This window comes from Periplaneta americana, chromosome 16, assembly GCF_040183065.1.
Source record: "Periplaneta americana isolate PAMFEO1 chromosome 16, P.americana_PAMFEO1_priV1, whole genome shotgun sequence".
In the NCBI taxonomy this organism is placed as follows: Eukaryota; Metazoa; Arthropoda; class Insecta; order Blattodea; family Blattidae; genus Periplaneta; species Periplaneta americana.
Window position 1 is genome coordinate 36,858,541 of NC_091132.1, and position 144,179 is coordinate 37,002,719.

Consider the following 144,179-nt stretch of genomic DNA (forward strand, 5'->3'; position numbering starts at 1 on the left):
TTCAGGAAAACATCTCAATTGTTTCCTTATAGGCTAATGTCTGGAAAACCTGGTCCAGTGGTACCGGTAGTTGTAGAAGAGGAAGGGAAGTGAAAAATATAATGAAAAAATATGCAGATTTTTACGAAATATGAAAATGTTAACAAAATATTATGACGTAATCAAATTTTTGGGCATTAATTGCCTTACTGGTACACATCTGAAAAATACCTGTTCCCATACTGCTAACAGGAAAGGTTTAGAATATGTTGTTGTTTTCTAATGCCAGGCATTTGACAATAAAGTCATTTGACCTCTTGCACTCCAATATTTTTCAAAGATATTATCATGACCAGCCACTGAAGCACAGATTTTGAGGTGTTCCGAATCCATTTCTTGGTTTGAGTTGCACAATGGGCAGTTAGGGGACTGATATATTCCAATTCTATGCAGGTGTTTGGCCAAACAATCATGGCCTGTGAATGGTTTAGAATATGAAATTTCATGTTTTGCCTATCTCTAGGGCCTAGTCATCATAAACCTTCAGTCCTTAAAGGCAAGCACAAAACTTTCTGATCTGATCCTGCAAGAGAGGCTAATAATAAATATCTCAAACCTCCTTAATAAAATCATAATGCAACCACTAAGATTTAAATTGTTTTCACTACTTATTTTGTATCAATGACGTTATTTTAATATATGCCTATTACATTAGCAGTTAGAAAGCTAAAGTTAATAAAAACCTTAACAATCAAAACAAAACTGTTCCTGCACTCTCTCTCTTTCTCTCTCTACATCTTTTCTCTTTTTCCTTCCTTTCACCAAAAAAACAAACACAATGTTGGAAGGATTCTTGCAAAGAACAAATGGATAGACAAACCTCACATATAGCCTAGGCTGTGTCTTTCACTTTCGATTTCCTCAGATGCCATGCTGCATATTATCACAATCATTCAATGGCTGTTTGATCTAGGCATTAGGCCTATAAACTAACTAGGATGTTTATTCTACACTTGGTGTTGTAACCAAATATGCCCTGCATTAAAATGTTAAGTAACAATGTATTAAAAACTTCAGTCGAGGCTATAAGGTTTTCATTCTATTTCCCCGACAATAAAATTATTTCAGATATAGACACAGTCATAGCCTATTATTTTGCAAAGAGCACAAAGAACATGAATAACGAGAATTTTTACAGGCCTACAGGATTACAATACTGAACACTATTAATACTGGTACTTATGCATAATGTTTCTCTTTAAATTAAAACAAAGCAACGAATTATGTTATACATCATAAATTATGCACTTCACAACTACAGGTATTTAATAATATTTGTGAACCTAAACATTTTCATAAACTGACCTGTCTCAATTTTGAATTTCAAAGCAAACAAATCTTGATTCATTACTATTTATAAAATAAATTAATTACCTTAGATGCTAAAAGAAATACAGCATCCAGTTACAAATCTGCTAAACATAATAGGCCTAACTTATGTAAAATATTTTTAAACATTACTCACGTAAGTCAGAAATTAATTCTTGATAAAAGTGTCAATGTTTCGAGTAGGCCTATGTACAAACCGTATACGTTAGTATAATCTGAAATATTGTGCCATATCTTTCGCCACCGGATAATTTTTCTTATTACAAAGTCACGTTTATTGAAATATAACTAGTTCATTAAATACCAAGTACCGGTATCTACTAAAATTAAACGTTCAAATATCGAAACGTACTATACAATTAGCTATTGTGACCTGACATTACTTTAACAATTAATACTGTAACTGCATAATAAGCTTAATAATTTCATGTGGCTGATGAATAAATTATAGAAGGATTAATTGTAGTTACGTTTATAATTGATAAGTCACCGAAAAGAATTTCAAATCGTTCAATTCTTTTCTTCTACCTACCAATGTTATTTTGCTTAATAGACTTACAACAAACATGTACATAAACCTTTTAATATCAAAGAACTGATGTTTTAATTAGATACAGTGTATGATTACATTAATAAGTAATCCCCCCGGAAAGCAAAACGTAATTACAGTACAACTGTCAAAACAAGCAGAGGATAAGGAAACCTAACCTCTTCAAACATAACCTTGGCTTCAAACAAAACCCAGCCGGTATTATATTTTGAGAACACTACAATTAACCAACCGGTCACAAAATCGTCTATGAAAGATCTACATAATTAAGGGTGTCGAAAACAAAACCATTTAATATATCAATATGCGAAAAGAAAATGTTTTGGACCAAGAAGCATTACCAACTATCAAAATCACGCCTGACCTTGGTTGGGAATCCAGGGCGAATCTTTTCGAAGACAACAATCTTGACCAGCTCTTGAATGGTGACACATTACAAAATCCTTGACTCTGATTATGAAATGTTATATCACTACACTGTGCCAAATATTCCACAAATCCACAACACAAGACATAAGAACACAAACAAAACATCCACTACCACAGTGTAAAATGGCCGGTGTTGCAGGTCACGTGACTTGGTTTATAGTTGCACTCAACATCAGTAGATAGCGATATTCATCTTCCCTGCCCAATACACCTCGACGACTCATACGACTACGAAGGCTCAGCTGCATTATACGTGTTGCGTTCAACTTGATTTTCAAACAATTGAATACCCCCCCCCCCCGGAATAAGGGTATAAGTACACAGGGATACCATGAACCATACACCCTTATTCCGAGGGGTATTCAATTGTTATATTGATGCTTCGGGAAGGTCACGGTCTAATTTAATTTGTTCCATCCAAAGAGTCCAGCAGACTCGATATTACCTGTGATATTAACTTAACATTGAATAGTTAAAACAGTTTTAATGTTGTAAGCTACTCTTTATTACATGTATTTCCTTCCATATTCCATGCAAATTTAACACATAAAATTCGTCAATAATATTCAACTCATGAAAACATAAATAATTAAAGAAGTGCCTACTTTATTTCACTTAGCAAATTTACCACCAGAGTGTCCTCCCTAACTTGACAAGGTAACAAAACGTACCTAATAATTTCAAAATATAATAAAACAAGAACATAAACGTAAATTTTTTAGTGCATATAGTATAACATACAGTAAGTATAAATAATTGAAATTATATATTGTTATATAGATGGTATTTCAAAATCTGAATAGGTAACTTGAGGACCATAAGGGCAATTTCTTTGCAGATTCTTCTTGATAAATTAAACTGTCCACAAAAAAAAATGTTATAGCAGTTCCTCGACTTCCAATAAATAGACCCAGAAGATAATATTTAAAGATAAAGTTGTTGATTCATAAATTTGCTTCTTTTCTTTGTCTACTTCCAAAGGCTGGTCACTGCAGGTCTCAAATCGTACGGTGGGATCCAAGATGTACTCTGTCTTCTTATTGTGGTCAATAGCAATATTGAGGGGTCCACTGCAAGAGGAAGCTATGCTACAACAACCTGAACGAGGTGGGAGAAAGTAAGACTTTTACCTTAGAATCAGTCAGAGTGCGTTTGCATTGTATTGCAATGCCGCACCTATATAGTTTACAGAAAGAACAACAGTTCGTAGGAACTGCCTAAGACGCATGAAATCTCATTTTTCAGAATTTTGTGGCATAGTTCCTTCTTGCAGTGGACCCTTCAATTATATCTACTTGTTTATGTCACAGTGGAATTCTTCAAACCTCTAGATTGCTGTTGTCGATCTTAAAGACAAATGCTATTTTGCTCGATATCAAATGATGCATGGTGTTTCGGAGGAGCTCTCCACAGTGACAAAAGTCAAGGACATGAGGGGGAGTTTCACGCTCGTCACATCTGCAATGGGAGATGTTCTGGCTTCGTCCATGAGAGCTCTCACAGGGTCGAGATTTCCCTGGAGTTTGATAGCGTCACGCCTATCTGTGCTGGTGAGCTCCAACCTGGATTTCATAGAACAAATATCAGAGATTAATTACTCTGGTCACTTAATTCTGGAATACATAAACTAATATTGACAACATTCAAAAATATAATCAAGTAAATCGAATGAAAAAGAGACTTCGGAAAACAAGTGACTAAAAGTACAAAACTACGTTTACATAACATGACTTCAAATCATGTCCCAAATATAGCAGCAACATTTGAGTACGTGTGTGTATTAATCGAAAATTAGTGGCTAGAAAATATTGAGAATAGGACGCATTTTTATATGACATTTTTTTTCGATTGTATTCTTCACCTGACATAATTAGGAACATTAAATCCAGACGTTTGAGATGGGCAGGGCATGTAGCACGTATGGGCGAATCCAGAAATGCATATAGAGTGTTAGTTGGCCGGAGGCAAAAAGACCTTTGGGGAGGCCGAGACGTAGATGGGAAGATAATATTAAAATGGATTTGAGGGAGGTGGGATATGATGATAGAGACTGGAATAATCTTGCTCAGGATAGGGATCAATGGCGGGCTTATGTGAGGGCGGCAATGAACCTCCGGGCTCCTTAAAAGCCAATAAGTAAGTAAGTATTTTTTTCGATTAATACACAAACACCTAAACTGAGCTCTAACCTTAGGGGAAATGCCGCTGCCCCTGTTCGGAAGCGCGCCCTTTATTTTAATTTTGACTTCTTGCACTTGCCCAAAATAATGCAATTTTTTTTTGCACAATCACATATGATTAGCCTACATGAATGAGGAAGTCAGAATGATAATGGATAAGTAACTTTCACAAAAATGATTTGAATGAGGAAGTCTGAATGATAATGAATAAGTAACTTTACACAAAAATGAATTGAATGAGGAAGTCAGAATGACAATGGATAAGTAACTTTACACAAAAATGAATTGAATGAGGAAGTCAGAATGATGATGGATAAGTAACTTTCACAAAAATGAAGAATGAGGGAATCAGAATGACAATGGATAAGTAACTTTACACAAAAATGAATTGAATGAGGAAGTCAGAATGATAATGGATAAGTAACTTTCACAAAAATGAAGAATGAGGGAATCAGAATGACAATGGATAAGTAACTTTACACAAAAATGAATTGAATGAGGAAGTCAGAATGATAATGGATAAGTAACTTTCACAAAAATGATTTGAATGAGGAAGTCAGAATGATAATGGATAAGTAACTTTCACAAAAATGAAGAGTGAGGGACTCAGAATGACAATGGATAAGTAACTTTTCACAAAAATGAATTGAATGTTTATACCAAAGACACGGTTCATTTCATCCAAGCTTTTGTATGAGTTTCCTGAAATATGCCGCCCCTAAAATCTGTCGTTCTGGGCAAGTGCCCGGTTTTCCACTCCCTAAATACGGCTCTGAACACATTTAACAGCTATTCTTCTGTTTACAGCCTATCCGAGATTCAAACACTAGATGTCATATACGGATATAAACAGTGACATTGGAAAGTTCCTGCAATACATAGGGTGTTTTGGGAAAGCCTGCACGGAAATATCATATGTACTTCGGTACATCATATTAATATGATATGCGTATATAATCACTTCGTGATTCAAGACGGGTCTCATTCCGTCTGATACCGGCCACTTAGTCACTCGTAATGAGTGCACCGCTGCACATAGTGTATTGGACATTGTGCCACTGTCACACATCTGTGACACAGTGCATGAGGGTTGGCCGCCAAAGGGAAACTGAGAGGGGGAACTTAAACTGAGAGGATTCAATCCGGCATCGAAACTGAAATCCGTGTGGCTTAGTGGATAAAGCGTCAACACGTAGAACTGAAAACCCGGGTTCGAGTCCCGGTGCCGGAGAGAATTTTTCTCCGCTCCACCCATCCTTCATCATATGATAACGCAGAATTCCTGCACGGAAATATCATATGTACTTCGGTACATTATATTAATATAGGTTAGGTTAGTTTAGGCTTTTGTTATGCTTTGCGTAACAAAAGCCTAAACTAATTTAACCTAACTTTTCACAGATTCGTATAATTAGCCTATATAAGGCATAGCGTGAGTGTAGACTACACTAGCGTGAAACTTGGTAAACATAATTTCAACAGTTTTTCCGCCACTTATTGAACACATAGTCAAAAATAAAAAATTAATAAAAAAACATTGTTGGTGTATTTATGTAGGGCCATGACGGACTAAATAATTACCAACCTTTTTAATAACAAATTGAGGAACATTAGACTTCTTCAGAATTTGGTACGCAGAAATATTTCCTATATGTCTCATAATTTTAATTGTAAAAGGAAACTTCGAAATTTGATAAACATAAACAAAATGGTAATGCCATTTCAATGAAAAATTTCTACTTTGTGGATCAGTTCCACATCATGCCAATGTACCCAGCAAGGCTAAGTTTAATGGGTTACAGTTTACACTATAGGCATACGAGGAATGTGAAAGTAGAAAGAGCTGCAGGAGAGCAAAAGGGCCGAGAAAGATACTGAAAAGTTTATTGAACGAACCTGATCCCTCATATCCGTTGACGAAAGATGAGACCCAAGAATGGAATTTTCCTTAGTTTGTCCATTTTATACCAGGAGGAGAAAGTGACCTACTTCGACTACGTAAATAGTATAAAATTAAAAATAACTCATTCCGTGGCAGTACATACTGTTGTAAACATTCGTAGTGCGCCGAGGAGATGACACGAACGCTTCTGACTTCAGAGATAACCATTTTCAAGAGCAACAGCTTGCGTTTACAACAGAACTGATGTCTTGACTTCTTATTCTTCTTCTTCTTCTTCTTCTTAATGGATGACGTATCCTCACAGTCTACTATATACAGTCACGAAGCTTGAGTTTTGAGGGTGCTAGAAACAATAGATTGTGACGGTACTATTTTGCATTGCCTGTAATGAGGCGATATTAGCGATCCTAGTGGTGAGCAACTACCTAATGTTTGCATATTTACTACGTATTGAGCTTCGAGACTGTATATACTAGACTGTGGTATCCTCCTTTAACCCTTTCTTACCTATAGATACCATATGGCAATAATTAACTTTATAGCATTTATATACTTGTGTGTTACATATGAAGGTAAATTTTGCTGGATAACTTCTATTTCAATACATTTTCATCAATATAGTTTTGTTTAAATGTTGCCACTCCCGTAACTTGGTCACTGAATTGGTCCTAATACAGCTATTTGTTTCAACATGGATTGCTTGTAAATTTAATTTGGGTTAGAAAGGGTTAAGAACTAATGACTGAACTAAATCGTTTTAGGCGATTATGATAGATAGTGTTGCCAACTCTTTCTGCCAAAATGACGGAAGATGGAAGTAAGAGAATCAACAAAATTTCACTTCCATAAATTGATCTGCTTTTGCATAATTTTACAGTACAATTTTGTAAATGGATAATATGATTATTTAAAATACGAAAAAAAAAAAAAAAAGGATAAATTCTGTCGGTAACACACCCACGGGGCTGTATGTACGTACACAGACGTTCAAATATACAGAGTGTTAACGAGGATTTACCGTCCCTTACAGAGCTTATTTCCGAAGACAGTCTAAGCAAAAAATATCATATAAACATTTATCCTAATCTCAATATTTTCAGAATTACACTAATTTGAAGTTGTTTGTAAAATACCACTATTCTTGAGTTTAAGGGTAAAAGAATATTAAAAATAAAGAATGAACTAGTCAGGAGTATCATTTCTTTAATCAGCTAGTATTCTGAAGTTAAAATGTGTTGTGAACTCCATAGTAATTTCGTACAGATTTTTTTTTTTCGATTTTTAACTTCAAAATTACATTTTCTTACGTATTAATTATCACAACAATTGTTAAAAATCATGCCACTCTTGTAAATTCTTTAAGACTGTACATTAGGATGTAATTAAACTGTAAAGAATCAAGTTCCTAAAGTCGTATGATTTGTAACAATTTTTGTGATAAGTTCGTAAGAATAGTGTCATTTTTAGTTAAAAATTGAAAAATGAAATCTGTACAAAGCAATTAACAACACATTTTTAGGTTCAGAACACTAGTAAATTAAAGACATGACACTTCTGAATAGTTCATTCTCTATTTGTAATATTTTTTTTACCCGTAAAACTAAAGAAATATGGTATTTTACTAACAAATTCAAATTAATGTAACTTTGAAAATGAAGAAAACGACGATATGGGAGAAAAGGAAGTGGCGAGAATGAGTGGTGTTCCATACTTCTGATAAAGTTACCTGATATTCATCCATAGGAGTGAGGGGAAAAGCCCTGTAAAAACCTCACCGAGGCAATTTGTCCCAAGCGGGAATCGAACCCCGGCCCTCTGGGTTCGGGACGAAGACGCTACTACGAGACCACAGCGGTAGACTAAGTGTTGACTTAGTGTCTGAATATGATTTTTAAAGGATCTAAGGGCGTCAAATTTATTTTATCAGTTTTTGTCATTTTCCTCATAACCTGTCATTTCGACTTAGGCCAGTTTGAAATCCACATCTGCAATTGGAAATTTGTTTAATATTTTTCTTAAATATTTATCTATGAACAAGTATGTAAATTGTTGTTAATATTTAGAATGTATAAGATAATATTTTGGTGTATATTTATCACATATTCTTAGCATACGTCAGACTTGTTCGGATGAAAAAAAAAAATCTATAAATTTTATGCACACTCAGTTGTTTCACGAAATTGTATTAGCATTAGTTATTATTTTGAGAATAATTACTTTAAAATTGATGGGATAATAATAATTAATATTCTGCCCAACTGGAAAATGAGGTATCCATTATTGTAAATAGGGGGACAAAACCAACTGTGGTAACTTTCGAAGAATATCACTTTTGTTGACGTCGTACAAAATTTTGTCCAATATTCTTTTGAGAAGATTAACTCCGTACGTAGATGAAATTATTGGGGATCATCAGTGCGGCTTTCGGCGTAATAGATCGACTATTGATCAGATTTTTTGTATTCGACAGATAATGGAGAAAAAATGGGAGTATAAGGGTACAGTGCATCAGTTATTCATAGATTTCAAAAAGGCATATGACTCGGTTAAGAGGGAAGTATTACATGATATTCTTATTGAATTTGGTATTCCCAAGAAACTAGTTCGATTAATTAAAATGTGTCTCAGTGAAACATACAGCAGAGTCCGTATAGGTCAGTTTCTATCTGATGCTTTTCCAATTCACTGCGGGCTAAAGCAGGGAGATGCACTATCACCTTTACTTTTTAACTTCGCTCTAGAATATGCCATTAGGAAAGTTCAGGATAACAGGCAGGGTTTGGAATTGAACGGGCTACATCAGCTTCTTGTCTATGCAGATGACGTGAATATGTTAGGAGAAAATACACAAACGATTAGGGAAAACACGGAAATTTTACTTGAAGGAAGTAAAGCGATCGGTTTGGAAGCAAATCCCGAAAAGACAAAGTATATGATTATATCTCGTGACCAGAATATTGTACGAAATGGAAATATAAAAATTGGAGATTTATCCTTCGAAGAGGTGGAAAAATTCAAATATCTTGGAGCAACAGTAACAAATATAAATGATACTCGGGAGGAAATTAAACATAGAATAAATATGGGAAATGCCTGTTATTATTCGGTTGAGAAGCTCTTATCATCCAGTCTGCTGTCGAAAAATCTGAAAGTTAGAATTTATAAAACAGTTATATTACCGGTTGTTCTGTATGGTTGTGAAACTTGGACTCTCACTCTGAGAGAGGAACATAAGTTAAGGGTGTTTGAGAATAAGGTGCTTAGGAAAATATTTGGGGCTAAGCGGGATGAAGTTACAGGAGAATGGAGAAAGTTACACAACACAGAACTGCACGCATTGTATTCTTCACCTGACATAATTAGTAACATTAAATCCAGACGTTTGAGATGGGCAGGGCATGTAGCACGTATGGGCGAATCCAGAAATGCATATAGAGTGTTAGTTGGGAGACCGGAGGGAAAAAGACCTTTAGGGAGGCCGAGACGTGGATGGGAGGATAATATTAAAATGGATTTGAGGGAGGTGGGATATGATGATAGAGACTGGATTAATCTTGCACAGGATAGGGACCGATGGCGGGCTTATGTGAGGGCGGCAATGAACCTTCGGGTTCCTTAAAAGCCATTTGTAAGTAAGTAGGCTAAGTATTTGTAAGTAAGGCTATATTTGTAGCACATTCTTAGGAGTATTTTATTTTTTCCTAAAGAGAAACGAAGATAAATGCATTTAAATTGCCACCTCACCCTGAAGAAGAAGAAGAAGAAGAAGAAGAAGAAGAAGAAGAAGAAGAAGAAGAAGAAGAAATAAAAGGGAAAACATTTAACAGCTTGTATTGGAAATATGTGATTTGCGGCAAAAAGAACTCACGAGTCACAAAGGAAAGACATGGAGAATAAGGAGGAAAGAAGGAGAACAAGGGGAAAACAAGGAAAGAAGTAGAAGACAAAGAAAACAGGGAAAAGAATGAAAACAAGAGTAATACAAAAAGAACAAAGAGATGACAAGGAGAACAAGGGGAATACAAGAAAACTAAAGGAAGACAAAGAAAGAAGGGGAAGACAAGGAAAAAAGGGAAATGCAAGGAAAACGAGGGCATTTCAAGGAGAAAAGGGGGAATACAAGGAAAAAAGAGGAATATAAAGACAACAGAGGCTTGCATTTTTATGTAACGGTTAATTCTCAAGTTACCCTCTCCATACCTAGTGAAGAGAAAGACGTAGTTCTACGTCAAAACCCCAACTGCGACTTTGTCCGCCACAAGTATCACTAAGGATCATGAATTAAAATCTGCAGAGCTAATCAGGACTCGAACCCGAACCACTTGTGTGTTAGACTGATGGTCTAGATTACGCAGCCATCGTAGTGGTCGTGTCACTCGTTAGTGTCCATGGAGTGGTCATGCCGCACGGGGATTGTCTGGCGACATCCGGGTATGAAGATGAATTTTTGTTTCCTGGGTTACACACAAAAGAGCATTTTTCATAATCGAATGAACCATTCCAGTCACAAATGAACAAACAGTTCGTCGAATTTGAATAATTCAAGGTTACATAACTAAACAAAAATAATTTCGAAATCATATTTATACTAGGAAGGGAAAGTATCCACGATATTTCTCGCAAGCGGATCAGAAGTTAGTAAGAAATAATATACAGTAACTGCTATGAGCTCGAAATAAATGCAATTCAATAGCTATTTGTTAAAAGCCTGGAAGTCAAAATTCATTTTTTTTTTATTGAAATGTGTTCTCTTACTATAGACGCATCAATTTTTTATTTTATTTTAGTATGTTATTTTACGACGCTTTATCAACATCTTAGGCTGTTTAGCGTCTGAATGCCGGTGAAGTGAGTCCAAGGTCCAACACCGAAAGTTACCCAGCATTTGCTCATATTGGGTTGAGGGAAAACCCCGGAAAAAACCTCAACCAGGTAACTTGCCCCGACCGGCAATCGAACCCGGGCCACCTGGTTTCGCGGCCAGACGCGCTAACCGTTACTCCACAGGTGTGGACTGCATGCATCAATTTATGTCAAAAGGATTTTTAAAAACCAAGAACAATTTAATTTATGTTAAAACGGCGGATGTCCTAGACAGTTTTTTGTCTCTCCTATAAAATTTGTATTTTTGGACTTTCCCCCTTTTAACAAATAACGATTCAATTATTTGTGTTAGCGTAGTGCATTTTAAATCTGAAGCTTTAATTCGTCCAGTTTTTCAAATGGGCCAATTGTCCGCTAATCAATTTGGGAGAAAGAAAGATATCCTCCTGTTCTTTTAGACACGTTCTTCACTAGAAAATCTGTGACGATACTGCATTTAGAAACTACTTGTAGCTTCATTAACCCTCTGGTGAAAATGTGTAATTCGCGCACCGGTACATTGATGATGCAAGCTGTAACATTAAGAGTTATCTATTTTGGGCTGTTCTACTGTTGTTTGTCCCGTTATATTAGTTCAAGAACTTATACAGTTAAATTATGTCTCCAATACGTACAGAATTTTTGTTGAAATAAAGGTACGCATATAAATATCTACTTAAAGCATTTTTTTCCAAAACGCAATGGATTTACATACGTTTGACAAGCCAGGTCATTTACTCGTAACATAATGTGTTTATGTCAGGAGACGCTGATCCTGCTGCGTTTTGGACTCTTGATACTAATGACACCAAGAACCACTCAAGCAATATATATATATATATATATATATATATATATATATATATATATATATATATATATATTCATAGATATAAAATATTAGAAATGTTCGCAATTTACGTACAGTGCTGCGTCTGGGTGTTCATTTCAAAGTGTGTCATGATGTCACTGTTGTGAGTCAGCGATTTGAAGCGAGTTTCAGATTTTATGTCAGAGAAGTTGCCTATTAATCAAGGCGTTCAATCTGAACTTGAGAACGTGTACAGTATAACTTGAACGTCGTAGCAACAGATGGCGGTCTGTACGGTCTGTGTGCTACCATAACCTCTTTCGAACTGTGTTTTGCGCGGCCAAATCGTACGCAGGGTATTTGTTATCGATTGCGTACGGTAACATTCCACAATACAAATCAAATGCTCCGTGTCTATGTTGACCGTCGAAGTTAATGTCAAAAAATACGTAAGTAATCGTCTTAACCCTCTCTCCATATCCCGACAGTAAGGAAAAAAACTCACCTCAGTACATGTTTCGAAACAGTTCACATTCCTGCCACTATCGGCGTTACCGTACGTATCGGTAAGTACTCTTCAGAATGAACGCCGTACTTGCTAGGCAACTTCTCTGGCATATAGGTAATACGCCTCTGCGGAAGTGTAGGAAGATTGAATTTTCTACGCTCATCGGCTAGCCACATGACGGCGTACAGCGAGCCATGACATATTTTGAACTGAACACCCAGTATGGTTTTACTTGGGATACTCCAGTTTCCCTCTATCATTCCACCAACACTCTCCAGCTCTTCCTCATTTCATCTGTCATCTGCAATAGTAAAAATAAGCTGGGGTAGTACAAGTCGACCCTCACAAGTACTAACATTGTAACTCAGTTTCTTACATTTTTCAGGAGATGAAAATGACGTTTTAAAATGATCGTGTAAATTAGTGTATACAGATATGTAGAGTAACAATAAGATTTTACATACAATTGGGGAGGTTTAGAGTTACAATGATAGTACTGGGAGAAAAAGAAACAATTTAAGACCACTAGGACAATTCAAAACCATAAAAAATTGAGTTACAATGTTAATACTTGGGAGGGTCGAAGTTTCCAATGCTGATACAGGAAGAGTTTGGGTCTCCTGGTTTCTGGAGATCATCAGGTTACTCGTGTTCGAACCTGGCTCTATCAGGGGCTGAAGCAGGATGGCCCACCTGTCAGAGTCGAATTCACGAATGCCACCCAGGCTATCTGCCGAACTTGGACAACCATCGCATATACAGAGTATAAGTAAAATAACCACGCAAATTCCTCATGTTGCAGATATAACCTATAACTAGATAGGCAAAATGCCTTTTTTAAACTGAGTGTATGTATGAAAGATCTATTAGAGATAAACACGTTTTCACACATTTGGGGACGATAGGCCCAATTTTTATTTTGCCTGTTTTTGCCTAATTTAGCTCTCGTTGCCTATTTTAAGATTAAATGCCTTTTTTTTTAGCCTTTTTACGTCGTTATTGTACATTTTCTATATTTTTAATGCATTTAAAATAAACAGCACATAAATTATATAAAAAAAACAAAAAAGAACGGTTGTACAAATTAAAAATATATATTCACCTCACACAAATATTTGCTGAGAATCTTATTCTCCAGCAATACACATGTTTCCAAGAAGTCGTGAACTTTTCTCCCCTACCGATTCCATCTTTTATGTCACTTAACAAAGATGTTTGAACAGTATAACCCTCAGTGCTCAGGACACTTCTGGGTTTACCAGCGAAAGAAAGGGAATGAGGGAAGTATTAAAAGCAAGTTTCCAGGTCCCGTTACTGTTGTCGCTTGCACGCACAAGTGACGCGTACTTTGAAGTATCTAATCCCTTCTCACACCCCTCTTTTTGAGACAATACACAGTCGGTTTTTCCCGATCTCTGAAAGAAAGTAGAAAGCTAGAGACAGTCCTTCTGAAATAAGTTGTTTTAAGTTTGCTCCAAACACTTCAGTAGAAGTAGAAAGATCTTTTCCACCATGAAAAACGTTCTCTCTGACAGAGCGGCTCACTATGACAGTTGACAACTTAAAAAGCATCTTGTTGTGACATGTAACCAAGGAAAGTGAATACCGTATGGGATAGTTTATTAAGTATTTGAATAGTAAATGCCTATTTCACTGCCTATTTTTACTATTTTAGTGCCTATATGCCTGCCTATTTTAACCAAAATAAATGCCTAAACATCCGGGCTCTACTTATAACATAAAGGTCTAATACCATATTGGTGGAAAGTTCGTAGTTTTCTCAGAAAAAAAAATTGCCAAATCTTCAATACCCTCTAATTCGATAATTATCGTAAGTTTTGTCCATGTCGATAGAAAATCTAATAAAGAATTATTTATATCCGTTTGGGTATTTCAATGGAAATTTACGAACAGACTGTCTCGATGTGTTATTAATTGACAACGAAACAAGATGTAGTTCCCGTGCAGCTGAAAGGTTTTATGCATAGCAATATCTGGAGAGAAATGTGCCAAAACCAGACACATTTGTCGCAGTCTGTCAGTGTGTCCGTGATACTTGAAGTGTAATAACACACTGTCGTAATCGTGGGCTACAGAGGTTAGCGGCAGTGCTCCCAGACGTCTAAAACTTGCAACTTAATTTTCTAATTAATCGTGCATTTAATTACAAAACGTATTTTACGCTTTTTATTCGTTTCAATGTTCTCTATCGTTCCCTTCAATCTGCGTGGTTATTTCATTTCCACTCTGTATAGGGCTCACAATGGGCCAAAACGTGTACTGTAGGCTACGAACCAGCCCTCGTAAAGCCAGCCAGTCAATATAAGCACACAATTTTATGTAAATTTGTGCAAAATTAATTAGCTGTATCTACTTAAACCTTACAAGTAACTTTTAGGCTCAACGAAATCAAATGTTTGTACTCCTCTCTGCATCATAATCCGCATTAATTCCCGATTTACCACGAAAATCGTCTGTAGCTGCATTTAGATTGACAACAGGCCATGATTGTTTGGCCAAACACCTGCATAGAATTGGAATATATCAGTCCCCTAACTGCCCATTGTGCAACTCAAACCAAGAAATGGGTTCGGGACACCTCAAAATCTGTGCTTCAGATGATAATTATCTTTGAAAAATATTGGAGTGCAAGAGATCAAATGACTTTATTGTCAAACGTCTGGCATTAGAAAACAACAACAACAACAACAACAACAACAACATGTTTTACTCCTAAATAATGCCTACCACTTGGGCCGCCCCCGACTGGTCTCCACATCTTTAGGTTTGTGACACCAGCAACGAAAATTGTTTCCTTCGCTTGAGACTCCAGTTTTGAGTGAAAAAATAAATTCACCATTTACATCAGAGGAGGGCATTCGTGTGCAATTGTATCGCGTGAACTATGACGTCGTTTTCATTTTGTACGCATTGTTCTGAAGATTGCCTAACCACTAGGCGCTGTGAAGCGTACGAATCGAACTAAAATAGAGATCCTATTTTACGGTGAATAAGAAACTTAAATTCTGGTATAAAAACTTAATTTCGGTGTTAATCTGTAGGTATTAAAATAGGACAGATTGTACACAAATACAAGGCAAGAGACAAACGCGGAATGGAGGTAAATCTCCGTCTACGCAGGGAATCGAATCATGGACTGATCGGTTGGGAAATCTATACGCTATAAACTGATCCATAACGTGGACTTTCAACAACGTAAAGGACTTGAACAGTACAGTTCTCATATTTATCTATACAAAGTTCAGGACACATACATTTTTTATTTGTTAATTTTTAAATGCAATGTAACAATAGTTGGGTCTAATGTGTCAGAGTTAGCGACAACTTTTTGTACACTTTGGAAAGTGTCAGTGGTGTTGATAGCTGAACACAATCATTGCATGCAAACTTTGAACTTTTGTATAAAGGGGGAAAAACACATTGTTTTGATATCAATATTTCATCTCAAAAGTGATTAATATAAAAAGAGCAACGAAAGACAATCCAGTGCATAGCAGGAACACAATATTCATATTAAGTCTTCTTAATTTTCTATCGTCCTATATTTAACGTATAGTTTTGGTGTAAAATTTCAATAATAAATTTAATAATAATTCAATGATAAATCCGCGAGATTTTGTAGACTTCCGAAGGCTGTGATTTAACCCATTGTTGACTTTTTACGGGTGAAAATACTAAATTTAAAAGTTGTGACAATTCCGAACTTAAAATCGTAAATTTTTAGGTATTTAACTCTTCAACTCTCAATAATTTATAGTCTCGGCATGGCGTACGTACAGATACACGTATTATTTATTGCAATTTATTTATAACTTATGATTTTCGGGGGAAAAATCGAAAAATAAACAATGACGATATAGGACATCATGATTGAAGTATCGCCTCAACTCTTCATATTGCAACTCGTCAAATAATCTTAAAATGAAACTGCACTTTCCTCTGAAAGCTACAAGAGGTAGAACTTCGCTTGGTTTTTATAAATAGGGTAATATAAGCGGAGGGTGAAAGTTGTATTTAAGCTGAAGCAATAGGGAAAGTGTCGTCAATCAGTGATCGGAGTGCTCAAGATGAAGACGCGTTGGATCTTCTTTCAGGCAAGACAACTTCGTCTTTTCGTATTCTAATATTATAGTCGAATGAAAAAGTATATTCTACTAGTGCATGTCACATTTAATGTCAATATATACGATTATAAAATGTGCCATAGATTCTCACTTCGATTTACTTATACCTATAAAATGTTTGCGAAAAATGATAGTTCTCTGAAAATTTAGATATAAACAAACTTAAAACAATATTATTTTCAATCTAACTTAAAGGTAATTTTAGCCAGTTCACTGTTCTTAAAATTTAAGACTTAAATACTATAGGCTTACAATTTAGAAGAATTAATTTTCCAATTTCGCTTACACTAATCTTTCTATAAATTATGCTGTTTGTAATAGCATTATGTATCTTTCCATAGATCTCTCATTGTTTTGAAATATAATCCAACTAAATGTTACAGCCTCCTTCGTATTTAAATTGGGGATCAAAACGTACACAATTTAATTTATCGTACATCGACGTCGATAAAAAAAAATTAAGGCAAAAAGAAATATGCCACTAAGTCGATCCATACTCTCTCTTTATATACATTATGCGTTTAAAAACAAGTTTCTTTGCCATGTTGCGAATGTCAGAAGTGCTTACAGTATATTTTATTGAACAATTATTCGAGAAACATGCGTAAGTTAAATAAAGTCATTTAATATGTTTATGTATCCAAATAAGATTAACTTTCGTTTTTTTTTTTTTGGATTACAAACAAAAGGACTTTCTTTATAATCCTAAAAGTAAGGCATTTTATAAAAGAAAAATAATTATTTTAACAATAATTTAGGGAAACGGGACGCAATTAAAAAAAATGGGACATTTTCGGGACAGGGGACAAGAGGCTGAAAAAAAGGGGCAATCCTGTTAAAAACAGGACGGTTAGTCACCCTACCATAAAGGCTAATGATACGAGATTTTACTTTCAAGTGATAATGTGTTCAGAAAAACATTGGAAACTGTTGACACTTAATATAGTAAAATTTCATTTAAAAGTTTTTATGGGGCCTGAAGAAAAAAAAAAAACGTATGAGTGAGGGAAATGTATAACCGAAATTACATTTAATAACATTTGCTATACTTACATAGTATTTGAAGACTAAATGGAGAGAATAAGTTACCGGTAAGTCAATTTAGTAACATTTTCACAAGGGAAATTTGTAACTTAAGAGTAAAGTCATCTTTGAGTCTATAATACAGTACTCGAATTTATAACGCATATTCTTTGATAATTTAAGATTATTTTGTAGAAAATCTTAGCTGCTTAGAGCCAAAGCTGGCTGATATATTACATTTCAAACTCCAATTCAGAATATTTTACGACATTGACTCGACTTGTTCTCCCAGTGTAATAACATGTGATAATTTTACTAAAAGCCAATATTTTTGACTGCTTGCTGCTAAGGAATAAACCATGTCCTCCATAACTGTTCCGATTTGTTCATTTACATCATGTGATACAAAAGTTCCACTGTTTCTAAAGCAGTAACGACATCATTAAAGGACATAAGAATGGTGGAGGAAAGAATGATGATAGGTAAGAAGTGATACCTCGTATCTACAAAAATAGTAATTTAGTTTAACTATATTATTATTCAGATTAACGACATTATTATTATTATTATTATTATTACTATTATTATTATTATTCGCACGTATGGGCGAATCCAGAAATGCATATAGAGTGTTAGCTGGGAGGTCGGAGGGAAAAAGACCTTTGGGGAGGCCGAGACGTAGATGGGAAGATAATATTAAAATGGATTTGAGGGAGGTGGGATATGATGATAGAGACTGGATTAATCTTGCTCAGGATAGGGACCAATGGCGAGCTTATGTGAGGGCGGCAATGAACCTCCGGGTTCCTTAAAAGCAAGCACGTTAAGTATTATTATTATTATTATTGTTATTGTTATTATTATATTCATAAAATTGGACATATTATTATTATTATTACATTCATAAAATTGGACAATTAACTAATATTTTGTCCTCGAATAGAAGATCTTGCAAAGTTGAGATCTATAAAAATTTTGTCTATTTTGAGAGAAATTAAATTTTAAAATACTTTTTTTAATTTACCTGCAAATTTACAGATAGAAGGTATCACTTCTTAGACATCGATGGGCAGCTTCGAATTTCCACAAATTTCAAAGTGGGCCCCATCTTAACATTCAACACGTGCTATATTTTCACGTTCTTATATTTTTTACGACAAACCTAATTTCGAGAAAAATTGATTGAAATGACACTTCGTAACTCCTGAAGTTTAAAATACAATTGTATAAGTAAGTATAAAAAAACATATAGACGAAAAACGTATAACCGAAATAAATAAACATGGAAAGTATAGGAATTTTGCCATTTTAACATTTCGGAACTACTTGGATGTTCCAACATCAGGATAATATTGACCAAACTTGAAATATCACCTACTTTATTTGGTTCATCGTGACTGGTTAAACCAAAGAAATGTACTCTTACAGTTGGTTTTCGTGGCTATCCGATCAATTAATGATTAATCAGGGATGATGGAACCAATTACGTAAACAACTCTTTAGGTCTTGGGCAATATTACTGTGAAAACGTAACGTGCAAGCAGCCTCGAAACACTGGACATATTGTCACAACGCAATGTTGAAAACCAATATTCTTGTTTTCCAGAATTGTTTTTCCATAGTTAATGAAAGTGTTTAATTATTTTACAGCTGGCAATATTAATTTTGGTTGCTTCGACATGGAGCCAGCAGTTCAACACTTCTCCACGCCATAAATTTACTCATAAACATATATCTACTCATAATGAAAATCATCCGCAACAATTCCGACCTGTAACAGAACTACTCAACGACAGTGTGGTCTCAAATAAATTAATAAGGCAACACACTCCTGCAAAAATAAAAAAAATCAGCAGAGAAGTGCAACCAGAACAAAGAATTCCTATTAACGCATCACATCAAGGCATAGTAGAGCAGCATCAAACATTCCAACCCACAAGAGCTCATCTGAGACCTGAAGAAGACATCCTGCGACAGCAACAGCAGCAGCAGCAGCAGCAGCAGCAGCAGCAAATATTTGAACCTAAGAGACAGAGAATCAGTGAGTCCACCGCAGTGCACAACTTGCCACCTCTCGATGCAACACAACAGAAACCAGTCCTCCAACAGGATGTTCAACAGGTCAAACGTAAAACAGAGCAAACAACTCTAAGCCCAGATGAAGAGTTGGCCCGAAATCAAGCCAAGAATGCCAAGTATTCATTTGACTCTGAAGTGAAGGACAGCATCATGGACAACACACATATCCGGCAGGAGAAACGAGATGGCCTCGCGTTATCTGGTCTCTATTCCTACAGCGATGGATTCTACAAGCGCACGGTGCACTACAAAGCAGACGAGAATGGCTACAGAGTGACCAGGTAAGTTGAGAGATGTAATAATGTGTAGTACTTATTACAGTTTAGTCACAGATCATAGATGAATTTAAACAAAGGAAACATGTTACTTCTTACATATAGTCTACCATTTAAATGAATAACTGAAGTGTTGAATTTCCATGCTGGAAGCCTGCGTTCAAATCAAGTGGGATTTTGAAAGACAAAGATGGTTTTCTTGAGACAGGCTCCTGTGTACTACTCTCACTTCTCCTACCTTCAACTCACCCTTTCTCCATTCATCATCATCATCATCATCATCATCATCATCATCATCATCATCATCATCATCATCCTGGTGAAATGTAGAGCCAACTCCCACAGCACAACATGAGTAATGTGTATGATGACAAAATAATCTACACTCTCGACACTTTATTAACAGAGTGACACTTGGGCCAATAATAAAAAAAAAAACAAAATATCCATCATTAGAAGTAAAGAAAAAGTTACCCCCTCCTACAGACTAAAGTGTATATGTCCAAGGCATACTAAATGTCTGAAATAACCAAACCTAATCTGTCACTGATATTATTACTTACTTATGGCTTTTAAGGAACCCAGAGGTTCATTGCCACCCTCACATAAGCCCGCCACAGTCTAGTATATACAGTCGCGAAGCTTAATATGTAGTAAACATGCAAACATTAGATAGTTGCTCACCACTAGGATCGCTAATATCGCCTCATTACAGGCGATGCAAAATAGTACCGTCACAGTCTATTGTTTCTAGCACCCTCAAAACTCAAGCTTCTTGACTGTATATAATAGACTGTGAGCCCGCCATCAGTCCCTATCCTGAGCAAGATTAATCCAGTCCCTACCATCATATCCCACCTCCCTCAAATCCATTTTAATATTATCCTCTCATCTATGTCTCGGCCTCCCCAAAGGTCTTATTCCCTCTGGCCTCCCAAGTAACACTCTACATGCATTCTGGATTCGCCCATACATGCTACATGCCCTGCCCATCTCAAACGTCTGAATTTAATGTTCCTAATTATGTCAGGTGAAGAATACAATGCGTGCAGTTCTGCGTTGTGTGACTTTCTCCATTCTCCTGTAACTTCATCCCTCTTAGCCCCAAATATTTTCCTAAGAACCTCATTCTCAAATACCCTTAATCTCTGTTCCTCCCTCAAAGTGAGAGTCCAAGTTTCACATCCATACAGAACAACCAGTAATATAACCGTTTTATAAATTCTAATCTATAATACTTACTTATTATGGCTTTTAGAGAACCCAGAGGTTCATTGCCGTCTTCACATAAGCCCGCCATCAGTCCCTATTCTGAGCAAGATTTATTCAGTCTCTACCATCATTTCCCATCTCCCTCAAATCCATTTTAATATTATCCCCCATCTACGTCCCCCCAAAGGTCTTTTTCACTCTGGCCTCCCACCATACGTGATACACACCCTGTCCATCTCAAACGTCTGGATTTAATGTTCCTAATTATGTCAGGTGAAGAATACAATACATAGTACTATGTTAATTTATTACAAAATCTCTTTCATTACAGGGAAGAAATTGAACCAATTGGAAATGGACCACAACTTAATCCAAATGGGCAGGCTGTGATAAATACAAATATTGGTGGTGTGCAAAATAAGTACTCCATAACTGCAGCTGATATCAAACAACGGGAAGAGCTTGAAGAGGAAGAAATGCAATAAATATGCTACACCACAATGTCAAAATACCATTTGAAAATTATAAAATAATAAAAGTAACTTTTATTTGTGTACAGTACAAGAAATGTAAAAAATAAATAACATTATTTTAATAGTAATGCACAACTATTCATACTAAAGGGTTAAATTTCATTCCAGCAGGCAGTCACAAACGCATGAACCTTGTCCAACTTTAAATTTATCTCAACAGAACAAACTGTTATACAGGCTGATTCAGGGAGTTACTGCCACATACGGAGCTTATTTCCGAAGTCATTTTGAGCAAAAATGTCATATAAACATTGGTCCTATTCTCAAAATTTTCAGAGTTACACTAATTTGAAGTTGTATGTAAAACACCTTTTTTCTTTAGTTTTAAAGGTAAAAGAATATTACAAATAGGAAATGAACTATTCAGAAGTATTATTTTTTAATTGGCCAGTATTCTGGATCTAAAAGTGTGTTGCTAATTCCATAGTTGCTTCGTACATACATTTTTTTTTTTTCAATTTTTAACTACAAAATTACCTTTTTATTACGCACTTATCACAACAAATTTTAAAAAATCATGCCACTCTTTTAAACTCTTTAAGACTGAACATTAGGATGCAAAAATGAACTATAAAGAATCAATTTTATTGCAGTCGTGTGATTTGTAATATTGGGTGTTCATTTCGAAGTGTGTCATGACGTTACTGTTGACAAGTCAGCGATTTGAAGCGAGTTTCAGCTTTTGTGTCAGAGAAGTTGCCTATTAATCAATACGTTCAATCTGAACTTGAGAACGTGTACAGTATAACGTAGCAACAGATGGCGGTCTGTACAGTCTGTGTGCTACCATAACCTCTTTCGAACTGTGTTTTGCGCGGCCAAGTCGTAAGCAGGATATTTGTTATCATCGGTTGCATACGGCAACATTCCACAACACAAATCAAATGCTCCATGTCCATGTTGACCGTCGAAGTTAATGTCAACAAATACATAAGTAATCGTCTTAATCCTCTCCCCATATCCCGACAGTAAGAAAAAAACTCACCTCAGTACATGTTTCGAAACAGTTCACATTCCTGCCACTACCGGCATTACAGTACATATCAGTAAGTACTCTTCTGAATGATTGCAGTACTTGCTAGGCAACTTCTCTGGCACATAAGTAATACACCTCTGTGGAAGTGTAGGGAGATTGAATTCTCTAGGCTCATTGGCTAGCCACATGACGGCATACAGCGAGCCATGACACACTTTGAATTGAACACCCAGTAGTTGTTGTGTTAAGTGCATAAGAATAGTGTAATTTTTAGTTAAAAATCTAAAAAAAAAAAAAAAAAAAAAATCTGTACAAATCTGGAATCTGGCTAACATGCTTGCAAGGAATGGAACAATATTACAAACAAAAAAAGTCAATTTTCCATTTTCATCAATAAAAAGGATAATAAAATCAAAACTCTCACAACACTACGCGCAAGAATTGCAAAAACATGCTGCAGATAAGAAATGGAACATCCTTCTTTCCAACCCAGATGCAGTTCCTCAAGGATCAGGAAAAACAGCAGTAGCAGCTTTTAGATTGCTTACAGCCCATGATTGTTTAGCGAGGCACCTCTACAAGATACAGTAGCGTGCAAATTAATCCGAACACGACATATTTTTACATTTTCTATCATTGTTGGCCTCACAGCTGCTCATACCGCTTTAATTGACATCTGTAGTACGTGTAATTCCATTGTTGAAGGTCTGTCTTTATTTTTTTTTATAATATGTGACATTTTGCCTGTCGTTTTGTACTTATAAGCATTTCAGTTGTGTTGAAGACTTAATACTGCAATCCTGTGTACATTCTGTCGTCTTCACAAATGGATACAACTCCACGAAAACGGTCTAAAATTATAACATTAGCAGAGCATTCTTCTATAACACAGAGGCAAATTGCTGCAGAGTGTCACATCGGTTTGGCTACTGTTAATTCGATCATAAAACGATACAGGGAGACTGGATCCATCACACCCCAGAAAAAAGGAAACTGTGGCCGGAAAAGGAAGACTTCACCTGCAGATGATCGTTTGTAAGGAGAAGTAAATTAAATCCTAGACTAACTGCTGTTGACTTAACCCGCGAGTTAATGGCTACCACTTGGGCGAATATTCACATCACAACAGTGCGGCATAGGCTTTTGGAAGCTGGACGAAGGGCTCGTAAGCCTATTAAGAAGCAACTGCTAACCCCTGTTATGTGCAAAAAACGCTTAATGTGGGCAAAATTACATCAACACTGGACAGTGAATGACTGGAAGAATATACTTTTTTCCGATGAGTCTCATTTCGAGGTCCATGGCCACCGTGTTTCTTATGTACGGAAAGGATCTGAAAAAGTAACAGCAGCTCATCTCCAACAAGCACCCAAATACCCCCCTAAAGTAATGTTTTGGGGTTGTTTTACACATGAAGGGCCTGGAGCATTAATACCTATCAAGGGAATGATGAATTCTGACAAATATATTCACTTATTGGAAACCAGAATCGTACCCCAGCTGCAAAAATCATTTCCGGATGGCAGAGGTGTGTTCTAACAAGACCTGGCACCATGCCATACGTCTTGAAAAAATACAGAATTCTTCACAAGAAGAATATTCAGGTACTCCCCTGGCCAGGCAACTCACCCGACATCAACCCCATTGAGAACTTGTGGTCAATTTGCAAAAGAAGAATGCAAAAAACGGATTATTCTACAAAGGAGAAGATGATTTCTGCCCTCATTGGTGTATGGTTTCGCGATGAAGAAATGAAGAACATTTGTGGGAAATTAGTGGAATCCATGCCAAATCGTCTCAGAGCTGTTATTAGGAACAAGGGAGGCCACATAGATTACTGAGGTATGTCTTAGATCCTTTTTTTATCGCGTTTGAGTGTTTTTACATAAGTAATTACGTTGTTCGGATTAATTTGCATGCTACTGTATACTGTAACTACTAGACTGTGCACCAATATGCCTGGTTAAATCCCAAATCTCTCCACAGTGCATATGAAGAGAAGGCATATATCACTGATGATAGTGATTCGACCATCAGATAAGGACATTAAGCCTGGCAGCCCCCTTGGTGCTATTTGACAGGTGCAGGCTATGTGTCGGCACTGGGTTTCCTCTTCTCTCTTCCCCATCTTCATAATCATCCTCAACCATTCCCTACACTACGCTTACACTCACCCTAGTACACAATATAACTCTCCACAGATGCACATAATGCACAGTGTGACCCGCCAAAGTAGTGTGCAACTTGAAAATGGGTCACAGTCCTGCCATCTATTTGCAATATCCGGAATCCGAATCACGTAAGTGAAATGGGTAGGCACTGGACATATACACATATACATACTTAAACTTATACACGGGAAAAAATCAAACTATGTACACTACCATCACCACAAAATTGATTCAAATAAATGCCTGTACAGTCTAAACGGGGTCTTATTTGTCCAGATCTAGACTACTGCGGAGATTATTTCTTTTCCACTTAATGCAGAATTAGCACGATCAAATGCAAAGAAGAGGGAATAGGCAAGAGAGGATGACACAAATTTTAAATTAAAATTTATAAAAAGAATTGTAATTTATTTCTTATCATTTCAATAAAATGCATATATTTACTACAGTTTTACAAAGGATAGTTCAACATCACATCTTGCCGGGCCAATTCCAGCAACATAGGATCGTCGAAGAACTTGTTGATGGATACATCCTCACTCAAGCCTTTGCGGCGGCGTGTCTTAATCATGAATTCACGTGCCAAGTGTGTTGCAGGCTGCGGTTCCAGTGGACGAATGACAATGCTTTTGTCCAGAGGATCTCCAGGAACAATCTGAGAATCAGGAAATTGTTTATCTAAACTATATACAGTTGAACCACGTTATATACAAAAATTTGACTTGCAATTTCAATCTCTTAAGTTGTTATCATGCATACTGTGCAAGAATACGCTAATATGAAACTGAAACATAGTTACTTCGATGTCTCTTGCTCGATACCTTGTAATTCTGCGATGGTTGAATTTAATCATTAAGATGAAAACTATAGAAATAATGTACCCAAATTGCTAACAATTACTTTCAAGACAGGAACTACCATTGGGCTCAGTACTAGTATGTTGGGCTTATAAGCACCACCTTGTGTTGGGCATACCTCTGGTTCAGGCAACAGAGGGATTTCCTCCAGGTACTCCGGTTTCCCTTACTGTCTGTGATGCACTCTGGATAATCTCTGATGAACTAAATAGTAAACGTTTCTTGGCACCAGTGACATTTATGAACATGCTTATGGAGTCAGGATGAATAATGACAAAGTTAAAGGCCTTAAAAAATTGTACAAATATATCTCCTAGATTTTCAGAGAATACTTCTTAGTTATTTCTTCCTTATTATTGTGTTAAAAGTTTGCCCTTCAGATATTTCTGTTTGAAGCCTCCTTTACATCCTCTTATCAATTGAAAATGCACCATCTCGAACACACATTATGTTTTGTTTCTTTGTAAAGCAATACTACTTGCATTGCGTTTTACTGTAATTGCTAATACATCATCCCAACAATTTTGCCAACATACTTGACTAATTACAGCATATTGCACCTTGGAAAAAAGAGGGCTACAAGTACAAATGCTGTACTTCTGAGATATTTAATGTGTAATAGGTCCATTTGATTTCAATAGTACCATACAGACATAATTACACTCTGCCTCCAAATTTTAACCTACCACCTGTGGCCATATAGAAAGAAAAAGAGAAGTTTTTTTCTCTATTAGTCAGCAATGTTATTTCAATTCATAACATTTTTGCACTTGTGACTCTCTTCTTCCCAAGGTGCAATATATCTTAAAGAAACATTAAAATTATTTCTTAAATAAATAATCATTCCCCATTTCAGGAATATTCAGTAGCAATCAATTCAATAATATACAAACAGAGATAGTGGGACATTGAATCTCATGGCATTGACTGATAGACATTAACTAAAATTGTCATGTCATTTCAGCTTTTACATATCAGAAGGCACTTTTGGGGGTTGAATGGCAGTACTATGTAGAGTTGAAAGTAAAAACTGTGGGTGGAAGATACAATGATCAATTTTTTTCGTCTGAAAACGCATCACATTCATTTGGTTTAAAGTGATATTTGAGTTTACCACTGACAATAACTCAGATACTACTAAATAGAAAATCAACTTATGATTTTGTGAACTCTGACATTGGAAGAACATATTACGAGGCGCATCCAGAAAGTAAGTTTCCCTAGTTTTTTTAAAAAAAAAAAGAACACACACTTTCAGGAAAACATTTATTGGCAACAGGTACAGCAATGTTTCAGCTACTTTTCAACATAGCCACCATCAGAATTGAGACACTTTTCGTATCGTGGGATAAACTTTTGTATCCCTCTGACGTAGAACTCTGCCGTCTGTGAATGGAACCAGCGTGTGACAGACGTCTTCAGCTCTTCATCATTGCCAAAACGCTCACCGGAGGACAGGAATTTCTTGAGGTGCAAGAAAACGTGAAAATCGCTGGGAACAAGATCAGGACTGTAGGGTGGATGATGAAACAACTCCCAGCCAAATTCCGTCAAAACAGCTGCTGTGCGCCGAGCCGTATGTGGACGAGCATTGTCATGGAGGAGCACAACACCTGCAGTAATCATCCCACGCCTCTTGTTTTGTATGGTACGTCGCAATTTTTGCAGTGTTTCACAGTAACGGTCAGCGTTTACTGTTTCACCTCTTGGAAGGAAGTCAATGAGCAGAATGCCCTTCCTGTCCCACAACACCGTGCACATCACTTTCCGTACCGACAGCGTCTGTTTGAATTTCGTCCTGACCGGAGATCCACTATGCCGCCAATGCATTGACTGCTGCTTGGTTTCTGGGGTGAAGTGCGAAATCCAAGTCTCATCGCCCGTGACGATCTGTCGAGGAACTCGTCGCCGTCATCGTGATACCGTTGCAGAAATGTCAGTGCTGCTCCTCCTAAACGTTTCATTTTGTGTTCGGGTGTCAGGTTTTTCGGCACCCACTTTTTTGAACAGCAGGTGCTTAGTGACAATCTCATGCAACAAGGATCGCGATATCTGCGGAAAATGGCTGCTCAGCTCCGTAATCGTGAAGCGACGGTTCTCCATGATGCACTGCCGCACCAGCTCAACACGATCATCACTGATGAGGGACGGTCGCCCACTGCGCTCTTCATCATGGACACTTTGACGACCTTCGGAAAACTGCCTACACCAGCGACGCACCATCTGCTTATTCATGATGTTCGGCCCATGGACCTGACAGAGCAGCCGATGAATTTCAATTGGCACAATACTTTGTGCATTAAAGAACTTTATCACCGACCGAACCTCGCAGGCGGCGGGAGAACAAATAAGAGCTTCCATTTCGGACCACTGCTGCCACGCTACTGGCACCAGGCAGGACCTGTCCGGCTGGCATATGATTGATACGTGATAGATCTGTTACGCATGTGCAATTGACACGGCTAATTACGTTTACTTTCAAGGGGAAAAAATCGGGAAACTTACTTTCTGGATGCGCCTCGTACATCAGTAGAACATAAGTGATAAGCATATTTTACAGCGAATTTGAATATTATTACATCATTAATTTGCTGTTCAACTCAAGTTTCTCACCTGCCAGTGATGGAATACAGACAAGCAGAAGGCCTGTCCTTGTGTGTGGGTCCTCAGATCTGTCTCAAAACCAAAGGAATCAATTGCTGGAATGAAGGCTTTGATTGTGTACAATGGCGAGCCAGGCACAGGTGCATCCTGGGTCACGTGACCTCTGAAACAAACAAGCATTTACAAAATACAATTTCTATATTCCATAGAGAACTCATTCAATGGAAGAAGCAGCCCCACATCAACACAAGTGCATGTGATATTCTATTTAGGATGTCAGTACTCTCCACAGCAAACAATTCTTCGAATCTGTGATAACAAGAATAACTGTAATACAAGGGCCAGTTACAAGTACAAAAAAAAATAAGTAAACAGTGCCAAATTACATATTATTAAGAGTTATTGTGCTATGTAATGGCAATCATTACCTTCGCTTTGCGAGGACAGTATATACAGCAGACACACAATCAGCTGGGGCTTGCACCTCCACGAACAGGTAGGGTTCCATCAGTCTAGGTGTCGCCATCAGGAATGCAGAGTATGCCACACGCCTGGCTGTGGGAATTATTTGACCTGCACAAGAAGAACACACATTTTTCACGGTATTCAGGATTTGAAATTTCAAGTTGTATGAGTACATAACCACATTTTCAATACATACCTCCACCTCTGTGCAAGGGCTCCTGTGCTATCACTGCATCTAGAATCTTGAACTTGACATTTCTGATGGGCTCTTCACATAGCGGTCCCTCTCTAGTACCCCACTGGAAACCCTGCACTATGGAGTCCTTCACAGAGCTCAGCAGCCCTTTATCCACCTCTGATGGCAATGTGTCATCTACCAGGATGTTGGGACCTGTTGAATCGGGTCCAAATGCCCATATAGAACGGGCTGCAAGCAAATCCCAGTCGTATTTTGTTTGGAAAAACTCTCCCAAGCGTTTTCTGGAATAAAGGAAATTGGCATTGACTACAATGAGACCTTACTACTAAAATTCACACATTTCCATTAGTCTTTAACATAAGGTATCTTTGAGCGTCAGTGTACAAGGCTGTAACACCATTTTGATGCACAGGAGTATAACGAATTCTCAACTTGCAATTAAAACCAAGAAGTTTTTAAAGATATATACAGGATGACCCATTTATCTTGTGCTCCTATTATAACTTTTTTGTTTGGATAGGTATTGGAATTTTTGTTTTTAAGAGTTATGTTAGAACGAGGGGCTAAAATGAGTGTAGAGATTTGGTACATGTAACTACATTATGGTACAAGATACACGTGACGTCATCAATTTTTCAAATAGCACTACGTACTTTAATCATGTTATATTGATTACACAATTTAAGACAGTTCAAAAATATATCACAATGTCACTTTCCCAATCAATAACAACAACAAAATGCAGAATGAATGACATCAGAATGTGCCTTTTGTTGCAGTGCCCCATTCATCTCGTGCATTAACTTACACAAAACGAAAGACGACTGACGTCCGTAAACGTCGTGTGTTCTGTAGTTGCTGTCTTAACATGTAAATAAACCACAACTGTCTACGCCACAATCCACATACAGTGGCCTGCACGTTCTCCGGACCTGTAGCCACTCGACTTCTTCCTGTGGGGAACTGTAAAGGACAGTGTGTACCAGAACATTCTGACAACACCAGACGACATGCAGCAACGCATTTGACAGGCTTGTATGTCCATTCAGCCAGCAATGTGCTGGGCAGTCATATAGTCTTTCGGGGAACGCTTTCGAATGTGCATTAATGTGAATGGTCACCATTTGGAACATCTTCTGTGACTCTCTAAGCATAACATTATCACATTGGAAGTACGTTTTTCTTTCGTTTTGTTGTTGTTAATGATTTGGAAGGTGACATTGCGATACATTTTTGAACTCGTTTTAATGTGTGTAATCAATGCAACATGATTAAAGTATGTAGTGCTATTTGAAAAATTGATGTCGTTACGTGTATCTTGTAGGTAAATGCACCAAATCTCCACACTCATGTTAGCCCCTCTTTCTAACATTACACTGAAAAATAAAAATTCCAATACCTATCCAAACAAAAAAATTATAATAGGTGCATAAGATAAATGGGACACCCTGTATAGTCTCAAGTCTTACAGTTTACATTAGAAGAAATCTATAATCCACAAACTCATGGGTATCTGTCACATGTAGATAGTATGGTACTACGATTATATACGGATTTTTATTTAAAAAATATGACTATTTGTAACACTTACTTGTTCCATGAAATTTGAACAACTTCATTTTCAATATCTTCTGCAAGTCCCTTCTCCAGAGGTTCGGCAATCATTGTGATTTTGTTCTTTTTGTTCGGTGTTTCTGCAAAACATTTGAGTGATGATGTTTCCACTACTGTTTCACAGAATGCCACCACAGGATCTGCGACCTTTATATCTGAAAATTAACAAAACAAATGAGCAGAGTGATACAAAAACTAGCACATTAGTTACAATGCCTACATGAATGAAGCACTTCATTACCTATCTCGGAATACATCTTGCGCAGGTCGTGCATCACACAGTCCAGGTACAGCTCGCCTGTGCCCAGCACAATGTGCTCGCCAGATTCCTCCACTCTCGTAGCCAGCAGAGGGTAAGATTTGTTCACTTTTCGCAGTCCATCCAACATTTTTGGCAGCTCTGATGGGTTGACAGGCTCAACTGCAATAAACATCCGTACTCAGTAACAAGTTTGCAGAGTTGGTATACTACACCTCTAAATTTGAGTACTCTGATTCACAAAGAAGGATATGCTCATAGGTGGAGAGAGAACCATTTCCTTGGTATACAGTGGATTTTTGGGGTGCATGTTTCTTACAGTGTTACATCCATTTCCACGATATTTCGGACCGAGTTGTATAGAGCTTCAACTGTAGGTCTACTACAAATTATAATAGGGCATAACCACAGGCAGAGTTATGGGAGGTATGTGAGGGCACTACCCCCCCCCCGACAAATTTGTCTGAACTCTTCTTTTTTTCTATTAACAACTCAAAATACTGAATTCAAAAGACTTTTCTTGCTTTTGTTTATGAATGGGATATTATTATTATTTTTTTATTATTCAATGCAGTGGCACTTGACTAGAGTCATTGGTCGTACAATGGCGATAAAAACTAAAAGGAAAGAAAACGAAATAAAGTGAACAATGCTCAAGTGAAACTATGAAGGAGTGGATGTCAGCACTGCTGCATTCTTTCTCTGGCTTCCCAGTATCTATCCACAAAGCTGATAGATGAAAGAGCTGGACAAGTCTTAATGTGGTTTGAGTCCATGGTGTCGGAACATCTACAGAGCATGCAGTGGGGGCTGGATAATACACCCAGGCAGTGGAGGTGATTAGCCAGACAGTCATGACCTACTGCGGTGCGGAACGTCGCAACAGCTTCTCTTCTGGGCCATTCGGGGAGAGTGGAGTTTAGTGCGTCCTTCCAGTGTTTATCTTTAATTTGGTCCTCCAAACTCTTATGGAAACATTGTCTCACTCGACTGCTTATATTTGTAGATGCTTATGGAATGGCAGCATGTTAGAATATGTTGTTGTTGTTGTTTGTTGTTTTCTAATGCCAGGCGTTTGACAATAAAGTCATTTGACCTCTTGCACTCCAATATTTTTCAAATATATTATCATGACCAGCCACTGAAGCACAGATTTTGAGGTGTTCCGAATCCATTTCTTGGTTTGAGTTGCACAATGGACAGTTAGGAGACTGATATATTCCAATTCTATGCAGGTGCTTGGCCAAACAATCAAGGCCTGTTGCCAATCTAAATGCAGCTACAGACGATTTTCGTGGTAAATCGGGAATTAACTGTGGATTATGATGCAGAGAGTTTCATTTTTTCCCTTGAGATTGTGTTATCAAATTTTGTTTGTTGAAGTCTAAGTATGTAGATTTAATAAATCTTTTCACAGAGTAATACGTAGATTTAGTAACAGGTCTGTAAGTAGCAGTGATGCCCTTCTTTGCTAAAGCATCTGCATTCTCGTTTCCCAGGATTCCAGGATGTTAGAATACGAAAGGGGGATAATTGTTCCTTTCTTTGCCAGAAAGTCTGCTGCTTCATTCCCGGCAATACCACAGTGAGAAGGTATGCATTGTACAATTTTATTTAGTTTCATGATATCTTCTCTGCATTGTTGAATGTCATCATTAGCTGGTTGTAGTAAGTAGTGGGATATTATTTGTAAATGCTACCATCGTACCATCTTCCTGGAAAATGGCTGTTTTCACAAAAAAATCTTTGAACTAGGTTGTTTTATGAAAACTACTGAAAATTTCCACTCCTTTAACATGGGATTATGGTGTTTTTTTTTTTCACTAACACCTAATTCAGTAGATGGCCGCTGCAGATTTATTCACAGAAGTACACACTATTACAAAAGAAACGTTACAGTGCTTCCATTCCTCAAACGAGGTATAGAAATTTTTATACATTCAGAAATTTAAAATAAATATTACAGTCCAGACACATGATCTGGAAATATTAATTCGTCAATTTAAGCAGAGTCTTTTGCATTCAATATTTTCTAATGTTAATAGAAAAAAAAAAAAAAAGAGTACAGACAAGTTTGGGGATGGGGAGCAGTTAATTTAGTCTGTGACCTTAGAAGTGACCATATACTAACCTGCGATTTTAATGACGGATTGTGTATTGAACTTCAAAGGCCGGAAAATGTACAACTCATCTGATATGCTGAGGTCTGTGATTGTGGAAGTTTTCACAATGGGCTGGTCAATACCTTCAATTAAAACCCAATTTCCAGCTGGCACACGACTCACTTCTACCTTATACCTAAAACAAAAATATTACAAAGACAAAAAATTAGTGATAGAAATAGTCAGTTTACTTATATAAAACATGTAGTTTTTGTAACTGATAGCAGAAACAGACAAAAATAAAAGAGTGAATTCACTGTGCCTCGCATTTCGATCTAATCTGAGTAGAATAACTGAAACTCTGTGCAGGATATGACTTTCATGTGAAAGAAATGAGTTTCTAATTTGTGACTGTCATTTCTTTCCTCACGATTGAGCGAGTAATCTCCTCTTGGTTGCATTTTTTTCCAAATAAATCTAACCTCACTCCTAGTTCTAGTAAGTAAATGAATAAATAAATAACTCCATGTCCCACACTCTCTGCACCACTCTTTCTCCCCTGACTTCTTCTTCTCACCTCAAATAGATTTGTCACTACAAAAAGGAAATCACCTAACTGGAGGAAAGAAAAAAAAAATAATATATCAGTATCCCAAAAATGTTTATTATTTATTCCACTTAGCATGCGACTTTTTTTTAGCACAATGCGAATTAAAATAAAATAAAAAATACATATATTTTTAATATTGTTTCTAAAATTCCTAAAGGAGATAAGAAGATGCATTTCCTTTTATTTTTGACGTAAGCTTAGATTTTTTTTTTTTGGTGGGAGGGGGAGACTTGAAACAAAATATTACGCATTTAATATCTTATACAACATTTTAAATTATCATATTATTTTAAATACTGAGTATAAAAAAAGTTATATTTGCAGATTGTGAAAGCAGTGAAGAAACTACAGCTGACAAATCAGACAACATAAATGAGGTAACTCTATGAAGTACCTTTAGTGTTGCAAATGAAGACAGTTCTTAAGTTTATTTTTTATTTATTTATTCCAGTGTAGTTAAGGCCATCAGGCCTTCTCTTCCACAACACCAAAAATACAAATACAATAATAGAAATAAACAGAAAAAAATAAATAAATACATTTCCAGAGTAAAACATGACTTACTATGAAAGAATATATCTAAAAACATTTATTTCAACAATTAATGCCACAATATGATTCTTTGAACAAGTTTAAAAACCTGCCTCCAAATCTCAAGTCATTTATCATTAATATCAGTACGAGAAAATTCATTTATGAGAATTGTGTGAGTTTTGTAACAGCAAATGGTTTAGTTTTCCATGTTCTCCAATGTTTACTGAGATACTGTTTGACATAATTTCTTTGATGCCTCCCTATAACCCAATATGACTTTTCTTTAATGAATTTGTAATATTTTTTTACACATTTCAGGTGATCTTAAGTGTGAATTTACATTTGTAAAATAACGACACTGCAGTGACATATTCCATATTAAAAAATCAGGAATACGATTTCAAACTCCTTACTTCATTTTATTTCCGAAATACAGGAACTGAGTCATAATTTTTTAACGAGACCACAACATGAAAAGCATGAATAAGACCTGCATCTGATTTTCAGAAAAGGTGTAGGTGGTATTTGGGATTATATGGTATTATGCCAGAATCATAAGCACAACAAAGTTATTATGAGAAATATGAACAGTACAGGAAGAAAATAAGGATGAAAAGGAGATGAAGGAAGGTAAAGAGTCACCAAGAAATAACATTTGTTACTGTTAGTACCTGGCTTCATATATCCATAGCCTGCCTACAGTTAGGATCCTGGAGTCCTCCTCGTCAGCCAGTGTGTAATTCTCGCCCAGCACTCGTACCTCCTGTCCAGCATGAAGGGTACCGCTCATCACTCGTGCCAGAACTTGGAAGAACGTGCAGTCCTCTGTGGGATACATCTTAGTGCTGTGCACCATCAGATGGCCCTGCCAAACAATGTAAAATATATGCTAATGAACAAATACAAGTACAAGGAATGACAAAGCAAATAGAGAAGATCTGATAAACAATTGTGATCCAATACACATCAATAAAATTAGGAAGAAGAGAAAAACACAGAAGCTATGCTAAACTATTGCAATCCAATAACCTACATAAGTAGGGAAGAAGCAAACGAAAAAACTAGAAAAAAAAAAAACGCAGATGACAATACATAATTTGACAAAGAATAAGATAAAATGAAGAGTCATACGTACTTCAGGATCACAATTACACATGTCTTCAGCCAGGTCGGAATCCAGAGGACCAGTATATATGTGCTGCACTTTTAGTTTGGCGTTGTCAACAGGGGATGGGATGTGCTGCACACACATGTCCACAAAGCCTGCGAACAAAGATAGATACATGTACACAGAACACAAAGAGACAATGATTTTCTTACCTTTTATCCTCATTTTTGAAATATCACTATCATCTCAATTGCAAACTTAAGGTCAGAAAAGTGTGCAGTTAAAAATTACAACTCTAATTGTTCATAATTAAATACTAGCAGCAGAAAGATACAAAGTTGGAGATGTATTACTCATTGCACGAATGACTGCCAGTGTCAAGTAGGAGAACTAAAGCATAACATTACGTAGGAGATGGATTGTATCGATGACGTAGCCCCAACACCTCTCTCGAAATCGGCAGTCATTCATGCAATGAGTAATACAGGCATTGCTTTGAAAAATATGTTATAGCATTTACTAGGACAGGCACTGTAATGCATCACAAATGCACGACCATAATAACCATTATCACGTGGTTTATGTGGAATTGGGTCACACTCATTCATTATAACCTCACATCAGAAGTATAGTAGTCTATTTTTTTATTTTTCTTGATTTCGATTTCGTTGATTTTTAATAAAAACTATAAATTTCAGGTTTTCTTTTAAATTTTTTTATTGTTCCTATAGGTCTTCTGAAGTTTAGACCGTTTCATGTCCACACAAGATACACAGAGCCATGAAAATTTTATTTAGAAAACAAAGAATAGGAAGGGAAATTTTCCAGCAATTAACACATCGACTTACCACTGAAGTCCCCCAGAAATTTATTGCAGATGAGTCTCAGCAGAGGCCTGATGTTGATCTTCATTTCCTCTTTGCTCAATTTGATGCCCAATTCATCCAGCACAGCTGGCAAAGTCGTGTCCACATCTCCAACCACCTGCATTAGAAGTTGCATTTTTCTAAATGGAAATGCACTTTTATAACATCGAATTTGCTTATCTTCTATTTTTATACGTTATTTTATGCTGACCTGCCATGACATGCATAAGGTTTAGGTGTATTAATTTAAGTAAAGTTATATTAATCGATTTATTTTATTGGTTCTTATGTTTGTAATATCAATAATATTTTTAATTATTAAGCGTATCCTAAGTGGTGAAAAGGGGATAAAGTAAATGGAGATGTCTGATAATCCTTCCAGCTAGGTCATATTGACATGCTACCCAATGGCAGGTATGGTCCTTCAAAGAGTTTGGAGGTTACGTGAACGTGATACAACATAAAAAATATGGTGCCTAGATTAAAGCGGTTATACTTTTTCAACAACATTTCATAAGATGTTCCTTATCCATTTCTCATTTGATGGTACAAGTTGGAATGGGTAAATCCCTAAATAATGCAGATGGGCAATGGGCAGCCATTCAATCATGTCCTTTTAAAAGACTCAATATTGTTCTTCTTGATTCGTCTGGTATTACATTTCTGTCCTTCAAAATTGGCTTCCAGATTTTATCATTTTGTGAGTGTTATGGAATGTTATTATAATTTTTGGGATGGTCATTTGTTATAACAAAATATGACCATACCATATATATTTCAAACTATAGTACATAGGGAATTAACAATTCCATAAGACATCCATGTATAAAAAACTGAAGGTGAAATTTCATGTGTAATAAATTAGTAGGCCTTGTAGAAATGAAGACTGTACTGATTATTGCCAATTAAATTATGTTTGATGGCATTAATCTTGAAACAATGAATTATTATACTACAGAAGAAAAGATTTTTATTTATTGAACTGTACGGAAACAATTTTTTGAGAAAGGTAAGAGACTTATTTGCTGGACTCTTTCTGGTAGAAGAGTTCCATTCCATAATAAGACCAGACTTGTGATTAATCTGTTCAGAAATACTGGAAGTGTGAACAAACCATGCAGATGTCGAGAAAGGGCAGGGCATAATATTAAACAGAATCATAGAGAGGAGGAAATCCTGTTGAGTGTTACTGAAAACTAAAACATAAGCACTTGAAGAATTGTTAAGTAACCTAATGACAGAAAAAAAACTCTTCAAAATGAAATACACAATTGGAATTTTAATAGTAACACCATGATACAATTATTTTGAATCGTCTAATCTAAAATTGACAATATATTGTCAAAGGATCATGTATGATAAGGTGGCAATAATCAGTAGACAGTTTTCTTTTCTACAAGACTTACTAATATATTAAACATGGCCAGTTACATAAAATTCCATTTTCAATCTTTTATGCATGGATTTCTTATGGCAACGTTAATTCCCTATGTACTACAGTTTGAAATACACATGGTACGAATTTTCACTATCCATATTACCACTAGTTTCATTATTAATCTAGTCAATCGTGTAGGGCTATTTTCAAAAAACTACAAATAATGCCCATGGCTTGTCAGTATATCTTTTCATTAATAATCTTCCTCGTATGTAATCGTGAAAACTTTGTAACTAATTCAACAGTTCATAGCATAAATACACGTCAAAAAAATGACTTTCATACTCCATCGGCAAGTCTATCGTGCTATCAAAAAGGAGTGCGTTACATGGCAGTTAAAATTTTTAATAGCCTCCCTATCGAGATAAAAAATGAAACTCAAAACATAAAATTATTTAGGGCCAAATTAAAGAAGTACCTAATTTCTCACGCCTTCTATTCTGTAGGTGAATTCATGACATTCAATAACACATCATGAAATTGATAATAAAACTTTGTGTTGTACTAGTAGACTATATTGTAAATCTCGTCTATATATATATTTCATCTAGACTGTGACTATAAATTAAGATTTTTATAACAGTATTAAGTTTTTTGACTTGTTCCATATTCTAGCTGTAAGCATGTATGAATACCATGGAATGTTAATAAATACAATACAATACAATACAATACAATACAATACAATACAATACAATCCCGAAGTACACTTGAATAAATCCGTATTAATGGAAAGGGGCAGTTTTGTCATGCACACACTGATTAAACTCATAGTAATGAAATATAATTGATAATTAAATCGGTCACTGGTGCCTCTTGTATCTAGTTTTATTAAATGCATATGCAACTGTTGGACAAGCTTTTATCTACTAATAATTTCTACTGGTGATTTCAATCGTTAGTGTCATCTCTTAGAGAACTGGAAGTTACACAAAATACAGTATTTTTTTTTTTTATGTTAAAGAGGTTAATATTGTAAATTTTAGAGAAAATAGCAAATTTAAGCTTGTAACATGCATTTTGAAAAATTCTGCTACATTTCAGGAGTTTTTCGATTATCATCTTTCATTTTTCCAAGACTCAAAATTCGCTACACATAGTGGAATTCTGCTACTGTTGGGCACACTGGAATGTAGAGCATTGGGCATAATGGTGAGGGCTTGAAAGCCTGATAGCTTGTAACTTCTCCAGAACCTCAATTAAGTTCGTATTTATACTGGTTAGTTTTTAGAGAGTGAAAGAGATCAGCTGTATGAGGGGAGAGAGAAACTGCCAGAAATATTCTTACGTCACTCAAGGAGGGTGTACAGGGGTTTGGTTGACTAGAAAGGTCAGAAAACATCTCCCTCCTGATGTCCACTAGAATTTAGCCTGGAAAATCTTCAATGTGTTATTCAAGACAGTGGTCTTATTGCGTAAAATGACTTTCAAAGGAGACCATGAAATGTAAGGCCAGTAGCAGTACAAATATAATAGATGTGAGAAACGTGTTGTTAAAAGATTGTGTTCACAGTACAATCATGCGATTGGCTGAAAATTAAGCTTGATAAGGCAGGATGAGAAAAATGTTGACTGTTCAACAATTCACTCACCTGTGCAAATATCTTGTACAGTGGCTCTAGAATGAACTCCACAAAACTCCGCTGTGCTGAACCATGTGGAGACTTCTTGGTAAATTTGCGCCTTAAAAAGAGCAAATAATGTCGTGTAAATGACACATTCTTCCACAATTTAAATTTTACACAACAAAAACTATTTCACTCATGTACTTATTCACTAATGGAGTATAAGAATCTATTGAATATCAACCAATCAGTCATTTGTTAATGTAATATTATTGTTTTAAATTAACGATTTTGTTTTATCGCTACTGCTTAGCTATTATTTACTCCTACATAGACAATTTACATTTAATTAAATCCCTCCATTTAATTTTAATAATCAAATTCTTCAGTAAAACTTATGCATTAATTTTACTATATTTATAATAAAAATATATAATCAGCAAAAAACAGGCAGAGGTGCAAATGGTTACAAAACAATATGTGCGAAATTGGTATAAAAACTCTCTTCATTCTTTATTTCTTTTCTTCTATCAATATGCTGTAATAAGTTGAGGTACTTAACACTAATGTCAATAAATAAAATCATTTTCACATTAAAAACTCATACAAACTAAGTTGGTGATTTGTTACCTTCATTATTAACATCTTTTAATACTCTTCCATCCCATAAAAATTATTAGATGAGTTTCACTAAAAATAAAAACTCTGCTTACATGATGGGGACGATTTCACAATGGATACTGTCATTCAGATTTTGAACTCTTGCTTCACAAGCATTAAACATTCCCGTACAAATTATGCGAAAATTTGAAACAAATAGGAATTCCCATTCTTCACGTGATGTAAGCAGATGAGTATAGAGTCTGTTAATTGATTATATATAATAAAGTACTGACTTCTTCTATAGGTTTACATAAACTCCTCATATAAGTGGATGATGATGTGACTTCAAGAGCTGTTTCATTAGCATATAATATGTGTTTTTGAATTAATGCTTTTGTTGTGCCACTGCACTCCTGATACCAATTATGTTGTGCAACAACTTAAGTCAGATGACTTGTACAAAGATGTATATTTACTGTAATTAGATGTTGAGAAATATTTTTTTCCAAAATTCGCGAAATATTCCATTTCCTATCTATTACATATCTCATAGACATTGACTAACAGAGCTATGCTACTTTTATGAAAAAAATGTTTCCACACTCTTTATACACACATTTGAATTCACTTACGTTTTGCTGTTGAAGTAAATGTCTCCCCAGAGTCGCCGAGCAAATTCACTGACATTGATTCCATCATATGTCTGTGCATATATATTGGCAAAAGATTTCAGAGTAAAGCACACACCATATTGTGAGCTTGCAAAGCATACGTTGCCGAGGATGGGAGATACTATCTTCAGATTTTCATCATCAGTGTACAAGCTAAACAAATAAACACAATGATTAGCATGTTAACATTGTACAAAAACACACATAAACGTACATTTGCAAAACGCTAATATTTTTAGTAGAGACAAGAATCAGTTGCACTCTATAAATAAAACTTCACTCCTGGATACGAAATTCATAAAAACATATAATAAAAACAATAACTTCTACAAACTACTAGTCTCGCGATAAAAATTATATATAAATATGGTGTAATCAGACTGAACTTAATTAAAATTAACAAGTTTATTCCGTAAATAAAAAGTGTAAGATGCTACATATTTATAAATCTATTTTTTTTCTTTACTCAAGATCTTGAATGTGATGGAAACTTAGTAGACAAATCCGTACACAATAGACATTACTTTGAAATACTGGCTGCAAAAGGGTATCTGTCGGATACAGGGGGGGAGAGCCATTAATCCTTCCCATTGAAGGCTTTAAGGAACCAACCTGGACAAATACCCAATGTCCCATCCCTACCTTCCCGTGGTGCAGCTGTTAGTACGCATAATTTTACGAGCTGAACTAAAGGGAGGGGCTACTCATCAATTAGCACTGGTCAACTTGATGAGTTAATGACTGAATTTGGTATAATTTTCCTCTATTCAATACCTAATTCCCTCTTTACCCTTTCTTATCCAGTCCTCTGACTGAACTCTTACTTTCTTCGACCCCGACGGCATAGCATTCGAGGCCTAGGGGTTCATTTCACTTTCCTTCCTCCTCTTTCTACTTTTCTGTTCCTAGTGCTGACCTGCTATGGCACTAAAATCGTCCTCCAGTGGCTTAAGGAGGGAAAGCTGGTGATCAACAAGATCTCCCAGCTAGGTCCAATGAACCCGTCGACCATCAGCAGGTGTGGTCCTCCAGACATTCTGGGGGTTGTGTGTGAATGAAGTAGCCACCAAAACGTTAAAAATATGGTGTTCACTTAAATCGGCTACAACTTGCCATTTTAATATCTTTGAAAAATATTGGAGTGCAAGAGGTCAAATGACTTTATTGTCAAACGCCTGGCATTAGAAAACAACAACAACTTTGAAATACTGGGATGTCGCTCATGGTTTTAAATGCATACCATTCTAATTCTGGAATTGTATTTCTATTGCTCAATATGATATATTTACATGCTAGAAAATCAAATCAGATTTCACTGCTTTGTTCCTGCTACAATTTACACAACTTTTTCTCTTCAGCAATTTATTTACAAATTCAAGAAGTGAATTCCCGCAATTCCAACTTTCAGAATCAAGAAAATGGACTTATACTTTTGTAATACTGATGCATACGATAGGTGTCCCAACATTAGACAAGAATAGTTCATGCAGTTTTAAAATTTGAAGCAAAAAAGTAATAGATCTTTTACAAACATTACATGTACTAGGCACATATGAACATGTATGCATACCCACATACAAATATCCTCATTTAAGGTTGTTTCATTCTGGAAATCAACATAAAAATAAAACTAAACTAGTGGCTTGTGCAGCAAATGCTGCTGCAAACTAAGTTCGTTAGACGTTCAAATAAATATTTTTCAGACTTATTTTCAATGACGAATACTTGTCTTTTTGATAGTCATTTGCTTCCATAATAATGAAACATACTCCCTCTGAATGGATTTTTTTAGGCCAAATACTTTTTCTTGAACCTAGCCAACATCAGTTTTTTAGTTTCAACGCGAAAACGCAAGTATCAATGTCAGGACGATAGCAGTAGCTATTTCAGATCATTGTGGATTGTAGGCAAAAGTTAAAAAAATGTCAGGTTTGCTAAGCTTTCGAACAATAGCATTTTCGTATAGCTGCTGCATGTAGAACTTCAAATGTAGAGCGTAAAATAATTTTATCCTACTAAGAGATCTTGCTGAAATGATCTGGAGACTACACAATTTTCTAGGCCTCTTATTTTATCAGTAAGTAATACCTTTTGATCTTTCCTTAGGAACTGTAATTTTTGCGCTCTCTCGAGCCAATACTGAAGACTATGACATATATCAATAGCTACACTACACCGTCATTAAGTATATGAAAAAGACCCAACCCCAGTGGGTTAATAAGTATAAAAATTATTGATTTTTAATAACAATATTATTATCTTAAGTTTTGTAGTTATATATAGCAGTCACTCAGTAAATTATAGAAATGAAGATCTAAATTAAGATATTCTCTACATTTACTTACATAACCTCAAAACGTTTCACTTTCATGTCATCAATATAGCATTAATATTATGTATAATTAATGGAAAATAGACGCATCATGATATTAACTATAATAATATTTAATTTCTAATGGTAACAATGTCATCAAACCACCTCAAGTTTCGTAGATTTGAATATCCAATACACAGCTGTACTCAGAAAATTATACACTGCAGAATCAGTTTTTAATAACAAATTGAATTGAGCTCTAAATATGTCGGCAATCCTGCAGGTCATGGCCTTCGTGTAATAGCCTATTGTTTATTGTAGTGTGTGTTTTGTTCTGAAATTCAATCAAGTCGGCCATGATTCAATAAAATTAGTTCTCAAAACTGACAACAGATGGATATTGGAAAATAGGAAAATTATGTAGGAAAATTGACATTTCACTGAAAACTACTACTTTTCCGAAAAACTTTGGGTTCCAAGCTTCAAAATGAGGGGCCATTTATTAAAATCCGTTCAGCCGTTTTCCCGTAATTTCCATTACCAGTTCAAATTATATATATAGATATTTATTGAATATCATAATACATTTCACTGTACGAACCTCAATAAGCCATTGATTTCTTCCACAATATGACGTAATTTATAGTAAGCATCTTGTGGTGGCAGCTTCAATTCAAGCATCAATCGATCAATCTTGTTGATGCACACAGCAATAGCCAGTTTTTCCTGTTACACAGACATAAAGATAATACTATATACTTTTGTGCTTACAATAAGACTTCAATAAGTATTGTTTAATTAATAAATTTGACATGCACAGTTCTTTAACTTGGATCATAAACCAACATGGAAAATTCTTTCAAAATATATGTATGCATATAGCAAAATTCCAGGATATTTATTTATAAATCAGATAATCGGATAGTGTTACCTGCACTGCATGCTTCAAGAGCCTCTCAGTGTTCAGCATTACACCCTCTGCTGCATCCACGAACAGTACCACTCCATCACATATGCGCTTCGCTGCTGTTACTTCATCAGAAAAGTTCACATGCCCTACACAAAAAAGAATCAAAACACTATTAAATAGCTATTATCTATGTACCTATGATATAAGATTAAGTCATATCAAAAAGTGACAGAAATTCTCATATAATTATTTTAAGTAAATTTTGCACATAATGTTGTTGTTTTCTAATGCCAGGTATTTGACAATAAAGTCATTTGACCTCTTGCACTCCAATATTTTTCAAAGATATCATCACGACCAGCCACTGAAGCACAGATTTTGAGGTGTTCCGAATCCATTTCTGGGTTTGAGTTGCACAATGGGCAGTTAGGGGACTGATATATTCCAATTCTATGCAGGTGTTTGGCCAAACAATCATGGCCTGTTGCCAATCTAAATGCAGCTACAGACGATTTTCTGGTAAATCCGGAATTAACTGTGGATTATGATGCAGGGAGTTCCATTTTTTCCCTTGAGATTGTGTTATCAAATTTTGTTTGTTGAAGTCTATATAGATTTAATGTAGCTAGGAGGCAATGAATGTTGTTAACAGTGAGCACAGTCGATTCAACTGAAAAAATGATTGTGTGTTCAGTAATATGGTATACTGTATTAAAAACCAAAGTCTCACTAACTAAACAACAGGCCATGACTGTTTGGCTAAACACCTGCACAGAATTGGAATATATCAGTCCTCTAACTGTCCACTGTGCAACTCAAACCAAGAAATGGATTCGGAACACCTCAAAATCTGTGCTTCAGTGGCTGATCATGACAATATCTTTGAAAAATATTGCAGTGCAAGAGGTCAAATGACTTTATTGTCAAATGCCTGGCATTAGAAAACAACAACAACATTTCTGGATTGCCTATAAGTGCTACATGCCCTGCCCATCTCAATCGTCTGGATTTAATAGTCCTAAATATGTGAGGTGAGGAATACAATGAATGCAGTTCTACGTTGTGTAACTTTCTCCATTCTCCTCTTGGCCCCAAATATTTTCCTAAGCACCTTATTCTCGAACATCCTTAACCTCTCTTCCTCTCTCAAAGTGAAAGTCCAAGTTTCACAAAAACACTACCCGCTACGGAAAATAAAGCAAAGAAGCTTTGCTAAAATCTATTTATAACTATTTTATTAAATTTAACAGTTAGTGTATATCTAATCTGCACCAAAATCCATTAATGGTATATGCCAAAGATAATGTTCTTTATATAACACCTTCCCATTCTTAATTACAGGTGCCAAAAGCACTAACGTTTCTGGATTTTGAACCTGCAATTTGTAAAAATATTATGGACAAATGTGGTTCTATATCTCAGACTGTATGGCTATGTAGTCCAACCTATTTAGATAAATGACAAGGCACTGGGCTGAAAATGTTACACCAAAGTAACATAGTCTGATATGAAACAACTCTGAAGCTAATAATCACTATTCAAAACATCTGTATCGTTGTATAATGTAAAAACATCTGAACATTTGCTTAAAACTTTTAATTTAATAAATGATATGTATGTTGCATATATGGCACAATATTGTTTCTAAAACCATAAATATATACATATAATTTTTAAAAGTATAAACTTCTGATAAAGACTAACAAAACTTAACAAGCTACAACTTACAAAAGCATTGTTTACATACCTGGAGTGTCAAACACGTTGATGAGGTACGATTTGTTCTTCACATTGGGCAATACCAGAGTAACAGGAATAGCTTTGATGCCAACTCCTCGTTCCTGTTCAGTGAAGAGTGTGTCAGTGTATCGCAAATTGCGTTCCTCTGTGGATCGAAAGCCAGGATGAGTCTGCCGTATCAAGCAGTCAACAAATGTAGTTTTCCCATGATGCAGGTGACCAATGAGAGCAACGTTGCGGATGAGATTAGGATTGTCCATCATGTCAGCAAGAAACCTGCATTCACAAAGGAACTGTTAAGCACTTTACACAAATTCATACCAATAGGAAAGAAATGTGATGAACTACTGTCACTCTATACTATGTCTGTACTGCGTGCAGAAGTCTATTGAAGATAATATATCACTATCGACAGCACAGTATATTATATACTATTCCAGATTTATCTTTTAAGTACTGAACTTCATACTGATTTATACACAATAATTTGCATAAATATATTTGTATCTTAAAATCTGTTCAGAAAATTATTTCGATTTCAAACATTTATGTTGTGATCAATTATATATACAAAAAAAAAGGAGGGAAGAGCATCTTAACTTAAAGTTTGCATTAGAAAACAGTAACGAATAAATTTAAAAGTCATATTGAGTTCAGATAAGTTTGTGAAATAATATCATATAAATCAGTTTTTATTTTCAGTCAATCACTTATCATGTTAAGATGGCAGATATGGATTCTGTTACATCAGGATACAATATTAATAAACGTCACGAATATTTTCGACTTACTTTCAAGTCATCTTCAGGTCATAGTTTACTAACAAACAAACATTTGAACTTATTTACTTACTGGCTTTTAAGGAACCCAGAGGTTCATTGCCGCCCTCACATAAGCCCGCCATTGGTCCCTATCCTGAGCAAGATTAATCCATTCTCTATCATCATATCCCACCTCCCTCAAATCCATTTTAATATTATCTTCCCATCTAAGTCTCGGCCTCCCTAAAGGTCTTTTTCCCTCCGGTCTCCCAACTAACACTCTATATGCATTTCTGGATTCGCCCATACGTGCTACATGCCCTGCCCATCTCAAACGTCTGGATTTAATGTTCCTAATTATGTCAGGTGAAAAATATAATGCGTCCAGTTCGTCCAGTTCAGTCTTGTGTAACTTTCTCCATTCTCCTGTAACTTCATCCCTCTTAGCCCTAAATATTTTCCTAAGCACCTTATTCTCAAACACCCTTAATCTCTGTTCCTCTCTCAAAGTGAGAGTCCAAGTTTCACAACCATACAGAACAACCGGTAATATAACTGTTTTATAAATTCTAACTTTCAGATTTTTCGACAACAGACTGGATGATAAAAGTTTCTCAACCGAATAATAACAGGCTTTTCCCATATTTATTCTGTGTTTAATTTCCTCCCGAGTATCATTTATATTAACAAACATTTGAACATGGTGAAAAATATTTAAACACATCTATAAAACACTAATGGACAGTCTAACCATGCATACTTTTTCTTAAAATGGTTAAATGGCGTACATAGTATTAAATTAACATTCAAATAGAAAACCTTCCAGTGGATATAATTATAATTTATACAATATATTAAAAAGGCAGGCAGTATGCCTGAGTTGTAAAATTAAAAACGTTTAAAATTATTATTATGTAAAACTGAAGGCTAAGGCTTGTTCTTTATAAAGTTCAATATATTGGAAGACTGTAGTGAAGTGGATGTAAAAGAAAATCTCGGTCTATTCGCCGTGGTGAGAGGCATAATATGAAAGGTGTACAGTGGAGGTTTTCAGTGGTATTATTAGCAAATAGAGAATGGGAGGGTTGGTGAAACTGATCACAAACATGCAGAAGTTATAGATAGATGAACATAAAAATATGCAGCTATCGATCATATTTCAAATGTCATAGATGACTTACTCCATGTTGTAAACTGTTTCTGGTAGATCCTGCTCCTTGAGTTGGAACTTCTTCTTCTTAATTGGTGCGATCAGGGGCTTGTCAAGGGGCTGGTTGTCTTCCTCTTGCACAATAGTCTCCACCTCAGGCCCAAACACTTCTAGTGCAGCTGGGTAGTAGCGTTTGTCCTCATGCAGCACCACAGTCATGGGTGTCGTATCCATTTCCTCTCCCTGGTCCTCCCCGGCCTCATCCTGAAACATTATTATTATGTCGAATATTTGAAGAACTAGGTACTTAATTGGATATTACATATAGACTGACATACTGTACAAGAAATTATTAATTACTCATATGTATTAAAGTAAGATATAAACTTCTGTTTTCCAGCTTGCACATATTCTGTACAATACACAAAGAAAGAAGTTTGACTTCGTTTTTCAAAATGTACAGTTTTAAGTTGATGTATATCTAGTTTTCTCTACATATACAAGTGACAGAAATGTTAAAATATTTTTGCGGTTTATAATGACTAATGAAATTCTAAGTAGTATGTTCATTCTTTTTTTCAGACTTTGCAATGCTCTTATTCAAAATTTTGTGAGACATTTCTGTGGAAATTCATCTACATGTAACAAAAAGGGTTTACAATTAGTGATCTCTTGGTTCTGGGAAAATATTCGCCTCTACACGAACTTTCATCATATTTTTGGTCCAGGGAAAATAATCTATTTACTACATATTATATGTAGGTCACTAGTGATAAAACCTGAATCAACTACAGTAAGTAAACCTGCGGCAGAAATATACGTGAAAGTCTAAAAGTGGATAAAACTTTGAGTCATCGTTGTTTTAATGGAATAGTGTGAATACTGTGTTTACTGGTAATAAAGAAGTAATGAAAATGTTAGTTAACAAATGGCTCTGTATCTTTGCCTCTTCCCCCCTATTTTCATCTCCTCTCTGTTTTCCTCTCTCTTCATTTCTATCAACTGTCACATTACAGATCAGTAACACATTTATAGTACTAAGCAGTGTTTTTTTTTTTTCTGGCGAAACAGTGTTCTGGCATCTTTTTATTGTATTTTTCATTATGGAACCGAGATGTGTTAATAATTAAGCTTTTAAGTTAATTTTTCTTAGAACTCCGCTTAGGCCTTCAAAGTCTTAAATTTGGATGAAAATGAGGTTAAAAACGACAAAATTACCATGAACTGGATAGTAATCATCCTCCTGTCAGCTATAATATATTCTACACAGAGTTCCACAATCTTTTTCTCCAGGAAAAGCACTGTTACTATGAAACTTTTAATTTACCATACTTACTTACCACTGAAAATTTATCGATTCAAACTTGTGACAGTATTTATTGCAAATCAACAGTCTTGCATTTATATCACTAAGCTATCAAGTCAGATGAGGGAATAAGAATTAAATCTAGCACTTAAAATGGGTCGTAAATGACATCATAGCACCGCAAGGAGAGGTATGAAGTGTAAAATTTCAATTTGTTAATAATAAGACGTGTCCAGAAGACAGTAAAATAAATAAGCAGGATATTAGTAGAACTGCAAAATAAAACTGAAACAAACCTGACGTGAATAGAACTGCAGAATTATAATTAAATTTAACCTAAGGAAACCAAACCTAATCTAAAGAAATATAATCTAACCTTAGGAAACGAAACCTAACCTAAACAAATCATAAATAACCTATACAAATTGAAGCTAATCAAAGTACAGTGAAACCTCTTCTTACGGACACCCCCAAGATACGGAAACTCTTCATATATGGACAGATTTTTATGTCCCAACTGAAATAATATAGAAATAATGATAAATTTAACTCTCATTTATGGACACTCTCGCACATGGACACGGACAGCTGTTTCATGATCCTAAAGCTTGCTTTACCTCCTGACTGCGGACAGAACTTGGTTTTCAAGACCTAATGTGTTACAAAAATGGAAAATTTAGTCTTCAGAACTGTACAGAAATTCCTTAACATGAAATAAGACAATAAGGGACTCGTAGGCTACCACTAGTCCAGCCACCCAGCTGGTTGCGGGTGGATAAACAGTTACAAAATTTAACCTGTCTGATGGGTCTAAGGTTTCCGCAATCGTGAAATTGTATTTGACACATGATTGGGTTAGTAGGATTATTCTCTTCACTTCAATCAGTCACTCTGTTTCGAGAGACATGACACCTGAACGTAAAGGTTAAGTTGAAAACTGTAAATTACAGTACTGCATAACTGTAGACCTAGAATAAAATTGCATGGCACAGTACCGTATTTTCCTTTTTCGGTCTTGTTTACTGCAGTACAGTATACTGTATTTAGAATTAAACTACAGTAATACATTTCATTTAAAGCGTGAAGGGATACATAATAAATATTATAAATTTACTGTTAAATTGGGGAGCCCCCCTCCCAATAAAGGACACCTCCCAAATGCGGACAGATTGTTACATCCCTTCAATGTCCGTAAATGAGAGATTTCACTGTATTAAAAAATAGTTTAAACAAGCCAAACTAATCCAAACAAACTATTCACATACTTAGGTACTTCTGTAAAACTCTATATTGAGGGAATGCGTAGCTACACTTCTATCACATGTAACTGCAGGTGAGTGCAAAAAATGGCAAGTTGTTAATCAGATTCTAGATTTTACTCAAAATGTCTATGAATTATCTAATTTCATCAAATAAATTGCTAAAGATAGAGAATATTAGAAGTTATTCCGCAATAGACATGTAAACCCACATCATACTCCTGAGCCTCGGGCTCTCCATCTCCAAACCCTTCCTCTTCTTCTTCATCAGACTCCAACTCTGGCCCAATGTAGTTGCCAAACTCATCATACAAGTCCGCATCCATATCTGAATCATAAAAACAATGCAACTTTATGTGAAATTATGAAACTTAATCAAAGATATAGATCTACCATAACTTCTAGAAAAAACATGGTATTCACGCTCAAATTCTTTTCATATAAGGACTTAAGGTTCTTTTTCATAAGATTAAAAGTCGAAGTATGATGCTGACCATCCACCTTTTATTAGTAGGCTTACCTAGGTTAGTTTTGCAAAAGTAATATGTAGCAAGCACCGCCAGGCCACTTTCTCATAAGAGAGACCCAGGGCTCATACATAACCTATTATACAAATTATATTTTAATCAAAATTTCAACGTTTTCTTATGGCTGATATATTGTTAGCATCTTTACACTCTAATGGCAGAGTATGTGCTCTGGACCTTTCCTATGTGAAGATGGTGGGTAGTTCTGGAGGACGACTGATCCAAGATTTTAGTACTTTTTCTTTTTCCACAAATAACGATTTTATGCACCATTTTCGAAAGATAATAGAATAAAAATTCGGAAACGCATACTTTCAACTGTAATCTAACACAACCTAAACTACCTAACCTTACCTTAACTAACCCAAGCAAAATTAAACTAACCCCAGCTAACATAACATTACCAGGTAGCTTAATTTTGCTTGGGTTAATTAAGTTAGGTTAGATTACTTTAGGTTGTGATAAGTTACGTTAGGTTACAGTCGAAATTGTGTATTTCCAAAATTTTTTTCTATTGCCTTTCGAAAATGAAAGATAAAGTCGTCGTCGTTTGTAAGAAAAAAAAAGTTCGAAAATCGTGGAGTTGTCCTCCAGAATTACCAGATGGTGTCCTAGTCGATGTTTACTACATAGACCCAATTGAATTTTTTTTTTCTTTTATGTGTATGAATATGTGCGATGATAATTATTTATCTTATTCCTTGTTCATGTGATGTTTCCAATGGAACTTTTAAAAGACACTTTCAAATCAATGAGTGACATACAGATAAAGAATCTTGGGCAGAAGTGATAATTTTTCAAGACAAAGCCAATTTCCCTTCCTCAACAAATCTAGCTGTAGTTTAAATAGGTTTGGCTTTCGTGAGGAAACGAGAACAGCCTTTCTTTGGAAATTACCGGGATAAATATTGATATCTCATTACAAATGAAATGCCAATAATCTTTACTATAGCCTAACAGGCTGTTTGCATTCAGATACATAGTCAATACTAGGAGCTTCCCTAAAATTTAACTTACTTAGATCAAAATAATTCCGAGATTAAAATATATTTCCGCACTCCAACACAAACATGATACCGGTACTGTAATACAGAATGCGGCAAAATAAACTGAGAAAACCCTAGTATTAAAGTTCATAATGTAGCCTAGTCACTCCAATTGCAACTGATTTCTTAGGTCTCCATCAAGGTCGTCAAGACCTCATGCGTTTACTTCTATTTCAGTGTCCGGAGTCACTCATTTGGCACGCGGTTACTGCCTATACGCAGTAACTACATAAGAATATCAGACTGCTAGATACGGTGTACATGAAATAATTTTAAGTGCATAATGTGCCGTGAGGCCTCTATTGGCTAACAATTAATTGTATCTAACTTCGTAAATATACAAATAGACAGTTCCCGTTGGAAAACTACTATTACTACGAGCCTAACCATTACGTTTAGTCTAACATAACCTTACTTAGCCTATTCTGAATGAGTATCAACACTTCTGTTAACGAAAGTAACTCTTAAGGAAGTAAAATAATCCCTCTACAGTACTGCACATAATACTTTGTAACTTGTAACTTGTATAAATATTACACAGCAATCATTAAATAAGAATAGCATAAATTCTTTACTTCGTTCCCCGGCACCACTATTGCAGTTATGCCGTTTTTGCACACAATTGTATATAAAATATAATCAATGTCGCCAACATTAGAAACAACTCGTCAAAAGTAATGCTAATATTTATAATCATCCTCTAAATATTAAATTCTGTAGGGAACGTTGGTTAATATGACGGAGGTTTTTAGAGCTTGTTCCCATTCGAGTAATCTGTTAACAAATAATGTTAGATGTAATGTATAGAAATTTTTCCACGCTCTACATTAATTTCAAACTGGCACGGTATAGTTGCTTCTGTTGGTGACGCATGAAAAGGTAACATGGCGGATGTCAGTGGGAAATGGTCTAATGTTTAAACTTTTCTGAGTAGATGGCAGTAGATATGCTACAGTATCGTTCTGCCATCTGTAATAGATTTGTGTAAACACTTGCAAATTTAGTGATCTGTGATAAAGCTGTAATGAAGGCCGAAAACATGGAAGAGCGAAATTTGAGAACACTACTAAAATATATGTTTAAAAAAAGTTGCATCGTGCCTGACCTGTTATCAATTCCTTGAAATTTCTAAAGGACCAATACTGGTCCAAATAAGCCACACCATTATACATGTTGTACCACGAAGAAGTTGGAAAACGGTTTTGAATATAAGAAATTAACCTCTTATATGTTTTTTTACAAAGTGTTGGCCAACCTGTTTTGTTTAATAATTATTATGGCGAAAACGCGTAACACCAATTCGATTTCTTACCGAAATGGCGCCATAGCATGTGTTCGTTTTGTATTGGTGTGAAGGCTGAATTTAGTTGATAACACGCATTGCAGATATAACATTAAAGGTATTTATAAACTGTAATTATTAGTATTTTAATGTATAGTGTATACTGATGCGATTTTATAACAGAATTAGGGAATTTGGTACTGTAATCGCCAGCGTATATTTGTTGCAGAGTGTATGGCATACCGTACTGATTGTTTAAACTTTAAAGGGATTTTTAAATATGTTTTTAAGCTGTTCATTCTTTTATATTTATGATATAGTTAGAATTAAGAACAAATTTATACATACGATAGGAAACATTAAATACATTTCTAGTAAGCTCTTTACTTGTACGGTATTGTAAAATAATTTAAAGAAAAAAAATCACAATAATTTAATAAAATAAATACATCAACCTATCTGTCTTTTTAAATTTCAATTTGTGTTACTATATTAATATAACGAGGATAAGGAAAATTCGTATGATGTCAAAATTATGTGATTTGCTTGACATGTTAATTAAATGCTCTTTGTGTTGGACTAGCAAAAGTCCTCGCACGAGGTATGGATTACATACCTTTGATTTCCTCCTAAAATGCAAGTTTATGCAGCTGGGTATCTTGATAATCATAATATTTCCTAAGCCTTATCATGCACATTCGACAGTCACAGACAAATATCTAAGTTAGTCTTAGGTAAATATTAACTTACTTATGTCCCAGCCACTATAGGAACGTCATAAAATACTCTGAAAGTGCCTTGGATTTATATAGTTACGTTTGATTAGGTGTGTAGTATTATGAGAGAGGTTAGATTAGGTTTGATTAGGTGTATAGTATTATTACTATGTTGACGACACAAACCCACTGTTACATTAAAGAAATATGGCCATATTCTTCATTCACTCGCGACGATTTTCGTATAAGGTTCATATTTAGGGCGCGTTGAGTGGACCTACAGCTCTCCCAGTGATCACATCAATTTCTACTTACAACTTACCTACAAATGGCTTTTAAGGAACCCGAAGGTTCATTGCCGCCCTCACATAAGCCCCCCCCATCGATCCCTATCCTGAGCAAGATTAATCCAGTCTCTATCATCATATCCCACCTCCCTCAAATCCATTTTAATATTGTCCTCCCATCTACGTCTCGGCCTCCCCAAAGGTCTTTTTTCCCTCTGGACTCCCAACCAACACTCTATATGCATTTGTGGATTCACCCATACGTGCTACATGCCCTGCCCATCTCAAACGTCTGGATTTAATGTTCCTAATTATGTCAGGTGAAGGATACAATGCGTGCAGTTCTGTGCTGTGTAACTTTCTCCATTCTCCTGTAACTTCATCCCTCATAGTCCCAAATAGTTTCCTAAGCACCTTATTCTCAAACATCCTTAATCTATGTTCCTCTCTCAAAGTGAGAGTCCAAGTTTCACAACCATAAAGAACAACCGGTAATATAACTGTTTTATAAATTCAAACTTTCAGGTTTTTTGACAAGAGACTGGATAATAAAAGCTTCTCAACCGAATAATAACAGGCATTTCCCATATTTATTTTATGTTTAATTTCCTCCCGAGTATCATTTATATTTTTTATTGTTGCTCCCAGGTATTTGAATTTTTCCACCTCTTCGAAGGATAAATCTCCAATTTTTATGTTTTCATTTCGTACCATATTCTGGTCACGAGACTAATCATATACTTTGTCTTTTCAGCATTCACTTCCAAACCTATTGCTTTACTTGCTTCAAGTAAAATTTCCGTGTTTTCCCTAATCGTTTGTGGATTTTCTCCTAACATACTCATGTCTTCCGCATAAACAAACAGCTGATGTAACCTACTACATATAACTTATTTTTTCCAAATATTCAATTTTCAAAGATTATTTCTTCGAATTGAACGTTATTAGAAACATTATTTTATATTATACTAGCCATACCCGTGTGCTCCGCTGCACCTGTTAGAAATAAATATAAAGATAATTTGTATAAACAAAAGCCGCCCTAAATAAGGGTTCGATAGATCGGCCTACTAATCAATTCATAAAGAATAATAAGTAAACAAAACAATTTTGTGACACTTGGAAAGAAAAAGAAAAAACATTTAGATAAGAAAACGTAGGAAATCATTTACAATAAAAATTTTGTTGGGTACAAATGATTACTAATTATAGCTAAGGATGATTTTAACACGTGAGATCCTATGGCATCAATCGTTGCATCAGAAATTTTGTATTGTTTAAGTTGATTTAAAGTTTTCTCGTGGGATCGTGCCACGGGCACCGAACATGAGCCCAAAAACTGTCCAATGTGTAATGTGGTATTGTGCTCCAAGATGCTGACAACAAGGCTCATATATGACTTGTTTTTCACGACACACCTCTTGTGGCTGTTGCTCATGCATCTCAAAACGGATTGTGGGATCAAGAATGACACCCTTATCCTTCTGCCGATCAATTATGATGATATCAGCCCGTCTAGTAGAGCCATCAGAAGAGAGCAACCAACCTCCTCATAAACCTCATAGGAAGCATTCTGACGGATTGAAGCTGTGATGAGAGAACGAACCCTATTATGTCTGTTGATTCGGAGCAATTCTCCATGATGGCAGAAACCCAAGACGTGAGGAAGCGTTTCTTGCTCGTCGCATCTTCTGCAACGGGTTGAGTCAAGGCGTTAAAATAGGGCGTTTGATCCAGGGAACATTCGTGTTTGATAGAAGGATAAATCGTTTAATATGTTACTTAATTTAAATTGTATTTAAATAATTAAAATGCGGTCATTTTGGTCCAGAGAGCACTCAGAAGTTACTGTAATAAGATTTTAGCATTATGTCCATCTGGAGAAACTACACTTTCCAATGGTGAAATAATAATTAATTATACAAATCGGTTAAGTTAGCTTTCGATATTACTTCATACAAACACAGAAACATTCTCTGTAGGCTATATTTCATAGCTTTCGATTGTTGTTGTTCAAGGCCCCTTATAGACGTAGTCATTTGTTTTCATTTCATTACACCACCTTAGATGGCGTTGTATTTTAATTTTAAAACTCATTTATCTCATTAAATATCAGTCCTATCAAAATTTTGCAAGGAATAAAACTTATCGGAAATCATTTTTAAAGAAACTTTTGTTATGTAACATATTTCACTAAAATCAATAATAAGCGAGATATTTCGATTTATTTAATTCAGGCCCCCTTATAACCCCCCTTAAATAATGTATTTTGAATGTCATATAGCCTAAAATCTAAGTTACAGCGAACTTAATGTATATTTCAATTTTCATATAAATCAGTTGAGGCATTATCGCGTGAAAAGGTAACAAACATCCAGACAGACAGACATACAAACAAAAATTTCAAAAAAGCGATTTTCGGTTTCAGGGTGGTTAATTATATATGTTAGGACCAATTATTTTTGGAAATTCGAAAATTACCAGAAAAATTTTGGCTACAGATTTATTATTAGTATAGATTTTCCCCTTTAAGAAAGATAAACTGACGCGAGGGTAAAGTGGTGGAATTTAAGCGTTAATATAAGGCGAATATAAAAGAATTATCTGCTCGGTCAAACAGAGAATGCAGATCAAACGCTGATATTTCGATATGCCTGAAAATTAGAGCATCAGTAACTAGTGCGAATACTGACAGCAGGATGCGAAAAACAACGCGTGACTGGCGTACTCGCAGGGCAGATAGACAAAAATCCCCGCTATTTGTTACTTTGTCATTGAGTATGTGAAGAGGAGAAAATCGACTTCGAGGTTTTCACTGAAAAGCAAGTTTGCAGCACTTCTGATATTGAAGAAAAAAAAATGATTTTGAAATTCCGTATATCTGTGGACAGCTATTTTTTCCTGAAGTATTGAATTTATTTTGTTCTTACTCTTCACTAGCAGATTTATGCAGGAATTACGCGCTTCACCTCAAGAATCATCAGATTAGGCCTTAGATACTTTATTAAAGAAAAATATGTAACATATGGTTACTTCTCAGATGAGTAGGAACAAATCCGCCTAACTTCATACAGTTTCTCTCACACATGCACCCGTACACACACACACACACACGCGCGCGCGCGCACGCACCCTCCCCCCCCCCACCGTATCTTCCAGATCACTCCCCCCCCCCATTAATTCATCTTGCATGTGGTCATCCTCTAAATCAGGCCTGCACAAGGTTTTCGCTCTCCGAGCTGGCTCACTGCTCATGAGCGGAATGCAGATATTAGCTGCGCTCTGTATAAGGGTGGACTGGAAGAAGGGGTGATCTCGTACAAAATATACACAAAAGGAAATACAGTACTTGTAAGAGTATTTCATCATCATCATCACTTCATGGTTTAGGCTTAGTGCCTGTTCCGTCTTCACATTTTATTCAGTTCCACCTCTTCCTAGGACGTCCGACATCTCTTTTGCCTTTAGGTTGGTACTGTTGTATCAATGCTGGCATTCTTTCATTATTCATTCGAGACAGGTGTTCTTTCCACTTTTCTTTTTAATCTTCAACTTTTTCGTTTATGTTGTATATATCTAATTCCTTACGGATATCCTCATTTCTTATCAGATCCCTTCTTGTACATCCCTTTACTCTGCGAAGAAACCTCATCTCTGCAGCCTGTAATTTACTTTTATCTCGTTCTTTAATTATCCATGATTCGCTTCCATATGTCAACACGGGCACTGCCATAGTTTTATAGAACTTTAGTTTTGTTTCCTTTCTAGTTTTATTTTTTAGTGTTCTATTTAGTGTTCCGCATATCCACTGGAATTTGCTTATTTTGTTGTCAATATCTCTATCTACATCATAAGTTATATTACAACCTAAATAATCAAAATGAGATACTTGTTCTATGGGCATATTATCAACTATTATTTTTGTACGAATTGGAAATTTACCACTGTGGGCCATTACTTTAGTTTTATGAGTTGATATGCTCAAATTATAGTTTTCTTTTCCTAGTAGGTGTAGTTTGTGAATGGCATATTGCAATTTTTCTTCACTATCTTGTATTAATGTTACATCATCGGCAAACATTAGAACATTTAAAAATGTATCTCTACTAATCTTTAAACCTGGATTCACCTCCATTTTCCATTCTTTAATTAAGTCATCTAGATATATGTTGAAGAGACTAGGTGATAGGTGTAAGAGTATTTATGAAATGAATTCCCGTTCAGTGTTTGCAAAACTATCTTGGACTATAATTAATTAATAAAGAAATATTTATTTTACAGAAATAATAGAAATTCTATAACTACTTAAATGTACAATATCATTTTGTTATATTTTTATTTATCAGTCTATCAAAACGATTTTTTATGCCGTTGGCAGCTGAAAGGAACAGTAGCCTACTGATCATAATGAAACATCAGTTACAGACGTTCGATCTCTGCCTTCATTAAAGTTGATTATAGAAAACAGTTGCTCACAAATATAAATGTTGAGCCAAACATAGCACTCATTTTCACAGTCAGCCTGTGTAGTCGTGGATATTATTGCTAATGTTTAGTCTTGTAAAACTCAACCAGGCTAGTAGTATTATTCAAACGATCTTTAGCCCTTAGGTCACATTGAAGATCAATAAGTTCGAGCTGTAAATCGTTAAATGTTAAATGTTATGTTCCGTCTTTTAGATTGCTCCATATTGTACTATAGCAGTAGGTAAGCAACGTGAAACAGTTACTGAGAATAGGCCTACACACTGCACTCCACTAGATAACTGAGTGGTCGTTTCCCTCTCCTCTACCTATAGCAAGTCTATGTCATTCTGATATATCTTCCTCTCTGTTTCGGCGAGTGGTAAACACAGCTCTCCCGCTCCGAAGGAGCGCACGCGCTCGTTGAGCGCTGTTTGTGCAGGTATGCTCTAAATCTTCTTCCTCCTGGTTTACCATCTAGTTCTTTTCTTGGCATTGTTTTATCAGGCGTCCTGTATACATGCCCCAACCACTTTAACCTCTGCACTTTGATTGTTACTGAGTCTATTTCATTATAGAGTTCGTAAATTTCTTTATTTGTTCTTGACCTCCACTCCCCTCCATTGTTTACTGGTCCAAAAATTCTTCTCAGCACATTTGTTTCCCATGTGTTTATTTGTCTTTCATCCCTCTTTGTAAGCATCCGAGATATAAAAAACATATTAATGATTTCTTTTATCGGAGTTGGATATTATTTCAGGAAATGTATTCACTTAATGAGCCAGTCGAATATTAACTGATCTATTGGTTACTGTTGTATACAGATATGATCATTAAGACCTTCTTGGGCTGTGCTAACCAGGCATTATTGTGATGAGTTTCATTTTTTAGGTAGGAGCATATTTGTTTTATCAGTTATTTACCGATGTGATATCAATTGTAAGCAATCCATCAGAGAGAAGAAAATATTAAGGATTGGAACGTGGATTGTATGATGCTGAAACTGATCAGAAAGAGAGAAAGGAATTGGTTGAGTCACTGACTGAGAAGAAACTGCCTACTGAAGGATGTGCTTGGAGGAATAGTGAATGGGGGAAGAGTTCAAGGCAGAAGAAGATATCAGATGATAGATGACATTAAGATATGGGATCATATGCGGAGACTAAGAGGAAGGCAGAAAATAGGAAAGATTGGAGAGTATTGGGTTTGCAGTGAAAGACCTGTCCATGGGCAGAACACGTATGTATGTATGTCAGTTGGGAGATTATGTAGCATTGAAAGGGCATCTGAAGGCAGAGATTCCTGGTGATATAATAACCTACAGTGGTGATTAGTGTGACTGAATTTAAATGTAAGGTGGTAAATGTTTTACTGGCAAGTCCCTTGCCTGCAGTTGGATTCGAACCTGTGAACTTCGGATCTAATGACAATCCTGGGACTCACTCAAACAGCAAGGACAGCTCTGTTTTGATAAATAAATTAACAATGTCATTTCAACATAAAAGGTGGTCAAATCGTCATAACCACCACAGACAACTTTATTGGTAATCCTAACATTGTTATTTCTACTTTTTGCAGCCCAATGAAGATGGCCAATTCATCTCGACGTGTCTCATGTGGATTAGATTTCTGCAGTGTCCCTGATATTAGAGGAAGTCTCCAGGGTGCTTCAGAGTCAGGGTTTGTAACTGAACCGATGAAATCTGTGTCTGATTTGGTAATCTGTATTATTTTTACGAGTTTTAACTGATTAGGTGGACGTTGCGTAATTATATCAGTTCAGAAATTCCAGTTTTTTAGTTTCTCTTGTTTCTTTTTAATAGTGTCAGATGTTAAACATGACTGCGTCATTTTTATTACTTTCTGGCGTTTAAATGAGATATTTTTATATTTATTTTCGGATTTAAATTTTGCAGTATAGTATTAGCTTATGTTTAATGCATTATTGTCTGTACATATTCATTATACAGGATTATGTTTTCTCATTTATGTACAGTTTGTAAAAAAAGACCAAGCACACTCTCAGGGCATGATATATTTATAAGTTCATTTTGTCACTAGCTTTATTATTAAGAATGAATTTAAAGTCACTGGTTTATTTTAGCAATATTCTCCAGAAGGAAGCCACGGAAGTTAAACGTTTTTGTCAAAACTGCCCTTTGCTTGAGCTTACGTGACTTTATTCATTTTTGCGAGAATCAAACGAATTCTTAAAAAAAATTTACATTGCTCAAGCATCGTTTGACTAACTGTACAATACACTATCTACGTGTAACATTTTTAATCCATCACAGTAGAAAGAACACCCATTCATTATTAGTCTGTCTACTGTATTTGACGCACCAGTACCCTCCTATTAGCTTACAGATGGTTGATCAACTGTAAGGACTTCATTGTCTTTGATTGACAAGATAGAAAGTTTCACGCCCTGTATAACCAATGGGTCATGGGAGGCTGATTTATTTAAGATGCTTGGAGTTTAATGAAAACAGTAATTGACATCCATATTATCCAGGACTTTCTTGTTTAATTTCAGATATGATTTTACATGTTTTCCAATTGTCCATCCAAGATTTAAAAGAGAATTCATCAGTGGAAAGTGTAAAGACAGACCTGGAGCCTTCACGAGATCAGATCTTATTCTTGCTGGATCAGGTAAAACATACAGTATAAAACAAAACATTTTACATACACTAGCATAATTTATATTTGCGTTTTTTTAGTTATTAGAAAACGCCTAATTCATTAGTCTCAAAATTCTGAAATGGAATTAATTTTCCACACCTGTATATGAGAAGGAAAGAAAGGGTATTAGATCGTATATCTGTATGTGACTTATTTAACATGAGATTCGAAGAGTTATGAGTAGAGTTAATATTTGTGTGTCGTATGTTTCTTGTAGTCAATCTCAGCTTATTTAAAATTTATCATCTTTTGTAAATCACACCTTAAATAACCATTTTGCAGTGTCCAATAGTGCATACAAATGCTTGTATCAGGGGAAAAAAATTATATTGCCTTTACAATTCTATATTTTTATAATAAACTGCAAATTTTGGTGGAAATTTTGATGCAAAATCATCACTTTTCACCCCTTCAGAGCTGCAATATTAACTTGGTATACTTGGAATTCACAGTGGCCCTTGTGAACAGGATTATATACAAAAACAATTTTACTGTCAAAATAATCGTGTGGTTTATGGATGACGGATTTTATCTAACTTTGTGGTTTTGATGGTGACTGTGAATGATTCCATTCTGAGAATAGTAATTTTGATTCATATGCTGTTGACCATATTTCTCTAATTGCAATAATTATTTGATTGGAAAATATATTTTAGGTGATGTAATAGGCCTAATACGAAATATAATTAGTAGAAAAAAATCAACTTTTTCATTGTGTGGAATTTACATATTAAATTATTACATAGATTTATTAAGGATATTGTAAAAATGAATATGCATTTCCCTTACAGACTGGAACAATTTGATCGTAGGCAAACTGTCACCTTATATTAATGTTGATTCTGAAGATCCAGTTGTGCGAAAGCAATCTGAAGAAGCTTTAAACCAAGAATTAGCGTATGCTAGTCATCTTGGTCTTCCTGCGATTATGTTCACACTCAGGGGAGACAACCAAATTAATTTGGCTCGAATTCTTCACAATAAGATGCAAGCAGGAAGCACATATCAGGTACAGTAATAGAAGTTTGGTATAACATTTTGTCTAGCACTGTATCAACTGTAAGTTTATCTGGCATCCTCTCAACTTGTGTAACATGTCATTTAGGTCTTCGTTCACTAGCATTTAATGTCAATGTTGTCTTTGATAATCTTTCATTACCCATCCTCATAACATGTCCAAACCACCTAATACCGCCAGTTTATCTTGCAATTTTTCATTTTCCAAGATATTTATTTCGTCATTGTTTATTCTATCTCTTTTTGTTTTCTGCTAAACTGTGAAGAAATCTCATCTCTGTTGCCTGAATTCATGCAACTTTTATACTTAATTTAGTGAAGCTATAAAATCGATCAAAAGTAACGTAACATATTGTATTAGCTTGATTAAAAGCTAATACAATAACCTAACATTAATGAAAGACAACCATAAGACCCTAACATTTCGCAGATATTTGCTGTATTTATTTTCTGCACTTGGTTCACTTAAACAAGCATTATGGGAATAATATGGTATATGGTCACGATTTGGAACAATGTTCAACTATTACCGAGCATTCTTTTAATTGTATTGTCGACATGACGTCACTGTAAAAATTCACACTAACTCCACAATACTCATTAAAGGAGGTGATGGGGAAATTTGTATTTTCTACATTTTTGAAGCTACGTCCTTCGTTTTTTTGTATACATAATCATGGTGTGATAGAAAATGATGTGGTGAAGTTTCATTTCTGTGAGTGAATTAGTTTTTGAGTTATTAACAAAAATATTTTGAAAAATTTACATAATTCAAAATGAAATGTGCCGCTCAATTTTTCAGTAAAATGTTTGAAATTTTTTTCAGTAAAATGTTTGAAATTTTTTTTGCAAGACAGTGGCATATTTAGAAAAACATGACACATTAATTTTCCTATATCTTTACTACAAAAGGGGGAAAACAATTTTTATAATCACTGCATATCAAAAAATAGAAATTTTCCATTGCCACTATAAATATTCAAGTTTTTATTTAAAGAAGTATTTATTTAATCATAAAATCCATGCACTATTTTGCTAATCACGTATAGAACATGCAGTAAAAATTTCATGTTCTAGCAGAAAAATTGTTGTTGTTGTTTTCTAATGCCAGGCGTTTGACAATAATGTCATTTGACCTCTTGCACTCCAATATTTTCCAAAGATATCATGGCCAGCCACTGAAGCACAGATTTTGAGGTGTTCCGAATCCATTTGTTGGTGCATCAAAATTGTAAGAGCCTTTACACTTCGAACCTGATGAAATGTGCTGAAAAAAGTAGTGTGAGAAAATAGCTTTCAAAATTTGCATGGAATTAAAATACAAGGGTGCAGCCATTTATATATTGCGTAATTTTTATGCTTTCGAGCGCCGCAGAGCATTGAAACTTGTTTGACATATAATTAAGAGATTGCTGACCCATTTTTTTTTTTTTTCCACAAAAAAAAAAAAAAAACGAAAATGCGATTTTTGACTGAAAGTGACCAAATTTCACCTGTCTCCCCTCCCTCCCCTTAAAAGTATGTATTGTAATGTACACTTCAATGTACTCTACTGTGGCAGGAGTAGAAATTCAGTGGAACTATGGTTCAATTCTTCAGAGGAAAGTGAAACTATATTTACTTCCCATTAAGACAACATATGACTCGTGGGTTGTCCAAGGTAATAGTTGTGCTTCTTAATGACAATGAGTTCTGCTTTTTGTGAATATTTAAAGTTTATTAATAATTCTTACAAAGTGAGGATGGAAGGAGCAGAAGAACGCAATCTTTGAATGAAGAGATCATGGATGATGATGATGATGATGATAGTAGTGCCAGCAGTGTACTTAAGTAATATTGAATATTTTTGCAGATTTGGCTACATTTACCCATGGAAAGTCCAGCCGTAGCAGCCTCTTACTACCATGCCAATGAAGAAGAGCTGGGAATTTTAAAGGGAGGAACAGAAATCAACACATGGGAATGGTAAAAGACAATCTTGTTTAATTATAGTTGAAACACATTTTTAACAAGCTAATTTCATTCAAATCATACTGTATCTTTCAACGGTGTCATTTGCAAAGTGTCATCGCTAGTTTCTAGAATTCCACCCATCAAAAACCATGAAATTATGATCTTGAAGTATGTCCCATAAATATGCACTAATAAATCAACAAAATTACTTCCTGTAGCAGCAAGAATACTAAGTGAGTATAAATTTATGTTTAATCCCTTGAAGTTGAATCAGTGCGGAAATACTGTTCATATCAACACTTGACTGTTGTCCATAAGATGGATTTTTATCTTGAAAACCTCTTTCCTATCACTGTCTCTCTTTGGGTGCATGTCAACAATATCAACCTTCCCATGCAAAGAGAGACGAATATGAAATGCTTTGAGTATGATGAAAGATTTAACTACCAGAACATCGGGAGTGTCATACCTGTTCTTATCCAGGGAATTCTTTTTTTATTGTTACTTTGGAGTGCATTAACAAATCTACCAATGGAAAAATAATGGTGAGTCCCTGACTTTATGGAAGACAATGGCTAGTTTCTGATTCAACAATACTCATAATATTGGAATGTTGGTTTCATAATCAGCACTGGAAATCATATGTACAATCCCCTTGATCTCCCTGTTCTTTGTTGTTAAATAATTGTAACTGCAGGATTACATTACTTATTGTAGCATTAGGAATTTAAACATGCTTAATTGTAAGTAAAGAATATGAGCAACCATTGGATTACATTTAATCTTTTTTATTTCCATGAAAACATTAACACAGGGTGTCCGGGACAAAATTTACCAATAAGAAAGTTTAATAACTCACCAAATAATTGATGGATGAAAATGCTGTTTGCGGGAATTGACAAAGGGACTTCCAAAGTTTCGAATGACCACTAATAAACTTCTATGTGTGCACCTCTTGTAGCACGACAGATGTCCAGGTGATATTCAAGTTCTTGCCATGTGTTTCATAACATCTCTGGAGTGACAGTTGCACAAGCAGCGACAATTCTCCGACGCAGATCCTCCAAATCTGCCACTACAGTCATGTACACAATGTCTTTTATGTATCCCCAAAAAAAGAAGTCCAGTGGGGTTAGGTCTGGGGATCTGGGAGGCCATGCTGTAGGTCTACCTCGATCAATCCATCGCTGAGGAAAGCATTCATTCAAGTGATCTGTAACATGTAATGCATAATGAGGCGGAGCTCCGTCTTGTTGGAAAACATATCCCTGTGGAATTTGAGGAATGGCGTAATTTTGCAGCATATCAAGATACACATTTCCATTGGTAGTGTTTTCCCACAAAAAAGAACGGTCCAATCACAGTTTCATGTGTAAGTCCGCACCAAACATTAATCTTAGGGCTGTCTCTTTCCAATTCCCTCACTACATGCGGATTTTCTGATCCCCAGATGCGACAATTATGCCTGTTGACGATCCCATAGACGTGGAAGGTGGACTCATCACTAAACACGACCTTCTGCAGATACCCATTTTCAATATCAATTTTCAACAGCATGTCACTAGCGAAATCATATCGTGCAGGAAGTCGTTTGGTTTCAACTTTTGAACCAATTGAATCTTGTATGCATGCAGACGTAACCTCTTGTGCAGAACATCGTGGATAGTTGACTTTGGAATTGCAAGTTCCCTGCTGGCATGGTGAACAGACTTACACGGGCTCCGTTGGAAAGCTTGCTGAATTCTGTCGACTTGCGCTTTTGTCACTTTCTTCCCGCGTGGTGTTTTCTCTACAAGAGAACTGGTCTCAAGAAGCTTTCTATGCCAAGTTGTTATTGTGTGCCTATCTGGTGGTTGCTTCTCAGGCCATTGTTGTCTAAATCTTCTCTCCACTATCTTCGGATACTTGAATTCGGCAAGCCAATAGCAGCATTGAACTTTTTGTTGCACTGTGAACGCCATTTTAATTACAGCTATGTCAACGACAATGTCTAAATGTTGCCAATATCACACATAAAACTTAAAATGTCCCTCTTTCATTTGCCGCAAATTTCATTTTCCTATCTCCATTATTACGCGAGTTATTAAACTTTCTTATTGGTAAATTTTGTCCCGGATACAGTGTATAATACATACAAAGAAATTGTTAATATTATTGGGGTTCGAATTTCTAGGTTTTAATGTATTTTTTTCCTAGTTTCCAGGTTCTAAACTTTCAATGTAGTTGTACATTTCATTTTTCTGGACGTGAATCCTGTTGAATAAAAAATCAACCGAGTAGTAGATTAAATGTTGAAACAGCTAAATGAAATGCAAATATTTTTAAACTTAACCAGAGTCCATTGTTGCGCTTAATTTTATGAGCATTTTGTTTCACATTTGAAATGTGATTAACATTTATTTGCGACTCAACAAATGTTTTGTGGTGAACCTTTTAAATTTGGATTCACCACACAGTTTTCATGAGTGTTGTTAGTTCAATTCTCAATTTATAAAATATAAAGGTATCCACGTATATGTCATTAAGATGGTAAATTTGATTTTTTAGCAACTGGCATAGCAGAGGCAGTAGTACATTTGCCTACTGTAATTTTTTTAAGTTAACTATGTATTAAATTACATACATCCAACATTTCTAGTAGTTGAAATTTTGTTTCGTATTAGGTAACTTATTGAATAATTCTGAATATGCCAAAAGTAAAATTAACAAACAGTAGTTATTCCAACAATGGATCTAGGTTAACCCAAATTTCACTATACGTATTTCTCATATTAAAGAAAGATTGAACAATGCTTATAAAACCCTAAAAATCCGAACCCTATATTCACGTCAGGCTATTTGAAGCAGAATATTATATAAAAATATTTATAGTAAAGTTTATCTCGCTTGTAAAAGTTTTCGTGTAGAAGAAATTAAGTTATACATGACATGTAACACTGTGGTGTTAGGTGGAACAAGTTCCGATCTGTGTGCAACTTTGAGAAGAAGCTGGGACTTGCATTGGAGGTGACTACAGATATTCCATCTGAGGAAGAAATTTCTCGATGGATAGGAGAGCCCATCAAGTGTTTGGTTTTACCTACGTCACTGTTTGTTACCAATAAGAAAGGATATCCTGTGCTCTTGCGTCCTCATCAGAATCTTATAAAGTCCTTAGCAAGTCTGGATGTACAGGTTGTGGTACGAGGTGCTATAAGGCATGGTTGTTCTAAATACTATCAGCAGTATTTGGATCATCTTTGGCAGGTGGGTGTATACATGAATTACGTTATGTATTCAAATCTTGTAGATAAAAAATTTGCTAATTTCTAATGCAGAATCTGTAAACATATGTAGCCAATTTTTGTTGAAAGGAAATGACCAATAATTCTTTATTCTCGAAAGAAGTCAGGGTTTGATCTCTTACAGCAGTTGTGAGATTTTTAACAAATATAGTTTTTATGAGACTGATTTTCTTAGGTTTTCCCCCAGCCATTCTCATTCTGACATTGCTACATTATAACTAGAGATGAGGAAAGAATAATGGAACAGTTCTAAGAAGGAACATTCTGTTTTGAAATAACATTTCTGAACAGAAAGAAAAGTTACTTTTGGACCTAAACTTCACTCTGAATATGATTATCTGCATTCTTCTTTAATGAACATATGGTTGCAAACAGTGTGTTCTCTTAACAACTCTAAAATCCACACACATAGCAAAACAATTAATTAAATTTTACGTAGAATATGTTACAGATAGGCAAATGTCCGAGAAACCATAATGCATTTTTTGTTTTTGTTTGTGGAGTTATTTGAAAAGTAAATGTGAAATACAACACCATCTCTACTTTGACCAAGTTCCGGCAAACTATGAAAACTCATAAAATAAAGTGCTATTAACTCTGAAATTAGTTTTTTTTTGTAGAGTATGAAGAGAGATTAAAGACATCAGTTATGTTTCGTACTTAGCACTGCTGTAGAAATTTGACCATTTATATTTAATTTTATATCGAATTTAAATATCTCTCAGGTCAAGAAACTACTTGCATTTTCATAATTTTAATATCAATATCTTATGTTAAAATAACGTACAATATAACCATTTCCTGTTTCATACATAGCTTATAATATTGTGAAACCAATTTTTTCGCTCTAAACTAGTGTTTACAGTTAATTTCCAACAGCAGGTATTACAGTCTCTTAGAAATTCGTCTTAAATGATAATTTGAAGTCACAGTACATAGCTCATTTATCAGACTGATAATTTAGAAATGTTTATTTGAAACCTGATATTTTAGAACAACTTTTCCCTTCTCTAATTATGACAGTGTCTTCATTCCATCACCTTTGAATAGCTTCAGTAGTTTGAAAAGATACCAAAATACAGAATTGCACTCTGTCCCATGATGTTTGACGTGCAATGTAAACAAAGTCTCCAACTGCCTACCTCCTGAACCATTCGCGTGCTTCCTCATCAGGTCATCTCTCCCAATCCTAAAAACATTGATCTCGTGATTTCATCGTGGAGCAGTGTGTAGGGTTTTAAATTGAGATGATAATAGCATTTCTGTATTTTTCAGAGCACAGCACATACCGATCCACTGGTAGCATATGCAAGAGGTTATGAAGATTATTTACAGTGTCCTCTTCAACCACTGATGGACAATTTGGAATCTCAGACTTACGAAGTTTTTGAAAAAGATCCAGTCAAATATAATGAATACCAGCGTGCTATATATAGTGCTCTTTTGGACAGGATATCATTTGAAGAGAAGGATACCAAAATTCTGTAAGTTCACTTCAGGTTTTTCATTAATCTTTTTTTACCTCTAGTCAGCTATAATCAACACCATGTATAGTGTTCCCATACTGTGATTGTATTGGTGGGTTAATGTAAAAGTTCTGGTTTTTTTTTCTGTAACTAAAAGTTTTTATTCGAGATGAATAGAAGACAGAAATTAATCTAGTAATATATTCTCCTACATTATCTATGAATCAGAAGTAAACACTGAAATACTGAAACAATTGTCTTTAGAGACAATTAATATTAGGTACCCTCCACAAAACTGGCTTCATTTATACACCGACAGATCCTTGATCTCCAGAGAACAAGGTGCAGGTGCAGGTGTTACGTGCTGTCTCTTCTCACTTTATAGATCTCTTGGGTATGGAACAACAAGTTTTGATGGTGAAATCATTGCAATAAGTGAATGTCTCAGGAATCTTCTATGCCACATCAATAAATTTAGGAATGTAGTTATATTGTCAGACTCCAAAGCAGCTATTCTATCAGTAGTCTCTAAACACACACCTTCATCTCAAACAGCAGAAATAAATAAAAGCTCTCTCAATTAATATCACTCAATAAAAGAATTGTATTCCAATGGATACCATCCCATTGTGGAATCCTGGGAAACGAGAATGCGGATGCTTTAGCAAAGAAGGGCAGCACTGCTACTTACAGACTTGTTACTAAATCTATGTATTACTCTGTGAAAAGATTTATTAAATCTACATACTTAGACTTCAACAAACAAAATTTGATAACACAATCCCAAGGGAAAAAATGGAACTTTCTGCATCAAAATCCACAGTTAATTCCCGATTTACCACGAAAATCGTCTGTAGCTGCATTTAGATTGGCAACAGGCCATGATTGTTTGGCCAAACACCTGCATAGAATTGGAATATATCAGTCCCCTAACTGTCCATTGTGCAACTCAAACCAAGAAATGGATTCGGAACACCTCAAAATCTGTGCTTCAGTGGCTGGTCATGATAATATCTTTGAAAAATATTGGCGTGCAAGGGGTCAAATAACTTTATTGTCAAACGCCTGGCATTAGAAAACAACAACATTATCTATGACTCTCTGCCAATGCTGGGGTAGCTTTTCGATTTTGCGTCCGAAGAAATCTGCTGGTTTGGAGTTAAGTCATCAAGCCAAGTTTGTAAAGCATCTTCGTTATCAAGGGAGTTCAAGAAGAGAGAGAAGGAGTGACGTCAGGAACAGAGCGATTAAGAGTGGAATAGATACTTGGGTGAAGTCAGTGATGACGTCATTCTAAGGCCACGTTAGAAGGGAGATGAACCAGGAAAGCGAGAGAGACAGTGGAGACTTCTGTAGTGTCAGCAGGCGAGTCTAAGATGATGTAGGTCACCAGCTGATGAAGAAAGAAGAGTCCAGGAAAGAACATACAGGGAATAAAGGAGGGGTAGTGGCAAGAAGGGAAAATAAATCAATCAGATAGGGAGAAACAAATAGGTAGTAATGAGAAACTAAAAATTAAAATCCCTAACAAACATTAACAAATAATGTTATTTTAGAGAGGAAAGAGGGTATTTAGGTATGGTAGATTTTAGAAACTTAAAATAAAAAATTTAGCATTTTAGAAATCAGATTTGACATTTTATAACACTTGTAATGTTACAGTTTAGCATTTTGTCATGTTTTTGGATGAAACATTTTTTATAGAAAATTTGGTGATAGAAATTCAATGTCATAAATGTGTTAACAGGTGTATTTTCTAGGTTTTCCAGTTAAAATTTTTTGGAAATTATAATTAAGTAAAGAACATATAAAATTACAGTGAAATCGTTAATGTTAAGAAACATGTCAAAAGATATGGTGTGGTTTTGTCCTGCTCCATCTTATTACCCATTCATTTGTGAGTGAACACTGGAATAAAGAGATCGCATAGACAGGCAATATTCTACCCCCAGCACCAGACAGATTAGTTGAAAACTCGAGATAATGATACAGATACCAAGGAGGGTATCAAGTAAGTCACATTGCTGTGCTATTCATATTGTATAAGCTACATAGAGAGGTGACCAAACAATTTGAAAAATTGTGAGAATCCTCATCAAACACACATGCCACATTTTGCATTTAATTTCGTATTTAATCGCGGATTAAAAACCAACATTAATATACTTCACATGCTTTTAAACATAAAATTATTTATTTTCACAGCTTTTAGGCATATTTCACATTTATTGTAATTGCGAAAATCTACCATCTCTAAGGATACCACATAGACTCATTTTGGGTCTTAGAGAGGAGTGGTTGTGGAGCAAGGTTCTGAAATACCGTAGGATCTAAGAAACCGTTTCATATTGTATAGTATTTAACAATTAAGACTGACTGAAGTTGCATTATTATGCTGGATTGTAATATCTCTTTTCAGTGTTGTCATGGTGGTTGGTGCTGGTAGAGGACCACTTATTCGAGCTTCTTTAAATGCTGCCCAGAAAGCAGATAGGAAGATTAAGATTTATGCAGTGGAAAAAAATCCAAATGCTGTAGTCACGTAAGTTTTAAGTCATCCTTAGAAGTTTAGAACTGAAGCACATTGAGATAATACAGTTGATCTGCATGCAAATGATGGCAACATCATGCAGTGGATTATTTTATGGGGGACTGGACAAAAAATTCTGTAAGTTGAAATGGTATGTTTATGGCAGTGAAATTATGGAAATCACATTTAATATAAGCATGAGCTTTTATAATCAATTGCATTAGTTTACCAGCTGAAGATAACTTTGCTTGCACAAGGGTGTATTTGACAGATATACTTTGCGAGGTAATAAATAGAAACAAGGCAAGTAATTGTTAACAATACATTCATGTTCGAAATGTAACTTTAAATATAAGTAATATAGAGATGTAGAAAATAAAGTGAAAAACTTACTTACCTTACATGCACGAATAATCCGCACATCTTAATTTTGGAAAATGTATATTAAAAAAAAACGTTATTTTATTTCTAATTAAAAATAGTGAATTGTGGAATGCTGGTTCTGTGAAAGCTAAATCCGTTTCACTTAAAAATCTGGAGGATCATGCTCTGCTTGCCGTGAACGCTAACACTCCTAGATTCTTGGTTATTAGCAAGGCTTTTAATATACACATTTCACTTGTAATTCTACAGGAATTATGTTTAATGAAACATAAAAATTAGACAAATATTTGAGGCTACAAGATTTTTTTTCTTAATTAGGTACTTCCATGTTTTTTTAGTGTCAACCTCCAGTTAAGATTAATTATTCTGTGTCCCAGAAAAACGTTAAATAGGAGCTCTACTGTATTACATTCAAGATATTACTAGTGGCTTGAACAGCAAATACTGGATTTATTTTCTTGCACTGCTTATGGTATTCATTAAAGGTTCAAGTTCTTCGTTTTATAATCATGCTGTGACCTACGATTATTTGAAGTCATATATCCACCAAACACTTAAATGTTCTAATCTTAGCATGCAGTCTTTCACGGCCGGTGTCTAGTTGAAACGGAGCTTTCGGACTAAGATGCCGTGGTCTACTGGTGCAGATGTTACCAGACGTTTCGTATCCAGGATTCCGTGCTCCTGCGGTGCCATATACATAGGCAATACACAACGTAGCGTCAAAACTAGATTAGCGGAACACCAACGGAACTGCAGATTGGGACAGCTGGATAAGTCTGCAGTGGCGGAACATGCATTTCAGGATGGGAGGCATGACATACAGTTCTGAGAAACAGACATCCTCAGTAACACGTCCAATTACTTCCCCCCGTCTATTCCAGGAAGCGATTGAAATCCATAAACATTCCAACAATTTCAACCGTAAAGAAGAGAGTCTGAAACTTAACAACTGGTGGCATTCTGTCCTGAAACGGACTCATACTAAACCTGTGCGCAGCGACGGTACGACAGGTGGAAACCGAAATCCTGCGAGTGCAGTCCGCCACAACAATGGAACACAACAACCAGTCCAAGGCCACCGCAATCTAGCGAGCGTGGACAGCCGCGACAACGGTACGCCACGACCAGCCCAAGGCCACCTGGATCGAGCTGGTGCGGACCACCGCGACAACGCAACGCCACGGCCAGTCCAAGGCCACAGAGATCCGACAGGTGCGGACCGCCACGACAACGGAACACCAATCCCCGGCTCTATAAATAAGGACAAACAACCAGTCAGGTTATCAGTTGCTACAGGTATCCCGAGCAGAAGACTTCGACTGAGGATACCTAACCACTGAAGATGTCTGCCGCAGTAGTAGACGAAACGTCTGGTAACATCTGCACCAGTAGACCACGGCATCTTAGCCCGAAAGCTCCGTTTCAACTTAAATGTTCTACACACTTGTAGGGATTCTATAAATTCCCTGCCATCTTTTTTTTTTATGAAAACAAAATGTAAATAACTCCATTTAAATATTTTAACAAAAACGTAAGATTGAAAGTATCACATTGTAATGGAATTGACCACAGAGATGATAATTGTTATTTTCTGTGTAGTTTACAGGCTCAACAGGAAGAACTTTGGGGTGATCAAGTGACAGTAGTGTCATGTGATATGAGAGATTGGATCTCACCTGAAAAGGCAGATATCTTGGTGTCTGAACTTTTGGGCTCGTTTGGAGACAATGAACTCTCACCAGAGTGTCTTGATGGGGCTCAGAAGTTCCTTAAAGGTTGGTACTTAGAGACAAAACATTTTACCTTGGATAACAGAATGAGTGTACAAATAATAAACCATATATTACCTGTTCAGCTTAAATATACAATTCATTTTGAAGAGTTTAGATTTTTTGTTCCTATTCTCTCTGGCCTAGTCATTGCTACCTAGCCATGACTAAATAGTAAATTCTGGCACATTTAAAAAGTTCTTAAAATGTGATTGTAATATCAATATTTCAGTTGTCGTTAGTGGTCTTACATTTCCCATTTTGAGTGTAGGATTCAAAGTTCTCGGATTCATGGTCAGTGGATTTTAAAGAAGATAGTACCTAAGTGTGGCTTCCTTTTAGAAGAAAGTAAAACTATGGGTCATGTGTCGTAAGATTTCAGTAATCTTCACAACTACTAAAGCTTAATCTCCAATTTTTTTTATAATATTGAAATTCTTGGGAGTGGAGAAAGTTATGTATACAACAATACAAAGTGACCTTTTGCTTGTGAGATTTTTAAACTTGCCTAACGGGTAGTTTTAAAAACCTCTCACGCATACAAAATTGAGTCACTTCGTATCTATGTTATATAAATAACTACGTATTGCGTAAATTTTCACCCTCTTGACTTTTTCAATTTCAGATGATGGTATCAGTATTCCAAGCAGTTATACATCATACTTGTGTCCCGTCCAGTCTTCCAAGCTGTATAATGAAGTTCGACTGTGCAAGGAGAAAGACAAACATGCTTTAAATCACTTTGAAACTCCGTATGTTGTTCATCTGCAGAATAGATTTCAGCTAGCACCTACACAGCCTCTGTTCACATTTTACCATCCCAACAAGGGTAAGAAGTGCAAGTTTCTTTTTAAATTTTTGTCAAGTTTTGTGAATAATAGTTTTAGAGAAATGGATTGGCCGCACACTGAAGTAGATAGATGAAATGTGATCCTTGCTCTTTAAAGAATAGTTGATATATCTTGTATTTACTAATATTGCAAAGTTTTGCTTAGAAAACTTTGCTATACATTAAATATTGTTAAACAGGTATATGTAGAATTAATGAGTTTAGTGTTTAAGTTAATAATAATTATTCTGATAAGTGATGAGTAATACAGTAAGTCAGTAGATCGAAACAAATGACGCTTAATTGTGTAGATGTTCTTTATTAATTTTGTGTAATTGTAAATCCAAAAATTGATATTTTTCAAGTGATTTGAGATATATAATGATTTTGAAGAAAGCTTGCTTGATAGTGTTACATAACTGAAAGTGATTACTTCTTTATTTTTATTGTATTGTTTTCTCTTTCATTTTCTTCAAAAACGAAATAATCATTGAAGTTCTGGAGAAGGAAAGGACCCTTACAAAAGTTTTTTATGTGCATTTAATTGAAAACAAACTTATGTTACCTTTGTGGCTTAAAGTTTGTTCATGGCAACTATGCTGTCTTTTTGTTTGTACAGAGAGGTTTGTTACAAAGCAGTTGTAAATTCGTCAGTATTATACTTCTTCATTATCATGTTCGTTGAGTTGGCCTGAGTGATGGAGTCGGTAGAGTGCTGGCCTTCTGTGCCTGAGGTTGCGGATTTGGTCCTGGCCCAGGTTGATGGCATTTAAATGTGCTTAAATGTTACAGGTTCATGTCAGTAGATTTGCTAGAATGTAAAAAAAAATCCTGTGAGACAAAATCCTGGCACACGGGTGTAAACTTCAGCAGTTGCGAGTGTCGTGGAATAAAACTTTTTTTTTATGTTATGTTCGTGTTTTAGGATGACATATAAAGGTACGGTCACACATCGCTACTTTTGCAGCGATTCAGTACAAAAAACTGCGCAACTCTCGTACTGTGACGTGTGAACAACGGTGCAACCCGAAAAGTAGCGGCTGCCGAACCTGCTGCCCGCTACTTTTCCATGCTGCGCGCAGCTTAGAAGTAGCGACGTGTGAACAGAGTTCTCAGGGTTGCAGCCGCAGCATTTTTGATATCGGTTTTGTTGAAACTTTTGCTGCAGTTGCGACCAGTGTTGCCACTCAAATGTGCCAATTATACTTTTATTGTTTGGATGTATTGTAATGTTAGATGTGATGAAAATAAATTATTTGTAACAGTTATTAAATGCACAACACAGTCTGTGCATATTTGCTGACGATATAATTCATTTTTTTAATTTTCTGTAGCATAGTTTCAAACAGGAGGGTTGCCAACATTGATTACGTGAATATGCTGTTGGTTATCATTTAAGTGTATAGGCGTTTTTAAAAGCTTTATAGTAAAAATAATGCCAATTTCTGAATACTAGTTAGGACAGAAAAGCAAATAATAGATAAGTAAGCTTTCGCATGAGTTTATTAATAATGCGAACATAACCACAAAATGTATTTTGAGAAGTCAACACGGAGATGGAAACCTGCAGCATGACTGCGGCTGCAAAAGTAGCGCCTTGTGTGTGAACAGACTCGCAACCTCCAGTTGCAACTTTTGCTGCACTCGGGTTGCGCAGCACGAAAAGTAGCGTGCAGCGCGCTACTTTTGGCTTATGTGTGAACACGACACGCAACTTTTGCAGCTGCAGTACAAAAGTTGTGCAGCAAAAGTAGCGACGTGTGACCGTACCTTAAAACTTACTGACATATAACTCTTAGGCCCGATTGTGTAAACCATTTAATCTTAGATCAGAGGTTAAATTGATCCTTGTTTCAGCTGAACTTCGAATTTTGTGTTGTATAAAGTCTAATCTGAGATTAATTTGTCTCAAACTAAAGTCAACTTTGACTGAAGAAATTTCTCCAATTAAGTTAGATGATCCAAGTTCAGTTATTTCTTTTTTGTTTGAAATATACGAGTGACAGATTGTGCAAATAAAATATCCATTATTATTAACATTAATAGATATGTTACGTACATTTATATATATTTTTTTCAATTTCTTGCCTTAATACACAAACATTCTTATATTTTATAAGGCTCTATCGTGTTCAGCAGTATCAAATAACATAACCTATAATTATATTATGTTTATAACAACCATTAATTATTAATGGATATGATAGATACATTCATAAATGTTCAATTAACTGTATTACTAAACGAAAATTGTCGTTTTATAAAGCTTTATTATGTTTAGCAGTATCAAACACCATAACATGATAACAACTTGGAGAACAGTCAACCTTCTTCTTATTGTCCGCCATGATTTACATTGAAAAAAAAAACCAGTGTCTCCAACAGAGTGTAATACGGAAAGTCGCCAAAAAGTAGTTGTAAAGTCGCTAGATTTCTCATTATCAACAAAGAAAGATTAAATTTGGTCACTATGGGGTGCTAAAAAGGTCACTTAAGCCCTATTTAAGCAATATAAAAGTTAAAAGAAATTGTTGTTGAAAAAGAGTTAAAATCGCTAGATTGGCAACACTGAACAAACCTCTGTAACATGGTCTGCGCATCACGTATTTTACCTGTTTATGCGATGTTGCCAAATCCTTTTCACGTGAACTTAGATTGCATTTGAACCAAGGTAATTTGATCGCAGAAAAGTTTTATACAATAGAAGAAGTGTCTGAATTTGGTTTACTTTTCGATCTTCGATCAAAATTGATCTTTAGTCAGGGAGTTTTATACAATTGGGCCTTAGCATTTCTTCTGTGGTATAATAATTCATTTCTGAAATAAAACAGCTTAATTTCATTATACTATATTAAAGTAGTAGTATGACCACAGTTAATGTTATTTTTATATAATATTTGTAATTGTATTTTTACATAAGAGTTGCATGTTTTAAGGACTTTGTCCTGCATGTATGGATCATCCTGGTAAGCATACTTATTGTACTTCTGGTATGATACAATTCTCTGCAAATGAGCTGATATACTACTCCATTTGTGTTTCAGATGAAGTCATTGATAATGCAAGATATAAATGTTTGTCATTCGAAATAACACAGAACTGTGTGCTTCATGGCTTTTCTGGATATTTTGACACAGTTTTGTACAAAAATATAGTCCTTAGTATTGTACCAGAAACCCACTCAAAAGGAATGTTCAGCTGGTTCCCTATCTTCTTTCCTGTTCGAGTAAGTATACTTTGTATTTAAAGCTCACAGTGATCGGTGCGACTTAGTGATAAACCCATTGTAAACTACAAAAAATGGATTGTCTGTAGATATATTAACCATTTGGATTAAAGGTCGAAAATTGTTACCTCAGCATTTTGTTGGCCCTTAATTTACATCTCCAAGCTGGTCAATGTGCTGAACGAGTTACAGCATATGGATGAAGAAATTTTTAATGTGAAATAGCAAACAAGATGAATGAAAGATTGGGATCTTGTACCCAGGACTGTGTTGTATACATATTGTAATGTGAAAATTTAGACGAGAAGAAAATGTTAGAGATTTTGTCTATTCAGATATAATATACATGGTGGAAGGTAACTACTGCACCAAAATGAAACTGGTAATAGATCATGAGGAGAGATTTGAAAAATTTAAATAAATTTTTTTTCTAACATTCACCATTTTAGAGGAAATCATTAAGTTTCTATGAAGCATTTGGCAACATCACGGCTACTGCAATAACTCTAGCTAGCTCTGCTATCCATCCCTTACCTTTCCCTCCCCCTCTGCTGTACTCAGTCACACACACTAGACAGTGCACTGCGTTGCAAGATTTATTTTAACGATTTTTGCAGTTACTCAATTTAAATTCAGGACTAAACGGTTTAATTTGCATAAAATTACTCAAGATACTAACTGTTCAGATTATTTTTACCTAACTGCTTGTATAGCGATCAGCCATTTCTCTCAGGCTGTTACAGCAATAGAGCACTGCAAACATTGGGCAAAGACTATATATTTTTTTCAACTTAATGCTTCTTCATCGAAGAAAAAGTGTAATAAAAGTTTTGTTATAGTTAACATGTAGAATCACCTCTTAAATTTTGGTGCATCACTCCCCTTCCACCCCCTTCTGTGTACTGCTGGGACTTTTCAAACTATTCCTTAAAAACAAAAACATCAAAACTAGGTGCATGCACGCATGTGTGTGTGTGTGTCTTTGTATGTATGTATGCATTTCCAGCTTTATGTTTATTTTTATTGTCTACATATGAGGAACTACGAGGCTCGTCCATAAAGTAACTTTCCCACTCGTCCCACAGCTAGCAAACCATATGTTGCGCAAAGCGACTGCGTGCACGTGATAGAGTAATGTCTTGGCATGGCATATGCACTAGCTGAACTTCCCGAGTGCTCTCAGTAGCTTCGTTGCATTGGTTGAAGATGGACGTTCCTATTCCAGCTCCCGCTGCATGAAGTGCGATCAGTGATAAAGTTTTTGAATGCACAGGGCATAGCGCCAATTGAAATTGATCGTCAGCTGTGCCAGGTCTATGGGCAAGCAGATGGTGCGTTGCTGCTGTAGACAGTTTTCAGCAGGATTCCAAAATGTGCATGACGAGGAGTGCACTGGGAGGCCAACCATCATCACAGACGACCTTGTGGAGCAACGCACCATCTGCTTGCTTATGACGTTAGGCCCATAGACCTGGCACAGCTGACGATAAATTTCAATCGGTGCTATGCCCTGTGCATTCAAAAACTTTATCACTGACCGCACTTCACAGGCGGCAGGAGCTGGAATAGGAGTGTCCATCTTCAACCAATGCAACAAAGCTACTTAGAGCACTTGGGAAGTTCCCCTAGCGCATGTGCCATGCCAGGACATTACTCTATCATGTACACACAGTTGCTTCGTGAAACATATGGTTTGCTAGCTGTGGGACAAGTGGGAAAGTTACTTTATGGACGCGCCTCATAATTCATGAAGTTATGTTGTGTATTTTTGAGACAGCTGTATTTTAGTAAGTGAAATTGCAGTGATTAAACTAGTCTAGAATTCACAGATAAATATCTGTACAGTAGAACCCCGATTATCCGTCACCCTATTAACCAATTGGCGGATTATCCGAATTTTTTTTTTTTTTTTTTTGCTACAGAAACATATGAAGTAGATTCTATTGTACGTTTTATTAGTATAGGTTTTTTTCTAGAGAGTGTTATTGCAAGCATTTACACTTACACAGTTTGGTGCACTGTTCAAGTTGCCGTACTCTACAACTTTTATATAAAATGTATTCCATGAGTGTTAAAAGAAAATGTGTTGTGCTGAGTATTAACAAAATGCAAATAATTGAGTGGTTTGGGAAAAGAGAAACTGTGGGTCATCTCGCATCACAATATGAGACTGATGTTACAACTGTGAGCAATTGAATAAAAATCAAAGATAAAGTGTATACAGTATGTAAATCTACAACATGAGACCTCTACTATTTATATCTTTCTGCTGACAGCCATTACAAGGAGTTTTCTTACCCTTAAAATACGTCGTTGACAACCGAACTTAAATTAATGAACTTCTGACTCGCTACTAAGCATGTTAAACACAAGACTACGGAGAAAATGACGAAAATTCAAGTGTTATTCACTTAATTTACGAAAATATTTTATGGTACGGATTATCCGATTTTTTCGATTAACCGTTTCGTCAACCCCCTTCATTACCACGGATAATAGAGGTTCTACTGTATTTTATCTTGAATCCAAATATCTTGGAGTTATTTTCGATAGTAAGTTAACATGGAGCAACCATTTGAAATACATTTCTGAAAAAGCTCGTAAAAGATTCTCCCTTCTAAAAAGACTAGCAGGAAAGAAATGGGGATGCTCTAGGAATACTTTGAACACTACATACAAAATGTTTATACAGCCAGTGCTGACATACTGCGGAGAAATTTTGATTACTTCACCTTTCATAAACGACATAGAATATGTTCAAAACCAAGCTCTCAGACTCATTACTGGTGGAATCAAAACAACTCCAATAGATTCTATGAGATTCCTCACTAACATTAACAGCATCAAAATGACAATAGAAGAAAAAGCACTGATTCAATATGAAAAACTTATCAGATTACCAGGAAACAATTGGCATTCATACAGTCCTCTCTGTAGATTGAAAACTCAAAACAGTTTCATATCCATTGTTCAAGAATTAAAACAGAAAATCAATATCCCGAATTTAAAAGAAAACTTACAAATTAAACCAAACCCTTTAACTCTATTAAATATAGAATATAATCTAAATTTAACAGAAGAAATACTGAAATCAGAAGTAAACACTGAAATACTGAAACAATTGTCTTTAGAGACAATTAATATTAGGTACCCTCCACAAAACTGGCTTCATTTATACACCGACGGATCCTTGATCTCCAGAGAACAAGGTGCCGGTGCAGGTGTTACGTGCTGTCTCTTCTCACTTTATAGATCTCTTGGATATGGAACAACAAGTTTTGATGGTGAAATCATTGCAATAAGGGAAAGTCTTAGGAATCTTCTATGCCACATCAATAAATTTAGGAATGCAGTTATATTGTCAGACTCCAAAGCAGCTATTCTATCAATAGTCTCTAAACACACACCTTCATCTCAAACAGCAGAAATAACTAAAATGCTCTCTCAATTAATATCACTCAATAAAAGAATTGTATTCCAAAGGATACCATCCCATTGTGGAATCCTGGGAAACGAGAATGCGGATGCTTTAGCAAAGAAGGACAGCACTGCTACTTACAGACCTGTTACTAAATCTACGTATTACTCTGTGAAAAGATTTATTAAATCTACATATTTAGACTTCAACAAACAAAATTTAATAACACAATCCCAAGGGAAAAAATGGAACTCTCTGCATCAAAATCCACAGTTAATTCTCGATTTACCACGAAAATCGTCTGTAGCTGCATTTAGATTGGCAACAGGCCATGATTGTTTGGCCAAACACCTGCATAGAACTGGAATATATCAGTCCCCTAACTGTCCATTGTGCAACTCAAACCGAGAAATGGATTCGGAACATCTCAAAATCTGTGCTTCAGTGGCTGGTCATGATAATATCTTTAAAAAATATTGGAGTGCAAGGGGTCAAATGACTTCATTGTCAAATGCCTGGCATTAGAAAACAACAACAACTGTATTTTATCTAAATTATTGAAAAAATTTACTTTCATATTATGAATGTCAATCTTTTCCAGTTCTCTTGCAGTCATTATGTGGTTTTCGTTATTTTCAGGAGCCTGTGCAGTTACAAAGCGGTAATGAATTGGAGGTGCATTTCTGGAGATTATGCAGCAAGAAGAATGTATGGTATGAGTGGAGTATTACGAAACCCATTCCTGTGCCTGTACATAATCCAAATGGCAGGTCGTATACAATTGGTCTGTGATAACAGGAGTATCAAGCACGTCTCTCTACAAAAAATAATGGTGCTAGCTCTCTTTTAATTCTGGAAGCCACTAACAGTAAAAGGAAATGTGCAACTATTATTGTTTTATTGGAAGGCAATGATTGGTTTTTTAGCTGTGAAAAGTTATAAATATTTGGTTGTAAAAACTCAGACAGTATTAATAACGCAGACTATAATTTGATGAGGTTTAGTATGTAGCAGAATTATGGATAGATTAGCCTTTGCGTTTGTAAAATGTCTTCACTGTACCTTGGAGACTTGAATTGAAGTTTTTACCTGCAACCAACATAATTCTGTCATCAGGGAAAAAGTTTCTGTTTTACAGTGTTCATACCTCAGAAATGGACCTTTTCACCTCGAGGCAAGTTCAGTAAAGAATATGCTGCACTCTTTATTTTTGAGTGCTTATACTCTTGCCAGAAAATGAACATAATCTTTCGTCACTGCCTCATACAGAAATTAGTCTTTTATATGGTGGTTAATAAATGTGAAAAAGTGTTGATGTGTGATTTCGCTTTTTATGAACATTAAGTCCTTGCACATTATTTTAGTATGATTTCTGAATAAGAGGAAACCTAAAATGTCCGTTGTCCGCCTGTGTAAATGCTTCCTTTTGTGAGCTATATTTAATGAAATTTTGTGGAAACTCTACATAAACGACGCTAAAGCGTCAAAAGTTTACATATGATTAACAGGAACTGAAACATATTGTCTTTTTGATGAAATTTTATTCTTTAGGGTTATTATAAAATAGCTAACATGGTTGAAATTGATTATTAATGCATTCATGCATTAATAGTTTTCGGCCCAAGGCAGGTCTTTCACTGCAAACCAAGCATTGTCCAATCTTCCTTATTTTCCACTTTCCTGTTTGTTTCTGCATATGACCCATATATTTTAATGTTGTCCATCATCTTATATCTTCTTCTGCCCTGAACTTTTCTCCCGATCACCACTCCTTCCAGTACATTCTTTAGTACGCAGTTTCTTCTTAGCCAGTGGCCCAGTCAATTCCTTTTTCTCTTCCTTGTCAATTTCAGCATTATTCTATCTGTCCATTTCACATGCTCCATTCTTCTCATATTCACATTTAAAATGTTTCTAGTACTTTCTCTTCACTTCGTCGTAATGTCCATGTTTCTACCCCTTACAATCCTACACTTCACACAAAGCATTTGAATAGTCTTTTATTTCTTTTTCCAGCGGTTTGCAGAAGAGGCTCTTTTTTATTATTATTAAAAGTTTCGATGTGAAAAAGTGTTGATGTGTTATTTCCCTTTCTTTTTATGAACATTAAGTCCTTGCATATTGTTGTAGTATGATTTCTGAATAAGAGGAAACCTAACAAGTCCATTGTTCACATATATAAATGTTTGAAAAAAATCTTCCCTGTGAGAGTTGGATTTTAAGTAAGAAAGGTAAACGTAAGTTAGAAACTGCTCATATGAGATTCTTGAGACCTTTATTGGGTTTAACAAGATTAGATAGCGAAACATAACTATTAGAGAGAAATTAGGTGTTAGCAACATTGTTGACTACATTTTCAATTATCAGTTATTTGGAGAGAGCATATCTGGATGGATTCAGATTGCCTCCCCATCTTGGCTTTTCAGTAGTGACTTGAAGACCAGGCGAGATTTGGGGAGACCAAGAAGAAGATGGCGAGACCAGAAACATGTTTGCGATTTATAAGAAACAGGACAAAAATCCTGTTAATCTGGTTCATGATGATAAAGCTTTGAAATTAATATAAACTGTAAAACAAATTGAGCAATCAAGTTAGACTATAGTCCATTTGGTCAGTTGATAGATTCTGCCCACGTCAAATTTTTAACTGTAGTCATGTGACGCTGTAATGATGGGAGAAGAGCCACACAATGCTTCTAAACTATGACAACCAGAAGAACTTCTGCAGACGGATTAGGCTATAAGATTTTTTTTTTACAGAAATTAGAAATCATTGCAAAGGTGCATATAGTGATTATGTTTCACTGGAAATACACGTTTTATTATTTTAACAATCTGTAACTACTTCCTATTAACCACTTACTTACAAGTTGTAATTCTAATTTTATTATTCTTGCTCAGTTAACTACGAAGATTGAAATTATACAAAACAGTCATGCAAGTTAAAACTTCTTTAAGAAAATGCCGCGAATAATTTGTTATTATCTATTTATAATTATTCATGCATAATAAGTAATAAGATAAATAATATATAATAGCTACAATATCTAATTTACAGTCCAAGAATGGAGTTCCGTATTCATCTTCATCCTTACCCTCTTCCCCCAAATCATCATTAGAATCAGCTCCTAAGTTTATGATGAACTGATTGGTGATTCGATCTGTTAATTGATATCATTCCCAGTAGAAATTCTCAATTTGTTTTGTGTGTCGACAAGCATAGCTCCATCTTTCTGTCGTAATTCAATGTATACCATCCTGAAATATTCCTAACAAATGTCCCATGGTAAATTTTGTGTTCCATTTTTCGTACAAAATATTTTACCTGTGCCCAAATGAGTTCGATAGGACTAAACTCGCAGTGGTAAGGAGGTAAACGAATGCGGTCATCAAACTGTATTTTATTCTTTTTCAAGCACTCCTGCATGTCTGCTTTAAGGCTATTTGATGTTGGAGCTTTGTTTAGTTCACAGGAGTGGTAACTCACATTGTCTTTAACAATAAAAGAGTTAGGTGGAATATTTGGAATTAACTGTTCCTTGAACCATTTTCGAAATCTATTGCTGTCCTATTCCTCTTGGTATTGCAATTCTTCCACTAGTCTTTTCTTGTCTGTCATTAATGCTTCCACTACTTTATATACAATAAAACTCTTAGGACATTTGTGGACCTTCCATCAAAATATTGGGAAGCAAGAAGGATGATGACTTCATTGTTAAATCCAGAGCATTAGATACACACACACACATATACAATAAATAAATACTTCGTTGCTAGGGAAATGTGGACAGTAGATGAGCAATAATTTCAGTGTCATTTGTTTCGCCGCATGCTGTACTTTAGCACTGCTGATTAATAACGGGTTTGCTCTAAGTAGATTTTGGTTTTCATGAAGAACGTCTGCAATCTGATTATCACTGATTCTTGGTCTTCATTATTTCATTTAATTATGAACTGAACCATTTTCTTCGAACTCCTTAATTAACACATGATAACAAAGCATGGTACAAGGGCCATCTTTCAGATGCATTCTCGTCTTAAATCTTTTTAATCTGGCAGTGAAGTTTCTCCAACATTCATAATAACATTGCACGAAATCAATTCTTGTTTGAAGATTTAAAATCATTTTCTCAAACTTAGAAAATGTGTTTTACAAGCAAAATGGCTAAAAAGCTTCTGTTTATTTTTCAAAGATTATTGTTGCATTGTAGCAATGGAAGCACTTGTTTTGGCACAGATATCTAAATCTCATTCTTCACACATTCCATAGCTGCTTAATTAATCTTGATTGCCCAATTTGTTCATAAATTACGGTATATTAATTTCAGTAATGTTACATTTACTTTATAATTTTGTATATTAACTGCTTTTTGGATGTCTTGGAATACATGAAAAACAGTGTGCACATTTTATCTTTTCACACTAGTGGAAGTAGAATAGAAGTGGCAATGCACAGCACAGCTGCTCACACAGCCTGCTGAGCTGCTCGTTTATGAGTCTAGAATGCGCAAGATAAGCTGCTGATGTGTTAAAATTTATTAAAAAGATAATTAAAAGACTCTGCACCAGATCATTTCGCCATGAATGTGAAAATGCTTCTTAACGAGCTTTTCACAGATAGTTGGATTCGTCGGGGATCCGAGAACTCTCCATCTTTGATATGGTCACCACGAAGTCCATGCCAGACAGTTCTCTTTGGTGGATCATAAAGCATAAATACTTAGCATAAAAAGCGCTACATTTCAAATGCTGAGTTGAAAAATGCTATGAGCAATGCCTTCACGACTATCACTCACAAATACTATGGAAAATGAGTAAATAGATCTGGAGACATCCATCTATGCAGGGACCATGGAGGAATATAATATGTGGATGTTTTGGATCTTTAACAGGCATATCAAATCATTGTAAATCTATATTGATGAAGGGTATACAGATTTTTCACCCACTGTGTACTGCTAATATTCCTTAACCCCCACTGAGCTTAAAAGAGGGTGGATTTGATAACTTCTTTCTGCATGCAATCTGTTTACCTATTTAATACATTTTGTATAACACACCATGACACACAGAATGCTTTGTTTCCTTATATAACAAATACCATTGCTCACAGAAAAGTATTTTCAAACAGAATAACTACTTAAAACAGTGCCTGAATATTGGCATTCCACCATGAAGATATACAAGCAGCAGTGATTTCAAATGGTGTATTTATAATCACATACGTGTGTTCCAAATCCCCTGTTAAATATTTATTCATTTGTTGGTAGCAGAGAACATTTGATACCAACATATTATGTGTGAAGAAGTGGGAAGGCATATTTGGTCTTATATGTTTATAAAAATGAATGGAATACTTATTTATGCCTTCCATTAAATGTTTAGTCAGAGGTAACATGAGTCATTTGTATTGTATGTTACCAGTACTTTTTAATATACATAGGTTAATAAAGTTGCATTTTATTAGTATCACCAAATTTATGTACTTAGAGAAGAGAGAACCTTGTGTTTCAGAGAAGTTACTTATCGGGTTTCATGTCACATTTATATGACATCGCATAGTTGGGAAGTTATGTTGGAGCATTTGGTCTTGGAATCTTTATATTCCTATGTCCATTCACGAACATAAGAAGTTGTGTTTGAAGATGTGCCTTGAGTAGTGTAGATTATTCCCAGGAAGATTTGTGTTTTTATCAGCTGAGCGTAAGCAAAATAAATTGACAACCGTCCCCATAATTGTGATACTTTATGTTGTGTTAATTTACATGAATTGCTTTACTAAATATGTGGATTGATAATCTACACTGAGAACATAGCTTCTAAGTAGAGAAAATTATTAGATATATTCACTGTTCTAATTGAAGGGTTGATAGCAAAAACCGAACAAGTCCAAAATATTAATTTTTCAGAAAACGAAAAAAAAATTGTCCCTCACATTTCTCATACAATATAATAATCTGACATATTTTATACAGGTATCTCATATATCTGCCAACTTTGGTAAAATGTTTCACTGTCTCTTTTATATGATTTCTTGAGGAGGAGGGGAACATTTGCAGAAAATGTTATATGTACACACATTAATTGAGAAAAAGTATATGAAATCATTTTTCATTCATTTGTTAACGGTATCAACATACAAATAAATACACTGTAAGTGTTTTATGAAATTAAAAACAATGTTGGAATGATTTCCTGAACAAAAACAATATTGTAATGTTTATATTTTTCTCTTTCTAAATTTGTTTTTTCAGTCTTTGAATTCTTGGCACTTTCAAACACTCATTTCAATGGCACAAATCTGATTTTTATAGAAACTTGTTATGTCAATAGATGCGGCTTGAAATGAAGTGAAGAGAACTGTACTATGCTCAAAATTTGAATTTTTGGACTTGTCCGTTTTTTGCCATCAGCCCTTCAATTATTGACGTTAATTTCAGGTAAATATTTGTAATAGAGTCATTCCATATGGTTGTGCTTATAGTATGGTATTAAATAGAAAGGTAGTTTGCAACTTAAATTTTTAGATTTTTATGTTTAGTATTCCCAAGAGAAATACAAATGTAGAACACACTAAATCTAAATAGAGGTTTTTCCTACTCATAAGGCAGTTTTGTGGGCAAACATAGAGTTAATGAGAATTACTCTACGAATAATGCATGTTGTTCTCCTGCCAGCATATCTGCCCACATATTACTGTTTCTGCATGGCAAAAATCATAGTGTTCTTGTTTGCTAGTTGGGTGAGTCAATTCCCCGTGGGAGGGAAAAAACCTCTATTTAGTATTCACTGAGCAATCTGTAATAAGCCATCACTTAGCTCCACCATCAAGGTGGGCAGAAGAAAAGAGAGATTTAGTTGAATCAATCAAGAGGTGCAGAATAGCCTTTTGTAATAGATCAAACAGATATCTTTCCATTTCCTTGCCTTTCTTGATGTTGAGCCATTATGTACTTTCGAAACATCAGATGTTTCTACTTTTATGACGTGGTACAAAAGCCAATAAATCTCGCTTCATGTTGAACATTACAAAAGTATTAAATCATACTTATAGGCCTTTCTTTCGTCACTTTTTTCTATCTTTTGCTTTTATTTCTTTCTTCATTTCTTGGTAAAAAAACATTGGCTATGAAAAAGTAGTAAGTACAGTTGAGCATACAACAATAAACTTTCTGCTTTAATAATGATACAGTTCACTGTGAAAACCATAAAATCTCGACTGCGTAATTCAAATAGATTTTGATATGAGAGCATTGATTCGTCAAGGTTAAAAGAGGAGTCAGTTGGTAGTGATTAAACCACTTCAAGGTCACGTTTCACGTCTTATCATTTTCCCTCTCTCGTGCCTGGTTTTCTTTTTACAGTAAACATCAGCTCACTGGAGTAAGGTAGGCAATGTCAGAACAGAGAGATGCTAGTATAATAAGGGGCGAAGACAAACTGTAGGAATAGCATAAGAATATTATATGTAAAACAGAGTATTCTTAATTCATTGCGTAGATTGTTATACTGTGAATATGATTGCTTTGCATAGTAGAACAATGAGGATGAGTTTCTTTGTTTCATTGTAACATTTTTTATTTAAATTGGTGACTATTGGATTTGTTAACACTTTCCTGGAATTGTTGCAATATTTTAAATAACTCGTACATAATAAAGAAACATTTCTGTTTTGGACCCCTAATATCTGAAATAATTTAATTTTGAGACTATCCCAATATTATAATATAGGGTGGGCCAAAGAAACAGATTTTGAAATAGTGAATTGAAACTTTAGATATTATATTAAATTAGCTTTTATTATAAGAAAATATAGAATGTAGTATACCATTTGCATGTATAGTAGAATCCCTCTTAACCGGCACCGAAGGGACCAAGCTAGTTTCGGATATGAGATTTTGCCGGATAATTGAATAAATACTGTTGTATATTAAAAAAAGTCAGTATTTCATGGTGCCAAATGTTGAAATTGCATCCATGTGAAGCTTATTTCTCTATCACTTGCTCATAACTGAATAAACATAAAGTCTGTCTGTATTTTCCTTATTAAAACATCACACGACACAAATAATACACTTAATTCTAGGTTGGAATATTCACTGAAAATGAAAGTTCATGCAAACTTCCTAATGTGGCAACACTGACGACCCGAACATAACTAAATAAACATAAAAACTGTATGGATGTTTCTTATTAAAACATCACACAATACAAATAATACACTAATGTGGTGGTGTTATCTAATGCCGGGCTTTGGCAACGAACCCATTAGCGTTCTTGCTTTCCAATATTTCTCTGTGGTGGATCCATCAGGTAGAACTTCACAGGTTTGTAGATGATCTTCAGTCATTTCTTCTTCTTTGTTGCATAGAGGGCAATTTGGATTTGTATAAATTCCTATTTTATTCAAGTGTTTGGCCAAATAATCGTGTTCTGTAAGCAGTCTGAATTTTGCATAATAATGTTAGGTTCGAATAGTCACAGAAAATGGAAGTTCGTGCGAACTTCTAATTTGGCAACACTGACAATCCGAACATATCTAAATAAACATAAAACTGTGTGGATTTTCTTTATTAAAACACATCACAGAACACAAATAATACACTAATTTTAGGTTCGAATATTGACTGAAAACTAAAGTTCGTGCGAACTTCCTAATTTGGCAAAACTGATGGCCCAGACTGTGACAGTGTGGCATATATATATATATATATATATATATATAGCCCAGCCAAAAGTGCCATTGTTTTGGTATTTGGTTATTTGGGTACCGGTTAAGAGGGATTTTACTGTAATATGAAAAGTACAGCCTTCAAATGCCCTCCACCAATGTGCATAGTCTTGTGATCTGTCTTTGAAGTTTCTCATTACATTTTGCAACATTTCGACTGTGATGTTTAGAATACCTTAACTAATTGCTGTCTTCATTTGTTCAATGTCTCATGGTTTGTTTGTGTATACCTCACTTTTTTTAGATACTCCCATAAAAAGAAATCATATACACTTAAATTGGGGGATTGTGCAGGCCAAGAAATGTCTCCATTTCTTGATATGACATGATTCCCAAACAAATTTCGCATTTCTGTCATAGAAATGGCTGCAATATGTGCTGTTGCACCGTCTTGCTGAAGTCAAGTTGATCTGTTGATACGAAAATTTCTTAACCTCTAAAAATGTTGAATCATTATCACATAACAAGCTGCATTAACAGTTTGCACACGACCATTGGTAGTTTTTTCTTTACCTGGAGGTTTCTTCTTTATTGCTGAGCCTAGTTCTTCTAAATTGCGAATTTAGGTTTTAATTGCATGTGAAGAGGGCACAAGATCATGACAATGGAGTTGAAAGTGGTGGCAAAACTTGCTACGAGCAGCTCCTGCACATTGACCAGTTAGATAAGATTTTACAGCAAATCCTCGTTGCTCACCAGTCCAATGCTCCATGTTTAATAAATTGTAATAATCAAGGTAAACAATGACAATAAATCTGAGCCTACTAAAATAATCCCTGTACTACCAATAGCAAAATTAAAATTTCCCGTTTCTTTGGCTCACCTTTTATAAAACTCCATCATAATCAGGTTTTCAGTTTATTTACTTTCAACTTTAATATTACAACTTTGTTTATAGATGATTTGCCTTGTCTCTCCTAATATTTTATCATATAATTTTAATTGATATGACGAGGCATTTTGTTAATGTTTTTACTCTAGCCCTACCCCTTTATCCTATCTCTCACTTTACTGTATATGATCTCCAACTTTTCAAACTAATTTATGTGGATCTATGTGAATGCTAGGGCTATTATGAGTACTAGTGATGTTTTTAATGGTAGCAAACATGGTGTCATTTAATAAACATATATTCCAAACAAAATGATCCTGAATCGTTAGTTCTCTTTCCAACCACATTTTTGTAAGTATTGTTCATGAATTTTAAGTATTTACGTTATTTTTTTTTCGTTCATTATTTCGATACACAAAGAATAACACTAATTTTTATTTTTTAGGTTTTTAGTTCTATCATTCACTTTGAACTGAGATGATGATGATGATGATGATGATGATGATGATGATGATGATGATGATGATGATGTTAAAATTCTGACGTGTGTAATGGGCTTTTTAAGATTATGATGATAAAGAATGTAAAAATAAAACTTACATTATTTTGTACTGTCTCGAGAAACAGCAAGATATTATTTTTGGTAATACTGTACCATTCATTGATTTAATCTTTTAACTGAATCTTAATATTTTCTTTCATGGTGACATTAAAGATATTTGCTGAGCTTGTATATGACACTGAAAAGTTTTCTTCTCATATTTCAAGATATATTATTTCTTAGACTCATATCTGCTGACATTTTAATTATTTACTGGCACTTTCCATGTACCATTTTATTTATTGTACTTCACGTCAGCATAGCTTAAGTGTTTCCTTATAAAATTATATTGGTTTGATATGATTGTACCATGTAATATTTGTTGAGATATTTTACATGGAAAATGAGGAAAGAATTTTGCTTCAAGAGCAACATTACTTCATGGTTTAATTATTTAAATTGTTTTAAATTAGATGTTTAAAGACGATTGGATTCTAAATAAACACAACAGCTATGTAGGTTTTTATTTTAAGTTTAACATATTGTTGGAAAAGTACAATACATAAAGTGAATAGTCAGTCTGGGTAACGTAGTCGATATAGCACTGGCCTTCTGTGCTTGAGGTTGCTGGTTCGATCTTGAAGTGAATACAAATTTTTAGTTTTCGTGAATGGGAAGATTTTTGTTTACATTTGTACCACCTTGTTCACACTTTCCATATCACAGTTTTTCACGAAGACTTAGAATGCGTTACTTTTGTTAAATGGATTCTTATGCTTCCAACAGTTTTGTATGAATGTAGAAATGATGAATTATGTGTGCAACTGGTAAACTCTGAATTTTTAGAGATATGTTTTGGAAAAATATCAACTCAGTTTTTGTCTTAAAAGCTTTAGTTACCTGGGAGCAGTACAACATTTTATATTTATGTGGCTGTTATATAATTATTAACTCGCAGTTTCTTTACTGACTACGAAGATTCAAATTAAAGAGCTAGCAACATTATTTAACACCTTACATATATGCACTGAATGTGACAGATGTGTTACTTGTACAGATAGTAGGAACATGTTCAAATGTCGACCAAATTGACCAATATAATTACACAAAATAAAGGAAAATGTTACCGTTCTGGCAGCAGGTTGTGTATTTTAATGTGAATATGTTGTGTCCACTCTCAAATGGTTCTGCAAAAATGCACGAAGGAAATATACATTAATTTTTTTATCATTACTAGTACAATACCATGTTATGTTCAGGATGCTGTTGTATGTTGGAGAGGATGCCTAAACTGTTTACCTCAGTAATAAAAAAGTCATTGTTGCAAAGTAAAAATTTAACAATACTTACTCCTATCACCCTCCTATCACTCATCACAGTTAGTGTTGCCATATGGGATTTTATTGCAATTGAGATCTGTATCCTGGCATCCTGAAAATAGTTGAATACCTCCCCCCCCTCCCCGGAATAAGAATCTAAGTACATAGGGAAACAATGTACCAAATATAATAATAATAATGATAATAATAATAATAATAATAATAATAATAATAATAATAATAATGGTTTATTTTAACTGGCAGAGTTAAGGCCATTCGGCCTTCTCTTCCACTCAACCAGTATGATAAAAAATTACTACAGTGCTATGAATATAACATAATTAATACAATAAGGTATAATACAATACAATTCAAAGCAATACAATACTACAAATACAAGACAATATAATACATAATTAATATAATACAATGACAATTCTTTTCGTCTTCACAACACCAATAAAATAAATATGTAATAATAATAATAATAATAATAATAATAATAATAATAATAGTAATGATAGTCATATCTAAATTAAATTAAATTATTAAGCTCGATCACAAGTATAATTTCAATTTGACTGCGCCCGTAAGAAATCGTTTAGCCTTTTCTTGAAAGTAGTTATTGTCTGGCAGCCCCTAATCTTCTGAGATAGAGAATTCCATTCACGGGGAACAGACAGTAAAAGAGGATGAATAGTGGGATGTTCTATGGGCAGGAATTGCTAGGATTTGGCTCTCCTTGTGTTTAGATTGTGACTGGAGGATAAGTAGTTAAACCGGGAATGAAGATAATTTGGAGTAGAAGTGTGGAGAACTCGAAACAGAAGAGAGAGCGAATGAAGTGTTCTACGGTTACTAAGTTGCAGCCAGGATAAAGATTTGAACGAGGATGTAATGTGGTCAAATTTGTGAGCATTACTGATGAATCTGACACACATATTGTGCACACGCTGCAGCTTGTTCGAAAGGTCAGTTGTCAAGTCTGTAAATATACCTTTTTTCTGGGAAGGTATTCAATTAACCACTTCCCTTATTATCCCGAGTTAACTCGGGTTGCTAACATGTGTCAAAATTTATTAACCCGAGTTAACTCGTTTGAGTCCCATTGTCTACTTCATAGTGATTTTTTAAGTATGTAAGAAAATTAGCGATTTACAGTGATTCTGCAATATTAAATGACCTCTTTACGAAAATAAAAAAATATGACACTTTTTTCACAAAACTGGTAAAATAAATAGTAAGAGAAGAGGTTAAGCCATTAAGGAACTGATTTTAAATAACAACTGTAGCACTGAAGCATTATTTCTGGAAAGATTTAGAGATATTTCAACCAACTTCTGAAATTGTGCATGGGAAATTATTTTCTAAAAAAAAAAAAAAGTTCCATCTCATTTTGAGCAAAAAGTAGCATTTTCTTCATTCCACTTTGCCATTTTCTCTGAAGTCACATAATCTTAAAACAAGGAATTTCATCGAATAAATTATCTTCATACAGGTCAAGTCTATCTACATAATGAATTGTCTTTTTAAATTTTTCTCTTTCAGAAGGAGATCTCAGCAATATAAGTAGGCCTACATTTCATAGATATCTCATTATGTGAATGAATAACCCAGGCACTGGGATTTTCAACAGCATTTTAAAAAAAAATTCATGACAGACACTGAGAAGTCTGTTGTGAAATAGAGCCACTTCTTCTAAAGATGCCCAAAAGTTTCTTAATTGATGTTGGCATAAATTTATCATCTTTCCTGGAGTTCAGTTTTTTATTAACTTCAATAACAACAAAAGACTCGACACAGATGTCATCACTTTCAGTTTTGATTATGGCATCATGGAAAAGCGGCAAATATGCAGTAGCAAAATTTATCACAACAATGTGGAAGGGTCATTGAACCATAATAATTAACAATGAAAATCCGGGGATATCTGGGAAATAATTATTAAATCCGGGGACGAATTTTTTATGGGGACTCTCCGGGAAATGGACGTCTGGTAATCTTAGACTACAGAAGTGTAATAGGCAGTGAAGAAGTGTAATATTGCAAAGGATTGTGGGATATTTTCAAATACATTTCCAAAAATATGTATTTTTGGTTAATTCGCATTTTCTTTCAGATTATTTTTGAAGTTTGAATTAAAAAGATTCCATTGTATTAAATAATGAAATGAAATCATTGAGTCATAGCTGTGAATACTACGTCAGTATTTCAGTAGCAGAATACTATATCTTTTTTACAGCATGTTTTAATTTATACAATAAAAATATTTTATTTCTCTTATCTTTCATTAAGCTATGTAGGGTACAGTTTATAATGATGTATATACTCTGGAGTATTGTAAAGCAGTTACTTTCTTCTAGTGTGTCACATTTATTCAGACATGAAACAGTATTATAAGCTATAAAAGTTAAATCATTTCACTGACTTACACAATTTATATTAATAAAAAACATCATACTCAATTCACATTGTTTTTATGCTGATTATTACGTTGGATCAAAGTTCCAAACAGATGACCCAGATGAAAGGTCATATCAAGAACATGGTTGTCAGTTCTCTTTAGTGTCTAATGTTGCCAAGACAGAGTTCAAGTACATATGAGGACAGGAAATATGAAAGTCTACTAAAATGTCATGCTAATATACGAATTCTCTTGATATGAACAAATGTGTTGCTATGAACACCAGTATCATAATAAATAACTATAGAGCAAGATCTGCTCTACTCTAATATAGTTAATCTAAATAATAATGTAGTTAAACTAAATGACCATTTTTGTAGATATGAAGTATCACTTCTTAGCCATCGATATGAAAAAACTCTGAAATAAATAGTCTCCGCAATAAATATGGTTGTACAATTGCTCTTCAAAATTTTCAATCTCTCCTGGGGAATCATTTCCTCCCCCAAAGCAAAATGGCTGAATTGAACACTGCTTCTTAATAAAAGAAATTATTTTAAGGTTTATTAAATCAAGTGTGTGTTACGATCCTAACATGTCAAATTAATGCCCAAAAAAGAAATGTCCTATGAACTTCTCGTGAACAATAAATGAAGAGAGAAGATTGTCGAATGGTGGGGGGAAAAGTTCTAGATCGAGTTTAATGGAGGCAAATGAGAGGCTAAAGTCAACCAGGGCTGGAATTGCCTTGGTAGACAGATGATACACTACTCATTGCGTTTTTGGGTGCAAGACAATATTTCACGAGATGAATCTGAGGATTTGCCATGGGTCTACCTCTTAGAATTAACGGTATTTGAACATGAATGTTTGTAAAGAAAACTGATATTCTAGATAGCTGGGTAACCGTGCGCTCTTGTTTTATGCATTTTGGTATTAAGTCATATAAATTATATAGAAGTATAAAATTTAGGTACAGCCGCTGCAGTGATCTAGTGGCTAGAGCACTGGACTTATAATCCTGTGGACCCCTGTTCTATCCCAGGTGTATCTCCGATTTATAACTTGTGTTGGGCAAGCCCATGGTCCAGGTAACTGGGGTTTCCTCTGGGAGCTCTGGTTCCCCTATGGCATCCCACAAATTTCCATCATCTCATGTCATTGTGGGTGTGGAGCACCTTGAGCAACGACTCTGTCGGTAAATTGATCTACATAACTGGCTTCATAAGACTGAATGACGCAAGTCAAGTACCATCATTAGTAAAAAAAAAAAAAATAGGTACACGCAAACTGTCTTCTTGTCCTCTTTTCATCTTTACAGAGCACAATCTGATGTTCTCCAAAGTATAATAGAGATGGAATGTGCACCCACTTATCCAATATCTGCATGAACATGAAGTGAATGTGTTTATACTACATACTGATTTTGAGTTTAGTCCATGTATTTTATGGAACATCTTTTGCTAAATTATTTTAAAAATTTGTACACATAGATTTATATAAAGTTTTCATTTATGTAACAGTAACATTCACAAAGTGAGGACCCCTTTTTAGAACATCTTAAAATTTTCGAAATATGTAGCTCGATTGAATTTTTGACGCTAGTATTCAAAAACCGAAATTAAGTCTGCATCATAGACGAGACAACTTATCATGTTTAATTTCTAATGAGTTAACATCGAAGAAGTTCAGCAGAGGGCTCTAAAACTTAACATTACACCACTGAAGGTTTTACTGTAATTGTGTAAAACAGAATGGAATGCCAATACAAATTTATCTTTTCATATCTGAATTTAGTTGCGTCTGTACATAATTAAAAAATAATGAAGTATATGACAATATATATTTTTTTTAGTCTGTTCTCAGGTGAAAGACTACAAAATTGGTTTTTCCTATTGCAGCCACTGGTTATAATTCTAGTGATTCCACATAGAATTTGATATAATTTCAAGTAGGATTTATGGCGAACAATGACTGTGTGTGTGGCTAGTTTTTTTTTTGGGGGGGGGGGAGGGAGGGGGAACTCCATTTTCCCGTACTACAATTATACCAGTTGTTCCACGATGAAAAATAACCCGGTCTTGCTAGCTATCACTGCAATATTATATTTGCTAGCTCACAGAAGGAGTTTATTCTTTGACCATACACTTCAGCTGTGATCAATGTTGTCAGGGGCGTCATTTTAGTTTTTGCTTGGGGGGGGGGGTGTTTAAGATATTTTTTTTTTAGGGAAAGACCATATATTATAGGGTATATCTCTTGATGTACTTCCTATTTCCTCTGAAATTAACTATTTTTCATACTGTAAACCAAAGACGTTGTAGTTATGTACCGGTGTCACCGTAAACTGGGGTATACTTACCATACAAAAACATTAAACCATGATATCAGATGCATGAATACATTTTTAAAGTTGATTATTTTTTCTTCTTTTTCTTAAGTGTTTATTATTATTATTATTATTATTATTATTATTATTATTATTATTATTATTATTATTATTATTGTAAGTCACAAATAGGGCTGATATCATGGCTTATTTCCTTCTTATTAAATTTATGGCCAAGTTTACCCCACTTTACAATTTAATTTCGTATCCTAATTATACAATATAGTAATTTACATGCACTTGCTTTTAATATGACGTAGACCATGCAAACGAATGACACACACACACAATTTTATTAATGAACTTTGTTTGAATTAAAAAAAAACTATATTTTTATTTATAGGAGGTAACAACCACTAATGTAGCAAAGGATAACATATTGGTTTCATTTGAGCGAAGTCTTTTATTTCTTAAGCGTTTATAAAAGTGGAATATTCTAATATTAAAAGTACAGTATAGTACAGTCCTCACATTTTTTCTTGAGTAGTACTATTCATTTGTTTTAATATTAAACTCAGGGGGACTTCACCCCTCCCCCTCCAAACAGACGCCACTGAGCGTTCACTTGGCATCTCAGGAGACCTTAAAATTCCATTCGGTAGACGCACCTCGTGTAACATGGACTTATAGTGCGCAGCTCTGCCGTCATAAAACATGGTGGTGTGCGCAATACATGTGGTAAGGAAATCTTATGAACTTTGTTGCTCTTGTCGTAATTGCTCTAGATTTTAAGTGTAACAATTATCTGTCATTATGTAATTGACTTTTATATATTACAGTTTCAGGACATTTCTACAAGTCTATAGTCACGTGAGCTGTATGACCTGTTAAAATCAAAATTCCAAATAACCACAATAACCTAGCAGACTTGGTTTGGTCGTCTGCTGCAAATAGAAGAATCACCGTAATAAAAATGGTTTTGTGCCTGCGAATGGTTACTAGATTTGGACGTATAACTTCAAGAACAGCTAATTTATGGAGTACAATACGTGGAGAATGTGTTCAAGCATCCAGTTTATCACATCATAACTACAGATCTATCTCTACTACCCTTGCTTGTTATGCCGGTTTGTAGCAGCATGTTTTTTTTCGCTATTTGTATTTATTATTGCTATTTTTAAGGCTGACTGCTGTAAGAGTTAAGGACAGTGCATGACTAGTATATGGATTGAACATACCGGTACAATTTTTACTGCAGTCGTTTTACAATACTAGAGGAAAATGTGCTATTTTTTATACTTCAACGCATTTGCAGTTTTAGCAGTTTAGTATCCTATTTATGTATGAATGTGCACTGATTCAATTGTTTGTCAGATAAAGATATCCTATACGTTCATATATAATAGAAAATTGAACCGAAATATTACAATCATTTTTTCATATCAGATTAGGCCTACTTAAAATGTTGAAGACCATTGCTATAGAACAAATAGTCAATAATTATGTTAGGAGATGGTGCTGATGACAGGATGATGGGGGAAGAAGGATATTTTTCTCTAATCCATGGACTATTTTTCACCAAAAGACAGCAGCCCTAGAAGAGTTGCAATAATAATCTTTATTGAGGTTTTAAGCATTAAGTCCTATATGTGAAAAAAGTGAAAAATGATTTACTATAGTGTTTCTTTATTTTCAGAGCGACTATATTCCGACAAGCATGAATGGGTTTTAATTGAAGGAAACACAGGCACAGTTGGAATCTCTCATTATGCACAGGTAGGTGATTCAGATTACCTCATGACAACATATAGAAAATAGTGCACAATTTTCAAAGTAGGCAGGTATAGGCCTATATTAATCACATTTCATACTTTTACATATAAGAATAGACAGTGCTTTTCTTCTGAAGAAAAAGGTGGTGGAACTTTGTTGAATATTATAGGGGATGGAAAGATGATTACTATGCAGTGCATGGTAATTTTGTGGTTTTTAACCTTATTTTCTTCCAACTTTAAGACTTCGAAGGCCTAAACGGAGTTCAAAGAAAAATTATGTTAAAAACATAATTATTAACATATTTCTTTGTTCCATGATGAAAAATACAACAAAAAGGTTCCGGCACATTCCACCAAAAAAAAAAAAAAGCATTCAGCATAGATATTAAATGTTTTCTAAAGTAAATAATAGTAATAATAGTAATAATAATAATAATAATAATAATAATAATAATAATAATAATGTTAACTTAGTTTATTTATTTATTTACACTGACAGAGTTAAGGCCAGAAGATCTTCTCTTACACTTTACCAGGTCACAAAGTATACAAGCATAATATATTTCAAATGAAAATACTTTCCACACAAATATTTTAATTTATAATTTTATATCTCATGTAATTTGAATTTTCATTACATGGATTCATTTTATGAAATAACTATACATTTTTATCTTTGGACAATGTGAGTGCACTCTATGATTTAAAATAACTTAATTATATACAATATTAACATATTGTATTCTTCACCTAATAATTAGGAACATTAAATCCAAATGTTTGAGTTGGGCAGGGCACGTATGGGTGGATCCAGAAATGCATATGGAGTGTTAGTTGGAAGATTTGAGGGAAAGACCTCTGAGGAGGCCAAGACTTAGATGGGAGGGTATTATTAAAATGGATTTGAGGGAGGTGGGATATGATTGTAGAGACTGAATTAATCTTGCTCAGGATAGGAACTGTTGGTGGGCTTATGTGAGGGCGGCAATGAACCTCCGGGTTCTTCAAAATCATTTGTAAGTAAGTAAGTATTCTTAATAGCATTTTGACTATCAGCGTAGCTCGGAGATACCAATAATAAGTTAAACTTCTGATATGAAGCTGTGCTTCGGCTTGGTTTTGAATTCCTCTTGGATCAGGTTTTCAGAGGTTTTTTCCAGCAGTAAGGCGAATGTCGGGTAATTTCATTGCGAGTTCTCTACCTCATCTCGCCAAATACCATTTCACCAACACAAATTTCACTGATTGGTATCTCAGTTGGTAAAGAAACTGACTATGAACTAGAAGATTCACTTCCAACTGGTGGCAGAATTTTTTTCATTGCTGAATCTTCTAAGACGGCATGGTATCTCATATATTCAAATCATATACATATATACATATTTCAGTATGTTGTTATAGATGCTCTCTTTTCTTGTTCTCACATGATAGGGAAACTTTCTCGCCCTCTTTTGTAGGAGACCATGACATGCTACATTACAATGCTCTCCCTCTAGTTTTCTTCATATGTAAGAGTCTTGCAGCAGAATATAGACCTGCTCGTATATTTGTTACGAAGCCTTATTTTAAAAAATAAGATTTATTAACCACTTCTCCATAACATGCTCTTTCCTATTATCTGCATTTGACAATGGCCATCTTCTTTCCTTGTTAGTCCTTATATTTCAAAATGTCGGCCACAATTTGTATGTATTTATTTACACTGCAAGCAGGCAATGGTAACTTAATTACACACAATAATTATAATTAATAAGTGAACCTAATTTTCCATTACAACCTACACATGTATACATAAATATGCGTACATACAGTATTTATACATAAATATGCACATTGATACTCTTTCACTACTTTCACTTCACTCTTATCTCAATCACTGGTACTATGACACATTTCATTGACACTATAAAACATATTTCACCAACACAACATGCTTCATTGATACAACAATTCAAATAAAACTAACAGTTACGCCCTTATTGTTTCGTCGAATTGAGGACCATTTTTGCAAAACTTGCTAACTGAAAAATCTAAATTTTACAGAAGAGACAAAACACTATAGTAAGCAAGTTTTGCTGTATGTCTCACTTATAGCAGAAAGCAAGTTTTGAAAAAACGACCACACATTGACACACTACAATGAAGAGAAATAACCCAATTTCACTAAGACGCTTTGAACATCCTGTAGAGGCCTGCCTTATGTTAACGAATCCATCAAAATCTCAATTTTGCAAATTTTGCAGTTAGCAAGTTTTGCAAAAACGGTCCTCAGTTATACTTATAAACTACATTAATCTAAAATTGTTAGTCTAAGACTCTCTTACAATTCAAACCAAAGGAATAACTGATTACTAACTAATTTACTGAATTTTTGGTATTGTGCTGCACACACTTCTAGTTCATATATTAGTGTTTCAGTTACATATTTAGATGTTCATTTTTTATGACTTCTATATGATTGTTACTAATTTCTTTTCAGGATGCCCTGGGTGATGTAGTATATGCACAACTACCGGAAATAGGCACAGACATTTTAAAGAGAGGTATAGATATTTCTTATACTTCAACATGCATGAAATTTAGAAAGATTTGCCATTAACTATATAACTAGTTCAGAGGTGTTAACTTCCCCCAACTTTTTCTATACAGGACCCCAATCCTTGTCATCATCCATTATGAAAAGGGCATTCATTTCACAGATTGTTTTACCACTTTGCACTACAAACTTACTTCACACTCCACAGAATTCAAAGGGTGACTAAATTTTACAGAAAGAACAGGAATGTATTGACAGGGAGACTTTTGATTATTAAAATCCTTTCATACAAGGGAAAGTACCAGTAAATACAACTTCCGACAGTGCACACTGGAGGGTTTTTGAGGTAGAAGGTAAAATTTCTTTCTTGCACTCATGGTGCAGTAAACCTTAGTACAGTCAAAACACCATACTGGTATTTTTTCATCATGTATTTAAAACATTACAGGCCGTATTCATAGACATTTTTAGCGCTGGCTTTCGGTGGATGATTAGCGTTTTTCGTATTCATAAACCAGTGTCAGCGATAGGATATGATTTGAATTCTGTACAAGTAACCATTGGATAGCCGGGGCTAGCTTAGTACACTCGTAGCGCGTGCTGCGAAATGTCTATGAATAGCACCCTACAAGTTTCGCAATTTATCCAGAATATTTTTTACTCATTTCTGATCTGTAAAGAGCACTGCAGGCTCGTTTTGAAAGCGTTACAAAAGGATACATTTATACAGGATTATATATGAAATGCCCAGGAACCATATAAGAAAAGTGTAATAAACGGGATAGCGTTATTAGCAGAAGCATATTAACGAGGTTTTACCGTACCTGTTATTGCCTATTTTAAAACTGAAGTATTTGTATGCTTTTAACTTATGGTTCAGTTTGAGATACGGTTAAGTAGAAGGAAAATGCAGATTTCAGATCTAAAAATAACCAGTACCCTCACAACTCAAGCTTCGTGACTGTACTAGATTGTGTCACTACTATGTTTCATATTTACTATTAAATTAAATTTTAAAATAATCTGTAGAACACAAAGGATAATTGGGACAACATTTATTTTGCTTCAAAGTATTATATATATATATATATTTCAGTGATTTTCATAAGCTAATTGAAGAACTTGTAAATATAAATTGTCCACAACCACAAATTTGAAATAATATCGCTTTATAACTTCACAGATGGTGGGAAGATTCAGATACTCTTGTTTGAAAACTAACTCCTGCTAAATTAATACCAAACCTAGGCACTTTACACGCTCACTCTATGAAACTTAAACTTAGAAAGTAATTTTAAAATGAGTCGTAGAATATTGATGTCCTTGGTGTTACCTAATATATCTGTGGTAATATTTATGTATTTGCAATTTGATTCTGGACTCTACTGTAGAGTGTGCTGTTATCAGAGCATATTCCTCCAATACATATAGGTGGAAAGAAGAAGAATTGCTTTACAATGTGCAATTATACTTAAGTGTTACATATATAAAGATAGGTTAGGTTAATTGTATGTTCTTTGAGTTACCGGTACTTAATATTTTGACTGTAATAATAATACTGAAATGTCGATTATTTTTTAGTAAATGTACGACTTGTTCCTTTGTTTAACCTATATAACATAATCTCAACTTGGTACAGGCATTTTTAAAATTGTACAAAATCTAAACATTAATAAAATGTTCCCTGAGTTACTGTCCTTTGTGTTACCATAAAACAGGAACTAAAATGACTTGGTAACACAATCATATTAATATTTCAATTAAATGCTCTGATAAGTATAAAAAGTGTGTGCAATAAACCAGTTCACTGAAACTGAAGTGTTTTAAGTAATCTGGGGAATTTATAATTTTCATTTCTGATTCTCTCTGTTGCTGCGAACTCAGGGAATGACCCATATATATCAGTTCTAAAATTTTTGAAAAATATATTCAGACTAAATTGATGCAGTCTTACTAATAAACCGTGTATAGTTTTTATACGAGACTTATGCAGAGTTGAGACAGAAAACGTTACTAATAAACCGTGAATAAGCTATGGACGTATAAACAGGCTGTAACTATACAATGGGAATTGCTTTGCAGTAGTTATATACACGAAACCCCTTGTTTAAGCATTGTATATAGGGAAAAAATGGCCGCCCCTTTAACAGTTGTTCGTATCGACTGTCATTTTATAATGTTTACCTTGTAACCACAGAAGAACAAACCAAAGATCATAGAATTATTAGAATAATATTGCTGTAGCTTGTACTCTTTGACCAAAATGTAGTGTGGTAATCGATTAGAGCCAGTTGTACTATCGATATTTAACACGCCACACTAGAGCGCTCTACCGGATCCAGTAGAGAACCTCAGATATTCTATTACCTTTCGTAACGAAGTAATGACGAAACTATGACGTAGCTGTGTAACAGTTATACTGTTATACATGACGTATGTAATGATTATTAGTAAGAAATTTACACACGACTTACAAACGAGCTACTCATTGTATAAGTATAAGACAGTTAAACGTCTGTATATAGAGTTTTTATTAGTAAGACCAATGGTGTTCAGGAAAAGGGTGTTAAGTCATTTTTGTGCAAATGGAGTTTTGTTCCCCAGCTGAATATACAAGTTAAATTCTACAATTGGGTGTGCAAAAAACAAAATAATACTAGCATTTGATGTGTTTTATTTATGTTGAAAACTATTTGGAATAAGCATCTGAAGTTTAATCTTCATTTATCTCGAAGCTCATTTTTATGATTTATCTCCCTTTACTCAAACACCATTAATAACTAATAATGTTAGGAGTCCACAGCTGGACTTTGGTTTCATTTTCATGCTTTTATTGCTATTACAATGGAAATATATAATATATTTCCTGTATTTCAGATGAATGTGGAGCATTGGAGAGTGTTAAAGCTGCCAGTGAGATCTATTCTCCGATATCAGGCAAAGTAATAGAAAAGAATGCTGAAGTTGAGAATACACCAGCTATCATAAATAAAGCGTGTTATGGAGAAGGTATGCAAACTAGTTTTCGGGAAATTTAACTGCAGTATTTCTAACAGTATGTCTTGACTTGGTAGTACAAGTTGATCATAACAACACATGATGATGATGATGATGATGATGATGGGGGGGGGGCGTATCTACATTTAAATTATTGTAGAGAGAAGTAGTGTGTTCTGAGAATGCACAAGTGGTCTCCAAAGAAGTACCGGTAAAGGTTTTACAGAAAAATAAAATTTGCTCTACTTCTGTAGCAGGGTTATATTAATTTTGCAAAGTAATTCGTGTAACACACCTTTAAACTCTAAAATTTGTGTATCAAGTTTTCAATTTGAGACATAATTGTGTAAATAAAAATTAATTTCTCTTATAAAAAACATTTTTGTGAAATATTGTCTATAGCAGTATTATTTCATTTACCATTTTATTTTAAGTACACACCGATCAAAATATCCCTAATTTCTCATGGAAAACAAGAACTGAAAGGACTACAGTGGACTATAGTGAACTTTATGTTGTCAGCAAACAGCTGGATACATTAAGAAGATTGATTGATTGATTATTTTAAGTAAGATAATAATTATGAAGAAACAAAGAGATTTTCTTTCGAGTACATCATGTACTGTATATGTATATTTTTAAATTGAGTAAAAATGATTGTACGCAGTTCTTCCACAACATTTTTTTCTTTCCAGGTTGGTTATTCAAACTAGAACTTTCAAATCCAGAAGAACTAAAAGAATTAATGACAGAAACTGAATATGAAAATTTCCTGAAGACAGATCCTCATTAACTGTGAATTATCGCTTACGTAATAGAGCTGTTTTGGACTGTGTCTGAAGGTGATTTTTATGGAAGGTATGTTCTGTGAGAATATATAACACAAAGTTCAGCATTTAATTTATTCTCTCTCTTTACAGTAGTACGAAATAGATTTTTTATGTCAATTGTTCATTGCAAAAATAAAATTATAGTTGTTAGTGAATTTAGCAGTGTTCCTTTTCCTTGTTTTAAATATTTGTTTAACAACTGATAAATATAAAATAACATTCAGAAATGTTACAAATTCTGATGCATTCATTTTGGAATTTATTTCAATTCTGTCTGTTATATTTTTGCAGCTAATGCTCACTTTTATGCGAGTTACTTTGGGTAATTTATTGTTACTTTGTGGATATGTTACATTTTGAAATCTGCTACGCCATTAAAATATTTCTCGTTATTCTGTGTATGTTGTAGGATAAGTATAATATGTCTCATAAGAAGATATCACAACAGTGTATTTTTCTGTCTCACAGCAAGTGTGATGCTGTTATTCATAGCATTTTCGACTTGGACCACGTTAGAGCATCAAATATTTTAGCTTAGTAGTACAGTAAAACTTCATTTACACGTTTTTATGGTGGTCTGAAGAAGAAATGTATAAGTGAAAAAAAAAGTATAACTGAAATTACATTTAATAACATCTGAAATAGCATTTGAAGACTATATGGGAGAAAAAGTTAATCCAATTGAGTAAAATTTTCGCAAGAGAAATTTAGAACTTCACAGTGAAGCCATCTTTGAGTGTATAATACAGCACTCACATTTTTAATACACATTTTTGAAGAATGTAAGATTACTTGTATACCCCGGCTATTGTAACCTTGCACTTGATACTTGTTATTTGGGTTGGCAACCCTTTCTATGAAAAATTGAAGAACACTGTGCGTTAGCCTTTTGAACCAATCAGAACATAGCATTTTCTATCAGTTGCTCTTGCTCCCATGCAGAGCGCTGCTGTGTTGTTGGTTTGCTTATTTTATTTATTTATTTAGTTAGCAAAGTGAGTACAAATTAAATTTATAAAACAAAAATGTTTCTAACCACTACCATAAGAGCCAGGTTCGTGTACGGTGTGGTCTTATGTTACATAGTGTTACCATCACGTGCGTAATTTGTGTGTTAGTGTTATAAGATATAAATAATTTCTATCACTGCTGTGAAAAATTGCAAAAAAAAAAAAAAAGACATCGTTCAGAAAATGATAACTCACATAGTGAGATTGCTTTACATAGTCAGGTGTCAGAATTGTAGCAAATGACTTGTTAGTTTCACGAGCAGGAGAAGGAATTTGTCCGTATACATGGGTGTCCATTCATTCCTGCACATAATTTAATATAACGGACATCGAAAATTTTAGGCCTTTCCAAGAGGATAACAATAAAGAATGGGTTACATAATAATTATTACCATTTGAATTAACGGAGCACAATAGTAAACTCCGCGCAAGTTAAGTCAGCTGTTATGTAGTAAGTGGTCATTGTGACAACATCGCTTTCTCACTACCAACATAGTGCTAAACTGTCAGGTGCAAGGTTACAGTGGTCTAGGTATAGGAAATCTTTGCTGCCTAAAGCCAAATCTGGCTGATTTCAATCCAGAAAATTTTACGACATTGACTGACTTTGTTCTTACTGTGAGATCTCCATTTAATATCATGTGATTATGTTACAAGTCACTTATTTTGGACTACTAGGTCCTAAGAAATAAACCGTGGCCCCAAATTATGATAATTGTTCAGTTACATCATAGTGTGTTACAAAATGTTTCATTGTTTCTAAAGCGGTAACATCGTCATTAAAGGACATAAGATTGCTGGAGGCAAGCATGGACAGCTTCGAATTTCCATGAATTTCAAAGTGGGCTGTATCTTAACAATCAGCACGTACTGTTTTTTCACCTTCTTACATTTTATGGCAAACCTAATTTTGAGCAAAATTGATTCAGAATATACAAGAGACGTTTCATATCTCGTGGGGTTAAAAAAAAAAAAAAGATTGTAGAGAACAAAAAAGCATACCGAAATTAATTAATATGTAATAGTATATCACGATACAAGGTTGGAAAGTGCTTTTTACAAAATGGAGGGAAAGTTTTAAAAACGAGTAGAGCGAGTTTTTTAATTTCCGAGATTTTGTAATGCACTTCACAAACGTGTATTGTACAACATTTTTTGCACGATCATATTTTTAAAATTGCAAATACAATATATTTTGCATTGAAAATTTAGAGCAGTATTATTCCAAAGGCTCCGTAAAACTGCATTGTAATGGTAACTAAGTAACAGTAAGTGCACTGTAATGGGTCTATTTCAGTATACTTACATATTATGATGAATGGTTTCCCTAGCAACAAGTTTCTGTGTGGGAATTCTAACTTTCAAGGTCTAACAACAATACCTATAAATACAACAAAAAACACAATCGTGCAAAAAAGGAATTTTGCCAGGTCTTAAAAAACATATAAGTATAAAACATATAAAAGGAGTTTAATTGTATATAGCTACTTTCTGTATCAGAGTACTCAGCAGACAAAAGTCATAAATGTTCCAAAATGCGTAACAAAGAGGTCATACAGTCAACTGCAGGAATAAAGTCGAAACGTTTAGAATGTGCAGTAGCATGGTTTGTGTTTGTATTGGAAGTTACCTTTTATATTTTAGTCGATTTTTGTTGAATTCTGTATTCATGTTGAGTTAATAAATTGTTCTGCTTTATTTTTGTTATGAAGACAAGAAATGTTGTGTATTCTGTGTATTTTGACAAGAGAGAGAAGCATCTTTCATTCAGTTATGTTGGAAGTACAGACTCTTGGTACTGAAGACAGTTTTGTTGGATATTAGGTTATTGAAATCAGACAATAAATGAAGGAAAATTTCCTCTTAATGCAAGAAGTAGTTGTTCAGCAGGCAAGCAACAACAATGCAAAAGTCAGTGTCTGATATTGGTATCTACTGATGCAGTGGCAGTACATATTGTGACTGACAAATTCGTCATAGTAACTGTCTTCCACCATTCATGGGTTCTCTTCTTTTACTGTGGTTACCTCTGTAGTCCTCTACTGGCAATTTGATCCTCAAACATATTCCAGAGATTTTAATCTCTGTACCTATTTATTCACAACAGAAACTTTTTCTCAAAACTTAGGATACAATGTTGTAATACAGTTGAACCTCTGTACAACAAAAAAACTATATAACTATAAACCCTAATGCAACAATGAATTTTATTAGCTCCAGTGTATTTTCTATATTTTTAATATGTTTTGTCCATTGTTATGATGATCAAATTTTGGAGAAACCTAAAATTGAGTGATAAAAACATAATATATATTTTTTGATTTACTTGAATTTCATGTCTAGTATTTCACTTTTTACTTGGAATCGCCCTGTTGAAGATGGTTTACTATTATTTCGTCTACCCTCTTTCGTACATTCGTTGATTGATTTTGGCATTCTGTGCAACAAGTGTGTTACAATAGAATTCTACCTGTATCAAGGGTAGGCGATACTTAGGATTTGCCTTTATGGTTCCTTCTATTACTGTCTTCCTGACTGACTGACTTCTTTCACATTCGAGTGTTAGTTGTTAATGATGGCAGATGTGACACGAAAACAAATCACTTTGGGGAGTAAATTACTTGCATTTAGTGATCTAGATAGGGAATTGAAGCAGACTGAACTGTGCAATCAACACTCACAACTTTCATAAAGAAATGCAAGGAAGTAGAGGACAGTGTTGTAAGTGGTAAAATTAATTCCCTTGTACTCCTTGAATTTCTTTTGTACTGCTTGAATTTCCCTTGTGCTCCTTATATTCCCCTTGTATTCTCCTTATACTCCTTGTATTCCCTCTTGTACACTGGATTCCGTTAATTCCGTCTCATTCTTTAGTCATATTGACAACGAAACCAGCGAATAGGGATTATAAAGAATGGACACTGAGCGAATTTTCCTGTGTTTTCTTTCTCTGTGCGCCAGCGGCTAGTTCCACTTTCAAGCGCTAGAGGTAGTGTAATCGAGCATACGCTAAGATAATAATTGAGAATAGAGTTAAGGCACAGGATCCAAACATCGCCTACCTTATTGCATAATCCAGTAACGCTTTGCTTCAAATAAATTCAAGTTAACAGCTTTTCCTTATTTCTCAGTGACAAACTAGTTGTAATAATAATATTTTATATTTCAGATATAATACATTATATTATAAAATAATATAGTACATTATAAAATTAAGTATCGAATGCGTTTAATATTTGTATAATAATATAATATAGGTATATGGTTTTACTTCTCGTAAGAGTTTTGTTTTTCCATTTTCAGCGCTATCAATCATTACATGTTTTAATTGTTGTTGGGGGTCAACGTCTCAACTCTCATTATAAAGGAAGTCTAGAGTCTAGACATAGCAGTTAATGAAGGATTTATTATTTTATGGATCCAATTTATTTTATTTGAGTACATAATGTACCTAGATGTGTTAATTGTATGTGTTATATTTCCGCTGTGTCGACTGCTAGCTGGTGTGATGTCAGTGCCAACTCTAGGGAGAAAGCAGAATCTGACGCTTTAGCGGCTTGAAGGTCATTGAAATCAGTCCGGCTACATCAAAGGTACCGACGCGAAGTGTCCATTCTTTATAATCCCTATTTGCTGACGAAACTGCTTCTTCGACCACCCATCCCTACTGAACATATGCAAGTTTGATTAAAAACCAGCAGCAGAAGACGTTGACATTACTAACTTGAAAGGTTTAATGTCTCTAGTCTACCACTGGAATATCTGATTGTGCTTGAAGCAATAAGAAACACGTTTGTTGCTGAAAACCAAAAGACAGATTATAATTACTTACTTACTTACTTACTGGCATTTAAGAACCCGAAGGTTTATTGCTGCCCTCACATAAGCCCACCATTGGTCCCTATCCTGAGTAAGATTAATCCATTCTCTATCATCATATCCCACCTCCCTCAAATCCATTTTAATATTATCTTCCCATCTACGTCTCGGCCTCCCTAAAGGTCTTTTTCCCTCCGGCCTCCCAGCTAACACTCTATATGCATTTCAGATTATAATTACTAATTTTTTTATTTCAAAATACATGCGTGAATGTTAAATGGATTTACTTAAATATCGACCTGGTTGGCGAGTTGGTATAGCGCTGGCCTTCTATGCCTAAGGTTGCGGGTTCGATCCCGGGCCAGGTCGATAGCATTTAAGTGTGCTTAAATGCGACAGGCTCATATCAGTAGATTTACTGGCATGTAAAAGAACTCCTGCGGGACAAAATTCCGGCACATCCAGCGATGCTGATATAACCTCTGCAGTTGCGAGCATCGTTAAATAAAATATAACACTTAACACTTTACTTAACTAGGATAATCAAATATTATTTCAATGTAATGTTGTTTTATAATTATTTCTACTACATTCCATTTCAGAACATAAATTTGGGCAGAATTTCATAACCCCTCAATACAACAATACCATAATATAAGAATACAATTTTTCTAGTCTCCAGAAAATTGTTGTATCGAGGTTCGACTGTACACCTTCTTGCTAAAAGAAGAAAAGTTACATATTATCTTCTGAATTTCCTGAGAAATTTACCTTTTGATAAATATCTCAACAAGAAACTTGTGTTGTCTGACGTTTACTGTGATCATATCATACTCAAGGACTGAAGAAAGGAGACTGGTGGTTTGATTTGTATGTTCATACGTCACACGCCTCAGTCAGACAGTCAGAAGAGGCAAAAGAAGCATCGTAGACTATTGCTTATCTGCTAGTAAATTGGAGAAATTCAATGATGCATTACTTTATTGTGAGACATTTTTTGTTACAACAGTTTACATATTGTGATATTTTTCATAGGACTTTTGAGTGACTTAAAAAAGGTTAAAATACACAGAAAATATTCATTTGACTGCACTTATGGGCACCTATTTTAGTCATATGGTACAATCTGTTAACGATTTTGTTTATATTTTATTTGTTAGTAGGGAATGAATTTTATTTATATGGAGACATGTAAAATTATGTCATTGTTGATCTGACTTAATTAGCATTGTTTGATAAGAGAAGCAGCATATACTCTGTAAAATATGCCTGGTATTGCGTATACCACTAAAATTATTCAGTGGTTCTTGAATATAATGTGTATTTCTGTAGATTTGATAGCCACATATTTTTGTATGAAAATAAAATAATTTGTTATACGTGTTAAGTATGTACTACTTCATTTTATATAATACATATACAGTAGGACCTCTATTATCCATGGTAATGAAGGGGGTGAATTGAACGGTTAATCTGTAAACCGGATAATCCATAACATAATAGTTATTTATGGTACTTGTGAGGTAAGTGCATCTTTATTGCACGAGTGGAAAGATTTAAGCACAAGGCGTCAGCGCAATAAAGAGCACGCTCAAAAGTACCATACGTAATTTTATCCATGACCATAACGAAAAATTATGTTTTATAAAAGAAAATATGTTGAAAATAAGTCCTCATATAATCACATATCATGGCATGGATTTTAGAATCGATACATGTACTAGGTAGGTCTTGATGTAGGAGGCCATGATTGGTGAGGAATGGTATCTAATGCATTGGATAAATAACAAATTATAATGAATTAAAAAATTTTAATATATATTTTTTCATTTTAAACGTGTATTTTCATCTTTTTGAAGTTTCAGGGATTATTTAGAATGTTCACGGGACTAATGTGATTAAAATAATTTCACATTTTACTTCTGTAAACTTAAGAGGAAAATTAAAACGTAATTAATCATCGTGTATGTTTAGCTTAGTTGACTAACGCGTGTTGTTATAAAATCCTATAAACCCATATAAACTCAACTTTGCAGGTTCAAGTCTCCTCGCCTCCCAAAAGGTAAATTATTACAAATTAAAAAAAAAAATACATATTAGATATGGATGCAATGTATAAATTACGACGTAGTAGATAGAGAAAAGAGAAGGAGATTGAGTGTATGTAGGCCTATATTTAAGAAATAGTAATAAAGAAGTAGAGGTAGTGACATCTAGTAACTAATATATTGAGTAATAGTTGAATGGAAAAGTATATGTGTGCACCCGGGTACTAGGAAAATACTAATGAACTGTGAGATAAAGTTCAAACTGTGAGGTAAAGTCTTTATCTCACTAGTGGATTAAAGTAATGTTGAATAAAAGCCTACTTTACAAACGCAAAACTATTTAGTAAAGGCATGTTTTTCGTTATGGTCATGGATAAAATATTTTCATAAATTAAGTGCTTAATATAGTTTCGTGATTTTCTCTGTGGTGTTAACATGCTAGATAGTCGATCAGAAGTTCACTAATTTAAGTCTAGTTATTAACATTGATTTTATAAGAGCCAAAGAAATGCCCTGTGATGGCTGTCTGCAGAAAGATAGGAGCAGTAGATGTCTCGTGTTGTAGATTTACATACTTTATACATTTTATCCTTAAATCGCTCACCATTGTTACAAATAACAATTAAAGCAGGACAGATGCTGCCATCCACAGTGCACCTGTCATACATGCTGAAGTTAAGGGCATTTGTCAGGTGTTTCATATGTACAGTTCACCTCAGACTTTTGTGAGCTACTGAAGGGATTACTCATTCATGCGTAATGTAGTGCTAGATATTGTTTTTTTTTTTCTAGTTTGAGAACACTGAAGGGATTACTCATTTGTGTGTAATGTGGTGCAAGCTATAGTGCAGGGAAGGGAAACAGCCTCTCTCAGAGAGCTTAACTTCTCCCACTACAGTTGCTGTTGTACATTTTCTGGCTGCGCTGTTTAGAATAGGAGTTCCCATCCCTGCTGTAGTGTTTGAAAATGATGGCTATCATATTACAGCAAATTTTTGTGGTTGTAGTTTATGCAAATATTGAAGAAAATATTCGACAACTTATTCAAACATTTTGCAAGAAGAAATTGAGGACCGTTTTTTCAAAACTTGCTAACTGAAAAAGCTAAATTTTACAGGAGAGACAAAACACTATAGTAAGCAAGTTTTGCTGTATGTCTCACTTATAGCAGAAAGCAAGTTTTGAAAAAACGATCACATTTTGACACTCTACAATGAAGAGAAATAACCCAATTTTACTAAGACACTTTGAACATCATATAGAGGCCTGCTCGGTCAGCGTGTCTGGCCACGAAACCAGGTGGCCCTGGTTCGAATCCCGGTCGGGGCAAGTTACCTGGTTGAGGTTTTTTCCGGGGTTTTCCCTCAACCCAATACGAGCAAATGTTGGTTAACTTTCGGTGTTGGACTCTGGACTCATTTCACCGGCATTATCACCTTCATATCATTCAGATGCTAAATAACCTGAGATGTTGATACAGCGTCGTAAAATAACCCAACAAAATAAAAAAATAAATGGAGGCTTTCCTTATGTTAACGAATCCATCAAAATCTCAATTTTGCAAATTTTGCAGTTAGCAAAAACGGTCCTCAATTAGTAGAGTATTTCAGAATAGTCATCAGATATGTCAAAAATGTATTGAAGCAGAAGAAGGACCTCTCTTGTAACTTGGGTAAGATGCACTTATATTTATTTTTAGGTCGTTTATGAACATTTACACTCACTAAACAGCTTTCAGAAACTAAACTTACTATTGTAGGATCAGTGGCTGTTTTCACAGTACCTGTGCGAGGTGTACAACAGAATTTGTGATATGGGAGAAGCATCGCATACAGGGTGTTAAAAAAAAGTATCCAATATTTTAGGAGGTGATAGTATGCATCAAAACAAGAAAAAAAGTCTAATAAACATGGGTCCTACAACACATACTTTCTGAGATCTGAACACTTGTTGAAAGGAAGTGCTCAAGTGCCAGCAGAATTTTGTATTATCTTAGTGCTACAACTGGGAAGGAAAACCAGTGCATTATGACTTTTGTCGAGCTTAAAGCAAACAAGAGACCGGAAAAACCCGAACCTCCGCCTGTCAAAAAATCTGGGTAGGCTGTACCGAAGGCACATATGCGTAAATACGTCTCTCGGGATGGGATGTTGAATGTAAGGCATAAGAATGAAGAAAAAATGTGCTCACTTGTAGTAGTCGAGTATAATTTTATTCATAACAGGTCACCATCTTGTATGCATTGATAGTAAACATGTCGGTTGCTATAGTAACCGCCGTGCTCTATCGTTTGATACCCGTTGCTTATACGCCCACTGCCACCTGCATTGCATATGCCTCAACATTTTTAATTTTCTCTCTTCACTCAATTTCACCTGCGAATTTTCAAATGTAACTTGTCGACTGGTGATTGTTGCTCAATTGAGATTATAGCCTGGTTCGTTACGAATCGTTTGATACGACTGCGAACGTTCTATCGCTCAAAGTCACGTTGGATACATTTATCCTTCGTCTGTCGATCGCCGTTTACTTCTTTGGAATATGTCATGTAGTTTAGAAATTATAGGCGCGACAAAACTGGCCTGAAAATGTGTCGATCGACTTTCTGGGATGACACTCTAGTATACCGAACCGAACTTACAGACGTATTTACGTCAAAAGGAATCTCGTGGATCAATAACAATGTTGATTTTAGATTTCACTCGGTCTGTACCAGTGGCGATTTCTCTTAAGGAGCACAGGAGCAGTGCACCACCTCTTCAAATAACGCGTGTTTTTAAAGTTATATCAATGAGCTGCAGTAGACTATGTGAGCGACATAATTCTTTATTATAATGCTATGTAAAAATAACACTGCACGTGTACTGGTCTTGTTGACGCCTGGGAATTATGTTTACCGCTCGACACTTGGGGCACACTGTTCCATTGGAGCATGCGCAGTAGTGCTGTTTCACTGGCAGGCTTTGGAGCATGGTAGGGAGGCAATACAATGTGCATAAGAGGGGTTAGGAGCACTTTCAGATCTGTTCTCAAGCTGTCTGCAGTAGTCGTTAGATCGTTACATCACAAATGTTACAATGAATAGTGTGCAAAATCGTGTAAGACCTTTACACGAAAAGATCAAAATAAAGAAGATGGGTACACCTGCACATGAATTAAAATTACAAGTGGCGAAGCATAGTAATAGAGAAGAGAAAAGAAAATTGAACATTCGGACTTACGAAAAAGCAATATGCGGCTACTATATAAAAGACGCTGTATTTTGTTTTGCTTGCCAATTGTTCGACGGCGATAATTTATTGACAAAAACAAGTACGTTTTATGAATTTTATTTATTTTTCTGTTTGAATTTAGGATTGTACGCAGTAACTAAATAATTTTGATTATCGTTCTGCAGATATGATTGATTTGAATCACATGAATGAAAGAATTAAAAAACACGATTCTTCAGCTGCACACATAAACAATAATGTTAAAGTAGCAGTATTGGGTCAAACAAACATACAGACACAATTGGATGTAATATTGGATTGTTGAACTTCACAATGATAAAGTTACCAAGAACAGATATGTGCGTGCGGTTTTGTGGAGCTTTTGAGTTGGCTTTAAGAGGTCACGATGACGGAGACTCATCTTTAAACGCTAGTATTTTTCTTGGCCTCATCAATTTAAAAGTTCTGAATTAGACGCACTCTTAAGGAACATTTGAAAAGAGCAACAGTGTTTAAGAGCACATCAAACACTATACAGAACGAAATCCTTCAAGCCATTTTGAATGTATGCCATGATGAGATTTCAAAGAAATAAAGAATGCTGTTGACTTTTTAGCAGTTAAGGCTGATGAGACGACAGACGTATCGAATGTGTGTGAACTTTGTTATAAAACGCAATATAGCTAAAACAATATTATTTACGGTGTGTTGCAATAGAAATTCAACATTTTACTTTGCTATTACTGGACCTACATAGAAACTGATTAACTGCAATTTCTTGACTAACAAAATTATGTAAATCTATACCTATATAATATATGTTAATAGTTATGGAGTAGTTAGTGCAAATAATGATAATGATAATAATAATGATAATAATAATAATAATAATAATAATAGGGTGTAATAATAATATGATAATCATAATAAATATTTGTGCACCACCAGGATTATTTATCACCACACGCCACTGGTCTGTACTTTGAGTTCATGTGTGCTTTTTTTTCATTGTGAATATAAGTTACTTGTATTAAACTACATGAAATTCATGCTTGTTGATACTTGATGGTGGATACAAGAAATTATATCTGCTTTTGTTGTTTGATCGTACTTTGTTTCCTGAGCGGTTGTATTGTGGCGGTGTGAAGCACTCTTGAAGTGTGTGACGAAACCTTTGACACAGAGCCATAGAGTTGAAATGTAAAGGGAATCTGATGCTTGTTTCACCAGTGAAAGAGGCACAGTCCACAGTCTCCACTTTCCTTCGTTATAGCTATGTAGGATTATACAAGGTATACATACACTAATTTAACTTGTTTCAAAAGCTGACTTAAAAGTAAATCGTAATAATGATATTTATCAACAGTAATCTCACTAGACGTTTCGATTTTATCGATAAATCTGCGAGTGGAACACGAGCAGATTTATCTAGAGAAAATCAAAACTCGAGTGGGATTTAATTGACTATTACACGATTAGAAGAAAGTATATAAAGATTAGAAGTAACGAAGTACTCCAATACAATAAAATATTAATTGACTTACGAAAATACAACTGTCTTCAAATGTATTATTGTACCATCTCAACATTACAAATATTACGCTAGATGCATGCTAGATGGCAGTAGTGTCTTTATACAGACACTGTAATGATTACTATTCAATAAATCTTAATATTAAACAATCTCTGATACGTGACTATCCATAATATCATATAGCAGAAGTTCTTTTTATCCTCTCAGAGTAGAAGCTATAACATAACCTAACTAATATACACAAGTGTTAGAAAAGTTTTAATTAACGACGATGACATAAAAAATAAACCTGAATAATTTTAAAAGGAATAATTATTGAATGTACAATTTTCAAATTTGAATGTGGTTGGTGGTTCAATTGATGTTATATTGGACGTGTGCGTAATAGACGTGGAACTCGTTGATTTAGGCCTACATGGTGTATTCAACTTATTCAGAATTTCCGAATGAATAATTTTAAAAGGAATAATTATTGAATGTACAATTTTCAAATTTGAATGTGGTTGGTGGTTCAATTGATGTTATATTGGACGTGTGCATAATAGAAGTGGAACTCGTTGATTTAGGCCTACATGGTGTATTCAACTTATTCAGGATTTCCGAATGGTGTTCTTCATTTATTTGTAAATCGGATTTCAGAAGATGCATAGGTATGATCAGTGATTTTTATTAATTATTTTTCTTGAATGCCAATGCGAGTCATATTTGAAACTGCTGTGCATCGACTGGAGTGGTTAGTAATTATATATATATATATATATATATATATATATATATATATATATATTGACGTCCAGACCAGCGCAGTTTCAAATGTTGGCAAACAAAGAAACAAATGCTAGGGACGCGATAAAATTAAACAAATGCTAGGGACGCGATAAAATTAAACAAATGCTAGGGACGCGATAAAATTGTGCGATAAGCAGCCATGATTGGTTGAAATACGTCCTTTCGTACCGTTTTATTGGTCAAAAGTAGTATGACGTAGTAAGAGTGTAATAGTCATAGTAAAAACTCCAGAATTAACTATTAAACCCACTCACGCTCATACTGTCGGAGATAAATTTTATGTAACGGATAGTCTCCGCTTCCTTTTTGTTTTGTTATTATTATTATTATTATTATTATTATTATTATTATTATTATTATTATTATTATTATTATTTTGCGTGAATACGTCTATAAATTCGATCCAGTGGTCTACAAGGGTGCGATTCCGGAATGCCAACGTATAACTACATTTTCAGGCGGGTTTTATCATGCCTTTAATTTCTAAACTACACGATATATTCCAATGACAAACGGCGTTGGACAGATGAAGAATCAATGTATCCAACGTCATATTTAAGGCTGGTCCATAATAAACCGGAAACGGAAACGACGAGAACGAAAGCGTACCGGAGCCCGGGAACGGGAACATGAAGGTTGAACTTTTAACTTTGCCGTTCTCGTTCCAGATCACAGCCTACTACATTCATTATGTTGTCATCAAAAAGCTATTTGATTGTCGTATATTTTGCAACAAAGAGGCTCGACATAATTTCTTCTTCATCCATTGCTTGTAACTAACCAGAAATTCAATAGAATCACTTTCAATATATGCTACATGTATATGTAACCAAACTACCATGTGACTTGAAATATTAAATATTCCATGCTATAAATTTTGAAGTTGATTAACCTGTGTTCATGTTGGCTGGCTTGTACTCATGACAGAACGCCATTGGTCAGTTATATACATCAGAGTGCGTAATATCGACTTTCATATCGTTTCTGTTCTCGGTTTATTGTGAATAAAAATATTTACTGTACGTTCACGTCCTCCGCTTCTCGTTCCCGGTTTATTGTGGACCAGCCTTCAGTTGGAGCGGATGTCGTCATCTAGCGATACTGGGGGGGGGGGGGAGGGAAGTTGAGGCACGAATCGGAGACTCGCACGGCAGCCGAGACAATGCAGTTCGAGAATGCGAACTAATAGAACGTTCGGAGTGGTGTCAAACGATTAGTAATGAACAAGCCTACAATCTCAATTAAGCAACAATCAGCAACCGATAAGGCAATTTGCAAAATTTTGCGAATGAAATTGAAAAAAAGTTTACAGTCTTGAGGCATACAGTATGCAGCTCAATTGGGAGCGGGCATATACCCTAAGCAACGCGTAGGAAACGATAGGTACGATAGCTACTATAGCAACCAACATGTTTACTTTTGATATATACAAGATGGCTACTCCCACAAGTCCCAGCACAGCGAAGATATATCGGGTTTTCAGAGTATCTGGGAAGAAGGGATGTTAATTGTCACTGGTAACGTTTACCCTAACAATTTATTTTATCAACGATGTATTCACATATGCAACTTACGGCTGTGTCTCCGATATAAACTACCCCGATTTTTTTTCGCCGGGAACGGAAACGACAACAAGAACGAGAAAGGAAATATTGTTAAAATAAATGTATTTATTTGTGAATGCTCACATTGAAATACATTTTAACATTATTTCCGTTCTCGATCTAGTTTAAGTTCCCGGTTTATTGTGAACCAGCCTTAATGAAGAATTTATTTAGGCATGCTAGTCCTGTCCATTCTGCCGAAATACCGTAGTCAATTCGACCTGTACTGTTTAATGTAGTCTATTATTAGTGTAATTTTGAGTTCCTTTGTAATGTCTAAATTTCTCTACCAGTCTAGCAATATGCAGCCTGTGATTTTTCTGAGAAAATTATCTCGACTGAAGTTAGTCGTTGTGCACCTTTTTCCTAATTGACCATGATTAACTACCATACATGGGTAGTACTGGTCTTTCATAATTTTGCTTTTGTAAGCTTTCACACTATTGGGGATCATCAGTATGATTTTAGGCGTAATAGATCGACTATTGATCAGATTTTTTGTATTCGACAGATATTGAAGAAAAAAAAAGGGAGTATAAGGGTACAGTACATCAGTTATTCATAGATTTAAAAAAGGCTCGGTTAAGAGAGAAATTTTATATAATATTCTTATTGAATTTGGTATTCTCAAGAAACTAGTTCGATTAATTAAAATGTGTCTTAGTGAAACTTACAGCAGAGTCCGTATAGGCCAGATTCTATCTGATGCTTTTCCAATTCACTGCAGGCTAAAGCAGGGAGATGCACTATCACCTTTACTTTTTAACTTCGCTCTAGAATATGCCATTAGGAAAGTTCAGGATAACACAGAGGGTTTGGATTTGAACGGGTTAAATCAGCTTCTTGTCTATGCGGATGACGTGAATATGTTAGGAGAAAATCCACAAACGATTAGGAAAAACGCGGAAATTCTGCTTGAAGCAAGTAAAGCTATAGGGTTGGAAGTAAATCCTGAAAAGACAAAGTATATGATTATGTCTCGTAACCAGAATATTGTACGAATGGAACTATAAAAATTGGAGATTTATCCTTCGAAGAGGTGGAAAAATTCAAATATCTTGGAGCAACAGTAACAAATATAAATGACACTCGGGAGGAAATTAAACGCAGAATAAATATGGGAAATGCGTGTTATTATTCGGTTGAGAAGCTATTATCATCTGGTCTGCTGTCAAAAAATCTGAACGTTAGAATTTATAAAACAGTTATGTTACCGGCTGTTCTGTATGGCTGTGAAACTTGGACTCTCACTTTGAGAGAGGAACAGAGATTAAGGGTGTTTGAGAATAATGTTCTTAGGAAAATATTTGGGGCTAAGAGGGATGAAGTTACAGGAGAATGGAGAAAGTTACACAACGCAGAACTGCACGCATTGTATTCTTCACCTGACATAATTAGGAACATAAAATCCAGACGTTTGAGATGAGCAGGGCATGTAGCACGTATGGGCGAATCCAGAAATGCATATAGAGTGTTAGTTGGGAGGCCGGAGGGAAAAAGACCTTTGGGGAGGCCGAGACGTAGATGAGAAGATAATATTAAAATGGATTTGAGGGAGGTGGGATATGATGGTAGAGACTGGATTAATCTTGCTCAGGATAGGAACCGATGGTGGGCTTATGTGAGGGCGGCAATGAACCTCCGGGTTCCTTAAAAGCCAGTAAGTAAGTAAGCTTTGACACTGTTCAAGTGTCAATCGTTTAAAGACATCCAGTTTTTCAAAATTTTTAGTAGATCGACAGCTCTAGTAAGAAGTAGGTTTCATTTTCCTGGCACTGTATTCTTTTGTGACATTCCACCTGACTGTACGTACATATAGGCCTATTTATTTAAAATGTATTGAAACTCTGCGTAGTAATAGTTCAGAGAAAACCGATGCACATACTGTAGATTCACTAGCAGTATGCGTTGTCACTTGACCTGACACGGCGCTCAGCTTCTTTAAGAATAACTACACTATTCTAGAACCAATTATCTTTACACGATCCCCAAAGCTGTTCCCTCCCCTCAGATAGTTCAAGTGGCAATCTTGATTCTTGAGCACCCGCGCTCTCCAGACGGTGTGAACGAGGGTATGTGTGAAGGTATTTGAGAGATGAGGGTGGGTGGGGGAAGCTGCGCGCAAGGGAAGAGATATTAAACCCTCCTTCTCGAAGGAGAAGTCGGGTGGCTGGCGAAGAGAGAAGGGAGCGAGGATGTCGTTAATGAAACTCTGAAATTATCACCTAAATAGTGAGTTACTTCTTCTGTCTTATGTTGTAGGTACATCAGGATTGTCATGATTGAGTAGGCGTCCCCGAGATCTGTCTGGAATAAGTATTACTATGACATTCCTTTGCGATTTTTTTAGTTATATCCTTCGAAGAGGTGGAAAAATTCAAATATCTTGGAGCAACAGTAACAAATATAAATGACACTCAGGAGGAAATTAAACGCAGAATAAATATGGTAAATGCCTGTTATTATTCGGTTGAGAAGCTTTTGTCATCTAGTGTGCTGTCAAAAAGTCTGAAAGTTAGAATTTATAAAACATTATATTACCGGTTGTTCTATATGGTTGTGAAGCTTGGACTCTCACTTTGAGAGAAGAACAGAGATTAAGGGTGTTTGAGAATAAGGTTCTTAGGAAAATATTTGGGGCTAAGAGAGATGAATTTACAGGAGAATAGAGAAAGCTACACAACGCAGAGCTGCACGCATTGTATTCTTCACCTGGCATAATTAGGAACATTAAATCCAGACGCTTGAGCTGGGCAGGGCATGTAGCACGTATGGGCGAATCCAGAAGTGCATATAGAGTGTTAGTTGGGAGGCCGGCGGGAAAAAGACCTTTGGGGAGGCCGAGACGTAGATGGGAAGATAATATTAAAATTCATTGAGGGAGGTGGGATATGATGGTAGAGACTGGATTAATCTTGCTCAGGATAGGGATCAATGGCGGGCTTATGTGAGGGCGGCAATGAACCTCCGGGTTCCTTAAAAGCCAATAAGTAAGTATTTAACGGCGCTGTATCAAGTACTCGATTATTTAGAGTCGATGGGATTGGTTATAGCGAGATGGTACCTACTTGGCGAGATGTGGTCAGGGATTCGCCATAGATTACCTGACATTCACCTTATGGTTGGGGAAAATCTCGCAAAAAAACCCAACCAGGTAAAGGCTGGTTCACAATAAACCGAGAACGAGAATGGAAATATTGTTAAAATAAATGTATTTAAATGTGAGCATTCACAATTATCTACGAAATTTTTCCATGAATACAAACTCACCGAAATTGTAATTTAGATTTAGCATTTCTTTAAAAATCTTTGTAATGCGTGGTTTCCCCTACAATCATTACTTTACCTACTGCTGCTAGTATTGAGCATTACTTACTTAAATTACCCCAAAAATCCACACCAATATTCAGTAGCCTTAATTACAATATGGCCCAAACAGCAGCAATAAATTGTCAACTTCCAATGACATACGAAACATGAGATGTCAGAATTTCATGATAAGTCAACAAATGAATCAACACTTTTCTGTTTTCATAAAATGAAATATGCCAGAAAAGTACTGACAAATTGTAAAATTTTGCCTGTCATGGTAAAACATTTATGAAACAGAAATCTGAAAAATTGTCACGATTTTTTCTGACAGGCAAATTATTTTATATGCTTTTATAAACAGAAATTTGACAATTTGTAGAGTCGTCATTTGGTATTTGTCAGAATGACATTCATCCTGGTCGGGGAAAGTTACCTGGTTGAGGTTTTTTCCGGGGTTTTCCCTCAACCCAATACGAGCAAATGCTGGGTAACTTTCGGTGCTGGGCCCCGGACTCATTTCACCTTCATTTCATTCAGACGCTAAATAACCTAAGATATTGATACAGCGTCGTAAAATAACCCAATAAAATAAAATAAATAATTGTCAAGTCTTATGAAATAGGCCCCAGCTCAAGTGGGAATCGAACCCAAGCTCAGCCGACTGAGTTACGCTGGTGTCTCCTTGGCAGTTTCATTTCATAATTTTTTGTTCATTAAAATCGGAAATAGAAACAAGGAAAACGTAAAGTTAAGGAACGTAAAATCCAGGTTTTACTATAGTCCTCAGTGGGCTTGTGGTTACCACGGTAGCCGCTGGTTCTTCCTCCTGAGGGCGGTGGATTTTGAAGGACGATAAAATGATTAACATGGCTTCCTCCAGAGGGAGATAATGGTGTAGGTCCCATGGGATAGATTTACGAGAAGTGAAAGAACCCTTTCAACACAGCACAACACTTTCTCGTTATGTGAATGAGAACGCAAAAGGAGAATACATCGAGTTCACCTGCCTCCTCGCAGCACTCTTTGCCAAGTGTCACCACAGAACATCGCCACCATCTTGTCATTACCAGCTGGTCTGGAGAGAAAAAGAGAGCCTGAGAGAGAGAGAGAGAGCGAGACGACAAGCTCCACTTTTACTACTCTCCTGGCGCCGACACTAGCTGGGTGGCTTGCTGAATATCTCATGTGTGATTGCGTAGTCATATGACATCCCTTGTGTCGCAGGCCTTCATTCGTATCAAGTTTATACGATCGCCTAGAAAGCATCAATTAAGAGGAATGTTCAACACTGTTCCGTTATAATTAAATTTATTGGAGACAAGCAGTTCGTATTACACATCGGGCAGTCGTTTCTTTTAAATTGTGTGATACAATTATGAATATTATATTACCGTAAAAGGTAAAGGTAAAGGTATCCCCGTAACATGCCATGAAGGCACTTGGGGGGCATGGAGGTAGAGCCCCATGCTTTCCATGACCTCGGCACTAGAATGAGGTGGTGTGGTCGGCACCACGCTCTGACCGCCTTTTACCCCCGGGAAAGACCCGGTACTCAATTTTTATAGCAGGCTGAGTGAACCTCGGGGTTGTTCTGAAAGTTTGGCAACGAGAAAAAATCCTGTCACCACCTGGGATCGAACCCCGGACCTTCCAGTCTGTAGCCAGCTGCTCTACCAACTGAGCTACGTACAGGTATCTAAAGTAGCACTGCTGAAACACGAAGACTAATATTAGGTCATCAATAATTCTTATTATCAATGTGATCTAAGAGCTTATTGTGTTCATAACAATGATATCTACATGTAGGCCTAATAGCGTACACTTTTCATTCCTACATAATGTATATCATTAACATTTTTTATATTTGTATGTATGTATGTATATATATGTATATATGTATGTATGTATGTATTATTTTATTGGGTTATTTTACGACGCTGTATCAACATCTCAGGTTTTTAGCATCTGAATGAAACGAAGGTGATAATGCCGGTGAAATGAGTCCGGGGTCCAGCACCGAAAGTTACCCAGCATTTGCTCTTATTGGGTTGAGGGAAAACCCCGGAAAAAACCTCAACCAGGTAACTTGCCCCGACCGGGATTCGAACCCGGGCCACCTGGCTTCGCGGCCAGACGCGCTGACCGTTACTCCATAGGTGTGGACTGTATGTATGTATGTATGTATGTATGTATGTATGTATGTATGTATGTATGTATGTATGTATGTATGTATGTATGTATGCATATCTGAGTCTATTTTTACTATCGCAGATGATAGATAAAATGAGAGAGAAATGGAGTGTGTTGGTGGAATGAAAAAGGGAAACGGGAGTACCCTGAGAAAACTCTGCAACATCTGTTTTTTCCACTACAAATTCCACCCAGACCTGACCGGGTATCAAACTCGGTCCGCCTGGATGGAAGGCTAGCGCGCTAGCACTGTAGCCATAGATGTAGCAAAGGATGGCGGAAAAGAGAGAAGATTGTATAATGCTGGGTTTGCAGTGAAGGATCTGCCTTTGGGCAGAAAATTATGAATGAATGAAAAGCATCCGTCTATTCAAATAATACTATAATAACATTATGAGTTAAGAATATAATGAAATACGTTATGGGAATTATTTTTTTGTAATGACGCTGTTCTTACCAGAGAAACCTCCCATTTTAATTAAAAAATTTAGACTTTATTTGGGTGTTAAATATTAGCTCTGTATTTCATACTTGTTCGGTATTACTATTATAGCCGGCCTCGTATTTAGGTAGTGCTATGCTCATGGGCCCGAAAAACGCTGCGCCTAACTAACTTTCGCAAATTTTAGAAATCTAGCAAACTGTAAAAAAAAAAAAAAAAAAAAGGCATGTAACAACAATTTAGCATAATGCTACTCTCTAAAGCAGCCATTTGCGAAGTAGGGAAGTACCGAAAAATTACTTTCACCTTAATTTTTTTTGTTTTCTCAAAATTTTTGACGTCCTGGGCCCGAGCACATGCGTAAATACGGGTCTGAGCATATCACATAGTATAAAAAGTGATTCAGGAATTGATGTTATTTTTCCATTAGACAGGGTGGACGGCGTATAACTGCTTTAATTTTAAGAACAGAACCTTTAGGTTGTAAACAATCAAAAAGTCAAATGTCACTTTGGTGTTTGAATAACGGTTTATCCAAAAAAATAATAATAATAAAGAATTGTATTTGAAGTTTGACTCCCATTTGTGGTAAAACTATTAGATGTTGAGACGTATGAGTGGTAAGATATCAACGCGAAGAACAAGCCGAAAAATATTCCTTTGTCATTTCTTCGAAAAACGCTTCATTTGAGTAATAACGTACATAATTAACAGTTTAAATTTCCGTCAAACTGTAAATGCGTTTCTAATGAGTTAATTTTGTGCGTTATTACACAAATGAAGTGGTTTTCGAAGAAATTACAAACGAATATTTTTTCGGCTTGTTTTTTTACGTTTATATGTTATCACTCATACATCTCAATACCCAATAGTTTTATTATAAATGGGATTGAAACTTCAGACACATACTACTTTTTTTCCTGCTAAACCGTTGTTCAAATACCAAAATGACATTTTGCTTTTCGGTTACTTACAACCCAAAGATTCTGTTCTTAAAATTAATGCAATTATACTCCTTTTAGTCTACACCTGTGGAGTAATGGTCAGCACGTCTGACCGCGAAACCAGGTAGCCCGGGTTCGAATCCCGGTCGGGGCAAGTTACCTGGTTGAGGTTTTTTCCGAGGGTTTCCCTCAACCCAATACGAGCAAATGCTGGGTAACTTTCGGTGCTGGACCCCGGACTCATTTCACTGGAATTATCACCTTCATTTCATTCAGATGCTAAATAACCTAGATGTTGATACAGCGTCGTAAAATAACTCAATAAAAATACCCCTTTTACCCTGTATACAGTGGACGTGGGTTCCATTATAAATTTGGAAAATGGAGATTTATTTCCATCTTTTTCTGTGTCATCTCAAACTGTTTCTTGTGTCTAGATTGTACATAGCAAACTAAAATCGTAATATTGGTGTTAAATTACGCCATACTTGGAATAGAACGAGGCCCAATGGTCAGTTATTGTTAAAGGTTTATGGCATAATTACTTGTTTATAAACCATTCACTGGACTCGATCCTCTGTATTGAGATCCCTAACATAAATCCATGAACTCCCTAGTTGTTGAATACCCTGTTCGTCTTTCTGAAGTCCACCCCACCTCCTAGAGTTGACAAATACTGAGATGTGATTGGTCATCGCACAGTAGAAGGTCAGTATCAGAATGCGGCTGTTGTTGCTAGGTGGTTCTGTGTAATTGTTTTCGTGTATTCGTAATTACGCGATATTAATTCAGTTTTGAATAATTATTGTCGTAAGAATATAAAGTATTAATCCGTATCCTTACATTTATTATTGTATTCAATAATTTTTAACGCGTTTGAACGCATTTTGAGCATAAATAAACTTTGTAATAGTGATGGCAAGTTTCGCGGAGTTGGAGGGACCGGCCGAACGACGCTTCTAGGTAAGATTATGATTTTTAGAATTGCTTTCAATGTGTTCTGCTTATTAAAAATAAGAATCATGCGATGACTTATAAATAACTTTATGTTTCATTATTTGTTATTTTTCGTCTATGCAATACGCCAGTGGTGTCAAAGCAAGCGCATTTTTCTGACCTTGACGTGCGCGGGCATCAAGGGCTCTATTGGATTAAGGAAACAGTGGTGCACAAACTTTAAACGCAACGTGAAATTTTATGTCGTTATTTTTTATACGACTTCTTTCTGTTTGATATTATCTATATTGTCTGTAAAACAACAGTACTAATACCAATTTCTTAATATTACAGTTGTGTTTTAAATGTTAATAACATAATAAAGAGTTAAGAAGGAATATTCACATAAATTCCATAGTAGTACAACTATACTGTAGGCTACTAAATGGATGAAACACATCATTCATAAAGAAAGTGATATCCCAAAAAAAGAGATTGAGTATGACATGATAAGTTGGAATTGATATTGATGGCATGTTCAGCCTTATAAAAGTAATCAATAAACTAATCAAAACAATATTACCGTACAAAACAAAGTTACCTAGGTGCTGTATATGTTTTAAGTGTAACTAATATTCCATTACAAATCTCTTATCGCATTATGCTTTTAAGGCGATATTGGTGAGCAACTTCCTATCATCAGAATATTAAATTATTTTCTCGAAATGTGCTGAAGCTATAGAGCTGAAATTTTTACAACACATGGGCACGTATATTTTTCTTATGATGTAACAGTAGTTGCTTTGTTAATTCATTTCCTTGCAAACAATTTTCATGCGAATATTTCCAAAATTTTCAATACACTATCTTCAGTAATAGGAGGTATTTACGGTTGCTATATTAGATTTAAGAAAACATTCTGTAAGACTACTAAATAAATAGGCCTATATCTGAAAATTTCACTTTTCTATAAAACAAGTTGAGAAAATATTTCTTTTGAATAAAAAAAATCAAACTTGTGAAAAATGAGCATTAAAATTAAAACTTACATTCTTATAATGCACTTATACTTCTCAGACAAATCTAAAAATTAACATGAATACAGTTTTAATAAGTGCTCTTCCCTTTATCTATTGAATCAGTGCTGGCCATCCCTGAATATAGCTCGATCAAGCGGCATATACTACCTCTTTCGTATGTCTCTGTAAAGCGCTCAGGCTCTCCTGAACTCTAAAGCGCACGCTTGCTCCTCTGGGCATCAATTGACATGACTGCAATACGCAATTGTTTTCAGTCGTAAACATACTGATTCAATGTTTTATCGAGTACTTATACTGTATTTGTAAAAATTGACAACACAAGAAGCCATGTTTTTGATAATTATGGGCCTATTATTGTCAACGAACGTATGATAAGCTATTGAAGTCTGTTATTATAGTAATATCAGGTATTTAAAAAGAGAAGAATGCTGATTTATTCGATGTATTTTTGGTTTAGCATGTCGTATAGGCTATATTCAACGTTAGGCACGTAGTATAGGGGAGACTGTTGTACCCTGAATCACTTTGCACATTTTATGTTTTTTAATTTTGGGAAATGAAATTCTTTCAATGAAAAAAAAAATGCTTGAAATAATTATTGAAGATTGCTTTAAAACTTCCTACAGATACTTTTTTGTTTTACAGATCCATTAAGGATGGTACAAAAGGTTCGTGTACCTTGAAACATACCCTCTTTTACCTTGGAACACTGAAACATATAACTGCTTCAACGACTTTCTTCAAGGAATCTGGATCAATTGAGGTCCTCTTAACTCCAGACTTACTTTGTGGCATGGTCTTAAAAGAAAAACAAAAACCGATAGCGTCATTTACCTTGGAATATGTTCCATGGTGCAATATGTTTTGTGTTCCAGGGTACAAGAGGGTGCACGTTTAAACAAATATAGCTGCCTAAACAAGAGATGAGAATAAATGAGCCGTTCAGAGCAAAAGTGGAGTAAGTCAAAATTGGATAATGAGGTTTAAAGTAAAAATTATGTAAAATATAGCGCAAAGTAGCAATTAATATGTCGTTCTTGACATCCACTGACTACTAATAGTTTAAATAAAGTGAATATTAATTGCCACTTTGCGCTGTATTTTACAGAGTGTTTACTTCAACCCTCATTACTCATTCTTGACTTACACCACTTCTGCTCTGAACGGCTCAAATCGTGGAAATTAAATATCTATTTATTCATCAGATGATAGGGAAATCACCGTACTTGATTGATAGTTATAAATACAATTTTGTTTCGTGTTAGAAAACATATAAGAATTAACGAAATATTTACTTTTGGTACCAAAAAAATTGTTTCGTCCACAAACTCACACTTTGTAATAAATCAAAACAGGAATTATGACCTAGAGGCTTTCTCTACAATCTACTTTAGTTTGAATCGGCTAGGTAACAGCATAAATCAGAAACAAAAAAAAAAAGTTTCAAGATACACTATGCTCAAGGTACAACCACAGTCTAATATACACAGTCACGAAGCTCAATATGTAGTAAATATGCATCCACAGATAGTTGCTAACCACTAGAATCGCTAATGTCGCCTCATTACAGACAACTCGAAATAGTACCGGCACAGTCTATTGGTCCTAGCACCCTTACAACTCAAGCTTCATGATTGTATATACTAGACTGTGTACTAGGTACAACAATCTCCCTACATACATATATCGTTCGTCATATTTCAATACGGAACTTAAGAATCTGAAACGATACATCTACAATACTTTTACAAGATTTTAATATCCTTAGCATTAGAAATAATTTATTGTAACGACGTAAGTTTCTCGTTTTACTGAATTAAAAAAAAATATATTTTCGTGAGGGAATTGTATCTGATAGTATAATAAGAATTTTATGCATACGGACGACTGTGGTGCTGCATATTGTCTTTTCTATGGATTAAGGGAAGACAATAATAAGATAATGTGTAATATGGAGCATTTTAAAAAGCTCTATCAATAAGCCACAAGGGACTGGACATAATATACTAACTAGAGCAGGCTTGTACAAGTACCACTCACTCTGCTAGTCTTGTCTGTCGTCATTCCCCCCTCCACCCAACCATCAAAGTTGCAAGTGGTGGATTGATGCGTGGGAAAGTGTAGCTACGTAGGGTAGAAACAATAGCATTGGAAAAGCAACTTTTCCACGAAAATTTGGTAGAAGATTGTTTAAAATATAACAAAATAAAATGCTTGATTTTTTGGCAAATTATTATGTAGGCGTATACCCCATTTTAACAAAAAGAAACCTATAAAAACTCGCTTAAACCTCGTTTACAGGTAAATCATTGGAACAACTATTTACGTATAAGCAAACATTTTCCAAATTTAATTTTATTAAATGTGATGTGTGGTATAAATTAACAGACTGTCATTTAGAGTACTGTACTTCGGATGTGCAAATATACTGTAGCTATGTTAGTAAGAAACGAACTGTGATAATGCTTATCTTATCGGAAACAATAAAACGGTTTTACACAATGTAGATGCCACTTAATTGAACTTTCTATTTAAGTATCAAAATGCTATTTTTGTTTCGGTTTTGATATTTACACGATGCTGTTAAACCAGAAAATTATATTTGATAATCTTTTATCCCGTTACGCACACAACATGGAAGAAAAAAACCCCTCAAAATTATAGCGCGACACTCTAAAGATGCTATGTGATTAGGTGATTACTAAAACCGTAAACCCACCGAATCCGTTCCAAATAACCTAGTTTCTTTATACCCGACCTTTGATTTTCTCAACATTTGCACATGAAATCTTCACGTAACTCAGTGGTGGACCTACCACCATTATGTTGCAGTACGCGAGAGAGCACTCCTTTCTGAAGTCCAGGATAAATCTATTTGTGTATCTACCGAAAAGCGTACATATATTCAAGACATAACAAAAGCTTGAACAAACCTGCCGCTGATCCTCGACCTTACGAAAACTCGTTTATTTTTTTTCCAGGTATATATGTAATTATTTATAAAGCTGGCTGTACCGTCTCTCAGTTTAATTTCATCATGATAAACAAAACACAAATCAGATGTCAGTCCTGTGTGTGGTGCATAGCTAGATCGAAAAGTCAATCATAGGTTTTTTTTAAGTAAACACATTGTGTTGTTCTTGTTTGGTCAACTGTCCGAAGAGAGGTTTGAATCTCATGACACCAATAAGGCCTCACTTATGAGGCAACTAAGCCAGTAGGGTGGCCATTTCCTTTCCCTCTCCATTGCATACATCGCTGACATATTACACTAATCAGGCTGCAGATGATGCATACCATTTTGTTCTTCCTCGTTAGCTATCGATATATTATACAATGCTAAAACAATGACTACAGATACATCAGAAAACTGAGAATTAATATAAGTTTGTTCGACGTTTGCAATTGCAGTAGAGTAAACAAGGGTGATTAGAATTATATATTATTTTAATGTACCGAAGTACATATGATATTTCCATGCAGATATTCTGTTCCATTACTCTTTCATCGAAGGGTGATTAGGGTCAAAATTCAAATTTATTCTAATAACTCACATTACTTAACACTTAAGCTAAAGTATGATACTTCGTCAGAAAGATTGCTTTAGCTTCAAATTTAAATGTGTATTTTAGAATTAACTCTACAACAATTTAGCATATTTTGAAATTAAAAAAAGTACTACATGACCCTTTTCACTCTAAGTAGCCAGTGTGAATAGGGTAATCAAGAACGGTGGATGGATTCTTACTTTTCATTTTAATTCATAAACTTGTACAATTAAAAATATTATGAGGTTTCTGTTCCGCACAAATTATATACTTAATATTAATTCTTCATCACAAGCAAAAAATGTCCTGTTTTAATTATTCAATGAACACTTTCCACAAATAAATCTCTTCTTACCCTCAGTTCCAACACATTTTTCATGGTACCACTTCTTTCCTTTTCCCATGCATTGTATCCAGTTTCCGAGCTTTCCAGAAACAGAATCACTATTTAACATTACAAAAACCACATACAGTGTCACATTCATTTAATGTTTCATTGAGCAGCTTTTCGAACATTTGAACATTCTCGTCCAAACCCACAGGCTGAAAGTTTTAAGTATTCTTTTTCAAAATTGCTTTTTTGGTCAACTGAGAACATGGTATGTCCTCCCTATTCTTTACTTGTTGGTTGACCTCAATTGCCAGACGTCTTTGTAGGCAGTAATGTGGTACATTGAAGAGGTCCGCAGAATGGCGCTGGCTTCGTCCTTCACGATGAGCTTTTATTGCCCTCTGTATATCCTCCTCCGACCATGAAGACTGCGTCTTCCTCCTGTATTTCCCCATCTAGTACAAATATAAACCCTATTTTAATGAACATACATACATACACACATAAATGTTCTGCCCATGGACAGGTCTTTCACTGCAAACTCAGCATTCTCCAATATTTCCTATTTTCTGCCTTCATCTTAATCTCCGTATTTTAGTGAAATCAGTTAAAAGTACCTGACCCTTTTCACTCTTAAAATAGTGACCCGAATCACCTAAACAACTGTAATATTTTGCATCGTAAAGTTTTCCATACTGATTGATCTTGGAAGCTCAACATTATGCTGAACCCATTGTTTAAGATCCCTCTTTTAACTCAAGAACTAAATCATATAAATATCATAATCAGGGAAAGGATTTATATGTAAATACATATTTACTTATAAAGCTAATATAATTTATATTTTGCATTATCTTTATGTTTCACAATGTGTAGGGTTGAAAAATCCTACTTTTATTTTCCATATTTTTCCATATTTTAGAGTTTAGTACATATTTTCGTTAATTTCCATATATTTTCCATATTTCATATAAAACAGTCCATATTATATTAGGTTTAACAATAAAACAAAACAAAATTCCATTAACTTTTAAAAATACATTTCAACAATAGAGATTTAAACACATGTTCAGTAATCCCTTTAACATCAGAGTTATTTGAAAATTAGCAGTCCTATCAACAATGGGAAAGTAAGTTACAAAACTGTATTAATTTAATTTAAAATTTTTAACAGACTTCAGTTGTGCAGCTCAACAGTTAAATGCCAGTCAGAGTACACATAGGTTCAGTTTTGTAAATCATACTATAAAGACGGTAAATATGCCAAAAGTACGTCATTCAGTCAATTTAAAATCAAAACTAACAAGTTACATTTCAGAATTTAAAGAAGATGGTTTATCAACTGACAATAAAATATTATTTTGTAATTTGTGTCAGTGTGCAGTATCATCTACACAAAAGTTCCTGGTGCAACAACACATTACAACTAGTAAACATCAGGCCAACAAACAACTAAATTCCAAGCAGAGACAATTGTTTTTAACACAACCAACAACATCGAATGTAAGATCTGAGTTTAACATCGACCTGTGCCGTTCTCTCATCTCTGCTGATATTCCTCTCTACAAACTAAAGAATAAGGTCTTCAGGGAATTCCTTGAAAAATATACTCAACATACAATCCCGGATGAGTCAACACTTAGGAAGACGTATGCTCCATCCATCTACGATGAGACAATACAGAAGATAAGAGATGAAATTAAAGATAGTTCAATTTGGGTTTCCATTGATGAGACTCCCGACAAAGAAGGTAGACTTGTTGGTAATGTAGTTATCGGTTTGTTAAGTGAACAATATTCTGAACGAATTCTTTTACATTGTGATGTTCTAGAAAAGTGCAATAACAAAACTATAGTTAAACTGTTCAACGAAGCTATGGGTATCCTGTGGCCAAAGGGTATTATGTACGATAATGTGTTATTCTTTATTAGCGATGCTGCCCCTTATATGGTCAAAGCTGGACAAGCATTATCTGTTGTATATCCTAAATTGACTCATTTTACTTGTGTGGCGCATGCATTTCATCGTGTGGCAGAAGTGGTCAGAGACAATTTCCCTAAAGTAGATTTGTTGATTTCATCAGTGAAAAAAGTATTTCTCAAAGCTCCCAGTAGAGTTAACGTGTTGAAAGAAATGTACCCTGAAATTCCATTGCCACCAAAGCCAATTTTAACTAGATGGGGTACATGGCTAGAAGCAGTTGAATATTATGCCGAACATATAGACTCTATTAACAATGTTCTCCTTGCATTGGACTCTGAAGATGCAGTCTCAATTGATACTGCGAAAACAGTTACCTGTGACATAAGTGTGAAGAATGACTTAGCTCACATTCAGCATACATTTTCATGCATCATAAAAACGCTCAAAAGTCTCCAAAATAGGCACCTTTCACTATCTGAAAGTTTTGAAATTATAAATAGTACTGTGGAACAACTGAATCGTGGTAGAGGTAAAGTTGCAGATGCAGTAAGAGCTAAGGTGGACACTGTACTTTCAAAAAACCCTGGATATGAAGAACTACAAAAGGTTGTTGCTGTGATGAGTGGTGAATCAACAGTGAAGATTAACTTGGACTTATCCCCAGCAGACATTGTGAAATTGAATTATGTACCAGTTACTTCTTGTGACGTCGAACGCTCTTTTAGTCAGTATAAATCTATCCTCAGAGACAATAGAAGAAGATTCACTTTTCAGCACTTGAAAGAAATGTTTGTAACCTATTGTTATGGTAACAGACAATAAAAATTGTGTTTTGTTGAAACTACATTGGAAGATAAGGTACGTCCATTATATTTTTTGTTTAGTTTGATTAAAATGTACCAATATTTAACGTACATAGTCATTTTTTTATAATTTTAAGTCCATATTTAATTCCATATTTTGGTAAAAATCCATATTTAATTCCATATTTTGGTAAAAATAACTACATATATATTTACATATTTCATATATTTTTAGTCCATATAAATCCGTTCCCTGATCATAATAATAACTGGTAAAACGCAGATTAAATAAACACTACTTATTGAAGAAACTAAATAAAATATTGCTACTTACCGTTACAATAAAATTTTCTTCCTCAAACGCCACACCGAAAACATTGTTGTTATACTGCTTTCTTTCTTTTCTATGTTGAAGTTCCGCACTTCACCGCTAGCTATTGCAAAATCCAGTATTATTTTCTCTTTGGCTTACAAAGCGGTGTTTTCAAAACAGACCCGATTCAGCTGGTTTCACCCTTCTTTACCCTAATTTATTTTTGTGTACAATACAATGAGGCGCACCAATTTGTTTTTTGTCACCTCTGCTACTTGTTGCCACGCGTTAATAACAATTATGAAACAATTTTCTATAGCTGCACAAGAGCAACAATCGATACCAGACACAACCTAAATTTATGGTGTAAGGGTTCGGAAACAGATGACCACGTGAAATAAAACGAAAGACCACAGCGTATTGCTGCGAAGATTGGTAGAAATGAGTATCTTGGCCAGAAAATATAAAAATGGATAAACGTAGATAGGGATATATAGCCAAGAGACTGTTGAAGAAGGAAGACAAAATAGCCATTTCCGTTCCTTTCGCTATGAGAAATAAAAAGCTTGTCGGAACAGTGTCTTGGACTGTACGGTACAACAGGCTCTCGAACCAGCAAAGAGAAAGGTAGAAAAATAAGAAAGGATAGAGCGCCCAGAGGAATTATGTGAAGGAAAGAGAGGGAGTGATGAAGGTAGGCCCTCTCCGATCCCACTGCCTTATCAAATGTCACCTTTAATCCTGACCCTTCGTTAATCTTCTTTAGGGGTAGGGAGACCCCAGCGATATTTTCTAGCAGTGTCGAGTGGAACAGAAGGTAGAAATTAAAGGGGAACCTACAAAACTATCGGAATTCTTAAGAAGCTTGCTTTTAAAACGCTTTTGTTCCCTTAAGTTTCTATAAAATCGGGAGGAACTTCCGTTTAATTGCTAGCTTTAATATATCTTTTATGCAACCAGTAATATTCTATAACTGATGCATATTCATCGAGAAATGGAATAAAGGCTGGCCCGCAATAAACCGGGAAGAGAACGAGAACGGGAAGCAGAGAAGTGAACGTGAAGATTTTTGATTCGTTATAAACCGAGAACGGAAACGACTATGTAAATAACTTTGAAATAAGTAAATAATTGTGAAATAAGTAAATAACTTTGAAATAAGTAAATAATTGTGAAATAAATAAATAACTTTGAAATAAGTAAATAATTGTGAAATAAGTAAATAACTTTGAAATAAGTAAATAAGTGTGAAATAAGTAAATAACTTTGAAATAAGTAAATAATTGTGAAATAAGTAAATAACTTTGAAATAAGTAAATAATTGTGAAATAAGTAAATAACTTTGAAATAAGTAAATAAGTGTGAAATAAGTAAATAACTTTGAAATAAGTAAATAATTGTGAAATAAGTAAATAACTTTGAAATAAGTAAATAATTGTGAAATAAGTAAATAACTTTGAAATAAGTAAATAATTGTGAAATAAGTAAATAACTTTGAAATAAGTAAATAATTGTGAAATAAGTAAATAACTTTGAAATAAGTAAATAATTGTGAAATAAGTAAATAACTTTGAAATAAGTAAATAATTGTGAAATAAGTAAATAACTTTGAAATAAGTAAATAAGTGTGAAATAAGTAAATAACTTTGAAATAAGTAAATAATTGTGAAATAAGTAAATAACTTTGAAATAAGTAAATAATTGTGAAATAAGTAAATAACTTTGAAATAAGTAAATAATTGTGAAATAAGTAAATAACTTTGAAATAAGTAAATAATTGTGAAATAAGTAAATAACTTTGAAATAAGTAAATAATTGTGAAATAAGTAAATAACTTTGAAATAAGTAAATAAGTGTGAAATAAGTAAATAACTTTGAAATAAGTAAATAATTGTGAAATAAGTAAATAACTTTGAAATAAGTAAATAACTTTGAAATAAATAAATAATTGTGAAATAAGTAAATAACTTTGAAATAAGTAAATAAGTGTGAAATAAGTAAATAACTTTGAAATAAGTAAATAATTGTGAAATAAGTAAATAACTTTGAAATAAGTAAATAATTGTGAAATAAGTAAATAACTTTGAAATAAGTAAATAATTGTGAAATAAGTAAATAACTTTGAAATAAGTAAATAAGTGTGAAATAAGTAAATAACTTTGAAATAAGTAAATAATTGTGAAATAAGTAAATAACTTAGAAATAAGTAAATAAGTGTGAAATAAGTAAATAACTTTGAAATAAGTAAATAATTGTAAAATAAGTAAATAACTTTGAAATAAGTAAATAATTGTGAAATAAGTAAATAACTTTGAAATAAGTAAATAAGTGTGAAATAAGTAAATAACTTTGAAATAAGTAAATAAGAGTGAAATAAGTAAATAACTTTGAAATAAGAAAATAACTTTGAAATAAGTAAATAACTTTGAAATAAGTAAATAATTGTGAAATAAGTAAATAACTTTGAAATAAGTAAATAATTGTGAAATAAGTAAATAACTTTGAAATAAGTAAATAATTGTGAAATAAATAAATAACCTTGAAATAAGTAAATAATTGTGAAATAAGTAAATAACTTTGAAATAAGTAAATAATTGTGAAATAAGTAAATAACTTTGAAATAAGTAAATAATTGTGAAATAAGTAAATAACTTTGAAATAAGTAAATAACTTTGAAATAAGTAAATAATTGTGAAATAAGTAAATAACTTTGAAATAAGTAAATAAGTGTGAAATAAGTAAATAACTTTGAAATAAGTAAATAATTGTGAAATAAGTAAATAACTTTGAAATAAGTAAATAATTGTGAAATAAGTAAATAACTTTGAAATAAGTAAATAATTGTGAAATAAGTAAATAACTTTGAAATAAGTAAATAAGTGTGAAATAAGTAAATAACTTTGAAATAAGTAAATAATTGTGAAATAAGTAAATAACTTAGAAATAAGTAAATAAGTGTGAAATAAGTAAATAACTTTGAAATAAGTAAATAATTGTGAAATAAGTAAATAACTTTGAAATAAGTAAATAATTGTGAAATAAGTAAATAACTTTGAAATAAGTAAATAAGTGTGAAATAAGTAAATAACTTTGAAATAAGTAAATAAGAGTGAAATAAGTAAATAACTTTGAAATAAGTAAATAACTTTGAAATAAGTAAATAACTTTGAAATAAGTAAATAATTGTGAAATAAGTAAATAACTTTGAAATAAGTAAATAATTGTGAAATAAGTAAATAACTTTGAAATAAGTAAATAATTGTGAAATAAATAAATAACCTTGAAATAAGTAAATAATTGTGAAATAAGTAAATAACTTTGAAATAAGTAAATAATTGTGAAATAAGTAAATAACTTTGAAATAAGTAAATAATTGTGAAATAAGTAAATAACTTTGAAATAAGTAAATAACTTTGAAATAAGTAAATAATTGTGAAATAAGTAAATAACTTTGAAATAAGTAAATAAGTGTGAAATAAATAAATAACTTTGAAATAAGTAAATAATTGTGAAAAAAAGTAAATAACTTTGAAATAAGTAAATAACTTTGAAATAAGTAAATAAGTGTGAAGTAAGTAAATAATTGTGAAATAAGTAAATAATTGTGAAGTAAGTAAATAACTGTGAAATATGTAAATAACTTTGAAATGTGTAAATAATTGTGAAATAAGTAAATAACTTTGAAATGAGTAAATAATTGTGGAGTAAGTAAATAATTGTCAAGTAAATAATTATGAAATAAGTAAATAACTTTGAAATAAGTAAATAATTGTGAAATAAGTAAATAACTTTGAAATAAGTAAATAACTTTGAAATAAGTAAATAATTGTGAAATAAGTAAATAACTTTGAAATAAGTAAATAAGTGTGAAATAAATAAATAACTTTGAAATAAGTAAATAATTGTGAAAAAAAGTAAATAACTTTGAAATAAGTAAATAACTTTGAAATAAGTAAATAAGTGTGAAGTAAGTAAATAATTGTGAAATAAGTAAATAATTGTGAAATAAGTAAATAACTTAGAAATAAGTAAATACGAGTAATTGTGAAATAAGCGTATAATAGTGTAAAATAAATATTAGTAGTTAATGGTGAAATAAGTAAATAATTGGGAAATAAATAAAGGAAGTAAGTATATAATGAGAAAATTAATAATGAATAATTGGGTAAACTACAAATTGAGTAATTGAGATAAATAAATAATGAGAATATGTAAATAAGCAAATAAGGGAATACTAAGAGAATAAAGAAATAAATATTGTTACTATCATTATAATTTTTGTTTCCTATAATATAGATATTTTCATTGAGATTCAAGACGGTGCAAGTGTATCTATATTCATGTATTGAACTTGAGAAATGTTTACCGAATAACTTAATGATATCCTCTGTATGTAGAACCGGATCTTGAAAATAGACACAGCACTGCATTTGCTGGCAACCAGCTGACAATTACGTAATTTGTGTCATAACGAGATCATAAAGTAGTACGAAATGAGTTGTGACGAATGTGTAGTCTGTGACGATTTCACGTGTGACTCTGTCGAATACGCCCGGTGCTTCTGTCACAGCAGTGTCCCTGGTTGGTTGACGGGACTGTCCTCCGACTTGCAACGTGAAAGAGCTCTCGCGGGTTCCGGAACGTTTCGCTCGAGTTCACTGGAGGGATCCAATACAAACAGTCTCGGGTCTCGGGCTTCTAATGGCGCTGAACGCTGTTGACTTACAGGCGGCAGAGATGAACGTACAAAAGACTACGTGAGCCACTATCACGCACAGGACATTTCGCGCGCATGGCATTGTGTGTGCACAGGGTCTCACCCCTTCAGTTTTCTGATTAGTGTACCTGAATTAGTTTAGGAGTTATTTGCTTTCCAGTAGAAGGCACTGCTCTTGCCTATGAAGGAATCGGCGGCTCAAAACAACCACGAACTCAAAGAACGTCCAGTGTTTGGTGAAGGATCACAAAGAAGAAGTTACAGTCTGTGCAGAAGAATTACGTAATGGGCATCATAAAACAACTTGTACTCATCAAAGACAATACTACTTCTTTCACGTAACATTATTTTTTTACTTTCTCAATAAGTATAAGAATTATATATAAAAAGAAGTAGGCTATTGCGGTGCAGCGAAAAACCGATTTTTACGAAAATTACTCCTTTTCATATGAAAACATCTTATGACACAGCCATAGGGCAAATCTGTAATAACTAAAAATGCAAAAAACCAACAGATAGCGTGGAGTCGAGTTTCACTAGCACAGCATAAGGACTCGGATCTCTTTTCTTGAGAGGACTGCGGCAGTTCCACTCCTGATCTTTTGCTGTTCTGTCATGCTTCCCCCTATTTTATGTTGTAGCTACTGGTTTGCGTCCATTTTCGACTTTTCTCTTTAAAGTTCTCTTAAAGTTCCTTGAGCGAAACGGCGAAACTCGGAGTGAGACAAGTGGCCAAAAGGCTTAGAGTTCGCATATTCACTTTTTCTCAGCTCCAAACTCCATTGCGAGGGTGCGTTTCGCTTACCTTTTAATTGTTTCTTCTCCCATTTCCCCTCATCGACATTGATACTATTCCGAAGTTTATGAAGACATTAATAATAATAATAATAATAATAATAATAATAATAATAATAATAATAATAATAATAATAATAATGGTTTATTCAATCTGGCAGAGTTAAGCCACACGGCCTTCTCTAACACTGAACCAGGAGTAAAACTGCGTTACAAAAAACACTACAAAGTTACAAAGTACGCTACAATTTTACACACAAAACTGAATAAGATGATAATAATAATAATAATAATAATAATAATAATAATAATAATAAGATAATAATAATAATAATAATAATAATAATAATAATAATAATAATAATAATAATAATAATGTAAACAACAAGTAAGTAGAAATCAGACATAATATAATATATAGAAAGAAAGGAAAAAGCGTGATAAAATGTGAATAGCAGATCAAAATAAATGAGCCATACAAAGTATAAAAATATAAGAAATTATTAATAATAATAATAATAATAATAATAATAATAATGGTTTATTTAACCTGGCAGAGTTAAGGCCATACGGCCTTCTCTAACACTCAACCAGGAGTAAAACTGCGTTACAAAAACACTACAAAGTTACAAAGTACACCACAATTTTACACAAAAAAATGAATAATAATAATAATAATAATAATAATAATGTAAATAACACGTGACTCCCCAGGGGGTTATGACCCACACTTCGGGAACCACTGGTTTAGGAAACTATGTTATGTAAGTCCAAGGCATAACATAACCACTTTAAAAATATTATTTTCAATTATCTATCTAATTTAAAGCGAATAATTTAGTACGAAAAATGTTAATTTGCAAATTCAGAAAGAAGGGAACCGAATACCGAGTATGGAGATTCTGTGAGTATGTTAGGTAATTAAAAAAATAATATGCTACTTGTCACATAATTTTGAATTATGACAATGTAAATAAGTCTGGCAGAACAGCTGAGTGCATGATGGTCGTAAATATCAGCAATTCCCCCGAAAAGATATTTGTGTGGCTGGCAGAGTTTACAGCCAAGGCATAAAGCCATTGCGATTTTAAAGGATGTACTATCTATTAGCGTGTCTATGTGAGGAGATGGTAATGCATGTAACCTAGCTCCAGGCTCACTATCTTGAAGAGCTAGGAGACGTGCAATGCCTTGTTCGGATTTGAAAGAAGAAAGATTTTATAAAGAACCTTCTAGCTACTTTAATAAACATTCTGTTAAGAATAAGTTTGGTTATATTTGTAATGTATGTGTGACAAGACCTAAAACCTTGGAGCTTGACCGCATACCAAGAATAAAGACGTTTCACGCAATGAATTCCATAAATACCATGTCAATTTGAAATGGATGTGAAATAGTAACAGAAACATTAATCAAACAATGGAAACATTTTAAGGATCCCTCTTCTTTTATTCTATGGTGTGAAATAAAAAATATCGGAACCATTTTCTCTCTCTGCCGTAGCATAACGAGATATTTTTCTAACAATTCTTGTTAACAATAATAGCTGTTTCAGGTTTCTCAATGTTTAATGGTTATATATATCACAGATAAATATCTAAATTATCTCATTATTATTATTATTATTATTACTATTATTATTATTATTATTATTATTATTATTATTATTATTATTATTATTATTATTATTATTATTATTATTATAACTATTTCTTACCAATGTTTATTATTGTCACACTAATATTAGTTATCCAGTTTTCATTATTTACTTTCATGTTGTTTTAGGATCTAGATATTAATGTAATAACTATGTAAGCAAATGTATTTAATTAGAATTAGAGTCTGGCTGGGCGGAAGAGAAGGCCTACTGGCCTTAGCTCTGCGGGATTAAATAAATTATTAATTATTATTCTACTACTGTTACAGATATTCAAAACTCATGTTTTGATTAAGTGTATTACAGTATTTTATTCATAAATGTCGGCTTTGACTTTTGTCTTAATTTTTAATTAAATACACACTAAATAAAAATGTGTCAGATATTAGGTCTCTTCTGTTCCAATGCTTTATTTTGTTCGTAAAATTACTAAAACAGAGTGCGACATTGCACTGATAACACAATGGCTAATTTATGGCGATTCAAGTGGAAACAAAATAATTGAATCATGAGTCAATACAAAACAGTGCAATTTATATGGAAGCTTGTGATTGAAAATGGTTGTTTGGAATATGTCCGAACAGCTCTGTTGGTCGTTCAGGTTATACTTTTGTAAACAGTTTCCCCTTTTATAACTGTGCTCAGGGATCCTCTATAAACCGCGATATTAAAAGAAAACAAAATTAAAACATCATCTCATTAGGGCTAAAAGCTATTTCCTCGAATACAGAGATATCCTCTGCAGGAACTACGCTAAAGAGAGAGACTTTATTGAGTTATATGATAAAATGTGTTTGATTATGCTTTGAAGTGTAGGTATGTAATTTTATATTGCTGTCTATTCTGATCGAAAAGTGGAGAAGTTATAAGCTTGCTGATAAAGTTTCAAATTATGTCAATATTAACACTAGCGCTCGGATGTTTAAAGTAATTTCATATTTTGTGTTGCCTCTTGTGTAGAGATCTGTAACACACATGTCTTTGCGAATTGAGCTGTTCTAAATAATCTTGTATTAGCTCATAGGCGGAGATGAAACGATTTTCTTGGAGAGGGCACAATAGGATGATAAAATAAATTAATCCAAAATATTTTTATATATTCACTAGCCGTACCCGTGCGCTCCGCTGCACCTGTTAGAAATAAAGTAATTGCATAATTAAAATAGGGCGTTTGATCCAGGGAACAACTTTTACAACAGCGCAAGATAATCTGCTTCGCTCATTACCCAAATTTTTTTGCATTGCATTTATTGCATATGTATTTTATGTATTTTAACACGATTCAATTGAGCATAGTTAAAATTTGAATTATAAAATAATGGATTGCTAAGCTAACGTACTATTACTGCATATCAAATCAATACACTCTCGTTGTTCGTTAATTCTCTGAGATTAAAATGAGTGTACATAAATATTATTTTAAGAAATACAGAAAACGAATGTATAAAATAGCCTATCAACTTTTCTGTGCATAAGAAGCTATTTTAATCTTACCTGTCCTCGATTTACTCAGACGTTACTGTAATAACATTATAGAATTATGTCCATCTAGAGAAACTACACTTTCCATTGGTGAAATAATAATTAATTATACAAATCGGTTAATTTAGCTTCTGATATTACTTCATACAAACACAGAAACATTCTCTGTAGGCTAAGCTTATGTTTAATAGCTTTCGATTGTTGATGTCCAAGGCCCCTGTTTCGTTGTTGTTGTCCAAGGCCCTTTATAGACGAAGTCATTTGTTCTTAATTCATTGCACCGTCTTAGATGGCGTTATTTTAATTTTAAAACTCATTTATCTCATTAAATATCAGTCCTATCAAAATTTTGTAAAGAATAAAACTTATCGGAAATCATTTTTAAAGAAACTTTTGCTATGTAACATTTTTCACAAAAATCAATAATAAGCGAGATATTTCGATTTATTTAATTCAGGTCCCCTTATAATCCCCCTTTTAAATAAAGTATTTTGAATGCCATATAGCCTAAAATCTAAGTTACAATGAACTTAATTTATATTCCAATTTTCATATAAATCGGTTCAGCCATTGTCGCGTGAAAAGGTAA

The 144,179-nt window shown here is 34.6% G+C and overlaps 4 protein-coding genes across 6 annotated transcripts; 3 read left to right on the top strand and 1 right to left on the bottom strand.

Moving 5' to 3' along the window:
- Window positions 1–16,295: 16,295 nt before the first annotated feature.
- LOC138716420 (GATA zinc finger domain-containing protein 10-like) lies at window positions 16,296–21,947 on the top strand. Its single transcript, XM_069849490.1, has 3 exons — window positions 16,296–16,727; window positions 19,431–20,140; window positions 21,678–21,947. Exons 1-3 carry the CDS (start codon window positions 16,701–16,703, stop codon window positions 21,829–21,831), a joined length of 891 nt encoding a protein of 296 aa, XP_069705591.1. The 5' UTR covers window positions 16,296–16,700; the 3' UTR covers window positions 21,832–21,947.
- A 3,466-nt stretch (window positions 21,948–25,413) lies between these two features.
- Window positions 25,414–52,251, bottom strand: LOC138691304 (116 kDa U5 small nuclear ribonucleoprotein component). Its single transcript, XM_069813160.1, has 18 exons — window positions 52,110–52,251; window positions 50,174–50,289; window positions 47,428–47,660; window positions 45,493–45,761; window positions 43,767–43,891; window positions 43,437–43,561; window positions 40,483–40,674; window positions 39,275–39,365; window positions 36,227–36,362; window positions 35,406–35,533; window positions 34,942–35,135; window positions 33,156–33,322; window positions 31,007–31,186; window positions 30,743–30,920; window positions 29,149–29,432; window positions 28,916–29,060; window positions 28,497–28,650; window positions 25,414–25,681 (listed from the first exon to the last, which is right to left on the bottom strand). Exons 2-18 carry the CDS (start codon window positions 50,285–50,287, stop codon window positions 25,478–25,480), a joined length of 2,919 nt encoding a protein of 972 aa, XP_069669261.1. The 5' UTR covers window positions 50,288–50,289; window positions 52,110–52,251; the 3' UTR covers window positions 25,414–25,477.
- Window positions 52,252–52,788: 537 nt separating this feature from the next.
- Window positions 52,789–92,286, top strand: csul (protein arginine N-methyltransferase 5). Its single transcript, XM_069813161.1, has 12 exons — window positions 52,789–52,934; window positions 59,862–59,963; window positions 60,820–60,938; window positions 61,760–61,977; window positions 63,838–63,950; window positions 66,887–67,184; window positions 68,498–68,706; window positions 71,108–71,230; window positions 73,205–73,380; window positions 74,000–74,203; window positions 77,248–77,429; window positions 81,487–92,286. Exons 2-12 carry the CDS (start codon window positions 59,866–59,868, stop codon window positions 81,637–81,639), a joined length of 1,893 nt encoding a protein of 630 aa, XP_069669262.1. The 5' UTR covers window positions 52,789–52,934; window positions 59,862–59,865; the 3' UTR covers window positions 81,640–92,286.
- Window positions 92,287–97,621: 5,335 nt separating this feature from the next.
- On the top strand, window positions 97,622–111,357 carry ppl (glycine cleavage system H protein, mitochondrial). Of its 3 annotated transcripts, none has more exons than XR_011329812.1 (7): window positions 97,622–97,741; window positions 97,843–98,130; window positions 98,700–98,779; window positions 101,258–101,321; window positions 104,192–104,323; window positions 105,007–105,169; window positions 105,610–111,357. XR_011329812.1 is itself a non-coding variant. In XM_069813162.1 (6 exons), exons 2-6 carry the CDS (start codon window positions 97,977–97,979, stop codon window positions 105,102–105,104), a joined length of 528 nt encoding a protein of 175 aa, XP_069669263.1. In that variant the 5' UTR covers window positions 97,622–97,741; window positions 97,843–97,976; the 3' UTR covers window positions 105,105–111,357. The 3 variants fall into 3 exon arrangements, 1 of the variants encoding a protein (XP_069669263.1); XR_011329813.1 differs by having other exon boundaries at window positions 110,573–111,357; XM_069813162.1 differs by having other exon boundaries at window positions 105,007–111,357.
- Window positions 111,358–144,179: the final 32,822 nt, after the last annotated feature.

Coding starts and splice junctions, on each gene's coding strand:
- LOC138716420 (XM_069849490.1), top strand. CDS start 16,701: ATGAAGACGCGTTGGATCTTCTTTCAG. Junction 16,728..19,430: donor CGCGTTGGATCTTCTTTCAG/GCAAGACAACTT, acceptor ATTATTTTACAG/CTGGCAATATTAATTTTGGT. Junction 20,141..21,677: donor AATGGCTACAGAGTGACCAG/GTAAGTTGAGAG, acceptor CTTTCATTACAG/GGAAGAAATTGAACCAATTG.
- LOC138691304 (XM_069813160.1), bottom strand. CDS start 50,287: ATGGATGCGGACTTGTATGATGAGTTTGGCAACTACATTGGGCCAGAG. Junction 43,562..43,766: donor TCTTGAAGCATGCAGTGCAG/GTAACACTATCC, acceptor TCTGTGTAACAG/GAAAAACTGGCTATTGCTGT. Junction 30,921..31,006: donor CAAGATGTATTCCGAGATAG/GTAATGAAGTGC, acceptor GTTAATTTTCAG/ATATAAAGGTCGCAGATCCT.
- csul (XM_069813161.1), top strand. CDS start 59,866: ATGAAGATGGCCAATTCATCTCGACGTGTCTCATGTGGATTAGATTTC. Junction 59,964..60,819: donor CAGGGTGCTTCAGAGTCAGG/GTTTGTAACTGA, acceptor GTTTAATTTCAG/ATATGATTTTACATGTTTTC. Junction 71,231..73,204: donor AATCCAAATGCTGTAGTCAC/GTAAGTTTTAAG, acceptor TTTTCTGTGTAG/TTTACAGGCTCAACAGGAAG.
- ppl (XM_069813162.1), top strand. CDS start 97,977: ATGGTTTTGTGCCTGCGAATGGTTACTAGATTTGGACGTATAACTTCA. Junction 98,780..101,257: donor GAATCTCTCATTATGCACAG/GTAGGTGATTCA, acceptor ATTTCTTTTCAG/GATGCCCTGGGTGATGTAGT. Junction 101,322..104,191: donor CACAGACATTTTAAAGAGAG/GTATAGATATTT, acceptor CCTGTATTTCAG/ATGAATGTGGAGCATTGGAG.